This window comes from Kryptolebias marmoratus, linkage group LG10 (assembly GCF_001649575.2).
Source record: "Kryptolebias marmoratus isolate JLee-2015 linkage group LG10, ASM164957v2, whole genome shotgun sequence".
NCBI classification, from domain to species: Eukaryota; Metazoa; Chordata; class Actinopteri; order Cyprinodontiformes; family Rivulidae; genus Kryptolebias; species Kryptolebias marmoratus.
The window spans coordinates 8603855-8740336 of record NC_051439.1 but is presented as its reverse complement, the minus strand read 5'-3'; the positions used below and the strand labels follow the sequence as shown (position 1 = coordinate 8740336).

Genomic DNA, 136482 nt, shown 5'->3' with positions numbered 1-136482 from the left:
GGTGGGGGTGGTGGAGGGACCGCAGCACCGTCTCCGGGTGGAGGAAGAGGAGGAGGGGGAGGAATTCCGTCGGCAGCGGTGCCGTCTGTGGGCAGGGGCGGAGGAGGAGGTGGCGCGGGGGGGACGGTTCCCTCTGCGAAGGCAGGTGGAGGAGGGGGGAGGTGAGCAAATATGTCCTGAACCAGAGGAGAGTCAGACTCAGCAGGAGGAGGGAAGTCCGGCAGGGGGATGCACTCCTCCTCAGCGTGGAACCCTTCGTCTACATCCTCCTCTTTAGACGCCCCTCGGGTGGTGCTTGCCGCCCTCGCTGTTTTCACCTCCGCTGCAGCTTCCAGGGTGGGGTCCACCCCCCCGAAGTTCAGGAGGTCGATCAGCTCGGTAGCTTTGCGGGACGCCTCCTTCTTCATCCGCTTGAGCTCAGCGTCCCGGCGCAGCTGCAGCTCCTGTTTGGACGACTCGCAGAGCTGCGACACCTCATCCTCCCGTTTCTTCTGCAAGCGCTCGATCTCTCGTTCAAGCTGAAGGATCTCCTCCATTTGGCGAGCTTCATCCTAAGGAAAAAGAGTGAAATAGTTAGGATCAAACACATCGAGTTAGAAATATGTGAAACATTCCATAAAGTTTGTGAATTTTTGTTTCACTTTGTACTGATACATAATAAAATGTAGCACTTGCCTCAGATGATTTCCCGTTATTCTCGTCTCCTTCCTTCTCTTCGTCTTTCTCCTCTTCGCCCGTCTCTTTCCTCTCCTCCTCCTCCTTCTTCCTTTGCTCCTCCTCCCTCTTCCTCTTCTCTTCTTTAAGCTTGGACACACGGGCGCGGGCCACCTGGCCTCTCCTGTGTCTCTGCAGCACCAGCGCTGCCTTGCGTTGCTTGACGAAGCGCCTGCGTTGGATGTGCCTCCGGAGGTGTTTCTGCAGGGTGACGACGCTGGTGCGGACCTGCCTGAAATGCTTCCTGTGGAGAAAACGGAGCGCAAACATGAATTAAAAGCCTAGTATTCCTTGAAGGTATCCACATCATGCCAGAGTTTAAAACCTTCTAAATGACGTCACGTATGATCTCATGGAATGTTGAAAGAAGTGATCTTTTATCACTTGAAGTATGTGTTGAGCATGACTCCTGGCTTTCAGCACACTAAATTTTAGCTCAATATCTGTAAACGTAACTGAGATATAACCATTTTTGTGCTGGCTAAGGTTGATTAAATGTGGTGGCCATTTTTGACTGAGTTTACTCCAAAAGTTAACCAGTGGTAGATGTACATTCAATAAATCCTTTCTGACAGTTTCATTAAAATACGTCCAGTAGTTCATGACATATTTTGCTAATGTTCCAGACAAACGAACGCACACGTTGACCCAGGCAAAAGAATTATTGCCTGCCTTTTTAGCGAAGGACGATAACAGAAACAAAGGGGGTGTCACATTCTTTCAGCTTCCCACCATCCGCTTTAAAACATGACTTTGATTGAGTCTTACTTTGCAGAGAAGGTGAGTAGGTGGGCTCGGATTATCATGGCAGCTTGGCGGCGAACTTCATCCCTGTCCTTCTCCAAAAGGTGCTCCAAAGACTCTTTCATGAACACCTACAGAAGCAACAGGAGCAGGTGGGAATAGCTGAAGACACTGAAGGATGTCTCCGAGTCCAGAAGAACATTTCCTGGCCTTACCTTGGTCTTTCCTAGCTGCCACTCCTTCTTGGTCTTGTCATATTTGAATAAAAAGTCTGTGCTTCTTTTCTTATCGTCTCCCGCTGCTGGAACCTTGTCTTTTAAAATGATCTTATACCTACAAAAGAAACGGGATGGATTGAAAAAGACTGGTCTTAGCTGTAAAGCTTCAAAAGATGGGTGCGTGCAGATGCTGGGACACTTGCCGTGAAAAAAAGTCTTTAAAAGTTCTGCGAACGGGGAAACCAGCGCGACGGATCTTCACTGTTTCCAACATGCCGGAATATCGTAGCTGGTTCAGGACGATCTCTGGGTCAAACACATTTGGATTCTACCAGGATAATAAGATGTACCATTAGAGACAGGAAACAATCCAGCAATGAGTTAGATATTAAAGTGAATCAGAGAACAGATAGTATTTGTAAGAACCAAGACTACAAAGTGACCTTTTCCATATTTGGTTTAATGCAGCGAATGAAGAAAGGATTGGAAACACTGAGAGTGGCCATGAGAGCGTGAAGAGAGTCCTGAGGAGATGAAAAAAATGAAATTAATTGTGAAATATATTCTATATTTACATATTTTCCTAAAGATTTTCATACATAATCATCCTCTCAGCTGATGTTTTATTATATTTTTGTTATATTGAAGTTATATTCCCAGCATCTTGCGCTAAAAAAGGTCAGTTTCTCACCCTGAACTGGGAGCTCACTGTGGGTTTGCGTCTGGCTGTTCCCATCTTCTCCTCGTTGTTCCTGCTGCCAACCTTCTCAAACAAGTCGTAGATGAAGTCCTGTCTACAAAGCAACAGAAAAAAGAAGGAAATTACCAGTTTTTTAAAGTCATATCACTGGAAATATATCAGTGTGTGTCTGATTATGGTGATTGAAAAGATAAAAGAAGAAAACAAAGGCTTTCAAATGTATACATTTTGATTTTTGTAAGCCTTTTATTGAGATTTATATGAGAATTTGGCTGATGAAGTGATCTGTATTATTGTCAAAAACACATTTCTATGTATTTTTAGTGACTGAGCTTTTGTAATTTACAATATTTTAGTTCATTTGTGGTTTTACATCAGGCAATAAAAGTAAAGGAATTCAATTTGAGATCAACATAAATCAAATCAACGATAAGCATCAGCCAAAGTCTTGTCAAACTACAAATGTTTCTGACTAAAATTACCCTTCTGTCCTCCCAGCCCCTGCTTTGTGTGTTTCTAACCTGCTGTCCTTGAGCATGTTCAGGATGTCGTCTCTGAAAGTGTCTCTGTTCTTCTCCAAGATTCCTCTGACATCATATAAAACCTGCTCAAACAGGACATATTTCACAAATTCAGAACAATTGTCAAAGTTTGTGCATCGAAAAGTTGCTCATTTCTTCTCAACTCGCCTCTCCGGCGTAATGTTTGATGCCGAACTGATGATCTGCAACTCGGGGCTTCACAAAGTAAGGGTTTGTCTGCAGAACACCAACAACAGATACAAAGTGTATAACAAAATTCAGCCCAGCAGATGAAGATTTGGGGATTTATGAGCGAGTTGCATGAAAAAAAAAATAAATAAATAAAACGTGTGACTAACTCACTGAGTGCCTGCTGTGCAACTTCTCCAGCAGAGTGAAATCTGTGCCTTTGGGGAATCGGCTCTCTTCATTTACAAGTGCCAATAAGCCGAGTTTCTTAAAGCAGAAAAAAAAAGTAAAAACAGCACAATGTTACTAGAAGGAATCAGCACTAGTTTAGATATTAGTATTAGAGGAACTTCCAGAAAGCATTAGTGACAGGGACTGTCGATGTTAACCTAATTCAAGATGGCTGCTACAGCTAATTAACCTTAACAAACACAAAAATGGCTACAACTCAGCCAATTTTTAAGATATTGAGGTAAAATCTGGTGTGGTAGTAGTTACAGCTGATCCTCACTGTATAGTCCAAGTGTTAACAGACTGCATGAGGTCTTTGTTTCAAACTTTGTATTAACTATTAGCAAACAAAAATGATTAAACCTCATCAGTTTAATAGATGCTGAGCTAAAATTTGATGTGGTAGTAGCTGAGAGTCAGTACCAACACATACCCATACTCAAATCTTGCGATATTTGCGTGAGGTTAACGCAAATTTTATTGTTTGACCAAAATGTCTACAACTCCTTTTCTCTTTTAACATAAAATATTCCTAGTTTAAATCTCTGGTATGAAAGTCAGCCATATGGGTTCTTTCAAGGAATGTTGGGTTATTAATTAATATTTTTTACCTTCTCTATCAGGTCAAGACACTCTGCATTGTCCATCCAGTCGATTGCTTCCCACTGAACACCTTCCCTATGAGAAGAAACGCAAAACGTTGTTTGCTGACAAAAACGGGGTAATATCATCATGTTTTTTGTGCTGCTGCTGAGTCATTAAGAAGCAGCACCTTCTGCTATAGTCACCTGTTGTATTCCAGCTGCTCCAGGGAGAAGATGTGCTTGTTGAAGTACTCCTGTAGCTTCTCGTTGGCGTAGTTGATGTTAAACTGCTCGAAACGGTTCACCTGCAGACAAGGAGACACGTTCTGCATCGTTATATAAAGATCAGGTTTAGTTTGTGAGAGAAAAACCACAAGAATCACCAAAAGTGCTAGTTTTCTTCATCCACTGCATTGTTTTTTTCAGGCCTGTACTTGCCTGTGTGTTGGGAAACCACAAGCCAGATCTGGGAATTACCATAAATGATAAAAGAGCTGCGCCTCCTAAAACAAATGACCATAAATGCAGGAAAAGCTGTGCCAGCTGAACTCCCTAAAATGAATTACCTGACTCAGTGGGTATATAAATTAAATACAAGTTGTTATATTTAATTTTACTAAAATATAACAACCAGTCTGGGTCTGGATAAGACTTCATCTGGGCCCCGATCTGGACTGGAGTCCTCAATTTGGGGACCAGTAGTCTGGACTGATTTTTAATTTTAGCTATAGTTTTAAAGAAGTGAGTGACGACAAAAAGAAATGCAATTAAAAACTGAGCTCTGACCTCAAAGTTTTCAAAGCCAAAGATATCAAGGATGCCGATGGATTTGAAATTTTCTTTTCCTTTGATTTTCTGGTTAATCTTGAGGATGATCCAGGAGAAACACTGTGAATATAAGGCCATGGCAACAGAGTCCCTGGAGTCAATGGCCTGCAACACAGAGAATAAAGCTTAAAAGTGTGTTTGGACAGGTGTTTGTGCGCAAAAAAGATCTACCAACAGAAAACCAAATGTGCATATGTTTGCTGACCTGCTCGATAGTGAGAGGGGAGCAGATTTCCTCTCCTCTGAGGATTATGGAGCGCTGAGTCAGGACCTCGGACAGCTGGAAGGCATCCAGACCCAACAGTTCGCTGGCATTAGTGACCACTGGAAACACAGGCGAAGAAGTGTTACACTCTTACAATCCCTCTAAATCATCTTGTCACTCGTTTTACACAAACATCACCCTGCTTGGTGGTGATCTGGGCTCCTCCGGCAGTCATGAACTCGATGTTGCCGAGCTGCAGGACTCCTGACAGCAGCTTGAACATGTCCCTGATCTCCTCCTCTGAAAACTCTAACACCTTCAGCGCCTCCTGCTCAAAGACAAGAACAGGAAACGGTTAAGGGCTCTCCGTTTAAAATACTGATTTCAGTTCTTTGCAAACAAAGAGACAATTTTAAGGTCTCTGTGTCTGGGAAGTGAAAAACCTAGCCTTCCTTAAAGAAATACATTTCAGCACCTTGCATTTCAAAGTTTTAAACAATGACCTTGTGTGATCTGTTAGCACTCAGAGTATGTAATAAAAATGACTCTCAGCTACTACCACAGCAAGTTTTACCCTTATATCTGTAAAACTCACTAATTTATAGCAATTTTGGTGTTGGCTAAGGTTGATTAGCTATGACAACCATCTTGAGTCTGATTGACACCGAAAGTTAGTCAGTTGTAGACGTACATCCAGTGATTACTACCTGAGGGTTTCATTAAAATTCCTTACAGTGGTGAGTGAGATATTTTGCTAACAGACAGGCAAACAAGCACACACACAGACACAGGCGATTACACAGTCGCTCGCCATTCATGGCAGTGGGTGATAATAAGACCACCGAGGTTTGATTAGAAGGAGAAATGTCATTTCTCAGAGGTGGATGTCAGAAGACATGATCAAATACTTGCAGTTGCAGCTTTACTTGCAGAACAACTCTCAGAAAACTCAAATGCACTTCAGGTAATTCCCTTTGGAGTGAAGCTTATTTCTTGCTTTTATAGTTAGAGCAAAAGAAAACAGTCTGTTCTTTGCCCTGGAGCTCTTGTTGAAGACAAATACTGAACACAATCATAACCGAACAGAGGAAATCAGACCAAACGTACCATAACACTGTTATACAGCTCTTTGTCATTTAGGCTCTTATCCTTCAGACATCCTGATTGGCTGAGGTAGTGGTAGGATTCAGCAGGATCCTCCAGGTAGTACAGACCTAGAAGTATTAGTACATATTATTGTATCATGTGTACTTAAGTCTCAGAATGATAACTCATACATGGTTTTGCATCGCTGTTACAATCAGAATCAGAATCAGAATCGCCTTTATTGTCATTATAATTTGCATTACAATGAAATTTGGTTTGCTGCTGTGTTAGAACTGTGTAGGGAAAGCTAATACCAAATTATCAAATATACCATTTATTTAAAAAGTTATTGGACAAAGAAAAGATTTAGATTTATTCCCTGTTATCTGCATGCTGTTGTTTTGTGCGAAGAATTTGTTCTAATTAAATAAAAACTAAGTTTCATAGATTAGTTTTTATCCAGTCAAGTTTCACTTTAAAATATCTACTTTCTTGCATCAATAGAGTTATTCTGACTTTAAACATCCTAGATGGCAAAATACAGAACATTGTTCAAAAACTAGGGAGTGCATATAATGCATTTTTTATTATAAAACAAACAAACAAATATCTGTAGATGTGTGCAGAGTTTTTACTTTTATTCTCTTTACTAGCTCCTGCCAGCAGAGCGTAGAAGATGTGGTAGTTCCTCTCTCCGGGGTTCTGTCGTACCACTCGGTTCTAGAGAAAAATCAGCGCAACAAATCCAATTTTAAGGTCTTTTTGAGAGCCTAACGCAAACCTGACAAATAACTTCAAACATGACACAGGAGTCCCGGGGCGTAGTTACCTTCTCCAGTAAATCTGAAAGGATGAGAGTCAAGGAAACAACAAAAACTCTGAGTTGAAGTTCCTAAGTGCTGAACATTTGATGTGCGCGTATATATATGTGCTCGAAACAGAAACAAGGATACAATCAATGACGCAGCCTCCTTGGATGTTTCCACACTCAGAGAAGTGAAGCTGGATGAACTTCCCAAAACGACTGGAGTTGTTGTTGTAAACAGTTTTAGCGTTCCCAAACGCTTCCATGATCGGACTGCAAGGAAAACATGAACTTCAGGTGAATGAATGGAGATCCTGACTAACCCTTTTTACTTGTCTACTGTCATAATGCCATAAGATTGGATGAATCTTGTAAAAATCAATGTATCATATCAAACATCAGTGTCCATGTGTACCTGCTCTGCACAATGGCCTGCTCCACCCGCGTGCTCTTCTCTGATGGAGGAGTCCCCACCGAGTTCTGGCTCATCACCGACAGAAACTGCAGCAGCAGCTTGGTGCTCTCCGTCTTCCCTGCCCCCGATTCACCACTGGAGCACACACACACAGATGCACGATTCAATTACAAACACGCTGACCTTCTGTGACATTCTGATATCTCCGACTGGTCTGGTTCTGCTGAGCTCTGATTGCTTCTGAGGTATTTCATTAGCTCCCAGTCTCTCTTAATAAGGATAAATAAAGGTTGACTGTAATTGAAAGTGTGATTAAATGTTGGACACCACAGTCGGGTCAGAACAGTCCGCTGCATTGGTGAAGGAACCATGTTTATTGATAATCAAAATTAGGAGAGAACATTGGGGAGTCTTTTTGACAGATTTATATGGCTTAAACTTAGATTTTATTTTTTTTATGTAGGTTCTCCATGTGACATGGCAGCAGTAATTGTCTGCCTCGCTCCTTATTGGCTACATGACATTAGATCAGATGTCCATGAAGTGACAGAGACCTGGAATGAGCATGGGGTACTCATCTGCTGCTCCAATGTTTTACAGTATTTCTCTGACAGCAATACACAAAACGGTCCTGTACATAACAGGTACTGACTTGGTACTTACCAGATACTTAACAGGTTTGTACCAAGTGAATACCAGGTAACTGCCCAACAAGAACCAGGTAAGTACCTGTAAGTACCCCATCAGTAGCAGGCATGTACCAGGCAAGTGAAGGTATGTACCTTATATGTACCCAGTCAGTACCCGACAAGTAACTGGTAAGTACCCTTTAAATACCAGGTAATTGCCTGGTACATACCAGTTAGTGCTCCATAAATACTAGGTACGTACCAGATTACCATCAGATATATACCCTGTAAGTATTATATATGTATTTGGTAATTACCCCGTAAGTAGCAGCTATATACCAGGATGTTTATGTGCTCAGCCTCATTACAGAACCCATCAGCTGTTACTATGGCTGCTAATCCGTTTTTTGTATTATATATGTATTTGGTAAGTACCCCGTAAGTAGCAGCTATATACCCGGTAAGTACAGGTACGTTTCAGTAAGTTCCTGGTACGTACCAGCTAGGTGCCAGGCTGCATTATGTGGTGCTATGACCTCACCTGATGAGGACACACTGGCTGTCGTGGCGTTTCCAGATGCATCGGTAACATTCATTGGCCACAGCGAAAATGTGCGGCGGCAGCTCCCCCAGATGGTGCTTGGAGTACAGATCCACCCTCTCTAGGTCATACAGACCTGGGATCTGCTTGTACGGGTTAACAGCTGCCAGGATGCTGCCGATGTTGGTCTAAAAAAAAGTGTAACAGGTACATTTATCACATTTTAAATCAGCCTTGTGTTGGGACAACATATTATCATCTAGATTAGATCACACTCAGGGAGAGTGTATATATTTTCCCAGTTTTTTTTCCAAATGTCAGCTTACAATATGAGGGATAAAAAAATAATAACAGCTTCTGGTCTTTACAGTAATTAATTGATCCCTTCATTAACTTTACAGCTGCAGACAGAGACTTCCCATCAGGATGGAGTGATGTTGACAAAAAGCTAATGCAGCAAATCATTCCACTTCATTCAAACACAGAAACAAATTACTGAAGTAATTCATATTTCCTCTTCTGTTATGGTTATGGAAATTAGATCTACTGTAAGTGCAGGAGTGATGCTGCTTAATCGTTTTAGTTGTCAAAGACCAGTTTACACTGCAAAATAAATGCATTCATTGATGGTAAAAGGGAATATGAGCACGAGCCACTCTATTATTTAGTCATTGTAAATCTAAATGCATGGGTAAGACTCTGAAATTATAATAATATGTGATGTTTAATAGGATCCCAGTGTGTAGTAATAAGTACACTGTAACCAAGAGGCATCTCCATCAAAGTGCTTGTTTTACTGCCACTGAGAGGCTCAGATTGTTATTTAAAAGGTAAGAATCTTGCAGAAAAATAAAATATGACTCAAATACTGTATATCTGAAGACTTTCCTCTGGGATTACACAGACGGTGAGTTGCTGCAGGACAATCTCATCCACGTAGGAGTGGAGTAGCATAAAGTTGAAGGACAGAAGGTGAATTGTAAAGTTATCTGAAAGATTATAGTCATTGACTTGTTTTAGTGCATCATGATAAACATATAAATACTTCCTGTGGATGACTTGGATCTGTTAAGGTTGAGGCTTGTCTTTCTGTCTAAACTGCATCTTGTTTGCTGAAAAAATATTATTATTATTTTTATTTCTTTCCAGAATGACCACAATGGAAGTCATTTTTAACCTGGAATCAGTACACAGAATAATAAATCATGCTTGTGACAAAATAATTACTTTATCTTTGAAAAGGACATGTTTTCTTGGTGAAGCTGTATCTGGTTTTGGGTCATTTAAATAAAAAATAAAAAAACTAGCACATGGAAATATTGCAAGAAGATAAAAAGGGGCTTATCAAGTTGCAAACAACTAAACAGAAAGACAATGATCACTTTCTTTATGATAATACTAATTTTTGTTTTGTTTGGTTGTTTGAGTACTTTTTATGACCAGATAACAGACACTAGGAATTCGTAACAAAAAGAGGTGTTGCTGTTTCAGAGAGAAAAAAAAATGTATTTTTTCTACTTTTAACAATTAAATTGGCTTCTTTTAACATTAGGAATTTCAAGTTAGGTCTATCCAAATAGGTATATGGCACTAAAACTTAACTTTTTACTTTAGTTGCCTTCATTTTAATCCATCTATTGGTGATTTGAACATCAGTAGACAGAGCTCAGTCATGGTTATTTTGAGTTTAACTTTTAAGATCCATGTGTTATCATTTTCTTTTTCAAAATTATTTAGATGCGCCTGATGTTTCTTCCTCCATCAGATTAGAGTTTCTTTCCCTATTTTACTCTGATATTTTGGCTACGATTTGCTGAGTGGCCTTCTAATCAACAAAACTGCCGCTCTAATGTTACCTTTTCTCTTCTAATATCAGTTTAATGACACAATGACACACACACATGCACTCACATAGATGCCGTCCTTCTGGTAGCGCTGGTGGAGGTTGTGCATGATGGCAGCCTCGTGGAGCTCAGCCAGCGCCGACATGTCCTCCACCCCATCGATGCTGGACTGGTGCATGGCACACACCCGCTCCCGGTTGACCTCGGCCTGCTGCAGGTACAGCACCTGTGCACAACGAGTCGTTAAAACTCTCACCTATCGGCACTTTAAGATGTTCCCAGAAGTTTATTAAACTAGGTTGTTTTGTTTGCTTTTCATACGTGACCCTCTTTACCTGAGCCTGAAACTGAAAAAAAAACTAAAGAAAATTTGTTGTTTTTTCTCACTAGTCAACCCTGGCACCAGATCATTGAAGAGTTTAGTTGTTACACTTCCAGATTGTTTGGTTTTTTTTAAGCTGCCAGCTCTGCAAGGTTGTTCCATATTTAGCCCTGACAGGCTACCTGTGATGCAACGTAGCAAAAATCAACACGATGAGAATGCAGAGCACCACGGCTCCTATTCTTTCCCCCCCTAACTTCAGACTCCGTCTCATCTATGTCATTCATCGCCATGGCAACTGCAGAGTGGAGGGGACAGGACGAATGGGGAGGGAGGAAAAAGACGGAGACAAAGCCAGACTGAGGCCAGAAGCTGGAAAGTGTAACGGGTCTGATGTGGCAGGAGCTGACAGGTGAAAGCAGCTCGGTGTGTATTCAGGTCATGCTGCTACAGTCCACCCCCCACCCACCCACACACACACACACCCTGACACACACGCACAGAGTGGATATTTGCTGTTCAAACCATCCCAGAGAACAGAAAATACAAACCATGCCATTTACAGTACTGGTTTGTAAATAAGTCTGTCTCGCAGCCCCATCCTGAGAGTGCTTGCAAGTCACAGAAACAGATGTGATGGAAGTCAGAGGGGTACGCTGGAGGCGCTCACACTGTTCTAAAATTAATCTGTTTCACTCCAACAGCAGAGCTGTTGCGTGCGGACAACTCTCTCAGGGCAAAGACAGTCAGTGCCGTATCATCTTTTTGCCAGCTGTCTGCCAGGAGAACGTTATTTACGCCCAACGCACCTCAGTTTTCTTGCTGTTCTATGTCTCCTAAATGTCAAAGTGTAGACATCTTGGGTCCACTCTGATGAACGCAGAGGATAGCGTATCCCAAAAAATCACCAACCTCCTTCACCAACTCAGCCGTGATTAAATGATTTGATTATCACCGGTCTTCCTTTAGGGAGGCTATAACTCATGGAGCTTTATAAAAGCAGCATCTCACTATGACACTGTCCTTTGACATTTTCTATAATCGGAGAACTCAAACATGTGAGCATTAGTTAATATCTGGTGTCAGTATTGTTAAAATGTTGGTACTGATATTTCATAAGCCTTCTCTGCTGTTATAGTGATGTGATAACAGAAAATAATTGGCAGAAATCAAAATTTAAAATGAATCTGGATTTCTTAGAGCTTTTGTTCTGAGTACTGTTGCATTAACAACAGGTTTAATAGAAAAAACAGAATGAAAAACTGGATATTTATCCCCAGCTTTGTAGTTTCACTCAGCTCACTGCTTGATTTTAAGGCCTAAACTTTCACTTTTTGATTTACTGTTCATCATCTGCACAGCAGAGTCAAACCAGACAATTTCTCTGAATAAAATGTTTGTGTTTTACCTTCTAACAGAGCCTTTGTTAAGTGCTATCTCATGCTAAAAACACAACTATAAATAAGTTAAACATTGCCACATCTATCTTGTTTTAAACCATAATTTATCAGTAATGAAGGTTTGTTTGGCTGCATTTTACCTCAAGCAATGACCTTGATCCCTAATCCTGAACAAACAGGAATAAAAGCAAAACTACAACCAAAAAAATTAACTCATGACTAACTTGCAGTAAGTCTCCCTGATATTGAAGGTCCTGGGACTTATTTAACACAATCCTGCATGTTGCAGTGAATAATTTACTGAAATATAAAGAGAATGTGTACATTCTAAACGTACGATGTTGGGAACGTTTATTTTTATTAAAATCAATGATAGTTAAAGAGTTTCTCCACCTCCTTTCTTTTCATTCTTCCATCATTAGCTCAGCTTTAAATCTGCTGTTTATTTCCTTACGTCTTTCTTTACATCACCCCTCTTTTATCCCACCCCTCCATTTCTTTCCCTCCTACATTTCCTACATTTCTGTCTCCTCCAATTCATGGCTGAATGTATGATTCTTGTGACGCTCTTTCTTTCTTCTAAGCCTCTCTGATCTCTCCGTGTAGCTAACGTTCGAGGATCGCTCACGCAGAGACGTCCTTAAAGCCGAATAGACCCGGTCGGTAATCGAAGCCTCACCGAGAGCCATTTCAGTCGGAGAGCCAGGCAGGCAGCCCAGTCTGTGGTAATTTATGGTGGTGCAGATTTAAAAGGCTTCGCACACATAATAAATCAGAGCAGCTGAATGGAGATAAAAGGACATGCAGATGGGAAAAAGGGAAAGTTGTCGGTCAGATTTCACAGATTTACATCATTCACTCATTATTTTTTCTTAATAACTGGTTCCTGTTGCAATTTAGTTTCTGACTGAGGCTGAGTAGTTCTTAAGGTTTCTGGAGTTTTTTCATTTTTTTTCAGCAATTTTTTTCTTTTTTAATGAGTTCTTAATACAGTCTTTTAGTGTAGTTTCTTCTGTTTATGTTTTACATATTTAACATACTTCCTAGGACTATGATCAAATGTGTGCACATATAGTCACATGAATGCAGATGCATTCAGCTATTCCCTGACTGCTTTTATCTTATCTGAAGTACTTTTAATAAATATCTGACTATTTGTTTTTGCTGTTTGAGATTCATCTGTGAGTTCATAGAAATCTATTTTATATTAAAAAGGACTTGATCTTGAAAAATCAGCTACAGTTGTTAATCTGAATATACCGTCTTTCACAAACTAAATAATACTGCAGCTACACATATTTTATTCTAATTGACTAAGTTCGTAAGAGATGTATTATTACACCCCAATTTAAACAGGTAGTTTTGAAAAAAAAAAAAAAAAAAACACTTTAAATAAAGATTTTATGTGAATTTTTAAAATTCAAAGTGTGTGGTAAAGATAACTCTCAGGTACTACCACACCAAATTTTAGCCCGATATTTGTAAAAATGACTGAGTTTTACCCATATTTGTATTGGCTAAGGTGGATCAGCTGTGGTAGCCATTTTAAATTAGGTAGGCACCAAACGTGAATCAGTTGTAGATGGACATCCAATGATTACTTTCTGAAAGTTTAATTTAAATCTGTTCAGACAGATGAGCACAAGAAATCCTAGTGTTCACCTTTCATGGCAGAGAGCAATAAAAAGCATCTCTAACAGAGGTAGGTTGTTCTGACTTCCAGCCCCCTGATATGATGAGATGAATTCTGATCCAAAACTTCACATAAAGCTCATTCTCAGGTTATATGAGACAGAAACAGACACTTTTCAGTGGCTGCATGTTAGGCCACGCTGTGGGAATACCTCAGCTGACATGCCTCCCGCCGGTGACAAGCAGCAACTCATGTGGCAAATTTATTTTTTCATACATCTGTTGGCCACAAAAAAATGGAGCCCTTTACAGGCAGTAGAGCTGCATCAGGTTTCCAGGTTGAAGCAGGATTAGCCTCAGACGTAGCTGAAGAAAACAAGAGTTTCAATATTCCACTCAGGTTGGACAGTTTTCAGAGCGGAACATGCACGGGACTTTTTACACTTGCAAAAAAATGAGAGGAGATGGCATTTTCTGAGAAAAATGCAGTGTGGACACTGGGTGCTGAATAACTGCAACTGAGCTGTTGAGGCTAAAAGAAGCAAAACACCAGCTAAAAGTTAAAAAATGATGGCTAAAATCTTTAAAAAAAAAAAGAGCAAAACACCAGGTAAAAGTAGCAAAATGCTAGCAAAAAGTAGTTTTTAAAGCAAGGGTTTTTGGAAGAATTAAACATCTCTACGTATTTCTATTTGGAAAGGTTCTTGTTAATAAAGATAAATATTTTGAAAAGCCTAAAAGTTAGAGAAACTAAAAGTCATAACTGAAATGTCCTGAACGAGCTCAGCATTTTGACTTTTGGCTTGTTTAAATAGCATAAAGTTGAATCAATACTTAAACAGTTACAGTAAAATGTAAGGCCACGGACGCTTCCACCACAGAACCAGGGTGGTACATGTGACATTTGCGGTTTGCTCCTTTAAACCATCTTGATCCAAGAGAAAACGGGTCAAAACATTCTTACTATTTCTTACTAAAGGTAAGAAATATCTCGGTCGTCATTCTGGATTTTGAAATTGCTTTTGAAGCTGAATCTTTTTTTTTCAAAGATCCAGGCTTTTCTCCCCCCTTGTACTGTCTTTTTCTGCTCCACTTTTGGACACACGTACACACACGTTCAGTACATGCACTCTGCCTGTGAAGCTTTCTGATGTCTGAAGCTGCTTTGCATGATTCAGGAGCAGAGCCCGGGGGGGGGGGGACGAGCTTCTTCATTTGACTTCACACATTAGCTGCAGCGAGAGCCTGAGAGAGATAAAAACGGAAAGCTGTGGGCACAGTGACCTATATTCTGTTCACCACAGCAGGATACAGTATCACGCAGTACTGTAGGCACCTGCAGCGCTCCTCGCTGACCTTGGCTCGGATCTGTCAGGCCTCCACGTGTCTCATTAGGACTTCAGGAACTCAGAAGTTTTTTAATTTAATCTCATCCCTTGCATCAAATTATACAGGAGCAGCTGCAGCAGCCGGCGGTGTCGCTAATTCTCATCTAAAAAGTGAAACTGCAGTGTTTGATTAGATGAACTGGCCTTCTTTTTTTGTGTTTTTCTGGCTATCAGGTTTAATTAATCGGGCTGGAGTACAGTGATTAACAACAAGCACTAAGAGACAATGTTTTGAAAGGTTTGTGTAGCAGAATTTTGATGAGAGTCAAGTTTATATCATCATTTGATGCTCAGTGACTGTACAGAATCATTGGAGGGTAAAAAAAATGAAGAATATGGGTCAGGAGACCACATAAATGCATTAATTTGTTCCTGTGCAAACAAATAAATTGGAGCGAGGAGATTTCAGGGAGTGTTTCGTGCTCAGGGTGGAAGTTTGGTGCGAGAACACAAAGAAACAAGCTTTGTGCTCGTGTGAGCGCTCACTGCAGCTTTTACGCAGGCTGCTGAAATCCAGGTCAGCTGAAACACAGCTCATGACAAATGTAACGCCTGTGTGTGTGTGTAATGCACAAATGAAGGTTTCCCTGCAATGAAACAACAAAAGCAGCGATAAAATGGGTTTTAAACACATGTGAGGAAGAGTCTGGTGATCTGTAACCATAGCAACCAAATCAAGTGGGCTTCCATGTAGGAAAGAAACGTGTATGATCATTAAAAACACCTTGGTCTGTGTTTAGGGCTCTGTTACGTTTCTTTGACGATTCTGTTTCTTCGCAGGGTCTTTAAACCTTCTTCCACCCAAATCTAAACCAATCATATCCTCCGTTCTGTAAGAATAACCACATAAAAGAGAAAATGTTGTGTGTCCCCCCCTAAACCTTCAAGTACGATGGTGAGATTTATGCACTGACAGACAAAATGATGAAACGACTTCAGGGAAGAGCTGCAGCAAACTCTTCTGCATGAAAACACATGAGGAGAAATGAGATGTGACTTTTTTAAAGAGTGCAGCTTGTTAAGTGGAATAACTCATTCTGCTGTTAAAAAAAAACTAAATTTGTTTGGGTGAAGCAACCCCAGTCTAAGCAGGGTAACTTTGCACTGAAGCAGACTAATAAAGACTGAAGACGTTTTGGTAAAAAAAAAAAAACACAGATAAAGTACCAGCGTACTGATCGTCATCTTGATTAATAAGTCAAAGAGGACACAATTCTGATAATTTGAAATATTTAATGTAACGTCAATGTCAGCTTTATTTATATAGCACATTTAGAAACAACAAAGTTGGCCAAAGTGCTTCCCAGGGAGGTTAAAGACCATCGATAATATATATACCGCAGCATAAGGTGTTTCTGGAAGTGGTTTCTCCCTAAATGTAATTACAGCATAATTCCACTTGGGCTGTAAATTCAGACAGTTCAAACTTTGTGCAGAACTGAACGGGTAACTTTCAACGTTCGATTGTTGTGGATCCAAGAGTGCAGAGCAGCAGGTAGGTATAATCCAAAGTATCTTTATTAAATGAAAAAACAAGTGCCAAATATCAGGACTGACTAGGCACATCACATATGACAAAACCCCAAGAGTTACCTATGAGGAGCTGCCGTTGAGCAGGAGTTTAAGAGCTGTGGGGGTGATCAGTAAATGGTAACAGCTGGGATAATTAGAAATTAACAGCAGGTGTATGACAAACAGAAGCTGAGAGAAAACTGTGGCCATGGAGAAAAACTAGGCTGAACAAAGAACAGAAACAAATGGCAAAGAATATTTAATAAACTAAAAAGACCGTATTTTCTGTGAATCCTTTTGTGAATCCTTTCACCCCTTAATGGGTAGACCGGAGAACTGGGTTGGTGTCACTACTCTGCTGAACCAGAGGGCCAAAACAAAGCTAAACAAAGTCTTCTTTTATTGGCAACGTTACTTTTGAGGACTCTCAGTGAGAGTCCTCGATGTTTCCAGGATTCCAGTGGTCACTGGAGCTAAACGTGGATTTATGGTCGTGCAGCAGGAAGGGGGATAAACCCTGGTCCTGTGTTGGTCAGATCCTGTTGTAACGGGGTATGACCCCCCGCCTCCGTCCTGCTGATTCTCTATCAAATATTCACCATCTCCTGCAGAGACAACATTTAAACACCCACCGCTGGCAGAGAGCGAGGCTATGAGGATGCAGGCAGAGCTGGGTGGGGGGTTGGGTCGGCAGCTCATAATCCACAGCAAACAGAATCGCTGCTATAAAACCTCTATTTTGGGAAACACGGTGCATCACTGAATTACTTGCATCAAAAGCGGAGGCTTTTATGAATTATTTGCTCTTGATGTCCTTTTTTGGGGAATAACATGAGGACTGGAAACTCCTAAATTATGAAGTTGTAAAGAACTAAGACCGTTATTGGCTTATTTTTTTTAACGCAACCAACCAAAACACATGGCCACATGTGTGCCAAAAACAACAGTGATCTAAATACTTCAAATCTAAACAGCAGCATGTACATGTCTTTGCACTAATACGGATTAAACACACACAAATCCATTGATCAGAATAATGTTACACATTCTTTTAGATGATTTCGGAGGTAAATCACTGTTACTGAATACACTCACATCTATCATCCAGAAGCAAGACTGCACATTTTTCCTCCTGTTAGGCTTTATATATATTCCAGCTCTCCTCTGAAGGCTTAATGTGAGTCAGAGTTGGATTTGTGAATATGTATGAGGACATATTTGAGGAGGAAGACAACGAGGCAGGACTGTGGAGCATCGTGAGTTTCTATCGATCATCACAGGAAAGGATGAACCTGCACAGCAGCTTCACTGTCACGTTGACCTTTAGGCAGGAGGCACGGCGAGAGCTCACACTGTGCACTTCATTTATGTTCAGATCTACTGATTGTAAGAAATCCTTTGAAGGTAAGATGGAAATATATAAGAAACAGACACACTTTGAGGATGCGGCAGGCTGTTCAGTACCTCCGCTAAGGAGGTTATGTTTTCAGTAGCGTCTGTATGTCTTTGCACAAAATTACTCAAAAACATACAAATGGATTTTCATGAAATTTTCAGGAAACATCAAACATGGCACAAGGAACAAGTGATTACATTTTGGTGCTGATCCGGTCAAATTTCAAGGTCAAAGGTCAGGGTCACAGGTCAGCTCATGCTCTAACTCTGCAGCTGTATAACAGGAATGTCAAACTCCACAGCTGGAGACCTCATAAGCCAAGGGTGATCACTGTTGATTTCAAGGTTCATGGGGTCAAAGGTTTAATCACACTATGGCCTTGTGGCCAGGTTTGGGTTCTCAATTTCACTTATGTTTCAGAGCCTCTTTATCCAAATCTAGTGTGACCTCTGTACGATTGTTTTAGAGTCAGCTGTGACCGTTTGGGGTCATGCCTTTACTGGCTTCACATCTGAGTAAAAGACGAACAGGGAAAGACAGGCATGAGTTTCGGGCTGCGTTTATCTCCATTTCTTACCTCTCCATAGTCCGTCGTGACCACGAGGGTCCCATCTCCACAGGAGTTGACCGTGGCAGGAAGCAGCTGCTCCTTCTCTCTGACCCAAACACGGGTCCCCTGGATTGAACACACAAATACTGACGTTAGGCAACAAAGTCAGCACAAAACAGACTAATGTAAAGTCTTTAATCCTCTGTTGGACAAAAAAAATTATAGATCCCAGGAAAAGATGGAGCAGAAAAAAAAATAAGAGTCAGTGAAGCCACTGAAGTTGTGTAAAGAAATGGGCCACAGGTAGAATAGAGCGCTGCGCCTTGAGTAACACATGACATCCAAACTTTAAGTCCTGTATTATTTATGAACAGAATAAATACATACACTGAGTTACAAATGTCGTAAAACTTGGGAAGTACTTTATTTAAACATAAACCATCATTAAACATTTGTTCTGCACAAAGTCACTAAATCATGTGGAGTGTTTAATATAAGTAAACATAGTATAAGTATCTAAAGTATGTGCTATATTTAATGTTAAACAAAGAAAGAGAAATGAAGTGAAAAAAAGAAGTGAGTGTGAAAGAGAAACAAACATAAATAACATATTATTGTATTTGTCTATTTGCAGCTAAGTATAGGTATTTCTGAAGAGTTTGCATATAAAGTTAGGTTTGGGTCTCTGTCAGTCATTGAGAATAACAGGAAAAGAGCACGTGAAGGGCTTTACACAGCCAGTTTAAATCTAAAACTCATTTGTACAAAAAAATGTCCCTCCATTTTAGTTTTTGCCTGCGTGTTTCTGTATTAGTTTAGAAGATTATCATAACTGGTGCAGGCATTCTGAATAATGCATGACTGTTCCTGTGAACTTTCTCAAAAAGAAGTTTAAGTTTAAAAACTACAGCAGGTGACCAGATCTGCACTTCTGAAAGGAGGCAGCGGAAAAACAAAGGTGGAAACGGAAATGTTTTTGGAACAGGTGGTCCCTCACTCCCTGACAAACTTCATCTTTTGCATTTTCTGTTTCTAATTTCAAACACAAAATGTCTCTAACTCGGTCAGTTTCACAGATATTGAGCTAAAACTGGAGATGGTAGTAGCTTCAAGTCATTCACAACACATACTCTGAGCACCAAACCCCTAACACTGGATGTTTAGCATTTTATTTAGCCCTGAAACACATTTATTCATAAAGAAATAAAAACAAAACGCTTTAAATAGCTGATGTTCACTCTTAACTCGAGTCTCAGATCAATGTTAAAATGCAGCAGGGTGGGGAGACAGTCATAAATGACCCACCAGCATTACAACCTACACCCAACCACACCCTCATCTTCACCTTTTCCTTTCAGAGCCCTCCATCCTTCCTTCCTTCCCCTCTTCTATCATCCACCCAGACAGACAGGAATGGTCATGAATATCAACAAACTCTCATCATTTCTTTGTGCACTCAGATCTACAGCTAAACCTACACGTCCAACAGATGACAGTAAATCTCAGGCCTCATCCATCAAGTTTTCTTCAAGCTCCATTAAATCTCAACCAGCCTCAGTTGTTGCTTTAGCCTCACATGCGACCCCTGACCTCCAAACAACAGGAGCAGAAAGCGTGTTAAAAACATCCTGACAGGGTGCTACGTAACAAAGATCTTTGTGGAAATTAAAATGGTTAATTGGAGAAATACATAAAGTAGCTTAAGCAAGCAATTTGAGTTAAATTAACAGATATTAAGATAACAACTGGTAACAGGAAATGTAGATGATTTATCAGATTTAAAAGAATGAAAGTTGACAACTTTTAGACAATAATGACCAGCTGCACAGAGCTATAATCCAGGTAAGAGAGTATGTGTTTGGGATGACTCTCAGCTACTACAGTACCACATTTTAGCTCAGTATCTGCACAATTGACTGATGTACAGTCATTTTTGTGCTTTCTAAGGTTGGTTAGCTGTGGTAACCATATTCAGTTTGACTGATTACTTTGAGGGTTTCATCAAAATCTGTCCAGTAGTTTGTGAAATATTGTGCTAACAGACACATACACAATCACAACAATATCGCCTGCCCTTTGCCTTTTGATGGTGGGCAAAAAAATACCAACAGATTATACCAAGAATAAAAATGGTGAACTATTATTAACACCCGGCCCATCTAATAATCTTTCATTACTGAGCACACAAAAGAGGGCGTTCGCCCCGGAAGCTTGAACAGCTGTGTGCGATAAAAGCCTTGTTTTTGCTCGAATAATTACATGGATGCTCGTGCCATTTGATCGAGGCGCTGCCCCGGAGACAGTCTCTGAAGGAGGAACACTTTTTTTTTTTCTTTTTTAAGAGGCTCTCATGTCACACCCCAACAAACACCGATGAGTCCTCAGCAAACCATGAACCCAGCGTTTCCAGGCACCTCGGTAACGTCAGAGTGTGACTTGCTGTAAGATCTACAAATCTGTGGCAACTGGAAAGGGAAAATAAAAGCTAAAACAAGACAAACAGAGTTAAACAGAAAGGAGATACTGTGGAGAACAGGGATGGTGGAGGTGATTTAGGCTAAAGGTAGAGGAAGCAGATATAGAGTGAATGAAAGAAGATAAATGAATAAATGATGAGAGGAGCTGCTGACCAAGCAGACAGCAGCTAATGGAGGACGTTTAATTACCATCTTAGATATGGAAGGACACTAAAATATCCCCAGAGACTAAGGGTCAAAGATGCAAACGGACACAACTTTCTTCAGATTTTACACTTTCTTTTTTACAGAGTTACAGCACCATAAACTACTAATTAAACCAACTTTCTCTCTGAATTTAGATCCTTTTAGTCAGAAAAAGAAGTCCCAGCGCAGCTCTGAGGAAAGCAACAGAAACTAGAAAAACTGATGTGAATGCTGGGTGTAGAATGTGAACAAATTTGCTGAAGAAGCTGGAAATGAGTTGTTAAAGAAGCAGAACAATAGCTAAAGGTACTTAAATGCTAACTTAACGATAAAGAAGTAAAACACTAGCTAAAAGGAGCAAACCACTAACTAAAAAGCAAAATGTTAGCTAAAGGGTACAAGTTGCAAAACCCAAGCTAAAAGGTAAAAGTAGCAAAAACAAAATCTGTAAAAAAAAAATGTTAAAAAGCATAAAAGTTGCAAAACCCAAAAGTCAGAACCAGAATGTCCCGAATGAGCTGAACTTTTTGAAGTGGTTAAAATAGCACAAAGCATGCAGAAGAAGCTAAATGCCAAAAATGGTACTGAAGAAAAGACAAACAACAAAGAGAACCAGGATTACTATAGTGTGAACGCTAAATCAGCACCGACACCATTAACAGAAGGACGCCTCCATAAACACCGGGATCTTCCAAACAGACAACAGTTTGTGAGGCGGGCCGGACGATCAGCAGCTCTGCAGTGAAGTACAGGACTGCTTTCTCAGCATTTCTCCTCCCTCTGTAACCCTCAGACTTCCTGCACATTTATGAACCCTGTCATACGCCAAAAACGCTGCAATGAAAACCTGCATTAGAAGCTGCAATGAAAAGTGGAACATGATGAACAAAAGAAAAAGAGAAGATGATTGTGAGAGTAAAGAAACTAGTTTCATCCCTGGGGAATTTAAAGACCTAACACTCCTTGAATAAAGATAAGGTCCTGTTCTTGACCCCTTTGTAGAGAGAAAGCCTGATATAATGTAAATCCCTCTACAGTGAATGTGGGAATATTCTGCTTATTTCAGACATAACTGCATTAAAGCTCCCTGACCTTTTTCTGTCAGTGCGGCCCATTCTGTGTCACAGACCTAAACTGTGTCAGCCATATTCCATTAAAGGTGATAATGCAATCAGGACGGAGAGGATTTAAGCAGATTATGGCAGCTGGAAGGAAGGCAGCATCTGTTTGTGTGTGTGTGTGGGCAGTGGTCACCTGGCTGTATATAAGACACATCTGTCACACAAAGAGATTATAGTGCAATTTAACGTGGCAGGTTTTCAAAAAGCATCTGGGAGCAAAGGGGCGATGCTCAAAGTCACATGTGAATGTTGCAAAAGTATACAGTACATCCCCTAATTTGGAAAAACTTGTGATGTGTAAAATGTAAAGAAAAACATAATGCAATGATTCTGCAAATCTTATAAACCCATATTTTATTCACAATGGAGCATAGTAAACATAATAAAAGTTTAAACTAAAATACTGCACCATTCTTTGGAAAAAAAATAATTTAATTTTAAATTTTGTGGCAGCAACACATCTCAAAAAAGTAGTTCCAGGTTCATGTTTTCTACTGTGAAGCATCCCCTCTACCTGGGACTTATATGATGGATTTCTTGCTGAATTGGAGCATATGTTGTTCTAAAATCTGTATATACTCTTCTGCATTGGTGACATTAATGCACCCCCAAACCATCAGAGAGGCAGGCTTTTGAACTGTTTGCTGATAACTGGATGGTTCCTCTCCTCTTTAGTATGGAGAACATGATATTCATGGTTTCCAATAAGAATGTCAATTCCTCTGACCACAGATCAGTTCTCCTCTGTCCCTCAGTCCATCTTAAATGAGCTTTGGTCCAGAGAAGACAGCAGAGTTTCTGGATGGTGTTCACATCTGGCTTCTTCTTTGCGTGATAGAGCTTTAAGCAACATTAGTGGATGGTACAGTGAACTGTGTTTACAGGAAGTGTTCCTGAGTCCATGCAGTGATGTCCAGAACAGAATCAGACCTGTTTTTAATGCAGTGGCCCCTGAGGGCCTGAAGATCACAGACATCCAGTACTGACTTTCAGTCCTTTGAGCTACATATTCTTTAAATCTTTATATGATATTATGATCTGTAGATGATGGGATATTCAATGTCTTTCCAATTCTTCTTTGAGGAACATTATTCTGAAATTGTTCCAGCCTTTTTCAGACTGGTGAACCTCTGCCCATCTTTACTTCTGAGAGATTCAGCCTCTATAAGATGCTCTTTTTATAGCCAGTCCTCTTACTGACCTGTTGCTAATTGACCTAATTAGTTACAAAATGCTCCTCCAGCTGTTTCTTATTAATACCACTTACTTTTACAGCCTTTTGATGTCCCTGACCCAATTTTTTTAAAGATTCAAAATTACTTTTTTTTTTTTAAATAATAAAATTTCTTAGTTTTTAACTATTTGATATGTTTACTATGTTCCATTCTGAATAAAATATAGATTTATTACAATTGCAAATTGTTGCATTCCATTTTTTTTTATTATTATTTTGAGCAATCCATCTTTTTGGAAACTGGGTAGTAATTTAACTCAAAGCATTTAATAATTTTTGATAGCAATATTGTGCAATAAAACATTAACGAAAGGGGTAAGACGACACCCTCCTTCTCAAGGGCTATTTCTGATTGCCATAGTTGCAAGCAGTCCCTTTTTCCTAAACCTGCCTCCTCTGCTTTTGCATCATGCATTGATTTTGCTGCACCACACTTTATTTAGATTTACAGCACTGGGAAGTGCAAAGAAGCAGCAGCAATCCAGCATATTGCGCTTTCAAAGTTGCCAAAGTGTTTTGGCATTCTGCGAAACAGTCAAGAACTTTTACATTTTAAAGGAAGAGAGAAAGGTGCACCTCGCGCTGAGGTACAGATCTAGTGGAAACATGTCAAAGGGCACAACTTCTTTACAATGCATTATGCTGTAGTGGTGCATAAAGTGAGGAAATGACTTGTCAGCACCACAGAAACGTCAATAAGCAGGCTTCATTAAGGTGGACACACACACACAGAGTTCCTGGTTCAGAAGGTTGAATAAAGATTGGTACAAAAGGAGAGAGAGTTGGAGCAAATATAGAAACTTCGACCAGAGATCTGGGGTTTGTGTCCTTTATGTGGCGAATATTTTAAGACAAATGGAAGTCTTACCAGATTTTACATTTTTAAAAGACATTGAAATTAAAATATCAAAGTATTTATGCAGTGAATATTTGAGTTTTTTGCCTTTGAATTCGACTGCTCTTCCTTTGTCAGTATAAAAAAAAACATGGTTTTTTTGCAATGCTGTTATTTTTTTCAGTGTCCTCACCTTTCATTTGTCTATTTCAGCATCTCAGATTTGCTGTCTAGCAAGCTTCAGAGCTGAACACATGGCTAAGCAATCGATCATCACATATTCAGAAAAAAAAGAAAAGAAACAGAATTTTTTGACACACACACACACAAAAAAAAAAATCTTTTGACGTAGAAAAATACGTTGGATATGGTTTGTAAAAGTTGGTGGAGCTGAACTCAAAGTCTAAAAATCAAACATTTTTGGTGTTTTCATTTTAAAATCTGGTGATTGTCGATACCTAAATGAAAAATCAATGATATCAGCAGCAGATATGAGCAGCTTATAGAGGTTTTTGTCAGTGGAACTGTACATAGTTGTGTATGTTGTGTGTCTTTATGCATGTAAGGCTTAAGAACTCCGCTAATTATCAGTCTCTCTCTCATCTTTGTCAAAATACAGTCACATAGCCCCCACTATCACCATGGCAACAAGACTCTACAGCGACAGTATGGAAACGGGGCACCGTGGAAACAGCTATTCTCCTCCAGGCAGTGGATGCTGGGAGTTGGAGTTCAAAAATAAAAGCCTTTTTTTTACATTAGTGCTACTTAAATTTATAGTTTTATCAATAAATCTGTTAGAGATTCAGCATGAAAATATGTCCATATGTGGTGACATTAATCACTGAACTACAAGCATTTATTGAGCTCAATAAGCACCTACAAACAAAACACAGAATTTTAGGAATTCAAAGATTTCCTCAAGGATGGCTGCTTAAAATATGAACAATTTCATAACTTCTTATTTATACTTCATCTCTATAGATTTTGTCATTCTGCTGAACAAACTCAGACGTCGTCCTGCTGATTTTGAGAGCATTGCTGTACATTTTACACCACTCAGCATCTATGACCTGCAGCTTTTGAGCTCTGCGTCTGTATTATGGGCCAGAAAAAGGACTGAATTATGAGGAGCCAACAGAGGATTATATCCTCGACAAAGCCAACAACTGACTTCATCCAGATGTGGTTCAATGATAAGCTGATGCTGGAAAAGGAGACGACTTCTGTCTTCAGATGAGCAAAACCGTAGATTTGTTGTTTTTAAACTCAACGGCTTGAATGTTATTTATCTGAGGAAGAGCTCTAGTCTTTCAGTGAAACAAGAAAGAGAAGAAAATAAAGAGAGGAAACAGGGAGCAGAGAGATGCCGAAAGGGGGGAGGGAGACCAACAGAGCAGCGCTAAGATTGGTTGGTTGATTGGTTGGTTTGTTGGTTGGGGGGGGAGACGCAGGAGCACGGAAAACGTGGCTGCGAGGAGAGTCGGCGCATCAGAGGGAAGGGAGCGGAGAGGAGAGGGAGAACTGATGCAGCTCCTGAGCAGAACAAATGTGTGAGCTCAAATATAGGTCACACACCTCCAGTGACTGCTCCCTTCCTTCCACTGAACCAGATTCCTGCAGCATTCAATGCACAGCATGCACGAACACTAACTCTGCTAAACTCCCCTCCTGTTTCCTACAGTTAGAAGACATCGAATGCTCTGCACAATTAAAAGATCGAGTATTCATTTTGATATTTGCAGGGGCATTTTCACAGCTTGTTAGTAAAGATTCATACAGTAGGAAGCTGTTCCCTTTAAATCTGTTTGTCTCTGGTAACAATACGAATGTGATACATCCTCCTGAGACTAAATATTGTCAAAGTTACTCAGGTACACATAAACCCACAGAGAGTTTCAGGCTAACATAATGTCAACACCGTCTGTTTGGTGCAAGTTATGCCACAAAGCTGCCATCTGCACATAAACACAGGAAGATGGATTCCAGAGCAGCTAAGAATAAGTAAATAATCAATTTGTAGGAAATGCATGTCTCTGTTTTGAAAGATTTTTGTTGCTCCTAAAAACTGCAAGTGTAAATAACGTTCTGATAAATAATGCTTGTGTCAGCATAATGAGATATTTCCTGCTGAACAGCAAGGAACGCTTCCTAAAACATATCGTTTTTCACCTTTTTTTTGCAAAGCCTTTGCTGTCAGATTAACATATAGATAAGATTTTTTTTTTTAAGTTTTAAAGTGCAACCCAGTTTGAATTTAGTAAGAACTTTGCAAAGAACGTGAATCGGTTTCCTCACAGCTGGTTGGATCCAATCCCAGGTGATGATGTTGATCAGGATTTCATTTACGTATCTACTTTTAACGTAAAATAACCTTAAAGCTCACAACCATCAGCTAATCTCAGTCGTTCATATGTGCACCCTAAGAAATAAATTGTTAGATTTACCATAGTTAAATAAGTCATGTCGGGTTTCACTAAACCTGGTTTCATTAAACGTAAAAAGTAATTAAAATAAGTGCATTTCCTACAAATGCAGCGTGAATGTAGAATGACTACGGTGAAATTTGCCAGAATAGCTGAAAATGAGTTGTCAAATCTAAAAGAAGCAAAGCAAACCCTGGCTGAAGACTAAAATGAGCAAAATTCTAGCTGAAAGCCAAAAGAAGCAAAAGACTTGCTAAAAGCTAAACATAGCCAAATGCTCGCTAAATAGGGACAGTCTTTAATCGGTGAAAGGAATAGTACATTTTAGGCAGAATGGTTCATTTGGATTTATTTAGAAGTTTTTAGCTGTTTTAATATCTGATATTATTCCTTTAATACAGCGAACCTGCTTATTTTGACGGTTAAAAATGAATTTAAAAGACCTCAAATTAGGTCCAAGCTGAATTTTTTTCCTATCTTTTCTGTTGTTTTTTTTTTATCCGCTATGCCTACAGGATGATTTATTTTTTTCCTTTTTTGCAGCACTTTCTGTCACTATATCAACCATCCCACTTTGAATATGCAGGGATTATACAATAATCTAACGCCACCTGACATTTCACGCTCTGCTGGCCAGACAACCATTAAGTTTTCTGCCTGGGTTGGGAATAGTAGGGTCAGATGTTCTGGGTTCACGGCGCGGAGCGACAAAAAGAAAGGAATGCAGCGATATCAGAGGAGGGATCAAACCAAGAGGGCCGCCGCCTCCCAGGAGGGCTGATTACGCCGTGTCCTGCTGGATGAAGTCAAGCTTTTTGAGTATCCGATATGCAGTTTATGCACGACTGCAGGCCTGAACACCATAACTCAATAAGTCACTCCATTTTCAGATCTCGCAGAGGCTTTCAGTGCGCGCTGCTCGGGGGCTGCAGGGTGTTCTGTAAATCAATGCAGGGATCAATGTATAACAGACAGACTGATGGGAAATAAAGCTGAATGGTTGTTGCCTTCCGCTGCTTTTTTTATGATGATTCAAAGCCACAGGATGGTCAGTCCAGAATTAGCAATAAAGACTATCTGTGACCTCCATGGACTCGGTACACACACATATAAACCAGCCACTCACACACTCTGAAAAAAAGGCATGACATCACTGCCAATACGAGAGACTTTTAAACCCATATCAGATTAACTTAAGATGGGGAGGGAGGCGGGGGGTCTGTAGCTTGGAGAGGACAGATACTGGCATCAATGTCAGTGAACAAAACGGTTTTGTGTGAGTCAGAATCACATGCAACACAAAAGACATATGTCTTTCTTTGAAGGAATGCATATCACCCGCCACCTTTTTTAGCTGAGAAGGACGGCCATTTTGGTCAAACCTCGTAAATGGCGCCATGCATGATCTCATGCAAATCACAAAATGTCACACTCAGAGTGCGTGCTGTTAGCGACTCTCAGCTACTACCTCATCAAATTTTAGCTCAGAATTTGTAAAAGTGACTGAACTGTAGACACTTTTGTGTTTTCTAATCTCAGCTAGCTGGGGTAGCCATCTTGAACAGGATTGACTCTGAAAGGCAATCAGTCGTGTATGCACATCCAGTGATTACTTTCTGCAAGTGTTGTTGAAATCCGTCCTGCAGCTCATGAGATATTTTGCTAACAGACAAACGGGGCCGACTCCAACAGTTAATGGTTGAAGTTTTAGGCTAAGAGCTTGTGCAATGAGGAGCTCTTGCAGTGTGTATTGTGAACAAACTCAGCTACAACCGCACCCACTTTTAGTACAATATTTGTAACATTGACTGAATTATAACCCGCTTTGCTTTTTCTAAGATCAGTTGTCTGTGGCGGCCATCTTGGATTAAGATGACTCAAAAGGTTAATCAGTTGTAGATGTACATCCAATGGGTATTTCCTGAAAGTTTACTTAAAATCTGTTCAATCATTCATGTGATATTTTGCTAACAGACAAGCGTTGACTCCAAATACTTCATGGCAAACTTAAACGAAGAACTTATGCGATCTCTTAGAGCTCAGAATATGTGTTGCAAATCATTCTCACTTACTACCACACCAATTTTTAGGTAAACATCTGTAGAATAAACAGAGCTGTAGCCATTTTTGGAGTTTTTAGGGTCAGCTGGCTGTGGCAGCCATCTTGAATCAGGTTAACTCCAAAATTTAATTAGCTATAGATATCCATCCTATGATTCCTTCCTTCAAGCTTCATTAAAATTCGTCCAGTATAGTTCATGAGATCTTTCCCTAACAGTCAGACACACAGAGAGAAAAACAGTATCACCCGCTTTCGCCCTTTTCTTTCTGTCGGCGGGTGATAATGTAAATACTAATCTGAAGGACAGGAGTAGGAGGAGGTTTGTACCTCATGAAGGAGGGGGTGGACCATGAAGGTTTGAGCTGAGAAAGCTGAGGAAATGGGGCTGGTTTTGTCATGCTAACAGGCCTTGGGTCAGTATTCTCCAGCAGGTGGTGGCAGCTGAATGAATACCTGACCTGTTATTCCTCAGGGTGTTATTTCAGCTCCCCCCCACACACACACCCACCCCCTGTTCTGTAGCTAAACTCCCATCTGTAGGAATATTCCTGCAGAGATGGAGCAGGAGGAGGAGGAGGAGAGTCACCCTCCTCCATCCTTCATCCTCCATCCTCCTGGAAAGGTCCCACCATCCCGTTTACAGCGCAATAAAACATAACAGAAAGCCTCTCTCTGTGCACAGCAGCACACTTTTTCTTTTCTTCTTCTTCTTTTTTTATGCTGCAGGCCAAAGATGCCTACACTCCCTGCACAGATTGGCTTTAATCCGAAAGCCTTATGGGTGCAAAAAGCCCGTCTCAGCTCTCCTCTGACCAATTTTTTTTCTGCTCTGGAAGGCTGCAGCCAGCCGGGCCCTGATGGTGCGCTGCAGTGCCACTTGAATAAAACAGGCTGATGCATAGACCTGAAAGGGGGTCTATGATCGGGGTCTATTTCTTGGTGGTTCTAGCCGCTGGCCCCTATGGTTCCAGTCCGCTGTGATGAATCCGCACCTGCCCGAACCAGCTGATCCCAAAATAAGCATAATGAAAAATACGCAAGCGCATGAGCGCAGGGCTTCGTTTTTGTTTTGTTTTGTTTTTAATCACGCCCTGAGCTGATCGTCCATGTCCCCGTGGGTGACACTCACCTCTGCAAAGAACGACTCCATCCCCGTCTGCCTACTCCTCCCAGACGACGCGCGCCCGGCCCGGCTGCGCGCAGACGCCGGCGCCGCTCTCCGGTGCGCAAATCTCAGCGAGAAGGACGTGCACGTGCGGGTCCAGATGGAGGGCGAGGGTGTTCCTGTTTCCCATTCAATAGGCGTCTATTTCATCCCTTTAACAAAAAAACAGACGAATAACAATCGGACTACAACCGCACGAGAAAGGAAGAAATCCAAGGAGGATGGCGAAGGAAAAATGTCCACGCCGGGGATCCGTCCGGAGGAGCGTTAATTGAAGTGGACCTGTTTTCTGGAGCTACCTCATTTGGACGACCCAGTAGCTTATCTCTGTGTGTGTGTTGGTGTGTGTGTGTGTGTAAGGATGAGAGTCCAGGAAAAAGGATGAGCTCGATGCTTCCCACCTCACACACCGACGGGGCGGTGCAGAAACAGCCTCCTCTAATACAAAACACGCACACGCACAGGATGAAGCTGACACATAACCCAAAACTACGAACAGAAGCTGTATTTAACAGTGATTCAGTCCCGGTGCTCCCAAATCCTGTTGTAGTTAATAAGCACGAGGTCAGGACGGCGAGAACCAGCTGCTGTCCAGATGTTGATCCTGACAGAAACCAGCAGCAGAACCACCATCAGGTTTCCTTACAGGTTCTCATTGCAATGTCATAAAGAACCAGTCAAAAACAAATTAAATCAATGGGTAATGTGTCCTTAAACTAAAAGGTTCTGAACACAGTTTGTGAAAATTTGCTTTGTTAACATTGAATGCGTACCTGCATTTCAGAATATTATACCAAGAAATCAGGAACGTGAACGCTTTTAAACATGTAGCTCAGGGCAACCTTTTATATATTGGATTTCATAGTTAAATCACTGCTAGTGCGATCCAAAATAAAAGGCAAATTGAAAATCCAGGAAGCATCTGGTCTAAAAGTCTTTAAATAATTAGCACCATTATTGATTCGTTTTAACTGCAATAAATCCAAAAGATTGTTAGCAACAATTTGGTAACAATTATTTAACAAACGCTCTTTTAATAATTGGGGCGTATCTGGAAATGTCATCATAGTTCCCTCTGATGTTTCAGCTCTTGATTTTGCGTCACTGAGCACAAACAAAATTGTCAAAGAATAAGAAAATTGATGCTCTTTTTATTTCTTTTTGAATAAATGCAATAAAATCAATGATGCTGAAGTTACCAAAAACAGCTGTCAGAGGTAATGCAGCTCTAAAACTCCAAACAGAATATATAAATGTTTGCATGTAGTATATATTTATGTTTATGTGTGAGATAGTAAAAGCAAGCACACAGGAGCAGTGATAGAAATCACAAAAAATAACCCATCTTTACCCCAACAGAACGATTTTTGGGGTTACACAGTCAGTCCATGTGTTTTGAAGTCTGTCTTATTGTATCCTGATTTTAATTTACATACTACATGCTAGCTTTTTTTATTTTTTGGAGGTATGTTTGTGTGAGGACCAGGCTGCAGGGGCCGTAGATGCATCCATCAAGCAGTCCATCTGTCTGAGGCCTCTCTGGAGCCCTGGAGGTAAAACAGAGGAGGAAGAGGATCAGCTTTTATTACTTCACTCTATGTGCACTCCATATTCATCGGGGGGAGCCACTAAAAAAAAACTGGATCTGACAACAAACCCTGCACTTTGTTTGAGGCGTTCATGTCAGATTTCTAAAGGACCACGCGCACAAACTTAAACAAATCAGACTTTAATCCTTGCGACCATTTTGTTAAAAATGTCCGTGCTGGAAACAAGTGTGCCACACAGACAGCACAAGTCAGGTTTATTGAAAAGAAAATTATAAAATAATAAAAAGAATAAACATCTAAGGATGCTGCTGCAGGACTTTCCTAAAAAGCTATTCTTTATGAACAGAAACACTTTGCTTTCAGTACTCTGTACAGTAAGATAAAAATAAAATGTGTACAGATTACAGCTGTGGGAAAAGTTGTTATCACCTTTAATTGAAACTTTGCCCCTCTAAACCACAAACTACTTATTCAAATTAATGCAGATTTCTAATACAAAACAACAAAAACAAAGGCAGCCAGAGATTAAACCTCAAGGAAGGACTTTGTGTTGGGATGAGGCGTTCAGGAGCTAAAAGTAATCCAACAGAGGTTTGATTAGGTGACCCGAAGCAGTGCTTGCTAATAAAAATGAACTCTTAACTTATCCGTTCTTCACTTTGACGTGTTCTGCTTAAAGTTTAGCGAAGTTCTACCCTCAGAAACACTGGTATCATTTTTTTTTTTAACGAGGAAAAAGGTGATTTCTTTCCAGCCTCGTCAGAATTGTGAGCTACATGCAGTATTCATGACGCATAGGGGCCAGGGCTGTTGTGCATCGTTGTGGCAAAAAGCCAGAAGCAGAACAGACACATTTACCAGGATGCACAGAAACAAAAGAAATGCACAGAAATGAAAAAGGCCCTGCTGTGAACAAGTCTGAACCTCGAAACTCTGTTTGAGGTTGAGCGGCCCTGCAGCAGTAAAGTGTGATTTATTCAAAAGCAGAACTGTGCATCTGATCACAGCTTCTTCTCTCTCCTTGATGTCTCCTTCACCGATCATTGTTACACTGAGTGTGTGTGTGTGTGTGTGTATCATCAGTCAGTCCTGTGATACAGAAGCCGAAGCTTCCCCATTCGTGGTTTCTGAGCTTAAACCTGTGCACATATTTATAGAAACTAACCCGACCATAATACAGTTAACTTTAAGCATTCAGCACGTGTTTCTGAACACCGTGTGTGTGAGTGTGTCATATGTTGCGTGTGCTAAAAGGCATCACTCACAAAGCCACAGGCAATCAGTTTTACGACCGCAGCGGCCGTAAATCTCCAAATTTATTACCCTCTTTTCCTTCCAGTGACTCCTCCTCTGTGAACCTCCTCGTCTTTCACTCCAGACTCATCTGTTAATGAAAAGAAGACACAGTTCGTTAAGGGAGATGCGGAGAAGCTCAGTGTGAAACGTCTGGGAGCATCGTCAGCCATTTATTGTGATAATTAACTGGCAAAACTGAAGAAAAAGAATGCAGTCATGGGGGAAAAGACAGACCCTCTTTCTGCTTTAGGGTTTTACATATAGACACAGACATCAGCAATGATCTTAGAGAAGCAACTGTTGCTGCTAACAAAAAATTAAAGGTAATTTCCAAACAATCTGCAGCGCATCAGACTACAGAAAGAAAGATTATTCACGACTGGGAGACATTTAAGACAGCTGCCGCTCTTCTCAGGAGTGTTTGTCTCTGCAAATTCACCCTGAGGTCAGACCCTGCAGTGCTCAGAGAAACGAGCTTCATCTCAGACTCTACAGGCCTCAGTTAGAGGGTTAAAGGTCAAAGGTCATGACAGGACACTAAGAAAGAGAATCAACTAGTATGACTCATTCAGAAGGGCGGCAGGATGAAGCATCTTCTCCTTAAAAACAACATGGCTGCACAACTTAGTATACTGTTGTAGAAATGGGTAGAAATGTTTACCCATAATGCACAGGGGCATGTTTGGCAAAAAAAACCCAGCCACAGCATATCAACACAAACACCTCGTACTGTCAAGCACGGTGTTGGAGGGCTGATGGTTTGGGCAACATTTGAGAGTCAAATATCTGAAGCTTGGACCGAACTGGGTCATGATGCAACCGGACAACGATCCCAAAACACAGCAGCTAATCTACAACAGAACGGCTCAAAAAGCAAAGAATCGAGGTGCTGGAATTTGCCAGTCAGAGTCCAGGACCTCAACCTGAATGAAATGCTGCGCTGGGACTTTAAGAGAGCCGAGCAGAAACAAATGTCTGCAGACCTCAACGTAACACTGTAAAGAACAGTGGGTCAAAGATTCCTCCACAATAATGTGAGAGACTAATAAAGTGAGACAAGAAAGGACAACTGAGAGTCATCGCTGCTAAAGGTGGTTCTACAAGCTGCTGAATCATGAAGCGGAGTTAGTTTTGCTTTCACAGCTTTATTACGTTGACTTTACTTTGGTCTAAGAGCTAACCTGTTGGGAGTTTTTGTTCTCTAAAAGGTTAGATTTGAATGATTTTAAAACATTGTTGATGTGTAAAACCCATAAATTGTCAGAGGGTGCATGTTTCTTTTTCCCAGGACTGTAAGTCACTTATCTGGCAGCAGATCATGACAGCCACTTATAAAATCTCTCTAGACCGTCACTCTTTAGTGCGTTGCGAAAGCTCTCGTTTGCACAAACACACACACGCCGTGTCTCAAAGAGAACGCAGTCTGCACTGATTTGTTTTGATTTGTTTACTTATGTTAAACCACTTTCAGAACAGAAAAGAAATCCTTCATTTGTCTGCTTTTAAACCCACTAATTTAAAGCAGGATATAAGGACTGAAAATGGTCCCTAAGATGAGGCAGAAACATTATTTAGGATTTGTACATGAAGCTAACATTAGAGAAATAATCATCTTTTTTACTAATTTGTATGAGCATTCTTGTTGTGTTCTGGATTATTTAGAAGACTCCTTTACTGATGAAGAGTCGTAATGGTCCAGTACTAGTTTATCAGCATCGCTTTGAGATGGGATGTTCCTGATGTGGGCACTGTTAGGGAGGTGATGTTAAAAGCTTGTTTTATGTTTGAAAATCCAAAGGTTCCTCACGGCGGTGCCGGGTGGTTAAATGCTGTAGTTTTGGTCTAAATTTGGAAGCAAAAGGGAATAAAATGATGACAGCACTCAAAACGTACAACCCCAATTCTGAAACTGTTGTGTAAAATGTAAATAAAAGCTTAAAGCTATGTAATATTTTATGTTAAAGCTAAGACACTGAACCATTTTTAGGGAAAGATGAGGTAATAACTGATAATAAATCTGTGTGTAAAGATCTCATACCTGCTGGGTTGGGTTACTGTGGATGCTTGGACAGGAAAGGGGCTCCATCTAATTAAGCAGCTCTAGAGAGATGACCTCATCCTGATTCTCCTACACGTCCCCCCACTTGGAAACCCCACCCTCCCTGCCACGCCCTGCCCCCACCCCGGCTAGCTCCGCACCGCCCGTGGGCTACACAGCAGTATGGCAGTCTTTGAACCAAATTGGCTCTCAGTGCAACACCCCCACCACCCCTCCCCATAATTCCCAGCAGACAGTGGTGTAATTTAATCAGCCGGCTATAGACTGCAGCGGCGCAGACATGCTTATAGTTACACACACACACACACACACTCACACAGAGCAGATCAGATTCATTCATCTGCTGTGGTCAGAAGAAATGTTACACCAGCGTTAAATCAGCCTGGATGAGTGATCAGGCAGATATGTCATACTTCTGCTTTCATACATCTCCGCATTTCTTCTTGTTAATCAGCCGGTGAGCATTTTGTGGTGGCAAGCTGTTTTCTACTGGATTTAGTTAGTGGACTGAAGCCTAATCCTAATCAGAGCAGATTAAATTACCCAGATCACTATAATGACTGGATTACACGGGCTACTTCCAAGCCCCAATTTGAATATCTGTTTGATTGACAAATAAATGAGAATAATCTAAAGGTAAGAGCTCAGAAAGAAGGTGAAGCTGTTTTGAAGACTCAAACAGATTCGGTGTGGGGCACTGATGAATGTTTACTTCACATACGGTCATCAGTGCCCAGCTGTCACTCTTCAGGCTTAACAATCATATATGAATAATAATCATCAAGGCTGAGAGGAACAGGAGGTGAGCCTGGCTTTGGAAAACCTTATCTTTGTGCTGTGGATTCAGCTCCTGCACCTCATTGATGCACGGTTCATCGGCTGAGAACAGGACAGTTTGTTTTTTAGCAGTGAAAAAAACATACAGGTGTAAAACCAAAGCTTCAGGCTACAAAGTTTGGTAGTGTTTTGCTACTTTTAGCTTTTAGATTATGTTTGACCACTTAGCTCGTGTTTTGGTACTTTTAGTTTTTATTTAGCATTTTGATACATTTGCCGTTTACCTAATGTTTTGTGAAGTTTTACATTTTAGCTAGTGGTTTGTTAATTTTAGCTAGATTTGTCAATTTTTAGCATTTAGATATTTTTTGCTAATTTTACTTTTTAGATAGGATTTTGCCACCTTCACATTATAGCTTGTATTTTGCTTCTTTTAGCCCTAAAAACCCAGTTTCAGTTTTCTTCAGTCGTTCAGCACCACATCTTTTACACTGCCTTTTTCCAAAAAATGCAGTTTCTTTAGCATACTATGAATTTAATTTAGGTAATGTGCTGTTTTATATACACATGTTTGTTTTAATAAAGTGTTTTAATTTCTTTTGTAGTTTTGCAGATTTAATTACCTTCATATATAATGTCATTCCAGGCTACATCAGCAATAATGACTTCATTCATTTTGCTCATTTTGTTCATCAAAAAATTTTAACAAATCTTAAAAAATATAATTTTAGTATTTGATTATTAACCACTTATCTGCCCCCTGCTGGATGATCCACAGCTGCCCTCAGGAGCTCTGATAGACCAGGTCAAACACCTGGGCAACCTGGCCTTCAACATCTGGAACAACATGAAGGATTATTTTTTTAAACTTATTTATCTTTTATTGTATATATACAGTATATGCATAATTGTATGTGCATGTATAATTTGAAGCCGTATTTGATTCTCTTTAGTTCTTCCCTGTATGAGAGCTAAATAATAAAAGGTAAGCTCAAAATATCTTGAGGATCATTTACATGATGATCTACATTAAAATGATTGTATCTGCAGTATTCCTGTGTCATTAAAGTTACAGCAAAAAGCAGACATGAATTATAAAAATCAGAGTACCATTTAAAAGTCTGAAAGCCTAATAATAAAAGGAGTTTTACATTGCTTCTCAAATATTTTAGCTTTAATTCATACTAATTCAGCATTACTTTACGCACACTAACTTTAAAATTGTTGTAGTACTGCCAAATGACCAGGTGATGGCAGTAAATACTCATATAAAATAATAGCAACAACAGGAAAGGGCGGATGGGCGGAGTCAGCAACAAAACAAACCGTTAAGCCCGCCTTCGTACAAATCCCATTGGCTACAGTTTCCTGCCTCAGATGATTTCTTTTCTGATTGGCTGGTGCTTCTGTCACTCAGCGATGACGGAAGCCACACGGCTAGGCTTTTCGAAAATGAAACTGGCTCGTACCTGACTTGAGGAGAGAGCGTTGAGGAAACGAAAATAATACAGTAAACAGATTAAAATCCCGGCGATTTTACTGCTTCACTCGGGCCGAGTGAAGGCGGAGGAGCCAGGCGGCAGGCAGAGGACTTCATGCGGCGGAACTGGAGAGAAGACGTGTTTTTGGTGAGAGAGACAGGCCCGTGTGCTGTCACAGATAATTCACATTCCCGACGAAGAATAAACAAAACACAGATATTCCTGTCATTTTGAGTTAGTTTAGCTGCGAGCTTCGGTGTTTCTTCCCTCTCCCTTTTACGCCAGTCTCTTAAGTCCAACAACAAGGAGGCAGAGAGGGCTTTTTTATTTAATTTAAACATACGTATGCATGTTTTTTTTTTCTTCAGCTGGATATGTTCACAAGCCATAGCAGAATGGGAACCGCTGAACTCGAATGGATGTAAGTCTGCTTGGATTTTCTTTCCCATTTAAACATGCATGTTTTCACCAATATTGTTAAATTCCTACTTTAAGTAAGCTGCATGCTACTAGAGAAAAAAAAACTCCTCCACGTTTTAAAATGGTATTTAATGTATTCTCATGTTGATGAAATTTGATTAACATGAGCCTCTTTAGGGTCCTATAAATGTTGCTTCCAAAGCTTTTAATTAATAATGTCTTTAGAAAAAAAGGTTTTGTTAATTATTTTGGTTTCAGTTCCATTTCTACTAGCTCTAAATCTTTTGTTTTTAGCCATTTGTTGCTTAAAATTGCATCATGATGCATGTAGGCAAAGTTTCATGCTTCACTAACGCCTCCCAGGTCATGCTCTAAAAGGTAATTAATTTATTTCACAACTTTAGGATGTTTCTAATTAGGTGAAGCCATCTCAGTGGGTGTGATCGAGTAATACATGGTGCAATATTGAAAGTGCTAACAGACAGGATGCTTGGTTTTGAGTTTATGATGTCAACAAGAGTCTGGGTGCTAACCTCACTGTGCAAGGTTCAAAAATATATTTATTTTAAAGCATGTCAAAATCAGGTAACTGATCCACGCTTTCTTCGTATCCTGATCCCCGCTTGTGTCCCGTCACGTTTCGTTCCAGCCTGTAGCTAGCAGTGACCGCTCTGTGAGACTGAAGCGCCTGTCGCTATGGCCCACTTTGACACGGAGTACCAGCGCCTGGAGGCGTCCTACAGCGACTCTCCGCCCGGAGAGGAGAACCTGCTGATGCATGTGCCCGAGGGCAGCAAATGTATGTCATACGTAAAATATGTGAATGAAAAACAAGTCATTCCTCTTTGCTCAGAAACTTGCTCTTCTGTTTCCTAACTGTGAACTCGTTTGCGATGAATCCCTTGCAGCTCAGTGGCACCACATAGAGAACCTGGACCTGTTCTTTCAAAGAATATCCTTTCACACATGTTTGCTACGAGCAGCTTTTACGCCTTGCTCTGTGTATACACTGAGTCACAGTTTTCCTTAACTCTCACCACGTCTATAATTTGCACCAGAAGAATGGATTCACCTGCATGTTGTTGGGAGAGATTTTTGAGCTGGTGTATGTATTCTGTCTGTCATAAAATGCACCTTTTCAATGCAGTTTGGGTTATATTGTACTTAATATATTTGTTTTCATGCTCTCCATTCCATCCTTGTTTTTCCCACTACCTGCACCTTCTCTCTTGCTCTCTCTGTGCAGTCAGCTGCTTTTCGTGGTTGCCTTCACGGTTTTCCTTGCCAACTGTGTGGATTATGACATACTCTTTGCCAACAAGTTTGTAAACCACACTGATTCGTCTAAAGTCACCTTACCTGATGCCATCCTCCCGATGGAAGTCTGCAGTGCTCAGTGAGTTCGTTTTTATGCGTGATATGTCCAAAAGTTTGTCCCATAAATGATAGAACTGAATCTTTTCTCCCACAGTATTCGAGACAATGCGTTTGTGATCTTTGTTCTGATAATCTCCGGGGTGTTTTGGCTCCATCGCTTTGTCAAGTTAATCTACAATGTTTGCTGTTACTGGGAGATCAGATCTTTCTACATCAACGCCCTGAAGATGACCATGGTGAGCCGAGCCAAATGCTGGTTGTGTCAAGTTTCTGTGTGCTAACATCAAGTGCGCCCAGACGTGTTTAACCCGCATTGGGCCGTTGTGTTTCAGTCAGAGCTCCCCTACGCGTCGTGGCAGGAAGTCCAGGCCAGGATCATAGAAATCCAGAAGGAGCATCAGATTTGCATTCATAAAAAGGAACTGAGCGAGCTCGACATTTACCACCGCATCCTCCGCTTTAAGAACTACATGGTGTGTATATTTGTGGCAGAGGATAAAGAGAGTGGGTCGTAGCGGAGTTGTTGAACGAATGTTTTCGTCACTTTTGATTTGATAGCAGAGCTTTCTTTCTTTCTGTTCTTCTCTAGGTTGCTATGGTGAACAAATCACTCCTTCCTGTGCGATTTAGTCTTCCAGCGCTCGGAGAGTGTGTGTTTTACACCCGGGGGCTTAAATACAACTTTGAGCTCATCTTTTTCTGGGGACCAGGTGTGTCCAATTTATTCACTTTGATCCATTTTTTACATCTCAGTGTTTAGCGTATTTGACTGAATGTTCCTGTGTCTGTGCGTGTTGATGAGAACATTTTGCATAAAAGGCTTGTTATCGGTTGCTTTTTTTTTTTTTTTTTTGTAGGTTCTCTGTTTGAGAACGAGTGGAGTCTTAAACCGGAGTATAAGAGGGGAGGTAACAGGCTTGAGCTCGCAGACAGACTGGCATCTCGTATCCTTTGGATTGGCGTCGCAAATCTGCTTCTGTGTCCAGTCATTCTGGTGTGGCAGATTCTTTATGCCTTCTTTAGTTACACTGAGGTAGACGGTTCACACATGCAAATAAAAACTCTAAATGTTCCTTTGGACTTTCTAGTCATAACAGGGGTTTGTTGTGCCTAGGTGATCAAGCGAGAGCCTGGTTCTCTGGGGGCAAGATGTTGGTCTCTGTATGGTCGATGTTACTTGCGTCATTTTAACGAGCTGGACCATGAGCTCATGTCTCGCCTCAGCAAAGGCTACAAGGTCAGGGCCTCCTTTTCTCATCTCAACTCCTCTATTCCTGTAGAGGCAATAATTAACCACGTTGTCTTCATTTCTCTTCGTGTTGTCTCCCCCTTCGTTACCACGCAATCCAGGCCGCATCCAAGTACATGAACTGCTTCCTGTCCCCGCTGCTGACAGTGGTCGCCAAAAATGTGGCGTTTTTTGCCGGCTCCCTCCTGGCCGTTCTCATAGCCCTGACGATCTATGACGAGGACGTTCTCGCAGTGGAACATGTTCTCTCGTCAATCACGCTGCTTGGAGTGTGTATCACAGTCTGTAGGTAAGGAGCGGGCTCATTTGTCAGTCATTTTCGTTTAAAGCCACACGGTCAGAATCGGTTGAATTCTCTTATAACATCATGAATTCCTCTTTAGTATTACTAATCAATTATACAGCCTCAAGACTTGTAAGTTATCTGGTAAATTTCTAATACTTCCATCCATTTGGCTCATTTAGTCTTGGTCCAGTGCAACATTTGTTTCACAAATGGATCTTTTTTTTTTTTCACTTTTTCTGTTTCCCCGCAGGTCATTTATTCCTGATAAGCACATGGTATTCTGTCCCGAGCAGCTGCTGCGCGTCATCTTAGCTCATATCCACTACATGCCCGACCACTGGCAGGGTAATGCGCACAGATATGAGACCCGGGACCAGTTCTCACAGCTCTTCCAGTACAAAGCAGTGAGTAACAAATAATACCTGTGAATCAGAGTTTACTACTACAGGAGTGCCGAGCAAGTTATGGTGGCTCTGACTTACTGAGGCAGCTGAATGCAGCTCTTACACAGCATTTTCTACTTACGCTGAGCTGTACACTCACTGTTGTTGTTGGGTTTTTTTTGCCAATAAAAACTAGCTAACTTCAGGATTTCTTTCTTAAGACTTTCCTCTTTAGAGGTTTGGGTTTTAGTGAAGCAAATATTCTCTGATCCTATTTTTTTCTTCCCAGGTGTTCATCCTAGAGGAGCTGCTGAGTCCAGTGGTGACTCCCATCATCCTCATCTTCTGTCTGAGGAGAAAGTCCCTCGAGATCATAGATTTCTTCAGGAACTTTACTGTGGAGGTGGTTGGGGTCGGAGACACCTGCTCTTTTGCCCAGATGGACATAAGGCAGCACGGACACCCCGCGGTGAGGAACTGTCAGGATGAAGATCCATCTGTAGACGAGCGCTTACATGCAGCAAACAGTGGATTAATGTTTAATCTTTACTTCGTAGTGGATGTCAGCAGGGAAGACTGAGGCGTCCATCTACCAACAGGCGGAGGATGGGAAGACGGAGTTATCGCTGATGCACTTCGCCATCACAAACCCACACTGGCAGCCTCCTCGGGAGACTACACACTTCATCAGCCAGCTGAAAGAAAGAGTTCACAGAGAGGCAGCGGGGGCTCCCTCCGACACACATCCACTCTCCCTGTCAGAGTCTGAAGTACGGTGACGAGCTACGGTTTAAACCGAAGTGTCGCAAAGGTTGCACCTCACCTGTTCGGAGGGTAGAAGTTAATTCACTCTCTTATGTTTCCTTTTTCTTTTGTAGCCAAGGAGTCTTGTCGCAGACCTCTTGACGGGTCCCTCCACCCTGGCGCCGGTTCATTTTGCCTGTGACCTGTCTTTGACGAATAATACAGCAGCCGGTGTGAACTCTGGAGCAGCTGCCTTGCGCTCTCTTTCACCAGTCAGCAGCAGTCTTAACCTGCGAGGCAGTCTGAGTGCTGCTCATAGAGTCGGTGGGCTCACTGGCAAAACAATGACAGGCTCTGGGTAAGTGAGGCAACTTCTTATGTTTGAATTTTCTCGCAACTGGAAGCGCAAAATGTTTTAGTTCACCTTTTTCTTTTGTTTAACACTTTGTCCCCATTCATTGCCTTTTTGTGCCCTTATTTTCCCCTCATCTTTGCTCTTCTCTCTTAAGGACTGATGCTCGGACTGTGAGCTCGGGCAGCAGTGCATGGGAGGGTCAGCTTACCAGTTTGGTTCTGTCAGAGTACGCCTCCACGGAAATGAGCATCCATGCACTCTACATGCACGAGGTAAATCTGTGCGCGCGGGAGATGCACGGAAACACATCAAAGATTTATGTCCGCCTCGGGCTCCATTCAGCTTTGTTTTCTCCTCGCTGAAGCTTCACAAACAGCAGGCTCGCGGCGAGCCGTCGCGCCACACGTGGCACAGGCAGGAGAGTGACGAGAGCAGCGACAGCATCCCAGACGAAGTAAGGAGCGAGCCCAGCGCCCGCTCCCGGAGTTTCCCGCGCTCGCACACCTTCCCCGCCGCGGCTCCGAGTCCAAGCGCGATTCCGTCCTCAGCCAGCAGCAGTGCTGCGATGGACCAGGAGGGGGCGGCGTCACAGAGCAGCAGCGGTCTGCGACGCCACAGTGGGCCTGTCGCAGGTCTGTGTTTCCTTACACTCACCCTCCTATTTTAATATGATTACTTAAAGCCTTATAGCAAAAACACTGAACAAAGGAAACATAGGCCATCTGATGTCTTTTAGCAGCTCTGTAGCTTGTAGAGATCTTCATCACATATTGGTACATTTGTCTTTGCCTCCATTTTTCAGACCACGTTGGTGCAGGAGGAAAGGTGGTGAGGACAGCCCGTGTGCCGATGGGTGGATGGGCAGAGGACGCCAAAGCAGCATCACGGCACCACGATCCCCTACCAGAGGAGACTTCAGAGGACGAGTTGCCTCCCCACATACACAAGGTCAGTATGTGTCAGGAGTGACAGGGTTACCTTACTTGTGTGTGGAGCACGTAGTAAATTTGTCTTCTCCCTTTTTTTTTTTTTTTTTTTTCTCCTCAGGTTACATAAATCAAGCCACGTGAATAAGTATCCACACCCTAGACACATCTCCATTCCAGTCCACATCTTCCCCAGGACTGATGTTTTTCCCTCGCAGATATGAAGATGGATTCAAACGCTCAGAAAGTGACATTTGTACAAGTTTGAACTGGTCATTAAAACAGCTAGCTTATGACATTTAGAGCATACTATAGGTTTGTTTTCTTCTAAAACAGGTAAACTGGGTGAAATTCTGCCATCAGAAGAGGATCTAAATGATCAAGATATTTCTTATAGTCATCGCTAACATCCATTTTTATTATGTCAAAAGATTGCTGAATGAAAAAAAAAGAAAGAAAACTTAACATTTTCTAGAAGTACTGTTGCTGAATGGTCAACAGTTTGCACATATTAGGTAAAAAAAAATCTAGTCGTTGACAAACATGGGAAGAAAAACTAATTAGATTTTTTTTTTAATGCAGAGTGTCTATTAAGGTGAATAATTTAGCCAAAATGGCTTTTAAAAGATGCTGGTAACACACAGACTTTCATTTTCCAAGTCTACTAACTAGCAGGAAGGTGTGTATTATATTCTGGTTTCTGTGTTTTGGCTTGCATTTTACCAAATGAGGGCCTGAACTGATAAAAAATCTGTCTCATACTTTTTTTTTATTAGATGACTTTTAAAATTCGTATTTGTATGCTATGCTTTACAAAACAATTGTCCTGAATCTGGCTTTGTTTGTGCAGAGAAATGGCTGTTTAAATGCTAAATTGATCAGAGATGCATCTATTTCAACGCATAAATAAACTCTGTGGAGGCTCTTTCACTAAAGAGCAACTAAACGCTCATTGAAATAATCCAATTCATGCAGTTGTAAGGCCAGCATTGTGAGACATGTAAGGAGGGGAACTGATTTAAATCTGATGTCACCTAACTTTTTGCCTAATCATTCATTCTTTTAACATTAATTTCATAGTATAATTGACTTAATTGAGCAGTTGTTTTCAGCATGTAACAAGGACTATTTGGGCTTATGATGAGGGCTCAAATGCAAGTGCATGAACAGAGTTTAAACTTAATCACACCATCTTTTTTTTTTTTTAATCACAACACTTCTTGCTCCTTACCATTTAGACAAATCTGTACATTAAGATTTATGCACTTTAAGAACTTGTTTTAAACCACAGGAAATCACCAAACCTGGATCTGTTTGAATTTGTTTGTTTGTTTTGTTTGTATAGATATATTTTTTAATTTATTTCATGTACCAAAAGGACGTGCCATGATGAACGACAGCTATGAATCAAGTTTGTTCTTAAAAATTTGTACAGGAATCGGTCATTTTGTGGGATGAATATGGAGGTGAGCGAAGTGAATGAATGAGGTGATTCGAGATGGTAAATTGAAGTCATGACTGTCTGTTTTTTGTTTTATAGATACTGTATACTATCACTTTGTACAGTTGTAAAAAATAATCTATTAAAGACACAGTTACTGTGTGTGCAGACTGATGAAGCCAGTTGTAATTAATTTATCACCACTGTAACAACGATTAAAGTTTGTCTCTTAAGTAGTTGTGTATTACTAATACTTTCTACTCTGATATCATATTTCGGTATGATATGTTTGTTCTGATTGAGTTCTGCCTGCGTCCTACTTCAGAGCCCGGATAGCTCAGTCGGTAGAGCATCAGACTTTTAATCTGAGGGTCCAGGGTTCAAGTCCCTGTTCGGGCGAACAATTTTTTTTCTCCGTCGTATAAACGAGTAACATTCTTGAACATGTGCGAACATGCGATAAATATCCCTTTATTTCGCTGTTTAATGTTGTATTTTAAACTGCTTCCTCTGAAAGCCTGTGAGCGAGTTGTACGTTCAAGGAGTCTACTTCCGGTGTTCGGCAGCACAGCAGCCAAGGAACCAAGAAGAACTACACGTATTTATTTTTATTTTAAAACAACCTAAAAAGCGCCTAACATTATGTCTCTAGCAGGTCTTAAAGCAGACTCGCCTGGTTAGCTGTGCCGAATCAGCATTCACACCATTGTTTTCTTTTTTTTAAATTTTCTTTTATATTTTTTCCATTGCTCTGTGCTATTTTATTTTTATATATCAAAACAGTCAGCTCATTCAGGAAATGGGTGCTGAGACTTTTGTTGTTGTTTTCTTTTGCTTTTAAACTTTAGTACTTTTCGAATTATTTCACAATTATTTACAATATTTTCTGCATATAAATCCATCAAGAGCTCCCAAATTTCTATAAAAAAACATGGTTCTCTCTTAAATCAGCTTCTCCATAACTGCTCTATTTTGTCTTTTTATGCTACTTTCAGTTTTTAGCTAGCATTTTGCTACTTTTAGCCAGAATTTTGCTATATTTATTTTTTCTAATTAGCCTTGTTACTTTTAGCCTAACATTTATTATGTTTATGTCTTTTTATACTTCTAGCTATCCTGTTACTACTTTAGTTTTAGCTAGTCTTTTGCTACTTTTAGCTTCTAGCTGTGTTTTGCTCCTTTTAGTTTCACTTTTCTGCTTCTTTTCTCAACTCAGTTTCAGCTTCTTCAGCAAATCTCAGCAAAGTTATTGAGCACTCTTCAGCAAAACCAGTAAGATATCACATCTCCCGGCAGGGTAATTGTTGTCTCTCTTCTATATTGTCAACCTGTTTTATTTTAAATCCATACTGTGCAACTTTTACCAACGACAATCCAGTTTGGTTTGGCAATTTAAGGTGGGTTTATTCTCATAATTTCACCATCACATCAATACAAATATCAAAGTATACTGTTTTAGAGGTCTGTTAAAATCTGTGTATGAGAAGATTCAAAGAAATAAAATGGAAATGTGCGTAATGTGCAGTGGTTTCAGAGTCAGGCCACATGTTTTAAACACTCATTGTGATGTTTAGTCTCTAATAAATCTGACTGATTGTGCTTGTTAAAATAATATTTTAATGCATGTGCTGCACAGTTTGGCCAAAAGGTTTAATTTGGTCAGTAATGACGTGTTACAAAAGCAACCATCTTTTAGCTGTCTCCTTCGTGATATACATTTTACTATTATGCAAATAATTTATTTGAATATACTAATTGGACTGATTTACACAGAACACAGTGACAGACTTTCAGAAGCCCTGTGCAAATGTAAAACAAAAGATAGAAAATCTACCCTGACCGGTAATGGTTCGAGGAACCAACTGCAGATTACAGGATCACCTCATTACACTGTATTGCAAGTTGGAAAGTGTAGTTTGTTCACAGTTTGCTAAAATTTGGCAAAATCATCTCAGGACCACCAAGGCACAGATCTGAACTGAAAGCTCCTGCAACCCCAAAGACTACAGATACCCAAAACAATAATTGCTTCAAATTAAACCTGGAAAAGTCTGTGTTGTCTTCTCCACTTTGGGGCCACCCTAGTTGCCCTGGAAATCAAGCTACAAGCTAAGGCCCATGCTAGAAACTCCTTACTGGGAGAATCCTGCACGTTAAAAACACAGGAGAGTTATAACTAATAGCCTACTTTGATTGGCTACCATAGCTGTCAATCTAAAACAGAAAACTTAGAGCAGAAATCTGATTGGTTATCAAGTTCTAGTTTTGACTCGGAGCGCTTTAACTAACCCTATGGAGTGGGCTGATATACAAGATAGGCGGTGCTTGTCATTTACAGGGACGCGAATTTCATTGGCTGAAGGTGATGAATATTACGTTTTGATTGGACCGTTGGTTCAGTGAAACTCGATAAGGGCGGAGTTGAACCGCGTTGGCGGCCATATTGAATATTGTCTGTTGACAGTTGTATCTAAACAGATTCGAATATTTTGTTTAAGCATTTTGTAAGGGGGAAAAACATATCGTGGTTTTCCATTCAGTTCGGATATATGTCCGATTTTGTTAACGGATGTGTTCACATTAAATCATGGATGAAGATGAACGACAGAGGAAGTTAGAAGCTGGGAGAGCCAAGGTTTGTTGCTAACATCTTATGCTACCAATTAGCTATCTCTTTTGTCATAGCTTTGCGCCTATTACACGCCTAACTGCATCCTCTTCGTTAAAAAGTCATAGTTTCCATACTCGCTCAGTAAATGCATTCAACGTGCAGTTAACGGAATGTTTATTATAAAGCCACAAACAACATTATAAGTATGCTGATACGTCAACGAAGATTGTTCTCATCCCAGCAGTGACCGTGTGTATTTTCGAAACGGCAAGAAATAGAACCTCTGCATTTTAAATAGCTTTTATAGACATAATTGAAAACGCGTTTCAAGCCATGTTACGTAAAAGCAGCGTTATTAATCGACTTGCATGTAGTTACTTTTTTATTGTTGCTTTCCTCTCACCAGCAGCTTATGAGCATAATAAACTTGTTGTTAAGTTTATAAGAGTCAGACACCATCTCAGAAACCTAAAATAGGAAAATGACTAACTCATAGCTCCCGTCCTGGATGTTGATTGGCCTTTTTAAAACCTTAATGGCTTTCTGAAAAAGACAGATGGATAATAACAATAGAAAAATATGCCATATTGCATGGTAGTTATTGTTTTCTGAAAATTTGTATTATAGTGTTCCAATCAAGGACAAGAAAGTGCTTTTAACTTAGTGTGGGGGAGTTATTAGTATCGGATCAATGATCAACATTAACCAAATGTAATTTAATTCATGTTGTAGTCCGCATCCAGCTCATTGTGCAACTCTTGTGTAGGATTGGTTAAAAATTGTAATTAGAAATCACATTATGATGCCCATTACTTCACAAAAAAAATAACAAAAACATTGATATTTCTTATGACAGAGTTTGTCCAGCATGCCTCAAAGGCAGGCGGTGAGTATTAAAAAAAACAAAAAAAAAAAACAAGTGGTGAATGACTTTTGATTGTATTGGGGGTTTTGGATTGCTGGTACATTGCTTTAACTGATTTATTTTCATGTTTCTTCTCTTTTGTCCTCTTGGGTGAAGGCGTGTCACAATAAATCTACAAAGTTATCTTATAAATTATCTAGACACACATTTACCGTAATTGTTTTGCCGTTCAGTGTTTGTCTACATGAAATTGTCCCGAACATTTGGCCTGAGATGCATTTGCCTCTGTTCTTTGCTTGGTCTGTGTTTCCCAATTCTAGGACAAAATCATCTCCAATACTGATGTCTGAGGATTCCTTACATATATAATAAATTGCACTTTAAGTGTTCTTGCTTTATGCCTTTTATATTGTGTAACTGACATCAATTGGACTCAAAATTACAGTTATATGTTGCTATTATTTCCTAGGCGCTACCTCAGCCAAAGGAGAACTTATTATGACAGGCCTGCACGGGTAGTAAATTATGACTCATGCTTTTCTGCAACATGCTGTGAATGTTGTCAACTTTTGAGATGGTAAATCTCTTACTCGTGAAATAATAACGCCATTGTGAATTATTTATGCTTAAATAATTTAGACTGCGAGTCTGAAAGGAAATTTGCCTTGCTGTTAGTGGTCGGATAGGAATTTGAACAGTGCAGTGCTGGGTGCAGGCCATCAGATGGTGCAGTGGATTCGTACGATTTAATGGGGTTTATTGTGTTAAGTATCACATAGAAGATGTTGCTATGGTAATACAGCGCCGACAGTTGCCTGCACTGTTGGCTGCACACAAAAAAAAGCAGATTTCTCATCTTGCTGCATTACAAGCCTGGCATAGGGGCAAAGATTACAGTTAAACACAAACATGTGTCAACAACGAACACCTCTTTAAGTCTGGTGCGCTGCATTTCTGGTGCTGAGATGGGAGAAAAACATTTTTTGCACTCCAATTACATTTGATTTCAGCATAGTAAGCTTCACCTAGCTGCTTAGTCAGAATCTCAGTGGTGCAGAAGTGGCCTTGAGCGAAACACAGCTCATCTGGCTGATGTCTTTCTGAGATGTAATGTTTTCTGGCAGGCGGAGCCAATGAGTATGGCGAAGGCAGGAGAATGTGTGGGATTTCAACTTAATAATTAAGCCTGAGACAAGGCTGCCTGATTATTATCTTTATTAATTTCAAATCAACTTTGTTTCAGAACTCGGAGGCTTGTGCGGTGCTAAACAAAGACTACAATGTGGTTTTAGGGTCAGGACATGCAACATAATCGGAAGAAACGTCGGGGCACATGCACACAATAAATTCATGCATCGCGTACGTGACTCATCGCATAAAGCAACAAGTAGGGCTCCGGGGAATATGTAATCTCAAATTGATTTGAGCGTGCACACTCTGATGCTGCTCGCCACACACAGAGCTCAGTCTCCTCCTCTCCGTGTGCATGCATGTTCCAGTCTCCACCCTCTATCCTTGGTCTAGACATATGCCATCATCTACACAGAGTTTGCGGCTCCCTCTGCTCCGTACGCTTGGCTTTAGCTGTGACTTTTGGGATGAGCGCTTCGGCAGACTGTGGTGTTTCCTGCAGACTACGAGTTCTACATCTGGACCAACTGACTTGATCCGGAAGAATCGACAACTCTGACCCGCCAGCGAGCAAAGAAGTCGATCACCGACTGTCAGATATTGATGGAGAACTCTGTGAGGATCTCTGTCAGGATGACAAGTGCTGTAATCTGATTTAAGCTGCTTAAAGAGGAGACAGGGCCAGAAGAGGGAGGCAGTTATTTTAAAAAAAAAAAAAGAGGAGGGGTGTTTTCCAAAAAGAAACCGCCCGAGGCAAATTTGTATGAAAATGGTCCCTCTGGAGTTTCTGCTAAACAACCCGGCTCGTTTGGGAAGGATGTTTTTCACTTTGGAGCAACACCTCAACGTCCCAAGGGCTCGCAAAGAAGAACTCAAGATTTTAAAAAAGTTTCTGCACAACAGCTTTAAGTCTCCGAGTTTGACGTCTCTACAAAATGAAAAATGCAAACTAACAGGATTTTTTTTTTTCCTGTTTCTTGTCTGCTGAGGTTGTCCAGAATGAGTCATTAAAATCTGCACTTCCCATGGGCGTGCTACAGCTCTCTGGAGTTCTGTGAATTTTTAGTATCTTCATCTCATTTTGAACTTGGTGATCTTAACAGGGGATGGTGGTGGCTATTTCTGGTGCAAGTTTGGGAGTTCTTCTCGCTTTTTCCTCTTCTGAATTAACTCATCAAAAAAATAAAGACAATCTAATGTAGATCAACAACTTCGTGATATACATTTTGCAAATCGATGCTACAGAAAGTAACTTTTTGGCTACTTGAACAATAAATTCAGACTGTAGTCCCTATCTTTTTTTTTAAGCTCTGACCCCTGAGCTTCACCATGCTAATAGTTTGGTGGTGCTCGGCGGTCCTGACTTATGTGTCCATCTACCTCTCGCTGTCCTTCCTGCGCAGCTTGCTAGCTTCAGACAGAAGCGGGCGAAAAGCGACGGTGCGGGGGCGGCGAAAAAGACGCAGAAGAGGAAGGGCCAGGCTGTCAAAAAGAATGACAGCCCGACGCAAGACCGTAACGTAGACCCGGCGCCTCCTTCAGCCGGTGCCACAGAGCGAGTCAACACGACCGACCATGAGGTATACCACTCATTAAATAAATTATCAGCTAAGCTTATTTTTATATGTACAACAGTTTGTCTGACTGAAATAACTGGTTTGATTGCAGACGTGTTTCTTTACCTCACACGGTTTTATTCACAGATCTTAGCACTTGACCTGCTGTTTTCGTCCACTTCTCTTAACTCTGTGTTTTCTGACATGTTGTTGATGCCCTCTGTCTGATAAACATACATTAGAGAACTGGGTCACTAACCATTACATTGCCTTGAGGGCCTGTTGTCATGGCAACGTGGCCAGGATTAACCGAAGCCCTTTTTACTGCTTTTATTCTTTTGTATTTATTTGATTGTATTCACCTGCTGGCCTAAGTGTACGTTCGCGGCACTGGGTGTTTTGCTGATGTTTTTGTTCGTGTTAAAATAAGAGCTTAGGGATAATTTTCTTTTTCTTTCTTTTTTATTTTAGGGGGCCCCAAATTCAGAGCAATTAGAGGTTCAGCAGAATGAAAACCAGGAGGATCAGCCCCCCTCGGAGCAAAACCCATCTCCTTTGGAAGATTTAAGAGAAGAGGAGCTCGCTGCACTGACGGGCAAAGAGCAGCTCAAGGTATACAGAGTCAAAATTCAAAATATTCTATCAATTCTTGCAAAATTATTTAATTTTTGAATGCAGCTTCAGTAATAAGATTGCACTGTTTACAGCATAACTTTTCTTTTTCAAGACATCACTTAAGTTTCTGCATATTCATATTCTTTGTATTCTAATCCTAACATTTGATTTACACACTAAAATATGAGCTGCAAAAGTATTTAATTTAAGTGTTTTTTAAATTTTATTGTAATTCCAGATACTAGAATATAATAATGTCCCTCATTTAAAAAAGCTGTTTGAATTTGTACGCCATCATTAACCCGTGAGGAATTAAGTCTTTCTTCTGTGTTGCTGTCTGGATTTTCCAGTCTGAAACTTCAGTATATTTTATTCATATTATGCAGGTCTGAGAGGAATGTGTTTTGTGTTATGAAAATTAGTTTTAAATGTCTTAAATATTGATGTACAGGAGCTTAACAAGACTGAAGGATCACGTGTACCAAACTGTTTTAAAGTTGTGCTGTAATTATTTTTAAATTTGTGTTTAATAGGAGGCTGTTTTTATTTACTTTTCATAGATTATATCTATTTTGCTGATGTTTATTTTCTCCAAGAAATCAATTTAATTTCACTTTTCTGACCTGAAATGAGAAAGTCTTTTATCTTTGTACTTTGTTGGCCTCAGGTTTTGCTCTGAATTCTTCTCTAGGTGCAAATCTTGCATCTCTTTGTGCACATTTTCAAAAATTCTTTTACACATCAACGAAATGTGATACGAGCAACATGCTTTATTTACGGGCCTTTCAAATCACCTGTGATACAAATTATGGCCCTGTTTTTTGAATGTTTAAAAGAAGCTACAACGGAAAAAAGATTTGTAAAAAATAGTCTGAATCTGAAAAGAAAAAAAAACAATCATCTGAACAAAAAAGAGCGTTTGTCCCATTTACTAAAATTGATTCGTCCTGTTTTTGCAGCAGTTGCAGGAGGCTGTCGAGAAGCGGAACGAAATCATCGCCAAACTCAGCTACAACCTTCAGGAAGCTCTGGCAAGTAGAGACCAGGTACAGCTGGAGGCGCAGTCACTCGCTGGGCAGATTCAGGCCCTACAGAAACAGATCCAACAGGTAAGCGCCTCTCAGAGTGGCACCATTCAGGATTGTTTTATTGTTTCCTTGCTCCTGAAACACCTCTGCACCTAACTTGTTCTCTTTCTTTTTTTTTCTTTCATGCAGACCAGCGTAGAGTTCAAACGAATTAAAGGTCAGTCAGGGGCGGAAGCGGTTGATGTTGTAGACCATCACCATGGCCTTTCCTCCCAGGCTGCAAACATCAATCACAAAGAGGCGACATCTAAAGGATCGGGAAATGCGAGTCCCGAATGTTTCAGCACTGACAGCGACACCGAAACTGACACCGTCCTGCACAAGCTCATGACTGAGCTGGAAGAAGAAAGGAAGAGGAGCCAACGCGCAAGTGCCGAGCTAGCAGAGGAGATGGAGAAAAACCAACACGTGCTTTTGTTACTGGAGGAGGAGAAGCAAGGGAGGGAGGAGGAGCGGAAAGCGAAAGACGCGCAGCTGGAAAACCTTCAGAGCCAGCTAAGCCAAGTACAAACTCAGTGCCTTGAGATACAGCAGTACAAAGAGGAGAAGGAGAAGTTAAACCGAGAGGTGCTGGAGCTGAGGAAAAAGCTTCAGGAGGAGGAAGACGCGGAGGTGAGACGTAGCGAGGCCGTCGCCAGCTCTGCTCGTCGTCTCCAGACTTTTGAGGAAGAAAAGCTGAGACAGGAGGAGGAGATGAGGAGACTCAAAGGGGAGGTTGAGCGCGTCAGGCAGCTGTTGGATGAGAGTGAAAAAGAACTGAAGAGGAGAGAGGAGGAGGTTGAAGGACTTAAAGCTTCAAAGAACCGTCAGAACCAAGCCAAAGCTGGTTTTAGTTCTGAGAGGATTAGTATAAATGAAGGCAACAGGGAAAGGGGACTTGATCAGGAAAGTCTAAACACATCGCTACTTGGGGATATTCTGATGGAGCGTTACCTGTCTTCTGCTCCTCTTGAACATTCACACTCTTCACTGATAAATGAGAGCTTTGAACACTGCAGTCAGCTGGAGATATCTGCAGACTGCAGGTAAAACAAATGATCTTAATTAGTTTTTAATATCCACATACTTTTTGCTCAGAAGCTTCATCACTTATTCCTAGCCATCAAAACAGTATAAAACCCGCTGCTCTTTTTTGCCTGTCTTCACAGTTTTGAGCTCAACAGTGACGTGTTTGGAGATCAGCCCCTGCTGTCAGTTTCGAACCGTGTCTGTGAAGACAACGACAACCCCCCGAGCGCCGCCGGCTCGCAGCACTGTGCCCCAGAAGCCGGGGATTCCAGTCCTCGGCCTTTTGCTCAGTGGCCTCACAACTCCGCCTCCGGCGAGATGGGGTTGAGCCAAATGTCAGAGCCGCCGTTCGGCGATACAGGCTTGGAGAAAGAACTGCTGAATCAGCAGTGCGAGGAGCTCCGCGAGGAGCTGGCTCTGAAGGAGCGGGATCTGAATGTGTTACGGGAGGAAGTCCTCAAGAGCTCAGAAGAGCTGGAGGAAGCAAGGAGCAGGTAATTTAGGTCACGGCAGTATTATACCCTAAACTTTGTAATTCTAGTTTCTTAGATTAGTTTTGTGTTTTTACTTAAAGTTTGAGGGAAAATCTGTCTTAATTTCCTCCAACTTTAAAGAAATACAAAGCAGCTATTTTGTTGAGGTATTATCTCACTGATCTGTGATTGTTGGAGACTAGTTTGTGACTTAAAATAGTGAAGAAATAGATTAATTTTACATCGCAAACTCACTGAATCAGAGTGTTTGCAAAATAGGTGACCAGGAAATCACATAGCCCCATTTTGTACCCACTTTAGAAGCCTCCACACATTTGATTTATTCTACTGGAATACACTTTAGACATATAGACAGATGGATTTGGACCAGTTTTTAATATTTATTTGTCAATAACATGGCTTTTAGACCTGGACTTTGAGGGTCTTAGCCTTGGATGTTGTCTGTGCAGGTGTCAAAATACAGCTATAGTACTCTAGATTTCTGGAAACTAAATTGAGAAGGATTTGAGATGCCTGCGGCAACTCTATTGAGAGAAAATTTGTTGCATAAATCGGTTGAACATGCTCAAAATTGAAGCGACAAGAATGAGTCTCTGTGACTCTTGCAAACAAACTGAGAACCCCGTAAATGTTAGAGAGATTTCGGAGACTCGCTTCCGAATGCCGTTTGCTAACAAGTCTCCAGCAGTCACAGCCCAGTGAGATACTACCTTAAAGTCTGCAAACAGCATTCATACTTCTCCTGCTCTGTTCGACAAGCTGAAGTGAAGTGGGACAATCATAGTTAACAAGACTCTGCAGCCAGTCACAAAACAAAACAGGAGAAGTATTAAACTTGCATGTAGAGTTTCACAGCGGTTACATTGTAAAAGACTAGTCGTTTGTGTTCACAACATCCTCTCTGAACCTTTTCAAATGATCCCTGTCTGTTTAGATGGGCTCAAGTAACAGAAGAGCTCAGGGATGCTCTCTTTGAACTCGAAGAAGAGAAGGAGAAAAGACGAAACATCGAGGAGGAGATGAACTTGAAAGCTCACGAGCAAGAAAACCTTATAACCAAACTTGGTGCCTTGTTTGAAGAAAGAGAAAATGCAGTAATATTGATGGGACAAGAAGCTGAGAGCACAGTGGAAACCTCTCTGTTAGTCCCTGCCACAGAGGAGGAAGATGCACTGGCAGGGGAGGGAGAAAAAGACGTCCTCTCGTCTCATCAGGATCGGCAGGACCTGCTGCAGGTATCCTCTCTGCAGGAGGTGGAGCCGAGTACAGATTTTGCCAAAGAGACCACAAAAGCCAGAGGTGACATCCAAATGCAAATGTTACAGGTATACTACTGCAATAAGTCTTTGTGGTAATGGCTTAACATGAATATAAATATGTTTGAGAATTTAGATAGAAGCTATTAATTGACAAGAAAATTAGTTTTTTGTGAAATGAAATGTCTATATTTGTCCTTTTTTTCAAGGCTTATTGTGAGCATCTTATATCAAAGTTAGAGGAGACAAAAATGGAACTGAAAACCACATCAGCCTTGTTAAATCAAAAGACGATCGAGCTTGACGCCGTATCGGCAGAGCTAGAAACGACCTGTGCGCAGGTTTTAAAGAGCCAAACGGAGCTGGAGAGGCTGCAGCAGGAACTGCTGAAGAGCCACGAGAGTCTGGGCTGCGTTGAAAATGCAAAGCACCAGTTGGATTCTCAAATCTCCCGTCTAAGACAGAGCCTTGCCCTTTTGGAAGAGGCCCAGGCCCAGTCTGTGAAGCAGACCGAGGAGGACAAGAGAAGAGAACAGCAGATGGACGAACAGATCAAAAAGATGGAACAGGTCCTAGAAGAGGAGCTCGAGCAGTTCGAGAACATGCTGAAAGCCAAAGACGTCGAGGTAAGCTGTCTGTTACAATGACAAAGATTATTTGTTCTGTTTGGGTTACTTTCAGTTAATTATATGGCAAACAACATGATTTAATAGTTGGCTGACGAGAGGGAGAAGTGGGAGAAGGAGAGGCAGGAGAAAGAGAAGCTCTTTGGCGTCACTCATCTGTTGGAGGAACAAATGAAGGAGAAAGAAGAGGAGGTGAAGGCTCTCCTCGAAAAGCAGGGCCTGGCTGTGAAGGAGGCTACAGAAAAGCTAAAGGCTTCTCACCAGCAGGAGATAAAAAATCTGATGGAAAAACATCAGCAAGAGGTGGGATTTACAAACCGTATACCGTTGTTTCACTGCAGATTGAGATTCGGAACATTCAAGGATTCCTTTATATAATTATAAATTCTTGCTGTAATTGTGTTAACATGCTCTTTCTGTATAAATATCTAGGTTTCTGAGTTAAATGCCAACCTGGAGACAGAGCTGCTGAAGCAGAAAGTCAGTATGGAGGAACAACAGACGCGACAGATCAGCCTTATCAAACAGGTACCAGTAAGTCGTCGTCGAATATCTTAACAAGAAAGACACGTTTGTTCGTTTTTTGTAATGCTCGTTCTGTTTCTGCCGCAGGTAACTGAACGCGAGCATGAGAGGATGATCTCAGAGCTGGCCGCCAAACACAACGAGGAGCTCGATCAGCTGAGAACAGAGGTGTCCTTGGAGCTGAGGGAGAGCATGGAGGCAGCCCACCAGGCTGAGCTGCAGCAGGCACAGGTATTACTTTATATACTGTATCAGCCCATTTTAACAGCCTTATTCACAAGATGACGGGGGAAAAAGAACTTTTATTCTCCTGAACTTGAATAACAGTTAAAGTATGAATGCAACATACAGCCCTTTTTCATTGTACAGTTTGTTTTACTACAAATCTCTAATTACAAACTGTTTTTAGGCCCAAAAGACCTTGGAGCTCGAAGCCTTGCGTCTGAGCCTGACCACAGTCCACGTGTCTCAGCTGGAGGACCATCAGGTGCAGCAGGAGCAAGAGTCTGCTCTTGGCAAGGTCCAGGACTCTGTGAAGGAGAGAGTCGCCCAGGATCTATTACTCCTAGAGGCCCGCCATCAGTCCGATCTGGACCAAATCAAACAGCGGAGTCGGGAGCAGCAGGATAGGCTGCTGGAGCTGCACAAACAAGAGTTGGGTGAGTGCAGGCAGCGAGTGCTTCTCGGGCTGTTAAGTGTATTTATGACGGCTGGGTTTTTTTCGGTGCACTCAACATGTGGAGCATTGTGGGCTGCTCTGTAAAAGCAGAAACGCTGTGGCAGATGTAACTTTCAAGGACTTGCACCTGATGAATCCTTTTGTGCGTGCGTCTGCTCAGATGAATTAAAGCAGCAGTGGGAGGCTCGCGTTGCTCAGGAGAGAGCTTTAATGGAGGAAAGGCAGACAAGAGAAATACAGGTCCAGTTTCAGTACATTTTTTTTCCCACACATTTATTTAAAAAAACCAAAAACTAATCACTAATCTTGTTTATAGGCTCTAAGAGTTCAGTGGGAGACAGAGGCAGAGCAAAACCTCCAAAGGTCTCTATCAGACATCAAAAACTGTCTCAACGCCACCCCGACAGAGCTGAGCAGCAAACAGATGTCCCTCACAGAGACGAGCAAAGCTCTAACAGATGCCAAAGCAGCTCTGCCTCTGACCCAGGCCGAGCTGCAGGAGACGAAAACCAGACTGGAGGAGCTCCAAACTACCAGTAAAGATCAAGCCCAGAAACTAGAAGAGGAACTAAAGCGAGCCTGGGCTGACAGAGATGCTGCTGCCTGTGAGTAGCATCGTCCACACTACCCCTCCACGTCTCACTAAAGAAACTAAATGCTTTAAAAATAATTTGTCCTCTGACTTTAAAATGATGTATATAAACTCCAAATTCTGTCTGTTGCATTAAAATATACATGGCAGTGGATAAATATGAACACACAGTCCATTTATCCTTCCGACTGATATTTTATTTTTATAACTTTGCTGATCAGATTCTTTGGAGGAGACGGTTTGCCGTCACAAAACGGAGCTGCAGGAGAAGGAGCAGCGAGTGCGCCACCTTGAGGAGAAAGAGCAGCAACTGCAGCAAGAGGTCAGTTTAGCGCTTGCCCGTTTGAGTTGCATCTAATTGTTTTGTCTCAAATTGCACTGTTCCCGCGCCTTTAAAGAGCTTTAAGTTCATTTTTGAACACACTTATGCGTCCTGTTTTCAACGTCTGAATGACGTTCCCACTCTGTCGCTCAGGTTTTGCGCCTGGAGGAGGAGAGAGATGTGCTCAAACAGAGCAAAGAACAGGAAGTAGGTCAACTGTGGACTCAGCTGGAAAGCATGAGGACGAGTCGTCAAGAGCTGGGAGGTGAGATTAACACCTTAGCCTGACGTCTGCTTGGCTGTGCATTTCTTCTTATTCTTTGTTAATCTGCAGAGTTCTTTTAAATATTCAGACATTTAAGACAAACCAATGCACCATACACTCCTTAGCAGTTGTTCTTCGTTGTAATAGAATAGGTCACTGAAAAGAAGTTAGACATCAAATAAATGTGTTTTCTTACAGAGCTCAAGGAGCAGCTGTTGGCTCGTTCAGCTCAAGTTGACGACATTGAGCGCCTGAAGACGGAGTTTAATGAACAAAAGCGAGAACTCAAAGAGCGCAATGAGGCTGAGCTGGAAGACTTGAGGAGGTATAAATCGACACATAAAATTATTATTATTATTAAAACTATTGTAACAATAATCTATTTGATTTATCGTTTAGAAAAGAAACTGATTTGTGGTTCGTACGATTGAAATGGTTTGCTTGGCAGTGGTCAGTCTGCTCGCTTCCACGGAGTCTACATGTTTCTGTTATCGTTCCCAGTTATTTTGAGAAGCGGCTGCAGGCATCAGAGGAGAGCTACAAAGAGGAAGTCGCTCTGCTCCAGCTGAGACTGGTGGAAAGTGCCTTGGAGGACTCTGTGCTTCAAACTACAGACGACAAGTACGGCAGTTGGTCTTCACACGACGTATTTATCTGGTACAGTCTTCAAATGTCTTTGAGTAAGCATGCCTTTTTCTCTGTTTCAGTATTTTGTCTCAAGTTAAAGCTGAGGAGGACAAAGATGTTTCCTCTAATAGTGTCCAACTGGAGAAGCAGAAGGTAAGAGGTTAACACATGCCACTGACTATCTGTATTGTATGAATATGGTTACATTTTAAAGGATTTGTTGGTTGATTCTACTTATTTTTGCATTTTTTTTGTATTTCTTATCCAGGAGTTACTTGATGCTTTGAGGCTGGAGTTGGAGGAGACTCATGCGATGGAGCTTTCCCGTCTGCAGTCTGCTTTAACTCAATCTTTTAAAGAAGAGCTGGAGCAGGTACGGCACAGTCTTTCATAGTTGTTAGCACACAGAGCTGTGAGTCTCGTTTGCAAGTTCTGCCTCGTCTCTCGCCTATCAGGTGCGCTCAGACCTCACAGACCGTTACTATAAAGAGCTGCAGGAGATGAAGACTCGTCACGCCCTGGAGCTGGAGCAGCTCAGAGCAAAGCTTTCCAGCAGTCATCTAAAAGGTGCTCCACAGCTGCATCTGTAACGTAAACGCTGTAGTTCATTTTAATAAATTAAAACAAAAGTAACTGTTTTATGCAACCGTTTTTGTAGACCTTACCAGAGTTCGTCTGGATGCAGCAAAGCAGGTCGAGGTGAGAAAACTTACTTGGATCATTTACCTTGGAATTCCAAAGCAGTGTTAAATAATATTTTAGTAATTTGGTTTATTTTCCTTAATTAGGTTGAGGTAGAACAGAGGACGTGGTGTCTCACTGAGGAGCTGCAGACAAGGATGACGATCATCCACACCCTGGAGAACAGATTGACTTCCTCAAGTAAACAGCAGGACGCTGAAACACAGTTGAATACAAAAAAGGTATGTTGCATGTCTGTGCATGACAGATGGGTATCCTACAAATAGAAAATAAAAACATAAGACAGTCTCAAAGAAACATATTTACCTAGAAGCACTTGGAGATCACAAGCCCGGATCATGATCCCGATCACCACCAAAATGTAATAATTTGTTCATTACTTTTTGAGTAATCTTGTTCACAAACAAACAAATGCTACTGAAAACCTATACCTCCTTGGTGAAGGTCAATTATAATGTTTTTGACATTTAAATTAATCCATTTTTATTATCATTTGCTGCAGGTTACCCTTCTTGAGGAAGCTCTGAAAGAGGAAAAGGAGGGCGTGCTGGAGAAGATGAAGAAGCTGAAAGAAGAGCTCCAACGGGAACATGAAAACGAGATCTCTGCACTAAAATCAGAGCTTGAAGAGGAGAGGACAAGCCTTCGAGAAGCTTTTGACAAAGAGAAGATAAAGTCTCGACAGTTTGATCTGGACAACAGCAAAAGTGAGATGCTTTTTTTTTTTTTTTTTTTTTTTTTTGCATGACCCATTCTGGTTGTGAGATGGTTCCTGAAACAGCTTCTGAAAGTTTTGTGTTGTTCAGGTCCGCAGGTCCTTGCGGTGAAACAGAGACTGGAGGCTCAGTGTGAAAGTGAGCTCCAGAAGGCAAAGAGCTGCATGTCTGCTGAAATTAAGGAGCTCGCTGTTTTGCTTCAGGAGGAAAGTGAAGAGAAGCTACGCCTCGCTCAACAAAGGTGAGGTGTTTCTACAGCGGCTCGTGGTTTATTATGTTAAATATAAAAGTAAGTAAAAAAGCCATCTTTATTTTAATAGAATTAACTTTTTACACAAAGATCTGCAGAATCCCTGGTCACAGATGACAGAGAGTGTTCAAACATGGTGTTCAGCCCAGTTTCCTCCTGTAAATTTATGGGATTGTTTGTACGTTTAGGTTCCAAGAAGAGAAAGCCACGCTGGAGCAGCATTTGTTTCAGAAATATGAAAAGTCTGTCGAAGAACTGAAGGCCAAACATGAAGCTGAACTAGAACGTGAGAGGACGGCTCTGCTGAACAAGCACTCCAAAGAGATGGACGAAGTCGATGCCAAACACCGAGCCCAGCTGGAGTCGCTCAGTGCCAGTCACAGAGATCAGCTTGCAGCGATGACAGATGAGCTGGAAAGTAAGCACAACGCCGAGCTTGTTGCCTTAGAAGCATCCCTCAAATCAAAACAAAAGGAGGACCGCGAAAGTTTGGAGGCTGCTTATCAGGAGACCAATCGGGCACAGTTAGAGGCTTTAGAAGCGGACTTGGCTCGCAAACACCAGGAAGACCGGGATGAACTGGAGAGGAGGATGCTGGGAAATATGGACACTTTAGAGACCACTTACTTGAAGGAAGTACAGGTAAGGAGGTTGGAGCCATGAAAGTAAAACACTGGGCTCATCGTTGCATTGGAGTTTTAAAAAAATAATAATTTTTCTCACCTTATGCACTCATATTTGTAACCACAGGCACTGCGTGATGAAATTGTCCAGCTTGAGGAGCGACATCGCCAAGACCTGCTCCGTCAGAGTGCGGAGCACAAACGGCTGACGGAGCGCCAAGCCGCAGAACAGGCGTCCGTCAGGGACGAGCTGAGGAAGGAGCTGGCTCAGGTGCACGTGGAAAAGTTTCGAGCCATGGCAGCCGAGCTCAGCCACGTTCACAAGGTGACGACCCGCCGGCTTCACCAAACAAATGACGTCTCAGTAAATACATAAGTAAACTGAAGATACATTTACCACGCTTTGTTTTCTTTTTCAGACTGAACTGGCTGCTCAAAAGGAGGCCTTAGACGCTGAACACTGCAAAGCCTTAGAAACTCTTAAGAAGCAGGTACTTATCTATTTCTCCTTAAATTGTTAAATCATATTTTACTTTCCAGCCTGCTAGAAACCCCAAGGATCAAAATGCCGTTCTAAAAAACTAAAGCAAAACCAATTGTTTTCTAAAAAATGCTACTTTAAAATCATGTCAGATCAACGTATTGTTTCCTGCTGTTGGGTTATGCATTTTGATTTTTAATTGTAATGGTATGAAATAAAGGGCAGGGTGACTGAACTAGGAGGATTGCAGATTTTAAAGCTGTTGGCGGTGGTGACAATATCTTAATTTTAAGTTTTAACGTAGTTTTAAATGTTTGTCGCTTTCACATCTTTGGTGCTTAGATTCCTAACATTTGCTCCTACAGGTTATGCTTAAATGCATCTGATTTGTTTTTCAATGTTGTTGCTTTCTGTCAGGTTTTGGAACTCGAGCAGCAACACGGCGCCGCACTTCAGGAGCTCTCTCAGACCTGCAGTGCTGAAAAACAGCAGCACCATCTCCACCTTCAGGTGCGTGTTACACAACGATGAGCGCAGTGTGTGAACGTGTGTGTAACAGCGTGTAGAGACAAAATGTTCCCAGCTGAAAGTGGTCTTTAATGGTTGCCAGTAGCCTTAAAGTGTTGGTGGCTTTTACATCCGATTAAAGAGGAATTAGAGTCATTGTTTATCCTCTGTAATGGTTTTTGTTTGTAGACAAATGGAGAGTTTGGGCTTATTTATTTATTTATTTACTGAAATGCACTAAAATTGTGGCCATTTGGTGAGTTGCAAATTGCAGCGCTGAAGGAAGAACATGCTTCTGCTGTAGGAGCTGAAGGGAACCTCCGCCCGTGAGCTGGAGGCTTGTCGTAGGGAGCTTGAAGAGTCGTCGTCAAGGCAACGGCAGCACTTCCTGGAAGAGGTGGAGCTCCTTAAAGTCCAATCAGAGGAGCAGCTGCAGGACAGGATTAATCAACTCAAGGTAAAAAAGCTGATTTATGTATGAAAAGTGAGTAAAAATATGACGATCTACGACATTTTATGTACATTTTTAAATTATGGCATCTTTGATATATTAATGTTTCTCTGTGTAAATAATGTAAAAGTACAAAAAGATAAGGATCTTATTTTTTTTTCCCAGATTCTGAGTGCTTGTTGGAAACATTATGTAATAGCAGTGGATTATTTCAAGCTGTAGTTTATTGCACTGGCGGTGCCCTCCTTAAGCTCCAGCTGCACCAGTTCAGTCCTAGTGCCCTCGCTTGGACTGTGTCCTGTTTGAGCTTTATTCAAACCCAGTTTTCTCATAATCCCACCGTCATATATGTACAAGTGCTGACGTCCGTCTGCCTCTGCTCTCAATCTGTGCGCTTCTGGGATGCGCGTGTGCTTCTTTTGCTGCACGCGAAACAATGCCTAAATGGAACGGATCTAAGCTTTTTATCCTCGGATGCAGCAGGTTTTAAGGCGGGAGTGTTTTTAAACAGACATTTGATGTTTGACCATCCGAAACGCTGAAGCCAGTAGCCGCGGCCGTTTTCCCTGCATCTTTTAACTCGCGCAACACCTTTCTCTTTGAAGACGGAGTTCGATGAGCACAAGGAGGCGGAGCTTGAAGACTTAAGGCGGAGCTTTGCGGCTGAACAGCGGGAAAAGGAGCAGAGCTACACAAACAAGATGAGCCAGCTCACTGTCCAGCTGCAGCAACTGGATGCTGTGGTGGCCCAGGTATTGAATGCCATCCTATGTGAAATACCGACCTGCTCCACAGTTCTTGCGGGGTTTTGTATTGAACAGCGCAGATTTAAGGTCTGAACAGGGTGTCGCACATCGTTGGTAAAGATTAGAAAGGCCAGAAAATAATGTTGTATTTTCAAAGATGATAATGGCAAAACCAGAAGATTTAAAAGGCAGGTAAAGGTGTCTGTAAAGTGAAATATTTTAATAGTTTGAACGTCTGGGACTCGGTGATGAAACAGTATTTTTGTAAAAGGCTGAAACTTTATTTTCCCCTTTTATGTAAAAGAGATTGAGATATTAATGTTACTTGTATATTGGTGGTGTTGCGTGAATGCTTCCTTAAGCTTAAACCTCAAAAATTACATTTTAATTTGTTGCTTTAATTTTCTTTCTTTGTATTTCTTATTGCTTCTTTTTGGACAAATGTCTTGAGTTTTTATATTTACTTCAACAATAGCAAAAATTGTAAGTAAAGTTAAGAAGATTTTGTTGTTTCCAGACTGGAGGATTGTTGAGACAGCAGTATAAAAATAGGTTTTAGTGTAGTCACTAATGTGTTTCCTGGATGCTTCTTTTGTTTGTCACCCTTTAATTTTTGTTTTTTATCCCAAGAGGTTAATCAGAACAGGAAATCTTTATGTTAAGTTTTGCTTTCCTGTTATTCTGCACTTTCTGTAAACCAGTCTTCACTTTAAGGATCAATAAAATAAATATTGCTAACATTTGTATATATTCGTTTCTGTGGCAGTTGTCCAGCTCCTCTTTTTATAGCGGGATATTAACATACGCTCAGGTCCCTGTTGGCATGGAGAGCTTTGAGAGGACGGGAGGGGGCTGTTGTCATGGCAGCCGCATTGTTTTGTTGAGGCAGGTGGCGGCTCAAGATGAGTTCGAGGACTGAGGGGGGAAAGTGAGGGAGCGCAGGGTGACGGCAGATGGAGAGGATAGAGGTGGGGGAAGGAAAGGTACGGATCTTTAAGGGCGTCCTTTGAGTTGACCTTAAACACGTTTAAAAGTTGGTTCGCGCCACTACTGCTCTCACCTGGTGCCTATACACAGCTCACTGCCAAGAAAACCTCTGATTACAGCTGGAGTGTGTTTGCTTTTGGCTAATTTTTAACAAGGCAGGGGTCTGAAATGTGTTTACTATAATAGTGCTTCCCGAGTGGATTTTAATCTCCTCCTGATTTCTTTTTTTTGTCCTCCCTCCCAGCTGCGTGCAGAGGTTGGGTGTCTGCAGGGGGAGCTGCAAGGGAAAAGTGCAGAGATGGAGACCATGGACACCCTCCTTCAGCGCAGGGAGCGAGAGACTCAAGAGGGGGGCAACCTTCTGAAGATGCTCACTGATGACTTACAGGCTGCTAAAGAGGACAGGTAAGTCGGCTTCTGTGCATTATTTCATCTTCATAACTAACAGAAATAATTTTTTCAGTGAGTTTAAAAGAAGTCTTTGGTTACAATTAATGTTTTAGGTAATGGGTTAAATTTTGCCCAGTAGTTTGAAGGTTTTCAGTTTAGTTTTTTTATGTTATGGCAACTTTTTAATTCTAAATAGAATATTTCAAATCATTAAACCTCATGCCCGAAAAGATCAATTTTTGTTCAATAAATGTGCTTTAAAAAACCCTCAGATTTGGATTTTATCTCGACTTATTTGCTCCCGTTCCCCCAGACACAGACTTCACGGCGCAAATGAGAAGTTAAGTAAGGTCCTGATCGAGATGCTCCGCAGCGTGACGGCAACGGAAGAGCTGATTGGACAAAAGATCGATATCCGAACCACAAGAAACAAGCTTGTGACTCAACGGAGGAGCTCAGCAGGGAACAAAGATGCCCAGGAGTCAGGTCTGTTGATTTAATTTCTTCACTCTGATCTTTAAAGATACTAAAGTTGCAACAGGTTCTGAGTCACGTTTTTGTTAAGATGAAGCTGCCTAATTAAATATAGTAGCTTGATTTAATTTATGAGGCACAAAGCTCTTTTTGTACTTGTATATAAACTGATAAAACAAATTCCCTCCCAGGTATTTCAGTTTTAGACGTGACGGAGGACACAGAGCTGACCCAGCTGCTCTGCGAGAGTCTTCTCGTCTCAGATTCTCAGCTCAGACCCGGAGGAGAAGAATCGGCTCTAAATGCCTGTGATAGGTTACGGCACACCGTGGACACCCTGCTGGAGCTGCTAAACCAAGCAAATACGCAGGTAAATCAGAGATTTACCCACTACCCAAACAAGAAAAGTCCAAGTTTTGCTTCTCTTTTTCCTGCTTTTATGACGTTTTATCTCTTAAATGATCGTGGATTTGTCACTTAAGCTGGAGCAGGCCCGCGGCGTTCATCTTTCTTTGGAGGAAAAGTTCTCACGGGGCCGAGAAGACACCACCCAACTCGTTGAACAACACAAACTCCTAATGAAGCAGCTTGACCAGGAGGCCAAGAAGAACACTCAGCTCCAGCTGGAGCTCCACAAGGCAGAAGGTGATCAGGACATTCACTCGAAAATACCAATTCGATGCTGCCACTGACTGTCTATGTGCGGTGTTGCTTCAAAATGATCTATGATGCTTTCAGGGCTCCTTGATGGCTATGTGGCTGAAAAAGCTGCCTTAGAGGAGTCTCTGCAGCAGAAGGAAAATCAAGAAGAAAAGCTGGTGGAGGAGCTGGAAGGCCTGAAGGCGAAGCTGCACCACGTGCAGGGCCTCACCGCTGAGCTGGAAAGCTTCCGAGCGAAGTATCAGGATCTGAGCGAGGAGCACACTCTGCTCCTGCGCCAGAAGGAGCACCTCTCTGCCGGACTTGGAGAGCGGGAGAAAGGTGAGCACGGTGACGTCAAAATAAGGAAACGTCGTGTCTGCATAAAATTTAACGCGGCTTTCTCAAATGACCATCCACTTATGTAATATCTGTGCTCAGATGTGCCTTTTCACCGTTGGCCATTGGCTCAGATTTAGATCCTGACACAGGTTTGTGGGTCAGAGAAGAGTGTGGATGTGTGGGCTGAGAGTGGGGAAGAGTTTGCAGTGCTGTGTGAGATTGCTGTTTGTAATTCTGCCTTTTTCAATAGCTTTTAGCAACTCTTACTGGAGTGCCGTGCCACTTTTTCTACTTCTTGACATAAATAATGTGTAGTAGTAGGTGTTTAAGTGCCTTCTGGAGTCTTATATTTCTGAATTTCCACTTTTTATGTAAAAAATCATCCTTTTTTTTTCTTTTTAAATCCAAGCATTGCTGGCAGAGACGGAGCGTTTGACCCAAGAAAAGCTGGATTTGCAGCGGCAGGCCGAGAAAGACCACAGCTCCCTGTCACAGCGCCTCAGGACCCTGGAGAGAGAGCTGGAGGATCAGGAAACCAAAGACCTGGAGAAAGAGCTGCACCACAAGACCCACACCGAAGACCTGGGTCAGCGCGTGCAGGCTCTCGAGAAACAGTTGAAACACGACAGACAGTTCATAGAGGTAAGCTTCAGCTGGGTTCGATTTAAAATCCTTCCATATAAAATGTAAATACTGACAATTTTCTTTTAGTCATTTCACTTATTTGCAGATTCTAACAAGTCAGCAGTGCTTTTATTACTATATATGTGCATGTTTTAAAGGTCAGCACTTCGCATGTTACTATTTATTGTGTTGAATAGTCTAAAAATCCCTTTTTTATGCATGTAGGAACAGGCTGTGGAGCGCGAACACGAGCGAGACGAGTTCCAGCAGGAGATCCGCAGGCTTGAAGCCCAACTCAAACAGACGGCAAATGTAGATAACAAAGGACACAGGGTGAGGGCTGTTATTTAAAAATACTGTATATTAAAACAATCTACAAGGCTTTATATCTCCATCTTTGTAATTCGATCACGTCGCCCTGCACACGTGGCTGTGATCGTTGCTGATGCAGTCTGCAGAGGTGATTGGTTTGACTGAAGGCATCAGTGGCTATTTGATTTAAAATTTTACGTTTTACATACCTTTTGTCTTCTTTTAAAGGGGTTTGAATTGCCTGTGCCAGATCTGTTTATACTAAATATTTGTTCCAGTACATAAAGTTCAAATATGTTGCATTTGGAGGTTGCGTGTGCACGTTGTTCATGTTTGTAATTGTTTAGTGTTTTACTAATTGGATTATAAATCGGGTAACTGATTTGTAAATGGCGTGGCTTAAAAAGGTTGAAGTGATGATGAAATGTTTGTCTGACTGTTGCCATGTGTTTATTTCTGTGCTGAATGGATTGCTGTAGTTTGAAGACTTGGTTCTGCAGGTATGAAATCTAATTGTAGCGTCCTTCTCGTAGTTTCTTTCTGACTCTGTGCATGTTTTAACTTTTTTTTCATTTGCAATCATTTCTAGTCCTAACTGCTAACTCATGCCTCTCATAAGTAATGAGTTCTTTCCCATCATCCTTTAGCTAATAGTAGTTTAGTTGTTTCTCACTGTAGATTGGTATTTTATCCATCTCGTTTTGCTTCAGAATGATTTTAACTTCAGTCTTTGCACGATTGGCTGCAGATTTGGAATGGCTTATTTACCTTTTTTTAAACTGTAGTTTCATATTTGCTTCTTAAAAGTCGTGGATAATACTGATTTCTCTGTCTCCGCAGGTGGAGAGTCTACAAACTAATCTGAAAGATAAGATTGAGGCTCACGCCTCTTTGCTTGCAGCCAATCAGCAAGCCCAGCGTGATCTTGGCGAGCGAAATGAAGAGATTGACAAGCTAGCCGGGCGAATCAGAGAGCTGGAGCAAGCACTCCTTAACAGTGCTGAGAGCGTTCGAACCGTCAGTCATCTGGAGGAAGAACTGCACAAAGCAAAGTTAAGAGAACAGGAGCTCACACAAGTAAGAACAACACACACACACACACACACACACCTTCAGATTGGCCGTTGTCTCGGCATACACCATTTTTCCCACTGATCGCCCACTCCTCTGTTAGGATAAGCTCGCACTCGAGCAGCAGCAACTGTCCAGCAGGCTTCAGATCTCAGCCCTGCAATCCAAACTCGATGAGACGAGACACTGTTACCATGACAACACCCGTGACCCCACCGAGGAGCTTAGGGAGGCCTTGGACGCCGCTCAGCAGAGTCTGCACAGCAAAGAGCAAGAGGTCTGTCAGATTTTCTGTGAAACTGGTTTCTGGAGGATTTGGGCAGACACACAGGAGAGAGTTGAGTCACAAGTTTGACAGCACTGCCACCTTGTGGTGTAAAAAGGAATAACTTCAATTTCTAACGATGGAGAAAAGTATTTTAATTTATTTATTTTATAGCACACCGTAGAAAGCAACTGTTAGTTCCAAATATCCTGTTTTATCTTAGGCAGTTATAATTAATATTATTATTGTTTTAATTAACATTGTTTTATATTTCTTAGGTTGAAGTTCTGGTTGGCCAAATGGAGAACAGTCAGAGAGACCTGAGCATTAAAGAGGCTGAACTAAAACACCTCACACTTCAGCTGGAACTACTAACAAATAAGAATGCAGCACATGTTCAAGAGCTCCAAGAACAAATTTCTGCCCTTAACGTAAGAATTATTTTATTATATTAAACAGCTGTCCTAAACGAGGGGTAGATCTCCCTTCATGGGTGGAGGATAAACGCAACCAGAGACACAGCTCAAATGTAGTAATGAATCTGTTTTAGACAATTCAACACATAAAAATAATCTATTATAATATATGTTGCTTATTTGCAGCTTCTTTGTCCATCTTGGTCAGTTTTATGTTTTGAAACAGACTTTTTAATGAATCTTTAAACCTCTATCGTTCATTCTATTTAGACGAATAATGACTGCATCTTAAGTAAACTGGTGTTTTTGGCTTGCAGGAGAAAGTGTCGGCCCTCACTGTTATTGACGAGGAAAAAGAGGAACACGCTCAGGTGGAAGAAACTGAGGAACAGACCCTTCCTGCTGCGCTTCTTCAGGAGAAAAACCAGGAGATTGACCACCTGAACTGTGAGATCCAAAGACTGGAACAGGAGCTGGAGAATGCCCGAAATGACAAAGTCGGTGAAAGCACTCTGAATATCTGCAGGTTGTGTTTGTTTGCATTTAGTTTCGTCCCATCTAAAAATGTTTGCCTTTTGGAATGTTTTCTTAAAGGTCTTGGAGGTTGAGCTCGAGGATCTGCGCTCCAAGGTCGAACATCTTCAGTCTGAAATCTCGAGAGTGCGCCATGAGAAACAGGAAGAAGAGGAGCGCCTTCACGAGGTCATCAGCACCCTGCAGGCAGAGCTCGCCACCTTGGGTCCCAATGTGCATGAAGTCAGTGACTCTCAGGATGGGGACAGCATCAACCCCTCGCCTGCACCCAGTCCCGAACCGCAACAGTATCATCAAGAGCAGGAAAGGAGGGGGAAACCAAAAAGTCTGAAGCACGAGATCAGCCTGACAAACTCTGCTGCCTCGTCTTCTCTACGTGCTCGTCTCAAGGCCCTACAGAGTCAGTTTGAGACCGCCGTGGCAGAGAAAGAAGGCCTGGAGCGATTACTTCTTACCCAGGAGGAAGAGTACAGAGGACAAGGGGAAGAGTTTGGAAAGAGGCTCAAAGCTGAGAGGGAAAAGTCCGATGAAGTCCAAGGTCTCCTCACGCTGAAGGAAGCGGAGCTGAAGGAGGCGAAAGCAATAGCAGAAGAAGAGAGGGAAAAGAAAAAACTGTCAGAGGAGGAGAGGGACCTTTGGAAAGTTCAAGCTGGAGAGGCAAATACCCTACGAGAAGAGAAAGCCCACCTTAACGCTCTGATTCTAGATTTGCAAAAGAATGAACAAGACCAGAGGCGAGAGATTGAGAATCTGACAACGAAAGAGCAGGAGATGACGCGGGACATGGAGGCCCTCAGAAAAAACGGTCTCAGTCTTGAGAGACAAGTCCAGGAAATGAGAGCAGAGAAGGTGGACATGGAGGAGCTGGTTAATGAGGGAAGGGAACAGATGAAAACCCTCAAGACCGTGAAAGGAGAGCTCTCTGCTGAACGCGAGGCGCTGCGGAGGAGGGAGAGTCAGCTCCAGGAGGAAATCCAAAGGCTAAGGCAAGAAGCCACTTCAATGAAAGCCCTTATCCAGGACCTGACATTCAAACTCCATGAAAAAGAAACTAATCAAGAAGAAGCTCAAAAGGAAGTTTTGGTGAGTCTTGTAATTATTTGTTTTTTTTAGTTTTTAAAGAAACAAACAAAGACAGAAAGTTGAACCAACCTACCTTTCTTTTCAGTTAGTAACTCAATAATTGATTTATTTAATTAGTCACGAGTTTTAGTTTTTTTCTCACTTACCATTAAGAGGATGAACATATGCAATATAAATGTTTAAGCAGAACTATGAAATAGGCTTATTTTCATGACTTTTCTTTGAACATATTCGATATTTTGATATAGTCAGTAAACCTCTGACTTTTTATAATGCCCAGGAAACCCTTAAGAAATCTTATGAAAACAATTAAGTGTTGTTTTTACCCAGATAATTTTGTAAACCTGCTTCAGTAATCCTTTGATCCAAGCCAGCGGCCCCTTGTTGCTTTTTTTTTATCCGACATTCATCGGTGCTGGAGGCTGCAGGCGAGACCACATCTGCTTATAATTAGGGGGCGCCACTGTTATGACAGGTTGCGGCAGAAACGTACTCGCACAGAGGAAGTGACATTATAAAGAGGAAGCTAAAGGAAAATCTTTGCTAGCTCAAAACTCTTGTTGCTTTTGTTTTTTCTTCAGCTTTTCTGTTGTTACAGGATGTGGTAAGAAGCTGCTGGGATCTTTTTTTTTTCCTTTAAAAAAAGACATTTAATGGGTTGAGTTGTAGCGTGTCAGAACCAGAACCCTGCCGAGCTTTGTTTGTAGTCGTGCAGTACGGCTTTTGACAAATGTAGTCATTGTGGTTGAAAATACACAGAGGATGTGTAGTAATTCATATAAGACTGCGTCAGGTTTCGTTTTTTACTGAAAACGCTGCATATTCTCTAAACTCTGACATGAAACTCCTGCGAGGTATTTAACTGCAGTTGTCCGAAGCTCATCTCCAAATGTTTCTGGAAAAACTGAAGAACATAATGAAGAGATGTGAGTGTGATGTATTGCTCTTTCTCAGACCCACGCTGATGTGACCCTGGCTAAAGCAGACGCTGCCTTGAGACAAAAGGAGGCTGAGTTTGCCAAGCTAAGGGCTGAATATGAGACGCTAAAAACAGAGCTGGCCGCAGTGAAACGAGGGCTGAATACCTGTACAGAACAGGCTGAAGGACAGGTGAGAATATGAGCTGGGTACAGAATATGCAGTGTTACCTGTACGTGACAAATTTCAACTACAGATGGATTTTAATGTTAGGTTTTTTTAATCTACCAGACCAAAGATCGAGCTCTTGTTGACCTGGAAACGGAAAACAAGCAGCTGAAAGCAGAAGTCCAACAGCTTCAAGAGGACCTGGCTTTACAGGAAGACGAACTGGCCTATGAGAGACGAGAACTGCAGGAACTCCGTCAACAGCGCCATCAACAGGACGCGCTTCCTCGCCACCGGAGCTACACACAGAAAGGTGAGCTGTTAATGAATCCGAGAATATACGTTGAACGAGTCCACATTCGGGTCCGTATGCAGAGCGTAACATTTAACACTGTTTAGTTTCATTGAGGTCAGAGGAGAAACTAAAACTTTCCCTGTCACCATCAGATGCTTCTCACAGGGGATTTCAGGATGTTCTGACCGTCTCTCGCGACGAAGCCTCTCTGAGTTCTCCGGAGGTCCTGAGAAGACTCGAATGCTCCGAGGACCGAATCCGAGAGCGCTTCCAAGCGTCCGCGCTCGATTCCCGTCTGTTCGAGCTCAGCGGCATGAACAGCACGGGCGTAGAGCCTCCCCAGGTTAAACCTTCTCCCGGGGTCGTTATGGAGCGTCCGCGCTCGAGGACCATCACTCCAGATCCCACCACACTGACTTCCCACTCCCCAGGCTCTTTATCGGGGTCGGACAACTTCTCTGTGCTCAATTCAGCTGATACCGACAAAGTATGCAGTCGAGTAGACTTGTACATGCACGTTTTCTGAACCTCTACAAGCAGCTTTGTTTGTTTGTTTGAGTCTTGAGTCACATTTATGTAATCCTTAGGTGCATGAGTTGGAAGAACTTGACCTAACGGCGCCTCCGTCTCCTCTTGGCTCCACCTCTTCTCTGTCAGCGCAAGAGTGGAACACAAGTGATGGCTACGGCAGCAGTGAGTATTACTTGTTTACATCAGAAAGTGTTTTATTTAGTGTGCAGTGTCTTCAGAATCCAACAGGTCTGAGTTTGTTGTTCAGAAGCAGAAAATTTCAATCATATCTACGAGACAAAGACAAGACCAGCTTAAACTAAACTGCAGTGTTCGTGTCACCCATTGTCACAGTTTGGCTCCTGAGTTTTGCTCGTTTTATCGTGAAACATCCGCAGACTTTCTGTTCTCTTGTTGCTCAGATGTGAGTTCAGAACTGGGCGCGCGGCTGAGAGCGGAGCTCGAACAGACTGAAAGACTGGACACTCAGTTTATTCAGTATCTCCACTGCCGAGGAATGAACCCCACAGTCAACACGGACAGCGCAGCGGGAAGTATGAGCTACAGTGACGACCTGTTGTCACCCGAACTTCAGGTTCGTGTTTGCATTCGTTACGAGTCGTTTCGAAATGACGGCAAGCCCGAGGTGCTCAGCTCTGCCTTCTTCCTGCAGGGTCTGTTGAAAAAAGTGTATCAAGAAAGCTGCAGGATTCTCACGCTGAGCCAACGGCAAACTGCTCCTTCAGCCCAGCCCCGTGTTTCTGAACTGAAGGCTTTCCCAGAGGCTCGGATCCAGTATCACTCTGAAGGCAGCTCGGCTCTGATGGACCATAGAGGTAAAGCGCCGCCGTCTGATCCTCCCATGACGTGGCAGCAGGAGAAGAGAGCGCTGCAGGAGACGGTGATCGCTCTCAGAGAGCTGCTCTGTCGAATGGCTCAGAGACAAGTGAGTTTCCATCGTTTCATCTGGACTTTAGGTGGTACAAGTTCAACTTAAGTTTATAAATGTAGATATTGCAATGGTTCTTACTCGCGCTGCCATTTTGGTTTAAGATAGAAACTTGATTTGATCTTAAAGCTCAGTGCTGACGACATTATTTCTTTCTAAGACTGATTACATCGACGATAACTGGAACCAAAGTCAACTACAGACTGGTGGACAGGCTGAATCCCAACTGAGGGCAGAGCTGGAGGAGAGCCAGAAGCAATTAAAATATGCCCACGATGCTCTGCAAGAGCAGAAGAACAAAACTCTGTCACTCAGGTATAGTTTATCTTTTTAAAAACACTCATCCTCTTCATAATGTATCATTCTGTATATTTTATACTGAATACATATTTATTTTATTAATATTTCCTCATTTTAGAAGTGATAGAGTAGAAAAAAGTTGAGATTTCTTCAACTTTATTTCAAAGTAACTTTTTTTTCCTGTTTATTTGCGTTTTTTTTTTTTAAATTGTCAACTAAGAAGTGGCTAATAAGGTATTAAAAACACTACTTGACAGTTCTAGAAAATGAGACCTTGTGGTAATATTACAGTAAAGATAAAAATTTAATCGCAAAGTTCACATTGTAAATAAAGTACCGTATTTTCCGCACTATAGGGCGCACTGGATTATAAGACGCGCTGTCAGTGAATGGTCCATTTTCGAACTTCTGTCATATATAAGGCGAACCGGACTGTAAGGCGCATTAAGCGAAACAAAAATAGCCCCGTCTTTTCGGAGCCCAGCGCAACTATAACTGAGCCTTAATGCTGCCAGCAGTGGAACTTTGTAGTTTACCAAAGTCGTACTAAAAAATCACAACTTCTTCCATATATAAGCCGCTCCGTATTATAAGGCGCACTGTCATTTTTTGAGAAAATTGAAGGCTTTTAAGTGCGCCTTATAGTCCGGAAAATGCAGTATTTGTGCGACTTGTGCTTATTCAGATTATTGGTGCAGCCCTTTTTTGATGTAATTTTCCTTTTAACAACTTTTTTTTTTTTTTTTCAAGTAAGTTGCGAAGACTGATGGTGCTTTTTTTTTCAGGCTGACTGTGGAGGAGGGTGAGGAAGCTTTGAGGAGGGAACAGACAAGAGTGGAGCAGCTTCAACAAGAACTGGAGCAAGAGAGAGCTCTGATTGTCCGTAAAGACAAAGAGGGAGAGGAGAGAAGAGAGGTAAGACGACGCTTCCAGCACTGAGTGTGGTATACACGGACTGAACGATCGTTGTTGATAAACGGGAGCATTATGGAGCCGTGACAGTAATATGAACAACTAAAAAGCATTCTTTTTCTGAAAAATTACCTCCTTTTTATTTCTAGGCAATTCACATGTCCTCTGAGAAGTACAAGTGTGAGGTAATGACACTAAAGGGTCACCTGGAGCAGGAGAAGGTGGCCTGTAGCAACCTCCGACAAGAGCTTCAGATTGAACAGTCGCGCAGCTCGCTGTTGGAGAAGCGCTCAGAAGACACGCAGAAGTTGCTAGAAGACGAACGCCAGCGTTTCGCACGTCAACAGGAGCTCAGCTCACAAGAAAAGACTTGCGTCGAGCGCCTCCTCCGCGAAGCCGAATCTCGCCTGGCTGAATTCCACTCCAAGCTCGCGGACTCTCACAGGAAACTCGATGAGGAGAGAGACCGCTGGTCCAGACAGGCAGACGAGCTCGGCCGAAGACACGAGGCCGACGCAGCCAGAGACGGGAAGTTCATCTCGGACCTGCGCTCCCAGCTGGAACAGGAGCGAAGGCAGGGGGAGGAGCTGGCAGCTGTGATGGACAGACTGAGGGCCGAGCTGCTGCAGAGCAGGAGGAAATGGGAAGAGGAGGAGAAAACGAGGCGGGAGCAGCTTCAGAGGGAGCAGGAGGCTGCTACCAGGCAACGGGTTGCCCTGGAGACTTTGAAGGAGCAGAAACAGGAGATCACCCGCGCTTTCGAGGGGGAGCGAGAACGATCCAAGCGCCAAGGAGTGGAACTGGCAGAGCTGAAGGAGAGGCTCCGAATCCTGAAGGAGAAGGAGAGGGAGAGGGACGAAAAGATTGAGAGGGAGAGGAAAAAGGAAAGGCAAGAGCAGATGGAGAGAGAGGCGCGACAGGAGAGAACCAATAACAAGCTTGTAAGTTATCACCTTCTTTCTGGATGTACCTGTATTACTGATGTAAGGCTTTTCTTTTAAAAGACATTTTTCTGTCCTAAGTTGGAGCTGGACTCTCTGAGGCGGCAGGACCAGCAGCGTATGCAGGAGCTGCAGCGCACTCTCACAGAGCTGGAACGAGAGGAGAGAGAGATGGCTTCTCAGAGGCTGTCTGGGTTGACCTCAGGGCAGCAACGTAAATCTCCATCTGCACAGCCTCCGCGTGGTACCTCCCAGACTGACAGGGATCCGATGGGCATCTCCCAGCAGCCGCAGCAGGTATCCAAGAGCTTTTCGTCTGTGATTAAATGAAAGTAGATTTGGGATGATTGTGGCAAAATGCAAAGGCAAATCACAACGTTTCCCTCACCGCAGAGTGCGTCCACGTCATCGTCCAACACGCTGGAGGCGCTGCTGAGGAAGAACTCGGAGCTGACGGAGCGCGTGACGTCGCTGGGTCAGGAGAGGAGCGCCTACAAAAACAGGCTCACCTGTCTGGAGAAACAGCTGCGGCGCACAGAGAATGAGCTCGCCAGGGTCACCGCGGAAATGGAAAACAGACCCGTTGATGACGCCAGCAGCAACAGCAGGGTCAGCGAGGAAACGCACACAAAGATCGATGTTGCTTCACTCAGTTTGACAAATCAGTGTTTGCTGAAAGTCGATGTACACGGCTCCTGTTCAGAGCGTGGAAGACGAAACGATGACGGCTTCTGTTTCTTGGTTTACAGCTGCAGCGTTACTATGAGCGCTACCTGCGCGCTGAGAGCTTCAGGAAAGCTCTGGTTTACCAGAAGCGCTACCTGCTGCTGCTGTTGGGAGGATTCCAGGACTGTGAGCAGGCCACTCTGTGTCTCATCGCTCGCATGGGAGCGAGACCCTCCACCCCTCTCGCATCTCAGCACAAACCCCTGGGGCGATTCAGGGCCACGGTTCGAGTTGTCATTGCAGTGTCACGGTAGGGCATGAATCAGAACGTAAATGAATGCAACCCGACTTTGTGTATAAATCAAACAAAGCTGAAAGTTATTCCCTTTTTTTTTTTTTTTTTAGAATGAGGTTTCTGACCAGGAAATGGCAGAGAGCGATCAGAAGATTTCCTTTATCTGGGAACGCTAATGGACATGTTCCAGGTCAGCTCTGCGTCTGAGCTGCGTAAATCATTTGACTGCGTGTGAGCGAGTCGGGTTTTTATTTTTTTACACTCTCGTGTCTTCAGCAGGATGTAAAGCTGAAGTTTTAAGGCAGCAGCAGCCGAGATCGAACTCTGACTCCACACAGAACAGAGACACTGTGTTGTCTCTTGTTCCACCCAGCAAATCGTCTTTCAGGTTGAACACGAGGTTTGGCTCCTTTTCAGCAGGCTTATTCTGCGCGATAAATTCAGAGCCGTTTCTGGGAAGTCAAAGCCCTTCTTTAACGAGTTTTCCTACCTCCTCAGGCCGTCCTCCAGCTCCTCTCTGGCCTCGGCACGTTGCAGTGGGACAGCTCAGGATCCAGAGCGATCCCTGACAGAATACATCCACCACTTAGAAAAAGTACAGCAGCGCCTGGTGGGAGCCAGGCAAGGTGAGCAAAGCGAGAACATTAACAAACGAACATCGTTTCCCCTTTTTTTATAATGTAGCAGCTTTCATCAGTAGATAAAAGATTAAACACAAGCTTCACTGGACATGATTGGTCATTTTTACAATGTTCAGTGTATCTTTGTTAGTATTCACATGAAATGCTGAAATTTAATTGTTGATTTTTAACTTTGTTTTTCTGTTGGACTCTATTTAGGTTCGTCTGACCCAAAGATATCTCAACATCAAGACTAACCTTTACTTGTTTTGACCTTGATAGAAACTTCATATCACTTTTTTTTCATATGTGAATTTTTTTTAAACAAATGTATAAATTATTTTTAAATAAATTTGAATGTAATTTTTCTATTATATATAGAAATATCCACCATTTTGAAGGTTGTTCTGAAAATGCTGCAAAAAGAAGTACTTTCCATCATTGTAAATGGCCTTTATTTTCTGTTTTCTGTAAATAGGACTGATTTTCATTGTATATGTTTTTAAATGTGCACTGGTTTTATACTGGAAATCAATATAACGGGCACAGTAAGTTGTGTAAAGTTGGACCACATGTGCTTTAGTGTTATAAATGTTTCTATCTTAAAGGTATTAAGAAGTCTTTATGCCCTTTTCATACAGCTTGGCACATTTTTTTTTTTTAAATCCTGAAAAATTGTCTGATTTGGGTAAACAGTTTTTCAGGTTAGGCTTCAAGCTGGGGAGAAAAAAAATTGCATCGATCCTGAGGCACCTTTCAAAATGCAGCTCTTGGAGTTGGAGTCGCTGAGTTGACGCATTTTTGTTCTCAGATACTTTTCATTCAAATGCAGTGTTGCCACAAGTGGTGTTGAACTGTTGAACTGTCCACAAGGGGATAAATAAAGCCAAATTTACGTTTTTTTCCCCCATCACATGCAGGCTCCATGGTCTCTAAACTTCACTGTCATGACATGTTTGTTTTGTAATTTGCTAACTAAATAAACCATCTGAGTTTGTGATACACTAGTTCCCTGCACTTCTGAAAACACCAAGTGACATGTTTTGTATTTTCCCTCCTCCTGGGATGTTTATACACCCATTATAAGACCGGTTGTATTATGGTATGGCGCTGTGGGTAAAATCTTGTTGGAGCTCTGATTCTGCAACTGTGTAACAGGAACACTGGACACCTCATAGGTCAGGGGTCATCCCTATTGATTTCAGGGTCAAAGCTTGTTTATTCAGGATTGTTATGTGAGGAAAATCATGCTTTGGATTTATTTTACTTTGACAGTTTTCTGATGGGAGTATTATGTGTTAGTATGTTTTTTTTAAGTTAGAGACCTTATAACCTCAATTGTGTTTTCTCAAACAAAACAAAAATTTCCCATTGCATGTGTTCTTTTTATAAAAAAACAACAACATGCGATCACAAAACAACTCTGTTAATATCAAATCAGATTTTGTCGGTTCTGGATTAAAACTCAGTTTTTAATTTGTTTCTGGGAGTTGCTATATAATAAATAGCCGTTTCAGCAGGACAGCGGCAGCCAATCAGAGGCCGGGCGACCTCCGACAGCGTTCACCTTTTGGGTTTGTTTGTTTTTGTTAAATGAAACCGCTGCCTGCGCGTGGTCCATCAGCCCCAAGGGTTTAGTTCGTTGTACTTTCAGAGCTCCGCCCAACCGTTCTCCGTCGGTACGCGAAACATTCGCAACTCGCGAGCCACCGCACGTAGTGACGCACATCCTCGTCGTTTCAACACATTGACGCTACAGCTAGGCTAAAGTAACGGTAGACGTGTCGTAGCTCGTGTTTTGTTTGGGGGGGGAGGGGGTTTACGTCCGGAGAAATAGTCCTGGCCCGTGCGGAAGACCTCCTTACCATTTTCTCGTATGTGTCTGGGATGTACGGATGGATAGTTGACGGAATCTCGTCGCTGTTCGAGCCCGTTGCGGGGCAGAAGTCCACCGAGTGGTCCGGGAAAAGAAACGGCAGCGAGGTGGGACCCACGCGACCTGGCGTGAGCGCTGCAGCTCGGCGGCAGGAGGAGAGCCACGGCAGACCGGTCAAACGGAACTACCAGAGGTCGGTAGTTTGGATAATTCCCGCCGCATTTGTATAACACTGTCATCGCTTATTTGTTTACGGAAGGCTAACGTTAGTGGCTAAAGCTCACCCGTTCAGTTAGCTAACCCTAACGTAAACAATAACAAGCACGTGTTATCGACGTATTTTCAGTTTGTGGCACTTCCTTTTATATATGTCACACTGACTGAACACCTACTGGGCCTTAACAGCACAGGATTTATATTTCATATGGATTTGCTAGGTTTGTTTAGTCAGCTTTAGCCAAGTAATTATCTCTCCTTTAAAAGGGTATGTTTCTTTAAAGTTAACTTGTGTTATTTATGAGCTTAAATTCACCTTCTATCAATAACTAATTGACAGTTTGATCACTTTAACGATTGGTTAATGAGAGGTTAAAGGGTTATTTGATTCCCAGCTGCTCAAAACCACACACATGCTGCATTTCAAATTGTTTTTAACAAAAATGTCCTAGTAAGAAAAACAAGATGTTCTGCTCTGTTATCGAAGAAGCTGAGAAGTAATTAACCCAAATGTTGTTTTCCTTCTGTTTCAGTGTGCATGTTGCAGATAGTGTTTGTCAGAGTGACCCAGTGGAGGCCAAAAGACGGAGGCAAGGTATGTTGAAATCCAAAGAACAATCCGACCTAGACTTTTAGTCCCTGACTTGTGACGTCCTGTCTCTTCAGATGTGGTCATCAGCTTTGTGAAGAAGACGGTGAGTGGATTAGCGGGTCTTTTAAGGCTGCGGAAACCGCTGCCAAAGAGGTGTGAGGAAGCGAGTCGGCGCGAGGAGACACGGGTGGGTTACTCTTGTCCGCTTTATAAATGCGCGTGTTGCTTTGTAAAGATTTATCCCATCTCTGAACTTGTTCTGAAGCAAGGTTTCATCAGAGCTGCACTCGAGACGGCCGTCAGCGTTGTTTTTGGGTGGCGGTCACAAATAGCTCCAAATGACACCTTTTTATGTCAAGTTTGAACCCGAACTTGTGTAACCCCTAGTTACACTTTGTGTAACTAGATTCAGAACGATGGGTACACAGCACACATTGAACACTTTAAGCCACCTTATTAAAAGAAAAAAGTAGTTTTGTGTTGATGGCTTCGTCTCTGACTATCTCATATGTCCTCTGTTGATCAGCCTGTCACTCTAATGGGCATCGATGAGCTTCACACCTCATGGCTAAACTACACTGACTGGAGAATGGGTGAGTGAGGACGCCCATTACTACAGAAGACCTGTCCTCTTTTGACTATATTTAAATAAACTTTCTACTTTTTTGTCCCCCCCAGATAAATCTACAGGTGGAGTAAATGACAGGGGTGGAAAGAATCCCTTTCAGAGCTCCTTACCCCCTTTAATGAGGAAATACAGGCAAGCCAACCAGTTTTTAAGATTAAATTAATTTACGTCTGCACGGCTAATGCAAAAACCCTCTAATAGAACCCGTTTCTAATTCACCCTTGCAGTGGGACGGTGCTTCCTGCAGGGCTCCCAGAGAGAGGGAAGGACAGGGAGAGGAGAGGCTCCCTGCAGCTGCTGCCTTCAAGGCCTCTTCTCAGAGCAGGAGCTGCTAATCCTGAACCAGCATGCAATGGCTTCGGACACAACCGCTGCTACAAGTCCAGCCTTACTGTGGAAGAGGTAAATTTTGCTTTGATGGCAGAAAATGTCACCTCTAATTGATTTGTACGTAGCCAGAATAAAACACCGTCTAAAGAGTCTCCTACAGGACATTACCAGTTTGTGTTTCTGTCCCCTTGGTTTCTGCTCCAAGGCCATAAAGCAGAACAACAAGGAGCATTACAGGCGCCTGCTGGAGATGGTGACGGAGAAATACAGCAAAAGCCAACCACTACCGTTCAACCAAACAAAACCCCAAAAGTGAGTATTTCCTTTTTTAAATCACTGCAAGACTCCATTACTAACGCACCTTTTTAAACAAGCTTATTGGCCATTTTCTTCTTTTCTCCCCCAGTGCATCGCTGTCACAAGCTGCTTACAAAACTACTGCTACAGAAAAAAACTTTGATTCGGTGTCCAGGAAGGTGGCGTGCACAGGTAGGACTCCCGAATAGATATCATTTGTCTTCAAATATGAACTCGAATGTTGTATTAAGTTATGTTTTTTAGTGCATAATTACGAGCCTTAGCATGGTTGCCACTAACAGTTACTGTAATTATTTCCAAAATTAATCTTGTTTAGTGTATAAAACAACTGAAAGTAAAAAGATTTCCTACAGCTGCCTCCAGATAATGTGTTGAAAATGGTTTAATGTTGAAAAAGGCTGTGATCTAGTGATTCACTTGCCATTTGCTGTAATTATCACAGTAACAGATTCTTGTCTGAGTCATTTCCAGCATGTTTGTGTAGACTTTCAGTCATCCAGGACGTGGCAAATGCAACGGGTCTCAAAAACAAGGCAGCTGGACTTTGTTTCTGTCTTCAAAGATGTTCTGCTTCCGTGAAGACGTTTCTCCTTCAAGGAGCTGTTTCTGTTTTAAAGAAAAGTGTGGCGTTCCACTTATTTCAAATGCAGTGAGGTTCTCCATTAATGCAAGCTAAAAACACACGCTACCTACTACTCCTTCGTTCCCTCATGAGGGTGTAGGCCCTGATGTTGACAACAACATCAAGTTCACTAGAGAGGACACAAACGACAACAAGCTGCCTTTTTTGGACTGTCTGGATCACATGAGCGAGAGGACAGACTCAACATTGACCCACACAGATCAGTACCTTCTGTTTGGTCCACTCTAAGGACAAAACGCCTAAACACAAATTGAGTGGTGTGGTGTCTGCAGGAATGTCCAGAGCTCTATATTTGAGAAACCAAACAGCCTCTCCACAGACGCATGGCTCAACACAGGAGAGCAGATCTTCAGAACAAGACTCAGCGGTTCACCTACACTTTAAGGATAAGGGACACTCTTTTGAGGACCTAAATGTTCATATTTTGTACAAAGACAGATGGTTTGAGAGGGAGGGGAAGGAAGCCATTTACATCAAAAGAGAGAAACCAACATTAAACAGAGGAGGAGGTGTGAGGTTCCAGCTTTACAAAACCTGCAGTGGAGCATTAATCCTGATTCTCAGACGTTTTCTCTCTAATTCACACCTTCATGCTTTTGACCAAAACATCTGTGTTGTGAACTTTGCTTACAAACACCAAAGGGAATGAAGTGGGAGCAATCTGCATGAGATTTCAGCTTCCATTAACAGAGCACCTCACTGCTTTTTGAAAGCTTGGAACTCCACTTGTTTATTTCTTTTTTTAACAGCTGATAAAGTGCCTAAGCTGAGAAGCAAACTGATTTCAACCCCAGAAAAATGAAGTCCATTTGCTTTGTTTTTGAAACTCTTGGGATTCTTTTCTGCAGGTCTGACTGATATTATTCTCTGTTTCACAGCTGCACCGACCGTGTTTACGTACAGAAATGCGTCTGCAACAAAGGACAGGTTGGTTTGTTTGACTTGTATAAATCTTTCTGTCATAAATTCGCAATAATGATTATTTTAACGACTCAAATCCTTTTCAGGTGGGGTGGCATGGCTGTTAATACATCATTCAGTGGATCCTTTGAAGCCACACAATCTGCCAGATGTACTAAGGTAGTTGGTCTTTATTTATTCATATCAGGTCAGGACCTTTATAGGCAACGTCTGTTTTATTTAACTTGCTTTGCAGCAGAAACAGGCAGCGGAGGTGGACCTTTCTACAGAAGTAGCGACTCGTCTTAACCTTGTGGACAGAGAGCCTTCTGCTGTCAGCCTGACTGAAACCCAGCCTGCGTACATAACACACACAAGGCACACAGACGAGGACATACCGAGGCTGACCAAAGTGAGAATAAACGTAGGATCGGACTGTAGGATCACTGCATGGTAGGAAGCACCGGTGCACTTTGTTTCTTCTCACCCCGTTGTTTGTGGGGTTTTTTTGTAGGAAATGGCAGCAGAGATTGGCGAAGCTCTGGCTCAGAGCGACCCCAACCTGGTTCTGAGTGCGGCTTTCAAGCTTCGCATCACACAGCGAGACTTGGCGACACTACAGGAAGGAGGATGGCTCAACGACGAGGTAGGAGTGTTTCATACATATTTTATAGAATGTAGCATTTCATCAACTATTACTAATAGCTACATGTTTTGTTAAAGAGAAGATGGAGCTGCAAGACGTAGCCTTTTACTGAATAGTGTGCTTTTTCTTCAAAATACTCATGTAATCTTAACACTTTTAATATTTCTGCTATGCTAACCATTATAAGACAATAAAGCATTAAACTAAGACTTTGTTACTGTGGAAACAAAGTTTGTTCGCTTCATAAAATATGATTCATAGAGCTCTAAGTAATGGTATAATACGGCTGTCACTATACTGTTTCTCCTTTTGAGTTTTGACGTTTATTGTCAGATGTGTGAGTGTATCATTTGTGCCTTTTTTTTTCCCCACCAAGGTAATGAACTTCTACTTTTCCCTGATCGTGGAGCGGAGCTCTTCAGAAGCGGGACCATTAAAGGTCTACTCCTTCAGCACCTTCTTTTTCCCAAAGCTGCGAGGAGGAGGAGGAGGACAAGCTGGAGGGCACGCAGCCGTGAAGCGCTGGACCAAGGCTGTCGACCTCTTCCTCTTCGACTTGATTCTGGTCCCGCTGCATCTCGGCATCCACTGGGCTATGGCTGTGAGTCGCTGTTAAAAGTAATTATTTTAATGTGCACAAAAAAAATGCCCTGCGTCTTCATCACTTCTGTCACTTCCTGTTAGGTGATTGATTTGAGATCTAAGACAGTGAAATTGTACGATTCGATGGGCCGGAGACATGATGACATCTGTGGTCTTTTGCTGTGAGTCCACATCTCTATTCTTTTTTTTTTCCTTTAAATCTTTAGTGTTTGAGTCTCCTTGTTTGTGTTGCTCTCTGAATGATCTTGCGATTCTAATTTTCCAGAAACTACTTTAAAGAGGAGCACAAAGCGAAGAAGGGCAGAGACCTCGACACTACCAAATGGACTGTCGGCAGCTTGAAGGCTACCGTAAGTTAACCTGATAAATGACACAAATCTTGGCACGTAACAGCTTATCTGTTTCTGTAAAATTAATAACTTTTTATTCTGCAAACAGGAAATCCCCCAACAGAAAAATGGGAGTGACTGTGGCGTTTTTGCCTGTAAATATGCTGACTGTATTGCAAAAGGAAGGCCTCTCACTTTCAAACAGGTAAAATGTTTTGAAATTGAGCGCAGCGCATTCAGTTTTTGAAGACAAACAATCCTAAAATCATCTCTTTTGATTTGTTTTTCCAGTGCCACATGCCTCTCTTCAGGAAGTTAATGATGTGGGAAATCCTCAATCAGAAGCTGCTATAGTGGAGCGAAGAATCTCCCAGAGAGGGAATGGGCCAAAGACGAGGACTGTATGGACAGAAATCGTACTCTGATTTGAAGGAATCAAACACTAGTCTTAACTTTAGCTGTCTCCTTTCTTGTTGAGGACATATTAAAATAGTCATAATCTCTGAGTTTTAATTGGAGATGTTGCGTTATAAGAAGTGGCACAAGTGAGTGAACGGCTTCTTTTGACTAAGGATTGTAATTTTCACGTTTTTTGGACAGCTTGAAGTGCCTTTAGTGCCCTCCCTCACTGACCTCAGCTTGTTTGTTTGTTTTTGTAACGCAGCTTCCTTTATGAGCAGCTTGGCCAAGAATTGATTTTTTTAGTTGCAGGTCAGTGATACTCTGATTATTTTTGGTAATTTGGCTTTTCCTATCCAAGGTAATAGAAATATTTATATTTAGTTACTAAAAGGAATCTGCTGCATTTTGCAGATACAAAGTGAATGAGTTAGTGCTTGCTGTAAAACATGTTTGTTATATATTAATTTATGACTTGACTGAAAAAATGAGGTTTTTGGAACGTGTGTTTGTGTAATATTTTGAGTGGGGTTGTTTGTTTGCCGACATTCACCCTTAAGTGCTGGGAGATTTGTGAACATTTTTAGTTAGTATACTGCAGACGGTCTATAGGACTGGTACAAATACTTAGTTTTTAGTATACTCCATGAACTACTGCACAGACATGCATGTTTGTATTTAACCTGTATCAATGTGATTTTTTTTTTTTTCCCCCCCACCTGTAATAAAATATTTTTGTTTGGAATTGGAGTTTGATTTTAGATGGATGCATATTTTAATTACTTTCTGCTGTAATACTAAAGGAAACACACCAAGCTTGATGGAGACTTTTAACCCAGTGTTTTGTGTAAGGTATGTGTGCATCATATTGAAAAAAAACTGCTCACAAATAGTAATAGGAAAATTCAAAAATCGCATATTGCCTCATTGTAGTATGGGAAATTTTTTACACTTAACTTCCGTGTGCAAAGTTTTAGCAAATGTCCTTAGAGTTTAAAGGTGGATTTTTAAAGACAGGTGTTGTGCTGGAAAATGCATCCCTGTCATGGGTAGCTCAGGTAACAAATAAAGCTCAAAACCGACCTCTTTTATTGAAAATGTTATTCATTTATTTCTTTATGTATCTTTGTAACGTGCTAGTTCTGGCAGAAACAAAGGAAAGACAATAAATCGCTTAACATGATCTCTATGAGAGGGGTTCCATTTTCTGCACAACACCGGAGCACATAATCGACGTCACCGGTCAGCGCATGCGCAGAACATCACAGGTTTCTGACTTGAGCGGGAGGAGGTGCAGATTAAACCTGTTATCGTGCGCTAGATTCAGCAGGCGACCGAGTTTACTTACATTACCCTTTTACCTGACGTTTGAACACGTCTAAAATTTCGTGAGTTTAAAATGAGCGACAACGAAAAAGATTTCAGGGAGCAGGTGAGTTCTAGGAAGGAAGCAATTGTTCGGTCGACGGTAAGCTAGCAAAGCTAGCCTTGTTAGCAGGTTTGCGGCAGCTGACATTCTGAAAGGGTGTGCACAAAAAAAAGAAGTTAATTTTATTTTAGATGTCTGGTCTTTACGAGACTGAATGGTATTTTTGTGTGAGTGTTTATAAGTGATATCTTATTTTCAGTATTAATACAAATTAAAGACAAAAGTGTGCACTGATAGAAGCGCATGCTAAGCTAAATCACGCGGCCCGTTAGCCGCAGCAGTCTGAAAATGAGGTTGCCGCCTACAGGTTTTCTTTCTCGTTACTGCTTTCGTTTTAATTATCTCCATGTATTCAAATGACAAACTAGGACAGGGGTTTGCAACCTTTACTAAACCAATACATAGATAATTTTCAGTTGGATGTATTAGAAACAACACATTGCTGCCATTTTTTTTTACCATTTGAGACAAAAAAAAACATGCGTCCTTTAGAAGATGAATACAAAACCAAGCAGAAATGCTTGTTTGTGTAAGAAATTTCATAAAATGAGCCTAGTTTTGAATTGGCACACATGATTTAGGAAAATAAGCACAAAAATGTCCCTTTTAATTATAACTTTAATGCATTTTTTTAAAGCAGAAACCTTCATTTACTGCTTAGGGTGCATTGCAGTTATTAGAGACTGGGATTTATTTTTATTCTTTCCCATAAATATATTTTGTTTTTAGCTACTACAGAGGAGCAGGAGAGCCACAGGTTGCAGACCTCTGATTTAAGAGGAAAGTTAAAACTATAAATTTATTATATTGAGCTATTTATATGTCCATTTCTGTGCAGCCAAATTGTCTTAAAAAACGTGAAGATTATGATCAGCTAATATGACTTTCAGCAGTTTGTTTTTATTCCTGGGTTTTTGTTTTTCTCTTTGAACCTTTTTTAGTTAAAATAAACAAAAGCAGAAACCAACTTGCCTTATCACCCTTGTTTGTTTTTTGTCAAGGTTAAGGTTGGAAGAAAGAAAAAGGCCCAAGACCGTGTCAGATGTGACGTTTTTAATATTTGAAGCTGGTGCTGTTGATGCATGCTAATGTATTGGATGCTGAAAAGAAGCGATCAAGATCTGAGCCCCACTTCTAGTGTTGTAATGGGAGATGGTAAAAAATATGGGAAGAGGAGGAGGAAAAAAGAAGTCAGAATTTCAAACGGAAGAAAGAAGAAATGAAGGGTTGTTATGAAGTTAAAGAAGTTATGAAGTTAAGATCAGAAGTATACCTGGGTATGAGTGATTTCCTAACAACCTGCTATGTTATTACTTTGTTTTATAGTTTCTTTCTCCTTAGCATGCTTAATTTTTTTAATTTCTTTTCTTTTCCACCCCTGTATTAGACACGTCAATGATTAATCCCTCCCTTAAATTAATTTTTATACCGTTTCTTATCAGCTAATTATGCATATTTTAAAGAAATATGTTGCAGTATGTGATTTTCATCCAGCAAAATTACAGTATTTTTGTTAAATCTGCTAAATTCCATGCTTTGCTGAGCTTCCTCTGAAAGGGGCGATCTTGAGGTGAGGGCTGTCACCTCCTGGCCCCTTTTCTCGTGCGATTCACCTGCCCTTCGTGATCTGCGTGTCTCGTCTGCCCAGGACTCGCACAGAGGCTCGAGGAGCGCGTCCCCTCGAGGCTCGGCGAAATCCGCCAGCCGCACTCCGGCGCGCTCCAAAGATGGCTCCCGCCGCTCCAGGTCTAGGTCTCGCTCTCGATCCAGATCCAAATCCAGGTACAAAATGGCATATTTGAAATTGATACCAAGAAGGTTACAAACTTACTTTTGAAGATGTTGAGACTAAAAGTTTTGTTTTTTGTCTTTTTCTTTTTCTCCAGATCTCGCTCCCATCGAAGCTCACGCAGGCGATACTCCCGTTCTCGTTCCCGTTCCCGGCGCCGACGCTCCAGGAGCCGATCCCGTAGCTCGGAGTACCGCCGGCGTAGGAGCCATAGCCGCTCCCCCATGTCAAATCGTCGTAGACACATTGGAAATAGGGTACCATGTTACTTTAATGCTTGAACAGTCTGATCTGACGAGCAGAAGCCTTTCTGCAGCCCCGCCTCAGTGATGAATCATCATTTTCATTAACTTTTTGCTCACATAGTCTTCACCGTTTTCCTCCAATAGGCTAACCCAGACATAAGCGCCTGTTTGGGTGTGTTTGGTCTCAGCCTCTACACCACCGAGAGGGACCTGAGGGAGGTGTTTTCAAAGTACGGCCCGCTGAGCGACGTCAACATAGTGTATGACCAGCAGTCGCGTCGCTCACGAGGCTTCGCTTTTGTCTATTTTGAAAACAGCGAGGACTCTAAGGAGGTTTGTATACAGCAGAGATGTAGATTTAAGAGCTGCAGTGATGTCAACGATGCTGACGGTGGTGTTGTCGTCTTTTAGGCTAAGGAGCGAGCTAACGGCATGGAGCTGGACGGACGCCGGATCCGAGTGGATTTCTCAATCACCAAACGAGCCCACACTCCCACTCCTGGAATCTACATGGGACGCCCCACATAGTGAGTGCTTGTCTGCTGGGTTGTTTAGTTTTCAGAGCTTGGACGTTTCTACTGCGCGGCCAGCTAAGACGGGCATAAAAACTGTGGCTTTGCAGCGGTGGTGGTGGTGGTGGAGGAGGCGGTGGCGGAGGAGGAGGAGGAGGCGGTTCATCTCGCCGCTTCTCAAGGGACTACGACAGGGGCTACGACAGAGGATACGACAGGGGTTATGAGCGTGACTATGACCGCTATGATGAGCGAGACTACCGATCATATAGGTGAGCGATTATTAAAGAAATTAAATCCATATTTTTTTCATTCTAATCTTGTTTAAAAGGAAACTAAAGAAATGTTCCCTTCATAGACGCAGATCTCCATCTCCGTACTATAGCAGAGGTTACCGCTCTCGATCCCGTTCCTACTCACCACGTACGTTTCTGCTTCGTCTGAATCAAGAGTTTAAACCACAAATTTAGGTTTACATCAAATACATTCTGACTGAATGATTTATTTGTGTTTTACAGGTCACTACTGAGCTGCAAGGACAGAGCCAGTGTTACTTTTGGATGCTTGTTTCTTTGTTTTGACCAGTTCGATTATGTGGAAAAGATGTCTGGATATATGTGTTTTTAAAAGTATCACCTAAAAAAAACAGTATAAGTTGGTGAACACATCAGTCAGCGATCAGTTAAATGTAATCAAAGTGGCAGGAAAAAAGATAAAGTTCATTTTAAGTCAGAAAATTGACTTTTTTAGGTGGGAACTCTCTTTGCTCTCCACCTAAATGAAAACTGTCTCCTATTGGAATCCAAAGTGTTCAGATAAAAAAAAAACCCATTAATGATCAGTACAACTGACTTGTTTTATCCAAACAATAATTCCTGCCATTTTTATCCAAATGTTTTTGTTTTTTTTATGTAGGTGAATTCTTAAACTGTTCTCATACGAGTTTACTTTTGGTAGCTTTTTAAAATCTTTTTCTTTTGTTTGATGGTTACTAAATTTTTTGTTGGTTGTATATAGGCAATAAAAGCTCTTGGGAGATTTGCTGCGTCCTTTATCACCATTTACTGTCCTGTTTCAGGTCTCTGATGACACACACACAAATTACAGCTTTGATTTACATCCTTTAGTCCCTTTTTCCTAAAAGTTAATCAAAACTGTCCAATTATATTTATATTAGCTGTTTATCCTCGCCCTAATAAGTAGGAGTACTTAACATTCCTATCAGCAGGCTGTTCATAATATATACTGGCTGAGAAAGTTAAATATATAAAAACAAAATTATAGTTTTGCTCTTCTAGATATTGATCCCCATCATTTCCAGTTTAATGCAATAAAAGTCAATTAGACTGATGTTTCTGCAACAACAAGGAAACCATTCAAACTAAAATGTTGAGAATAAAGTTAAAACGCTTTTAAATTTAGGTGGAAAATAAAACATTTGCTCATCCATGAGGTCTAAATGTAGCTCAGGAAGAACTTGTGAAATGGCAATATCTTGCGGTGATTTGTGTACAAAACAGCAGCAGAGGAAATTAATATTTTCTTTGTGTTAACTAAAATGAGAAGGTTTTTTAGGCAATATATACACTAGAGAACCAAAACAATATATTTGACTTGTTGTTAGTGTGTGTTAGCGCCACAAACCGGAGAAAAGTATATCAATATAATCAGGTTAGCGTGTCTGACGTGTCGTTCCGTCTGACCAATCAGAGGCGTTTTGCGACAAAACACTTCCGGGTTGCTTCCCAAGCTGCCTTTCTGGAGCGGCTGCTGTGAGCAGATACCAGCGGCGCTAACACCACGTAGATCACAGGCTGAGAAAACACTGAAAGGTAGAAAGCTTGTTGTCTGTTTCCAAATGTGCGCCTCCCGTTAGTGGGTGGAGGACGCAGAGAGGACTCTTTGTCCGCTGAGGAAGCTGTCTCTGTGGGAGAAATGGCTCGGGGTGGTTCCAGTTAGCCACCAGCTAATGCTAACGTGCTGTTTGAATGAGCAGGAGGGGAGCTGCCTGCACACGTTTTCAGCGCAGCTACTTAAGAAAAATGTTGCCACTAATTGATAAATTATCGGTACTTCGGGTTTTACCAGCCTCTGGGAGATTTGACAAAGAAACAGGTTTATGTAGACATGACTGCTGATGGTATAATCAGCTTGTTTTCTTATCTTGCAGATGCCTCCTAAAAAGACAGAAGCTCCAAAACCGCCTCCATTAATTGGACGATTTGGTACATCTCTGAAAATTGGCATCGTGGGATTGCCTAATGTTGGGTAAATCTAAAACATGAACATTGGTGGAACAAATATTAGTTTGATTATATTATATAGATTGTTGATGCTGTCCTCGCTCTGTTGCAGAAAATCTACTTTTTTCAATGTGCTGACCAAAAGCCAAGCAGCTGCAGAAAACTTCCCGTTCTGCACCATCGACCCAAATGAGAGCAGAGTGCCCGTGCCTGACGAACGCTTCGACTTCCTGTGCCAGTACCACAAGCCGGCCAGGTGTGTGTTGAACTGTGTGTCGTGCCTCTTGTCTGCGCAGCGTCCGTTTCACCACTGGCTCACTGTCTCTGTCCTGCTGTGAATCTCCTCAGTAAGGTCCCTGCCTTCCTGAACGTGGTGGACATCGCCGGTCTCGTAAAAGGCGCCCATTCGGGGCAGGGACTTGGAAACGCCTTCCTCTCCCACATCAGTGCCTGCGACGGCATTTTCCACATGACCCGTGAGGAGCTTCTCCCGTTCAACACTTTTCTCTCCGTCTTTTGTGTAACTTGTAACACGCCCGCCGCCGCTTTCGTGACTTTCAAGGCGCGTTTGACGACGAGGACATCATCCACGTGGAGGGCAACGTCGACCCGGTGAGAGACATCGAGATCATCCACGAGGAGCTGCGGCTAAAGGACGAGGAAATGATCGACCCCATCATTGACAAGCTCGAGAAGACCGCCGTCAGAGGGGGAGACAAAAAGCTAAAACCCGAATACGTAAGGAAACGGTGACCGTGGTGACAACTTGAACGTGTCTTTGCTCCTGATTTTTGGTATTAAAAAGCCAACGTGGTGCTTGATGCTGCAGGATATCATGGTGAAGATAAAGAATTGGGTGGTGGAGGAGAAGAAGCACATCCGGTTTTACCACGACTGGAACGACAAAGAGGTAGCAACCCGGGTTTGAGTGGATTTGTGTGTGGTCTTGAACTAGGATGGGTCGGGATATTGTCTGCTGTCTACAGAGTTGGTCACATGTTTATAAACCACTTTATTCCTGGCATTTATGCAAGACTTAATCTCTTATAACTCTGTGGTTGCAAATTAAATAGAACTGTTAGTTGGGTCTTTTTAAGTAAACTTTCTTACTTGCATTGTCTAAACGATCTCTGCAGATTGAGGTCCTGAACAAATACCTGTTTCTGACATCAAAGCCCATGATCTACCTGGTTAACCTCTCCGAGAAGGATTACATCAGAAAAAAGAACAAATGGTTTGTTTGCGCTCTTCTTCTCCTAACTTGTGTTATTACATTTTCATCGCCTAAGGGATTGTGTAACACAGTTAATTGAACACATACTGAGCTAAATCTGCTGTGGTAGTAGCTGAGAGTTCTCCTCAACACACATTCTGTGCTGACTCTCCCGTATGCATCCCTTCAAGGGCTTCTACTGAATATTTTTTAAAACGGCCATTGATCATAGCTTCCATTCTGCTTTTTTTTTTTTTTTTTTTTTGTCTCCCTCAGGTTGGCAAAAATCAAAGAGTGGGTCGATGCTCACGATCCCGGAGCTTTGGTCATTCCCCTGAGTGGCGCTGTGGAGTCCAAACTGCTGGACATGGATGAAGAGGAGAGGAATAAATACTGCGAGGAGCAGAAGACACAGAGGTCAGATGGTTAACACATCCACCCCAGAATCTGTATTATTGTGTTGTGTTTGGCGCTTGGTTATAGTGGCAGCATAAAGTCAACAATTTACTGCTCAGTTTCTCAAAATGCATTCAGTACTTAATCCAAATGGGGAAAAAGCGTAATATTCAAATAAATTAAAGGCGGTAAATCTTAATTGTTTTGATGAGGCTGAAAATAGAAGCAGGAGACGATGTTAAACATGATGCGTTCTGTGTCGTCTGCTGATATGACTGAATGTTTGTGCCTCAGTGTAATTCTATTTAATGCTGATTAAATTAGCCATCATTTCAAAACATACATTAGAGATGTGGAGCTTTAATTATTAAATGCACATTTCTAAAAATGTCTTTTTTTTTTTGTCTTGTCTGTTTCAGTGTTCTGACCAAAATAATAAAGACGGGTTACGCTGCGCTGCAGCTGGAGTACTTCTTCACAGCTGGACCAGATGAGGTGCGAGCGTGGACCGTCAGGGTGAGTGCTTTCGATCCAAGACTCTGCAGTGACGTTTTACCTTTTATACTCTTCACTCTTTGTACGCTCTGTGGCTGACGTTGATAAGGTACTAACTACTGATGACTGTTTGACAGAGCGTCACTTTAAAATCGACCAGACTATCACTTTAAAATGGAAGACATCCATTAATGTCTTAGAGGTTTGTGTGAGTGGCTTCATCCAACACAAAACAAAGTTTATAAAGTAAAAAAAATACAAACTAAGTTTTTAACAGAGCAGAACTTTTAAAGGATTAAAATGTCAGGAGTAAAATTTTTCTGACGTTTTATTTCCTTTTTTTTTTAGTCTGTTTGAGTCACTAAAAAACGCCCAGGTGTTTTTCCTTCTTTGGCCTTTTTGTTTTGTCTGAATTTTCAGATCTGTGTAAAAATCATCCGGAGCTGTTTTGAAGCTCCAAAATCATCAAGATCGTTTCAAACTCTTTGACCCAAATCCCAGTTTTTAGATCTGGTGTGAGATCTTGTTGTGTTGCGCTCCAACAGAAAGGCACCAAGGCTCCTCAGGCCGCAGGCAAGATCCACACCGACTTCGAGAAAGGCTTCATCATGGCCGAGGTGATGAAGTTCAGCGACTTTAAAGAGGAGGGCAGCGAAGGTGCAGTCAAGGTGTGTTTTTCGCTGCGGCACGATTAGATTTATGTTTTGAATCGACTGATTATAATCCAATTTTGCCTTGGTTGTTACCTGCTCCAATCCAGGCTGCTGGGAAATACAGACAACAGGGGAGGAACTACGTCGTGGAGGACGGAGACATTATCTTTTTCAAATTCAACACACCAAACGCACCTAAGAAGAAATAACGGGACCTCGGGTTGGCCACAGGAACGACTCGTGCTGAAAAGAGCTGCGCTGTCTGCTGGTTTTCATACACCTCTTTAATTCAAAGGACTTTTATTTAATTTGATCACAAGTGATGCATTCATCTGTCAAGGAAAAACCAATGCAGCTAAAGTGAAAAATGTGAAAGAAACTGGAGCAAAACGCAAGAATGTCCACCGCTGGCACGTTTTTAATATGAAACGAGCTTTAATGTTTTCTTGATTGTATTAAGTAAACAAAAACTTGATGAAAAGAGGCGTTTTAGTTTATTTTTTTAGGTAAACATGCCTTCCTTTTATTGTTAGTTAAGGTGCCCGATATCTGAAGGTAGGTGTTGTTAAAGTGCTAAAACGAGTATATAGGAGTGGTTTTGCCCCAGGTTTCCTCCCTTTATTACTCATTATTTTATTGCTACAATATAGACACAGCTTGTTCTGAGTAAATAAGTTCTCATTGTCTTGTTTTGTGTTTAAAGGGGAATGAAAGCCATCACTCAGTGCAGCTCCCGATCAAACACCTGAACTGAATTTATGTTATAATAGCTGCTTTTATTGGCTTGCATTGAGCTGGTTTAGAAGAAGGAAAAATTTAAAAAAAGGACTCTTTCTGTCTAAACTCCATCCTGCGAAACGACGCACTGGTTTATCGTGGATCGGACCGAACGAGCTGCGGGGTGTACAGTTCCAGCTCGTCAGCGCACCCATAACGTAAACGCCTTTTACCTACTCACCTCCTCATCAGACGTCCTGGATCATTCTGCACCAAAATTGAAATGTTTTAAATCAAGGGAGCAAATATCACATGTTACCCTCAAAGATGCACATGTCAATAAAAGGGGAAAAATCTCCTTTTTGTCTCTCTTCTTTTTTTCATGGCAAAGTGTGGAATAATAGCCATCTTTTGTGTTTCTACTATAATTATATACTCATACATTTAGGGCAATTGAACCAATTTTTTTTTAGGTTTTGTATATATATATGAAACTATAAAATCAACTGGACACTTGGAGCCTTCACTGAGAACTCATTGGGAATGTGAAAGACAACTCTAGAGGCCAATTCAAAGTCGATATCACAAGTCAGCATCAAATGCGGCATATACCAAAGCTGTACCCCCTAAGTCTGAACCCTCTCACCCAGATGATTGCAAAGAGTGGCTGTGGATGACTGTTACAAAGTGGAACAGTCATAAGTCACCTCTACATGGATGACATCAAGCTGTACCCCAAAAGTGAGTGAGACATCAAGTCACTGATCCACCTCACCAGGATATACAGCAAGGACATTGGAATGTCATTCGGACTTGATAAGTGCAACCGAACGGTGTCCAAGGGAGGCAAGCTGATCACAACTGGCCGCAATGAAGTTGGCCACAACCAAGTACAACCAAGTACCTACAGAGAAAAAGGAAGGTGTTAAAGAGCCAGCTAAATGGTAAGAACAAAGTCCAAGCCATCAACACGTGTGGTGCCAGTCATCATACCCTGCTGGTATAATAACCTGGCCAAAGGAGGAGATAGAAGCCACTGATGTGAAGACATGAACGCTCCTCACAATGCACGGAGGGTTTCACCCTAAGATCAGCACCCTGAGACTGTCCACTAAGAGAAAGGAGGGAGGCAGAGGACTAATGAACATCAGAGCCACGATACAGGAAGAAACAACCAAGATCCTGGAGGACATCAGGAAGAAAGCCCCCAATGATGATCTGCTAACTCAGTGTGGAAGAGGAGCAAGAGTAACGCTCATGGAAAGACAAACCCCTGCACGGCATGTAACACTGGCAGATTGAGGAAGTGACTGACATCAACAAATCTACCAGTGGCTAAAAAAGGCTGGACTGAAGGACAGCACAGAAACACTGCTCATGGCAGCACAAGAGCAACAAAGGTCGGGGTCTATTATATCAGGCAAGACCCAAGATGGAGGCTGTGTAAAGATGCCCCTGAAACAGTCCAGCACATGACAGCAGGATGTAAGAGGCAGGCAAAGCGTACACGGAACACCATAACCAAGTGGCTGGAACAGTGTACAGGAACATCTGTACCAAGTATGGACTGGAAGTCCCACAGTCCCACCTAAGGTGGCGGAGAATGGCAGGGCGAGGATACTGTGGAAGTTCCAGGTCCTGACAAACAGGTCTAACCAACCGGACAGTGTGGTGATAGATAAGTGAAGGCCTCAGTGGTACCAGTGGTCATCGGAGCAGTCAGTGCTGTGACCCCCAAACAGGAAGAGTGGCTCCAACAGATCCCAGGAACAACCTCAGAGATCTCTGTCCAGACGAGCGCAGTCCTAGGAACAGCTAAGATACTGAGCAGAACCCTCCAGCTCCCAGGCCTCTGGTAGAGGACCTGACCATGCGGAACAAATAGGCCCAAATCTGTTGAAATATTACTTCAACTAAGCTTTAGAAAAGAAATGTTTTGTTTTTTAACTTTTGAAACTATCTCTACCAGCCAGTAGAGAATTTACTGTAGACTAAAGCATACTTTAGAGTCTGCAGACCTAAAATATATAGTATTTTTCATGTTTACAACTTTAAAACTACCAGGATATTAGTTGTAATGTAACAATAAGAGCTAACTAGCGTGGGATTAGCTCAAAAGTTACTTTGATGTAACTTTAAAGTCTGACACATCCACCGTATATGGCCAAAACAAGCAGCTAAAATGTTTAACAAACACCACAAGGAATATATAGTTTTATTTTATTAAAATGACGACTACAGGGTGCATTATTTACACCCAAACAGCGCTGGTTCTCTAGTATCTTTGTTCGGATTTAAACTACTGCATTCCATCTCTGGATTCGCTCAACAAACAGGAAACGCACGTCCAACGCAAATTTTGATTGGCACCTCAGCCAGCCAATGACGCTCCGCGAGAGCCCCCGGCCAGCCAATGGCCTCAGAGAAGAAAGGCGGGACGTCCTGTAATGTGATGCAAATTCGCCAGTCAAGCCTGTTAGTCCCACCTTTTTGTGTTTCCCGCACCGTCAATCAAAATAGAAAAAAAAAAAATCGACCCGAATTCACCGATCAACACTAGCCCGCCTTTGATAAAATAATCATGTTCGGAGTTTAGTTGATGTGGTAATCCTCTCGCTTTACTACCATTCACGCTATGACTGGTACGTAAACATTTGGCGCACCGAAGCTGCAACTAATCGGTGAGTTTGCGAAAGCCGCTGCGAAGCGAGCTGCGTCTTTTTATCGTTAGCCGCGCTGCTAACTAGCTAGCTATGGTTAGCCAGCCGAGCTAGCCTCAGAGTTGACAAAGTAAACTGTCGGTCCGGGCCCGAAATCTTCCCAGAATCTCCGCCGCAAAGTTGAATTTCGCAGCCGGCCCCTCTCTTTTTTTTTGTTGTTCTCGCGTTTTTTTTTTTTCTCTTTTTCTATTTTCGGCCCCGGAGAGTTGGGATGCTTTGCGGGCTTTTCTGTCAGGCAGGAGTTGAAGATAACAGAGTTTTGCTCAGTTTCCCCCTCTCTCCCTGCTAGCGCCAGAGCAGCCTCTGAAACAAGGAGAAATGGCGTCCGCGGACGTGGACAGCAGTCAAAGCGAGTTTCTGCAAGCTGGCGGCGCGGCGGAAACACAGGTATCCCCCTCTCCACGGCACTTTCTCACTCCGCTCGCCACCGAATTTCTTGTTGTGCTTTTTTTTTTTTTTTTGAGAGAGAGAGCGTGAAGCTCACACGTTTTAAAAATTTGATGGCAAGGGGTGAAAGCCGTACACTTCCTGTGTTCCCCTCAATAACGGCCACCCACTTTACCCCTGTAAAACCCGCCCATAGTGGGTAGGACGCTGGAGTCAGTCACTTGGGTCGGCTCGCAGCGAGATAGCCGAAGCACCTTTAGGCTTTGGAGGAGGCAGGGATGTGAAAATGTAGCGGGAGCAGCGTCCATAATCATAACAGTGGTGTTGTAATAGCCACCCATCCCCCACCCTCTGCCATTTCCGAGCCTGTTATCTTACTCTTGTTTGTTGGTAGCTGCTTCTGTCTTGTGACTCTCAGTCAGAGCTGCATGTTCTCCCAATGCCTCCTGCAAACTCCCGTTTTGTTTTTTTTTCTTTAATGACTGATTCGGGGCTTGATGCAATCCTGAGCTGACAGCTCCCTGTTGTTGGGGGGGAATAGTGTGATCTAATCTGAGTGCTGATTGTACCTCCAGACAGATATGTCAGCCATCCAGCTGACGGGTTCGGACAGGTGGGAGGTGTTGACTCCCGTCTCGGCTGGGAAGGAAGATCACGGAGTCGTCCACATTCCAAACTCGGGGATCGTCACGTCCAACGGGCAGTACGTGCTTCCAATTGGTAGTCTTCCCAGCCAGCCCATTTATGTTACAGCGTCTGGGAGTGAGGCTGCGGCCAACGGAGTGTCGGGCATTCAGTATCAGGTAGAGTAAACAAACAACAACAACAAAAAACGGTCCAGAGGCTGTGTTCAGGTGTTGATTGGGCTTGCGCAACCTGTCTTTTAGGTCATCCCCCAAATCCAGAACGCCGATGGAACACTTGCAGGATTCTCGACACAAGGGCTGGACGACGGTACGGGTCAGATTCAGCTCCTACAAGACGGCAGCCAGGGCAGCATCGGAATCAGCTGCACCACAACGGCGACCACGGACCTCCTGACGCAGGCGGGCCAAGTCCAATCCATCCAAGGAGTCTCGTTGGCCGGAGGTTCAGCGTACGCCGGCACTGTTCCCATGGGGCTGCCCGGCAACATAACCTTCGTCCCTATAAACAGTGTGGATCTGGAGTCTCTCGGGCTGGCCGGCGCTCAGACAGTACCCATTGCGACGGGCGTGACGCCCGAGGGCCAGCTGATTATGAGCGGCCAGGCGCTGGAGAGCCAGGGCCAGGATGGCAGCGGCAAGCAGCCGCTGACGGTGACAGTAAGCAACCCCAGCTCCGGCCAGGAGCTCTACGTGCCAACCACTTCCTCCTCCGGCTCCTCCCAGCTTCCCGAAACCATCGACGGCACCGGGGTTCTGACCCAGGCAACAGCTGTGTCTGCAGGCGTGTCCGATCCCTCCTCGGAAAACTTCAACTCCCACAACCACCTGCAGCAAATCCAGGTCTGCTGTCTTCTTATTTTACTTTAAATTGTGCCTGTGTTTAACAGTGTTGTTCTAAGATCAGTTTGATCATCACAAGGATTAAAATATGACATTTGGTGATTTAATTCATGAACTTTTTGTCTTCTGAATTATTTAAAAATTAATCTGAGAAGGAGGAATCACTCTTTAAAGCAAACTTTGTCAAGTGTGCATCCACTTTGTGGTCCTGTGTCTGATTTATTCATTTGTAAGTTAAAATAAAATAAATGTCAGTTAAGACCATTTTTAATTGAAGATAAAAGTGGGTTTTCATCGCCTTTTAAAATAAGTATCTGTTTCTGCTAGTAGAGTTAGGTATTTTAATGTTTGTTTAACGTTTATAGATATAATTTGGACTATTAAAAGTGTACAATTTATTTCTTTCGTGGTGCATTTTCGTGCAGTTTTTTTGTCTAACCAGATCGCCAGTGTTTGGATGTACTTTAATGGTTTCCCTTCAAAAGTTGTTACTCTTTGTTTATATTTACAACACAGTTGTGTCTCTGTAATAACAATGCTGTCCCTCTTGGTGAAGGTGTCCTCCTCCACCGCCGCCTCCCTCTCCCAGTCCATCCTGCAGCTGGCTGACAGTCAGGCCCAGGTAGCCCAGGTGGCTCAGGGTCAGGACCTGACGGCGGCAGGTCAGACTCTCCAGAGCGTGCAGCTGGTCAACCCTGGTACCTTCCTCATCCAGGCCCAAACCGTCACCCCCACCGGGCAGATCCAGTGGCAGACCTTCCAGGTAGCATCGCCGCGTTCCCCAAAACGGTGAAAGAAGCTGCGCGGCCAGCTAACGCAGATGACTGGAATGATCTGCTCTTTTTCAGGTTCAAGGCGTCCAGTCGCTTCAGGGGCTCCAGTTGCCCCAGGGACAGGGTCAGGCCCAGCAGCTGACCCTAGCCCCGGTCCAGACCCTCCCCTTGGGCCAGACGGGCCAGGTCGGCCTGCCCAACCTCCAGACGGTCACGGTTAACTCTGCGACACAAAGTGGAATCCAGTACGCACAGGGGGATGAGACACGGAGTCCAGCTGGTACAGCCGCACATTTTACTCTTCTTTTTTTTTTTTTCTGTACAAATCCTAAACAGCCTGAAAATGAGTTCCTCATCTCCACGCTTCCTAAATCCTCTTGCTGGTTCAGGTATTCAGATAAAAGAGGAGCCCGACTCAGAGGACTGGCCGCTGAGCGGAGACTCCACGCTGAACCCCAGCGACCTGAACAACCTGCGGGTTCAGATAGGAGACGAGGACATGGAGACGCAGAGCGGGGAGGGCAAGAGGCTCCGCCGAGTGGCCTGCACCTGCCCCAACTGCAAAGAGTCGGGAGGAAGGTGAGACTTTGGCACCGTGGGTGTATTCAACTAGGACCGCCGTGCTGTTGTTCCCCTCAGATATTTTCCCTCTGCTGACGTCGCACCTTTTCCGTTCGCCTCCCAGGGGCTCGGGCATGGGCAAGAAGAAGCAGCACATCTGCCACATCGTCGGCTGCGGGAAGGTCTACGGGAAGACGTCCCACCTGAGAGCTCACCTGCGCTGGCACAGCGGGGAGAGGCCCTTCGTCTGCAACTGGATGTACTGCGGGAAGAGGTTCACCAGGAGCGACGAGCTGCAGAGACACAGGAGGACGCACACAGGTGACCCTTCCTCTGCTCGTACTGGTTCCGTTTGGACCGGTTACTGCTCTGTGCTCGTTTTCTCAAAGCTGCTTGTGATGTAATTTTTGTTAAAGATGATTTTAGACTTTTGGTTTCGCACACATCTGTTGTTTTGGCAGAACGGATAGTTTCATAAAGCTACACCACATAGATAATAGAGATTTTTGGACTTGATCTTCCTCTTAAAGAGTATTTCTCATCAAGATTATTATACAAGGAGCTGTTACACCAGATGCTTTTTTATGCAACCTTATAAAGGTTTGATGGATTTAAGAATCATCCTCGTGGACTTAGTTGAAGTCAGGGCAGAAATTTCAAACTTCCAAGGCAGAAAAAAAAGCAAAGATCAGTTCAGAGTAAGAAACCAGTGCTGCACTGATTGTTTCTTTGTAATGGTTTCAGCAGGTAGGTTTCTAACCTATCAGACATTAAGTCTTAGAACATCATAACCAACATTATTTTATAAACATTAAATGTGTAACTTTCACTAAAAGTGTCACTGAAAGCTGATCCAGTTCTTACTGCAGAGACCTGCTGTCTTCTGTGGTGGACAGATTGTTTTTTCTGCCCTCTAGTGGCGACAGAAGCACATTACACTTTTCAAAAAGGAAAACAAGATGGCATCAATTAGACTTTCCAGTGTTTACTGAAGAACTGAAGGGAAAACAACTTCAGAGTTGTATTAAATAGGATAAATCCTGCTTCTGAGACAACTCTGAGGTGGAGGATTTGACTGACGGTGAAGCAGTCAGGGGCGAGTTTCTGTGGGCAAAAATAATGATGATGATGATGATGATGAGCCATCTTCTGGCTCAGTTTCATCCCACAGAGCTTAAAGGACAACATTCTCCACATGTCAGAAATATGTATTTAGGCATCAGTTTAAAGGTGGATTAGTTTCTTTAAAGCTTTAACTTTAGCGTATTTGGTGCCGGGTCTTAAAGTCTGGAATTTGGTTTCAGTTTTTTCCAGGTGTGGATAAGTATGGAGAGAAAAACATTTGTTTCTATAAACTCTTCTGCGTTTTTCTAAAAAAGAATGGGTCGAGTAAATGTAATATTTGTTGTTGTTGTCAACAAAAATGCAGCAACTTTAAAAAAGTTGTTTTTGTTGTGTTTGGAGTTTTAAAATGGGCAAACATGAAGGATCCCTTCAGATGTTATTCTGCTGGTTGGCGCCGCCCTTCAGGGGTCATGTTCTGGTTCAGCTGCGGGGCGGGGCCTTCTGTGGTGAGCAGGTGAACCTACTTCCTGTTCCTTTTGACAAAAAAGTGCAACAAAAGCTAGATCTGCTTTTCATAACGGACTCATTGTGGCGTTTTTTTGGGCGGCGCTGTGTTGGGTTTAACAATGATGCAAATAATGCTGCGCAGGGAAGCAGTGAGGGGTGGGTCTTTGTTTGGGAGCTCCGGTCCTAACCAAACCAGGAAGCAGGTGGATCTAACTGGGTCGCCACACGGCACACGTGAGGCTCCCGAAAGGATCAGGAGAGATGTGAATGCATTAATGCGGTTCGACGAAACCGGTTTAAAGCAAGCACCTTACCTGCCAGCAGACAGAACGGGACTGTTAGATGACAGAACGGCCTGAGGTGAGCTCGTTTCAAGAAAGAAGGGGACTGTTTGAAGACCGACGCACCGGGCGGAGCTTCTTGTAGCCTTTAAAGCGTCGGGAGGAAGCTCAGAAGAGCATCGAGGTGTTTCTGATAAAAGAAGGGTGACGTTCAGCGCGAGAAAGAGGAGGATGCAAGAACAAAACCAAACATGGGTGGTAATGTGTAAAGAGCTCAGCTACCATCGCTTCAGATTTGATGGCAGTATCTGTGAAACCGACCGAGGTATTGATATTTTCATGTTGTAGTGATCAGCTGTGGCGTCCATCTTGAACCAGACCGCCCCTAAAGGTTAACCTGATGTAGACGCACATCCAGTGATTACTTCCTGGTCATCTTTTTTAACTCCGAGGGGGGGAAATGGCTGACGTGTGTGTGTGTGTGTGTCTGACCCGCCAGGAGAGAAGAAGTTTGTGTGCTCCGAGTGCTCCAAGAGGTTCATGCGCAGCGACCACCTGGCCAAGCACATAAAGACTCACCAGAACAAAAAGGGCACGGCGCCCTCCTCCACGCCTCCGCCCACCAGCGATGCCGTCATCACCACGGACGGCACCACACTCATCCTCCAGACTGCAGCTGCCCACGACCTCGTAGCCAATCAGGAAATCCCTCTGCAGCTGGTCACCGTGGCGCCCGGTGAGGTTTTGGAATAATAACAACAACAAAAAACACACGGGGGGTGAGCTTTCTGAGAAACTGGCCAATCACAGAGACCTCTTGAGCGTTTCTTTTACCTTCCTCTTATTTTGTTTTCTTCCTTTTTGTTTTTTTTTTTTTTTTTTTTAAACATATGGATATATACGTAAATATATATGACAAATATATATATTTTAAGTGAGAGTTACCTTGACTTTATGTTTGTTTTTTGCAGTCTTTTTTATAGGGGGTAAAAAGAACATTAAAATGTGATCGCTATGTACACACGCGTAAAAACACCCGAAAAACGAAAACAAACATGAATTAACACTTAAAACATGAATACTCAACACGAAGAAATGCCTTACTTTGTATTATACTCTTGTATAAAATGCTGGAGGTGCATGTGTGTTTTTTGTTTATTTTTTATTTTCTAGGTTTGTTTTAAGCTTTGCAGACGATTCAACGGTAACACAGACAGGGATGCACCGACGCCAGGATCGGGTACTCGACCACGTGTGCCTGTATTCCGATACTACGTTACTGCAAGCGAGCCCGAGCCTCGCTCCCCATCAGGCGGCAGCGGCGGTGACGCACCTTAAACTTGTAACCAGAAGAAGACAGGAGCGAATGGAAAGAAATCGGGCACTTTCGAGACCTGAAACGTCTTTAAAAAAAGTAACACGACATGGAGTTAGGAGGTTTAATTTATTCGTGCGTTGACAGTGACGCTTTGCTTGATGAAAAGTTTCCATTTTAGCAGCTAAACGTTTCAGTTCGGCAGAATCATCAGGCGCCCCCACCAGGCAGAGGCTGGTCACTGCAGGTTCTTAAACGCGGTTTTATATCGGATCAGGATGAAATGCGTAACAAATACAAGTGTCTACAAACGAAGAGGGAGACGTCTTACAGCGGTTGCATTTTTATCACCAATTAAATGTAATTTAATCTAATATTTGCTTTATTTAAATTTTTACTTCCTGTCTGGCTTCACCTGACCGCACGGCGCTGATCAGTACTCGTACCGGTACTCGGTATCGGCAAGTACTCAAATGGAAGTACTTGTACTCGGTTTGGTAAAAGTGTGTCGGTGCATCCCCAAAACAGAGACGAAAGTGTTTTATTTTTTTATTTTTATGTGTGTGTGGAGGGGGGGGAAGCAGGAGAAGTTGAATTCAGACTGAAGCAGCGTAACGATGACCCGTTTGCACTGCTGCCGCCATCACGTTTGTTTGTTTGTTTTTTGTTTTCGTTGAGCAGCTTGGAGGTTTAACACAAAGACTGGAAACGGGACCTGCTGGCGCTGCAGAAGTAGATCCAAAAAAGTAATATATTTGCCTCTCCACAGGTGACGCAGCTCTGTGCAGACAGTGTATATTAATCAGTTTCCAGTAATTAGCCGGGGTCGTGTTGCTCCAGTCTTTCTGTTAAAGGGAATAGCTACCAGACAACCCCCCACCCCCCTCGCCGCACCGCAGTAGGATGGTGCCACTGTTAGCTGATCTGGACTTTCTGCCTCATTTGGTTAAGGGGAGAAAAAAAAAAGAGGAAAACCCCCTGGATGAGAGAGCAGCTTCTTCCAGCAGAATGTCCTCCTGAGCGCACCTTCTTCTGTGCTTCTTCACCTCTCATCGCTTATGTTTATGTTGTAAATTCACACCGTATGTCAGTTTATTTTATTTTGATCACGAGTCACGTCTGAAAAAAAGCAGAGCCACGTTAACAGGGATCCCTGAAGCTCTCAGCGGTCGTTCCCGCCTGGACAAAACAAACAGGAAGTCTGCAGCCACCAGGAGCGTTTTTTCTTTTATTTGTTTTTTTGTTTTTGTTTGTCAGCCGGCATTCCAGCTCGCCACCAAACGTGGAATGAGTTTCGCAATAACGGCTCTGTTCAGTCCTTCTGGGCCTGATGTGACTCGAAAGGAAAAACAATCATGCCATTTTTATTTTATTTTTTTATCTGGTTCAGTTTTTATTTAATCCTTTCCTCAGTTTGTCCTCCTGTTCGAAGCATTCATTCATCCATTCATTTACATGTATATTATCTTGTTTTCACCTTGTTTATAGAGCCATTATTAGTTAGCTGAATTTGTTGTATCAAAACCTTATTTTAAAGTAATTTTTTTAAAGAATTGGTGTAAAAATTGAATGTTACCTTTTGTAAAACCTTTTTTCAAATGGATCACAATAAAAGTCTGAAAGCTTCCAGTAAACGGTCGTTTGTCTCGACGGCGGTAACAAAAAAATTATTTTAAAAAAGCTGGAAAAATCACTAAAAATGAGAAAAAACACATTATCGTAAATTACTACCAGATGTGGTTTTGTTTGTTTCTCTTGTAGGAAGAGGAAATTCCCATCTTGACATGATTGACTTGTGAGGAGGGGGAAAAAAAAAAAAAAAAAATGTGCATCGACCACAGTCACAACCAGAATCAGTGCAAACTAACATCTGACATCAGTACAGGCGAAAAGGTTTAAAAAAAACAAGTGTGTTTGCGTCACGGAGTACATTCTTGCCGCCTTTGTCCCCACGTGTCCACAGAAGGAACCGGTGTCAGCGAGGTGGGGGGGACCTGCTGAGACAGGCCGAGTCCGGTCCGGGCGGCCATCACAGCTCCGAGTGGACGTCTGGGAAAAGAGAAAGGAAAGGGACAGGAACGTCAGAGAGACGAACGCCAGGGAGACGAGCGCCGGAGCTGCGAGCGCCGAGGACCTGTTGTCTGCTTCTCCGTCGTCGCCGTCTGGTTCCCCTGGACTTGGGTCTGGAGGCGTTTTATCTCCTGGTCGTAGTCGGCCCACTCCGCCACGATCCTGACGGCAGCCTGCAGCTTGGGCTCCTTGGTCTTCGGGTTGTTACACTGTTTGACGAGGAGGAATGGGGGGGGACATAAAACTTCAGCTCCTACAGCCCCAAAACGACTTTTTTCTTTTTTGTTTGGAGTGAGCCTCATTTCTGTGGCACCTTGTATACATTAAAGCGCAGGAACAAGGTTTTCCATTTTCTTATTTCCTCCGCTCCTCACTTGCTCGGTTCGGCCATGTTTGTTTACCTACACAGACTGTGGACTCGAGCTTCCACGTGGTTTCATTGGGATTCGGCAGAGCGCTTTGTTTACATTGAGCGCGTGCCCGCATTTCAGGATTGCATATCAACACATCTAACAAACAGCGCCCTCTGGTTTAGTTGAAGATAAACTTTATAAACGTCTGATTTCATAGTTTACAGCGAGGACCTTTAATGAACTGGATCGGATCGCCAGGAGGGTCAACAGGAAGTGATTTAAAAGCCTAAAAGACATAACCACAAAGGCTTTTTTTTCCTCCTGAAACAGTTTAGTATTTCTCGACCTGAGCAGTTCTTTCAGGTTATAGAAAGCGAGCCGTAGGAGCGTAAAATAAGATCATCATCGCAGCCTTTCTGGAGAGACGTGTGGATTAAAAACACGTCTGATGCGTCATCATGGTCGCTGCTCGGCCAATTAAAAACCAAACCTCATTATTCTTGAAATCTCCTCTGGCCTGACGGAAAACACCACATTTGTTTTTACATCCATCTGTAGCTTTTTCTATTATTTCAATTCTGCTTTGTAGTTTAAACCTCACATGTGCTGAAACAGCAGCAGAGATTTTTCTGAATGAAAGAGTCATACTGTTAATTTAATCTTAATAAACCATTTTTATCTGGTTTTACAGCCAACGTCCTAATCAGTTAGTCCTGACAGCTGCTGCCCTCTAGTGGCCGTTACAAAAATGCAAATGTGCATCAAATTCGTGTGAATGAAATTTTTTTTGTTGTTGTTGTGTTACCAAATCTATCGTCTTTGCGCTCCTCTTGGAGCTGTCATCGCACCACGTCTCACACCACAGCCACTCCTGAGGCAGAGACTTTATGGGAACCTGATGGATCATGTTGTTGGGAAGATCCTGAAAAAAAAAAACAACAAATCTGTGTTAGAGAGGCACAGAGAGGAACTCATGTGAAATGTGGTGGGATAAACCTTTAAAGATTGAAAGTAAAGCAGTAAAACGTGGCTCCGTCGTGTTTTTAATCCAGACCTGGTCCAGGTTGGACAGGCTGTTGGGGTCCTGGCTGAGGCCCTGGTACTGTCCTCTGAGGCGGTCTCCGGCAGCGATCTTCCTGAACTTCTTCAGGTCCACGACATACAGGGCGCTGCGGACGGACACAGGATGTTAACGCGACGTTAACGCGACCCAGCGGGGAGAAAAAAAAAGAAATAACAAGGCGGCGCTCAGGCTGGGCCAGCACCTGATGTGGTACTTGCGTCCGGCGAGGTGGCTCGCCCAGTAGCCTGACTTCCAGAAGCGGTAGCCGTCCATCTCCCGGCGGCTCTCGCAGAACGGGGTGTAACCGTACGGGGCGCCGTCCAGGCTGAAATCCCGCAGCTCCTTCAGGTCCGTGCGTACGATCTGAAATGGAAGATGACGGGGAATTCTCTTCTTCTTTTCTTACAACTTCACTTGCAAAAACATAAAAAAACCCAAAAAAACATTTCTTTCAATTTTCTAAACACCTGTAGAAGAATTCAGGCAGGAAATAAAAGCTCCAGTGACATAAAACGGAAAATACAGCTACAATTATGTTCCTCCGCTACTTCCAATAAATCAGGACTACTTTGTTTTAGATTCTTTTACTTTGGCGACAAAAAAGAGCAAATGTGTGAACAGGTGTTTGCAGCTGGGACGAGACCTGGTCGGCGTCGACGAACAGGATCTTGTCCACGGCGAGGGGGAACAGCACGTCCAGGAAGAGGATCTTGTAGCCCCAGATGATCCTCTGCTTCTCCGTCTGCTGGTGCAGCCAGCGGGGCCACTTGTACTGGACCAGCTCGTACTGGAAGCCGTACTCCTTCGCCATGTGGGGAATGAACTCCTGCGGCGGGAAAAAGACAAAGTCAGCAAACAGGATCTTTCTTTTTTTTTTTTTTAACAACTAAAACCTGAGACGACACGATTGATCCTCTTTAAATCTCAAAAACGAGATTCTTAGTCCTGCCTTGAAAGTCGGGGACAGGTAGTTCTTCAGGAACCAGAACTTGACCGGGGTTTTGGTGTTCTTCAGAACCGACAGCATCATAATTCTGAGAGGGGGGGGGGAAAGAAAAAAACAACAATGATGACACGCCTGGAACAAAATAAGCCCCGAAATCAAACAAATCTTTGAACAGATGAGAAGATGAGACGTTCCTTTCGGAGGATTTGTGACGGGTTCGAACCCTCACCTGAGGAAGCGTTCGTACAGATGTCCCGAGGCCACTGAGAAGATATTGATCACGTCATCTTTCTCTTGTTTAGGCTCCTCCACCTTCCCCCCACCTGTGAAACCTCTGAAGAACCAAACATCAGGAGGGTTTATGCTTCCAAATAAAAAGGGACGACTTACAGCTCAACTAAAAGGTTCTGGGTGCAGAAAAGGAAGCAAATATATTCTTATTCCAATTATTACTGATCTTTTTGCTCATTTAAGCAGTTTTGTTCTCAGCCGGCTGAAAGTTTGATTCGAAAAAAAAACAAAAAAACATTTCAATCCGAGCCGCACCTGGTCAGAGAATTCCAGAAGCCCGAGTCGTCTTCCTCCGTCCCGTCGCTCAGCAACTCCTCGTTGAACTTGTCCGGCTTCTTCTGGACCTGAAAACAAGCCCGTCGGTTAAATGCTCGAACCAGAAGGACGCGCGGATTAAAACGCCCGAGCACAGGTTTATTCTGCAGTTCCCTCGCAGCTGAGCTGACCTTGACTTTGATGATCCTGCTCCTGAAGTTGTTCAGCACGACGATGATGTCATCCGAGTCCGCAGGGGAGTCCGTGCCGTCGTGGCTGCAGAGAGGAAAAGCAAAGGGCAACAATTCGCGTCTCGTTCGGAGACGTGGAAGCACGGAGCTGTCGCAGAGCTGACTCCTCTCACCTGTAAATCTTATAGATGTCGTCCGAGCGCCCCTTCCTCAGCTTCAGCATCCACGCTCCGGGGTTGGCTTTGAGCTGAAAGTACCCCTGCGGACAGCGACGAAGGCAGAGTGTCGAGTAAAAAAACCCCCGAGTCGTTTCAGCTCGCGCAGCTGCGGCTGCGTTTCCACTCACCAGGTTCGCCATGACGATGGTGTCCACGATCACGGGCTCCGACGCGGTGCCCAGCGTGAACTGGAGGCCGCGCGGAGGCTGACCCGAACCCACGTCGAAACAGTGGCCTTCGAGTAAAAGGTGCTCCAGCTCGTACTCGGCCGCTACGACGTTCTCCACCTGCGAACACCGGAGAGCGGCCGGGCGCGGTTTAGTAACGGATCCCAAACTAACAGGAGTTACTGTGGAAAAGTTGGGTCAGAAAATAAAAAGAGAGAATAAAAAAAACTCAAGGTTCGACCTTCTTATCTAAACGCTCTCAGGGCTGCTCGTGTTTTTCTTTGAAGCTTTATCTGGAGTCCGAACAAAAATGAAGCATTCTTTAAAAAGTACTAAAGCCAAACAAGAATTATTTAATAAACATGATGCAACCTATAAGTCTACAGACTAAAAGTGAGTTTTTACAGCAGAGACCGGTGAATTACAGATGGATGAACGCAGTGGGCCAAACACAGGTTACCTCCTGCAGGTAGATGTTGTCCAGGTCGTAGCGGGTGCGCACCGACTCCACCATCCAGCTCTCGGGGGTGTTGAGGTTCAGGGTGAAGAGCGGAGACTGGGGCATGTCCAGGAACTTGGCCATGGGGCCCGGGGAGAAGCTGCCGTCCGCCTGGAAGGCCACTTCCGACTCTAGGACGTAACGGTAGAAGCTGCGGGGCGACAGAGGCGACATATTCGGTAAATATGGATTCCTGCCCGTGTGAAACTGGTGGGATCACGAGCTGATTGGTGGTTCGCACTGCAGCCTCACAGCAGGAAGGTCCTGGGTTCAGTCCCCGTGTTGGACCTCCTCCCAGTCTAAAAACATGCCTCCCAGGAAAAACAGATCTGGGATCTCAGCAGGATTTGGCTGATTTAAGCAAATGATCTATTTTTAGGTTTTTTCGCTGCAAAAAGAGAGCGGTTCATCAAAAGAGAGAGTTCATCCACGGACCAGTTCATTATCAGACAGTATTTTACAGACCGGCCTTTAAAGGTGTGGCGGATAAATACAACAAAATAAAATGATACGAGTGACATGAAAACGGGGGTATTTTTTAAAACATAATACCGTAAACGTAAATCCAACGTGTCCTCACAGCTTTGTTAGCTGCGTTATCAACATGAATAACAGCCTCTCCTCCCCCTGATGTTCTCTGTGTTTAAACAGGCCCTTCAAAATAAGATGCACCACAAATATAAAGTGCACAAAGAATTCAACTCACCATAACGCTGAGTCAGTGGAGCTCTGAGCCTGTTTCTCAGTAACCAGTCGGTCTCATCTAGGGCTTCCAGAGATGTTTGTTTTTTACTCTTTTTGCTGCTTGTGGGTTTGTTTTTAGCGGTAACGGATCATGTGACAGAGATAAGCGTTTTGACACGCATCAAGAGTGAGTAATAGACAGACAGAGTGGAGAGAATCCAGTCATTTTTCAAAATAAATGTCATTCAGACTCCGAAAATAAAAAAGCAGAAATACTGTAAGTTAATAATTTTTTCTCTGCGGCCCGGTACCAAATGACCCACAGACCGGTACCGGTCTGCGGCCCAGGGATTGGGGACCTCTGCTTGATGGCATAAAAACCTGAGAAAATGTGACTCTCAGCTTCTACCACGCCAAACTGTAGCTCAGTATCTGTAAAACTGACCGAGTCGTAGCCCCGTTTTGTTTTTTTGTGTTTTTTCCCGGTCAGTTTGCTGCGGCATTCTGGGATAATTTCCCCGTTTTGTTTTTGTCTCACCTCTTCAGGGGCATCTCAGACAGTTTGGACTGGCAGTTCATGAAGACCCGCAAGTTTAGGTTAACGAGCTGCTTCAGCACCTGTGGAGGGTGAAAACGAAAGGAAACGGGAGGTTAGAAACCGATCGGACTCTTCCTCGGTTCAAAGGTGTTATCTTCACTGGTCTGAAGGAAAACTACACAAGGTTGACCTTTTTCGTTCCAAATTCCACAGTTTCTAACTTCTAACTTGAACCCGTGTTTATATAAAGTGGGTAGTTTTACTTTTAAACGATGATATGTTATTTTCTCTCTCCTCTGTGTTTGCAGCTGAGCTTATAATCCCTGCCTGTGATGTTAGAGCGTATGGGCTGAGGGCGGGTGGGAGATTTTCACACATATCGAAGCGTCGTGTTCCATTACGATAAATCAGGACGGGGTTAAGCTGACGGAGACGACCTACCGTTAAAAGTGGAGCCAGTCTCTGAGCGTCCCTTGTAACCGGGTCCACCACCGCGACGACATCGAAGTACACGTCTCCCTCTTTGGGTCGGATCTTCACGGCACTGGCGACAAAAATCGCAAATCAATCATCGAGCCGAGTAAACAAAAGGATTTCCCTGTTTTCTTCAGGGAACAGGCTGGTTTCACCGATTCATCTTCTGCACGGACACCTTGGAATTAAAAATAACGAAAACCCCAGGAGACACGGCCGTCCTATAAACACCACAAAGAGCGAACGATCTTTAAATGTTTGCCGATTACCTGTAGCGATCGTCTGCAAAGCCGTATTCTATCCGGGCGTCTCCTTTGGGCTGAGAGGAGAGCAGAGCGTCCACCTTCATCACGAGGTCGCTGGCCCTGGGAGAAGAGCGAAGTGAAAAGTTCATCCGCGAAGGACGTCGTGCGGGAGGCGGGGAAAGAAACTCAAATACCTGTCCTCCTCCATTTCGAACTGCTGCACTTTGCTTTTGATGCGCTCTCCGGATGTCTTCAGGATGATGTTCTCCAAAAGCAGGAAGTCGTCCTGGTTAAACACCTCGCCCTCCTCCAGAGGACCTATGATCTGTGGCGAAACAACAACACCTTTGACTGAGGAGGAGGGAGCCAACGCCTCCGCGGACGGGACTGCTGTCCCTCTGTCCGGATTCAGACGCAGGTTTGAAGCCGGGACCGACTCACTCTTCCGTTGCTGATGACCGCTCTCTGGCCTTTCTTCAGCTTCAGCACATCTCGGCAGAAGGCGGCGTGGGAGAGCAGGAAGTCGAATTTGGGACCCTCGTATGCACTTTTGAACAGGGACAAATCCATGCCCTGAAGCAGAATAATAATAAAAAAACACATCAAACATGCAAACAATGTGCCGACAATAAGAGCAAAAGAAGTTCAACTGACCCCGACGGCAAACTGTTCGATGTCGGCGCCCTTCTTCAAGGCCGCGGCGGTCTCTTCCTTCGCCATCTTGGTGATGAAGTTCTTGGCGTTATTGGCGGACTGCGTCTGCATGGCGGCCCAGATGGCTCTGGCCACGTGGCTCGCCTCGGCGGACGGATCAGCCGACGGGTTGTTGATCATCCCCAGGCGGACGTTGTTGCTGGTTTTCTGTTGCGAAGCAGGCGAGGGCGACAACCAATCACAGGTCGAGTTTAAGCAAGAACGACATCTATTACATCTGGCTGCAACGGGGAGGGTTTTTTTTTTTTAAAAAAAGGATGATGCACCATGTGTCTGATGGCGTCGTACAGGAGCTGGCGTCCCGAGGGCGTATCGAAGTCACCCACCACCCAGAAGGTCACAGGGCGGATGTATCCATCATCTGACAAGGAAAACGCAAGAAAGGAGTTCAAATGAGGAAATGAGTTTTTACCAATATTTTAATTTCATGTGCATCCAGGGGGCAAAATCCTGGTCGTTTAACAAGAAGTTCCCTATATTTTTTGATCCAACCTTAAAGTGTGTCTTTATTTAACAATACAAGTTCCCTGGTAGTGACAACAAAGTTACTAGATTCGTAAAAATATCCAGAATAAAAATACTAGAAATGACAACTACTGAACTCAGGTCAGTCTGGGGCAGCTGTTTCTATACATGTATCAGTAAATATTAAAGGTGGGAGGTCAGATCTAATTTTAGATGCACTGCATCACAAACATTTAATTATTAAATTGATTTTCAAATGTCAGTAATTGATTTGGTGAGCAGTAAGAGTCAGCTGTTTGTCACAGGAGCTTCCTGTTTAAAAACACGTTATACTAAAGTTACACGTTTTCCCTTTTTTAAACATATTTTCCTCACGTAACACTGAATATATGTCTGTTAATAACAGCTGAAGTTATCATAACTCGTCTGCCTTTAGTGACGACTTTAAAACCACCATAAAGTACCAGTGATGAACAAGATGCTAATCGCGTTAGCTTTTCTATGGCGTTTCAAATGTTAAGTTAGCATCTATGCTAACTGCTGGTCAACAGCTTGTGATTAATGATTTAAGCATGTTATTGTCCACTCTTTGTTAGGCATTAAAATATAAAAATCAGTGCTTATTTATGTAACAAAAAAAAAAAAAAAGCCAGTCATTTAAATGTCAAAATGCATCAATAATTGTTTTATAATTTTACAGCACAAGCCTGAATTTAACTGTGAGATTCCCGCCCAAAGTATATATGTGAGAAAACATCTTATTCACTGTTGGAAGGTGGATATAATACAAACTGGGATGAGTGAGTGTTTCTGCCCCCTGGCTGCACGTCTATAAAGTGGATAATAAACCATCAACACATCATGTAAAAGGAGAGAAGTGCTTTTGTTTTGAAAGGAAACCTATTTGGTCTATCGGACAGGTCTAAATGAGAAGCATTCAGGCTGTAAGAAGCTAAAATTAATATTTGGATTATCAAACCCAACTCGTCGTCTCACATGCAGCTACTGAACGAACTGTCATGCAGTCCCTAAGAATATCAGAGGTAAATGTCAGAACACCGAGCAGCTAAAACACATTTTATTACTCAGGCACAATAATCCCATGCATAATTAGTCATTTGTGTCCTCTGAGAGATGCGACGCAGATGGAGGAGTAGGGAACGGATTCACAAATGTGCTGAAACGCTGCCAGCTTTGTGGTTAAAAAGGAAAAACAAAACAAAACAAAAAAAGAGCAAGTGAGGGGAGAGGGAATAATGTGGAGTAGAAGGGTGATTACCATGCCTGTTGGTGGTGGTCATCCCTGATGCAAAGGAAAATTTAAAAAATATAAGAAGTCACAGGAATACGGAGGAGGGCAGGACAGGAGGAGAATCAACACGGACGACCTCCGTGGACATGCTCTGATCTGCGCTCCCTCCGAGTCCTCACCTTTCTTGGTCATGTAGTTCATGCTGTTCGCCACCGCCGCGCTCTTCTCCTTCGTTTCCAGGCTGGAGAAACGAGCGTAGTCGTCTATGAAGAAGTTGTCTGGGGGGAAAAAGGAGAGTGAGCGGGTATTAGTCAACAATGGTGACCCAGTTCACGCAAAGAAATTAACGTCCCGCCGTCTGCCTGATGACACAACGATTCTTCAGTCAGCAACGAGTTTGATCTGCAGCTGCCTCTGAGCCGAGCTGAATTCAACAGACTTCCAGAACTAAATTATTTTTACTGTTGTTTCAAATATAATATTTAAAGCTCAGCTTTCCTCACAGGAACGCATCGTTTTAGACCAGGGGTGGCCAACCCTGGTCCTCGAGGGCCACCATCCTGCATGTTTTCCTTGTTTCCCTGCTCCAACACACCTGATTCAGTGGTTAAATTACCTCTTCATGTTCTGCAGAAGCCTGTTAATCATCCACTGACTCAAATCAGACGTGTTGGAGCAGAGAAACAAGTAAAACATGCAGGATGGTGGACCTCCAGGACCAGGATTGGAGACAACTGTTTTAGACAAACATTGAAAAAGCTCACAGTGAATGTTGTAAATGACTCTCAGCTACTACCACATCAAGCTTCAGCTCAGTAAATCTAACTAATCTGGATCCTTTTTCGTGTTTGGCTAACGTTTATTGACCACAACTACGGCGGCCATCTTGAGCTGGACTGGCTCCAGAGGTTAATCGTTTGGAAATGTGCCTTTTAAGGATCACTTTCTGCAAGTTTTGTTTCTGTCCAGTAGGAGGTGAGATCTTTTACTAACAGGCAAACACGCAGGAGGGCGATAATAAAGACCATGATATGATTTGCTGTTAGGCTCACATTCATAAAAGTAACTCCAAACTGAAAAAAAAAGGATAATTGTAAATCAGAAAACTGAGCTTAAATGAGACAGAGACGGTCGTTTCCTTCCGCTGCTCCCTGCTCACACGTAGGTTTTCAGGCCTACACCACGTCTCCGTGGACTCACTGGTGCTGGACAGGTCCAGGTAGGTCCTGCTGGTGGACAGCACCCTGGGGTTGAGGCGGGGAACGACGCTGGGCTGATTCATGATGAACTCCACCACGTCGTGATCTGTAGCCAGCTCGCCCTGCGAAGCAAACAAAATTTAGGGTTCGGAAGCCCCGAGTCAGGGAGGACATTCTTCACTGTCGCCGCGGCGCCGACAGTGATGCAGTGCGTCGTTTTCTGCAGGCTGTAAGTCACGGTTTTTAAATAAACAAATAAAGAAGTCCCCCTGAATGCTAATGGATTGCAAACACTGAAGTTCCCCTCATGAAAGTTTCTGTTTAACATTGATAAATGTGAAGTCCAACGCCACGTCGTGCTGTTTATCTGCTGTTCGCATGAATTAAACACATCTCAGCATGCCGAAATGGCTGAGAAAAAAGAAATAAATAAAAAGGCGTTTGGCTCCTGTGAATGTAGGGATAAGATTAAAAAAGGAAATAGAACAGATGGCACGCTCACAGACAGCGTTGATTTCACAACCGCAATTTAGGTGGACAAATTAGCGTCTTCGGCTTTCTCCCTTTTTGGCTTTTTTTTTTTTAATTAAAACATTTTCTGTTAGAGCCATCAGTCATTATTTTTAGACTGCAGAGTGAATAAAGAGGAAAGTTTTCATTAATCTTGACTCTACTGCAATAAAAAAAAGGTAGAAGATAATAAAGAATTAAAACGTTTTGGACACAAATTTTCACGTTTTGATCGTCGTAAGCCCTGATTTACAGTATAAGTGTGTGTATGTGTGTGTGTAACGCACCAGGTAGACGGCCCTCTGGTAGAAGGAGGTGGTCTCCAGGATTTTCTGCATCGTGACGGTCTCCAGCTCGTCTGGGTCCAGCTGCTCCCGCTGGTACGGGATGCCGTTGTACATGACCACGGGCAGGGAGCCCACTCCCGTTTGCTCGTAGTACGCCCGGCCCTCCTGAGGGCGGACAGAAACTGTCCAATTACCCTCTCCTAACAACCACGGCACGAGAGAACGGACGGAGGAAATTCTGATGTTCGAATCAAAGATCTCATCTGAGCGTGTGACGGGGATGACTCTCAGCTACTACCACACCAGATCTCAGCTCAATATCTGTAAAACTGACTGAGTTGAGTCACTTTGTGTGTTTCCAAAGTTAGGTTGGATCTGGCGGCCATCTTGAATTGGATTGACTCTAAACATTAATCAGCTGTTGATGTCCAACTAATGATTATTTCCTGAACGTTTCATTAAAATCTGTCCACTAGTTTACAAGGTATTGTGCTAATAGACATACAAAGTTGACTAATAATCAAAGAGCTTCTGCAATCTGTTAGAGCTCAGAGTGTGTGTTGGGGAGGACTCTCAGCTACTACCACACCAGATCTCAGCTCAATATCTGTAAAGCTGACTGAGTCTGAGTCATTTCTTGTGTTTGCTACAAGAAACAAAAACATAACAAAGCAGCTGAGCAGGTTTGTTTTAGCTTTAAACAGCTGTGGATGAACTACTGGCAGACTGAGTCCAATAATCCTTCTGTAATCCAGGGGGTTAAAGTTAGCAGAAAGGCTGCGTCAGGATTCAGGTGGTCTTACCTTCCTGTTGGTGTCGTAGCTGGAGTCGGCCCCGAGAACACTGCTGACCTCCACGTAGGGATATCTCTTCTCCAGCACTTTAACGACATCCCCGACGCTCAGCCGCCCGCCGATCGGCACGCGGTTGAACATCTAGTAGAAGAAAGCCAGACGAATTAGGTAAAAAAAAAGGGGACATTTTAAGACGAAACGCTTCAGTGAGCGGCGGTTTTCTCGGCCGCGCTCACCGAGATGACGGCTTCGAAGGCGCTGTGGCTGTCCGCCTCGTCTCTGATGTAGTTGTACGCTCGGACGAGCGCCACCCCCGCGTCCTGCATGCCGTCGACGTCGTCTTCGTCCGACACCACGAACACCATCCCGATCCTTGACCACACACACACACACACACACACACACACACACACAGGTGAGGATCAGACACGCGACTCGCAGTGCGTGAAGAATCAGATTCAGATCAGGCGCGGCAAACACCAACCTGAGAGGGATGTTGTTGTCATAAAACATCTCTGCCACACCCAGCAGCTCACTGGTGTTCTCCTGGGTCGGGTCCAGCATGATCACCTGCAAAAAGGGCACGTGTTGATATCCTGCCCCCCCGCCACCATCCCAATATTAACGGATTCATTCGAAGCCGATTTACCAGATTGTGAAAGTTCTTGCGGATCTGCCTGATGACTCCGGGGAAGGTCGGCCTGAGCAGCTCCTGCACGTTGTAGGGCCACGAGCTGTACTTGTGGTCCGTCTCCAGGTTGTTAATCCACTAAAACACACAAAAAATAAATATAAAAATGGCTGAGCTGGTGACTTATAACTAGCACCATTAAGTTGTAAGATTGTATTCTTCTGCACGGGTTGTGATAAGGACGTGGCGCTCTTACGTAGATGGCAGGGTTGCGGATGTCGACGGCGTAGTCCGAGTCCGAGGGCTGGACGTTGAGCTTCAGGATGTCGTGGATGTAGGGCGTCTCCACCAGCAGCGAGCGCAGACCCTCCATGACCCTCGCCTCGCTGCGCAGCACGTCCAGCACACTGCAGCGCAGCAACGAGACACGGGCGAGCGAGCCAGTGTGGGACACACATGTGACTGATGAGTCAGATAATTGGTAATTGCACATAAAAACAGCTGAAAACGGCAAATAATTATCTGTCATTTCACTAAAAACCACGCTAGCATCTTAAATAATGACTCAGTTTCATTCTACAGTCATGTGCCCCAGCGTTTTCACTTCCTTCATCCCAACACTTGACATTTTTATTTAAAAGTCCACTCAAATATTCACTTATTATTAAAATAGTTCCTTAATAATCACACAATCCATTGAATGGCAACTTAAACTGTTGAGTGAAAGACTTTACATGATGAGTCGTCAAATCAAATGCATTTTTGAGCTGGAATTTCAGAATAACCCACTGATAATTAAAGGCAAAACATTCTTTGAAGGCCCGCCGCCTCTCATGATCTTATGATGAGCAGGGATGGAGCTGAAGCCGTTTAAGTCCAAACCTGTAGCCATTTTTTGTGTTTTTAAGGCTTGAATCCATCTGACTCCAGAAACGAATCAGCTGCGATGATTCGTTAAATAATAAAGCACTTATTTGACATGGCGGGCGGGTTGCGTGTACCTGAAGATGTCTTGTGTGTCCAGATCTATATGCAGCCCGTTGATGAACAGGGCCGACTCCCCCGGCTGCAGCCCCAGCGTCCCTTTGAAAAACTACAAAAGATCGAGAGAGAGAGAAATGTCAAAGTGACTAAACGGCCCGCTCCGCCATCAAACACCCAGAGCTGCTCGTGCAACATCGGCCAAGTGGCTCGGCCCGCTCTGCGGCGTGGAACATCAAAACCCCCCCGTCTGCGCGGCTGATACAGCGTTGGGCTCAAAGCTCTAACGAGGCGGGCTGACAGCTCAAAACGAGTCCTGACAGCTTTGTTCCGAGTCGGTCTGTTTAGAGCAATCACACCCCGCGCCAAACAAATCTAATTATTAGGGAAAATAAAGGTGTGTGAATGTGCGCATGAAGCTGTGTGTGTGTGTGCGTGTGTGTAGAGGCGAAGGAGGGCTTGAAGTCATTCTGGTGCAGTCAAATCTCATTACAAAAAGACAAAGACATCAGATTAATCATACTCCAGACACTGCAATTACAACAAGACATGATTAACACAAATATTGTTCATCCCACTTAAACTGTGTGTGTGTGTGTGTGTGTGTGAGAGAGAGAGAGGAAGAGGTGCTGGTGTCCAAACGGCTTCAATCAATAATCATTTCTTGCCGCAGGACTCCGCTGAATGAATCACCGACTCAGTAATTAGGATGTCTGTCTGCGCACCCCCGCCACCAACCCAAACCTCCTGTCCTCTGCTCGCCGAGATAATGTGAGGAGGAGGAGGAGGAGGAGGAGGAGGGAGCGCGCATCGACAAGAAAAGGGAGTGATTACCTAGTCCGCTATTAGCCGAGCACATTGTCGGAAAACTGAACGCTCTGGAAGTCGGCTGCTGTTTACGATTCGTCACGCAATAATGGGCGTCGAAAACAAATTTTAAAAAAAAACAACAGCCCGCCGACGGGAGGAGCGGCTCTCGTTTCGAGATATTTCCCCGCAGACTTGCAGCTGGCAAGGTGGAGGAGCCGCGGCTGTTATCCGCTTCCTCTTATTGGATCTCACCGGTCGGAAAGGAAATCATTCCCGACCACCCGGTCAGCGAGGAAGGCAAGGAGAGGCTCAGAGCTGAGCAAATATTTAAAAAAATAATAATACAGATTAAACTCAGGGAGGGCCTCTGTTTAGAGATGTAGAACATTTGCACTTTAGTCTCTACATTTTAGGTGGATGCCAACTTTTTGTTTTATTTTAAAACAGAGCAGAACGGCGGTTCTTCGTTCAGCGAATTATTTAGAGAAAGATTTCTGCGTTATGTGGTTCGGGGAAATGAAACGCTTTAGTAAAACCAAATTAAATATTTATACGGAGAACTTTGGGACTCAGAGATTTAACGTTATAGTGCTGGCAGTTCAGAAAGTCAACAGTGGCGACGAGAAAAAGGTCTTCAAAATAAGTTTTCTGGCATAAAAAAGCAGCACTTAAAGTTTAAGTTTGACACAATATGACTGCTAATAAAAAGCTCCTTTTATTTATTGCGTTGTGAGAGTTTATGTGACGAAGTTGTGCTAAATGTGAATATAACTGTAAGCATATATAAGCATGCATATCGCCCGCCAGAGCTGTAGACTGAGATCCCCTCGTGTTGAGAAATGACGGTAAAGGCAGTTTTGCTCAAACCCTGAAAATGACGTGATCTCACTCACGATTTCTCGACCTGCGTTAGCTCTCAGAGTATGTGTTGAGCTACTACCACGCCAAATTTTAGCTCACTGACTGTAAAATTGTCAGAGTTGTGGCTGTTTTTGTGTCATCTAAGGTCAAGTTTTGGTAAAATCCATCCTCTGGTTCATGAGAGACGAAGCCGACGACCAGACATGACGACTTGTTTTATTGTGTTCAGGAGGAACAGATTCCTAAATGTAGTCAAAGACTAAACAAACCTTTTGGTTCTCGCCGATCTCTCTGCGGATCTCAGAGCTGACCACCGTTTTTGTGATGGACCTGCGAGGGGAAAAAAAAAAAGAACAGAATGAACTTTAAAGGCTCGTCAACATCTATACCAACTCAGACTTCTTACTGTAGCTGCTGCTTGTGTGTGTGTGTGTGTGTGTGTGTGTGTGTGCAGTTCCCCCATACCTGGCCTTGGTGGGGAAGTTCTGACTGAGGTCTTTCATGACGTTGAGGGCATCGACAGCGGGAGCGGCGAGAATGCGAGCTGCTGTCTGGAAACTTAAATCTACACGGGAAACAAGAGGAAGAAAGGAAAAAAAAAAAAACTAAACGTGGGTGGAAGAAGGGTTGGTAGGCAAAGAGGGCAAAGCTGTGGAGAGATGATGAGCGGACAAGAGAAGAGAACAGCGAACACACAAGAGGATACAACGCAGGAGAAACAGGAGAAATATCAAAGCAGTGAGAGGGTTTAGAGGGTTTTTTTTCTATTTAAAATGCCTCAAGAAAAAATAATAATCGAACCATTTCTTATTTGAAAAAAAAAAAAAAATGGAAGCATTTCTAGTTTTCCAAACGACGTCTGGTTAAAAACTCAGAGCAGTCGAATGTAATTATTTGTTGGCTTTTGTCAGCTAAGCCCTTCCCTTTAAACCTCCTATAAACTGGTCATTTCTCCTTTTTACTGGATTAACTTGAAGACGGAACGACGTGTAATTTGAACAAACCCAACGACGAGTCAGGTTTATAAAAAATGACGAAGATGCTCAAATGTGAGCGCGCTAATAAAGTGCTGCAGTGATTAGGTTAACAAATGCATTACTCTAAATTAAGCACACGTGGGGGGGTGGGCGGAGCCATCTTCTACCTGCTGCAGCTGCTCACTCGCACCTGAATGGCGGTGGAGGCTCGGGTTAGAGGCTTTCAGCACCAGCCGGCCTTTCTTTTCCCTGAGTGGCAGGCAGCTCGGTGCGCCCGGCGTCTCCTGGGGAGCTGATCGTCTGTCAGAGACGCCTCGGTTTGTGTGTCTGGGGGGGGGGGCGCGCGCGACCCTGTCTGACACGCGGATTGGACCGCAGGGGACGGTCCCGTCTTTCAGTCCCGCCTGCAGAGGCTCTCTGATGACTCTGGGAGCACGGGGAGCTAAACTGTCCAGGATTATCAACAGGGAACACCAGCAGCTTGAATGAAGTGGAGGTTGCCGACGGATACAGATACTTGGGTGAACGGCAGACGGGACTGGAGCTCCAACACCGAAGGGGAGGAGCAGGCTTTATGTTCTGAGGAAGCTCAGATCCGTCATCGTGTGCAGAAAGGTGCTGGAGATCTAACAGTCTGTGCTCTGCTGGAGGAGCAACATCGATGCCAGGAGGTCACCGAACAAACTCCTCCCCGTCGTGGAGAATCCGTCCGATCCCCTTCATGACACATTAAAGGCGGCGAAGCTCCTTTTTTCCCCCCAACAGCCTCATTCAGGAAATCATTCCTGCCGTGTGCAATTTCCCTTCATCACATCTCTGTCTAACAGAGGTTAACGTGGCCCCGCTTTGTTTTGAGACTTCAAAATGAGCTTATTCATCTTCCTAAAACTGGAACAATTTATTAGTTTAAACATTTGACGTTTGCTTTGTTCCACAGTGAACACTAGGTTGTGTGTTTTACAGCTGTATTTACTTCTGAGCGTCATGTTTTTAATTTTAAACTTGTCTGCTGCTGTATTAAACCAGTTTCCCTCAGGGGGTTAATAAAGTACCTTACCATTGTTCTATTCTTAAACCTGAAACACTGAACAGCACAGACACTGAATGAAGTGAATCCAATAAACCTGAAAGCATGTGGATGTCTTTAAACTGCACTGATGTCACTAAAACAGCTGCTTTTTAAGTAAATTTGCATTTAAAAACAGCATATTAAACATAAATGTTTCAGCTTTAAAGCAGATGATTAAAAGGCCTAATGTACACAAGGAATTAATCAACTTGTAGTAAATGTAAACATCTTCAGGAAAGTTCTGTGCACTTGCAGCAGGGCTTTCCAAGAAAAGAACGACCGTAGCGAGGATTATTTCAATGCGGCGAGCCTCTCTGTAATGGTGTTGTAGCCTGTGATTATTAGCCCCTGGAGGTCTTCCGCTCTTTGTAAACAGGCTGAGCTAATGAGCCCCAGTGGGCTGGAAGATAAAGACGGGCGCCTGCGTGTCAGCCTGACAGCCAAGCTCGGCCCCCTCATCCCCCCTCGCATCTTTTATTCGCCACAATCAAAGCGGCTCGGCGCTCGCATCCTGAACGCGCCTGATTACAGACTTTCTATGCACGTCGGGCTTTTAGAAAACTTTACACGCTAACAGCTTCAGTCTGTGTGTGATAATAAATAATGAAGGAAAAAAAAGAGAGGGATACGATTTAAAAGCACCTATAGTTAGATCTGTGCGTGGAATTAATAACTCCGGCTGAGGTTTGTGCTTTAAAATAAGCTAATAAGAACCGTGAGCGCGTACAGACTGACAGCAGAGTAATTAATTTGACACGTCTGTTGACATTCATCCAGCATCATAGGGGCCAAGTAAGAAACTCAAACTCTGATCTGAAGTGACAGCCAGCCTCGCAGTTCATTTATCTTCTCTGACAGTTACAAATTTCTTACGAAAAAAATCAAAAATATTAAATACTGAAATATGACGACGGCGGCTCGGGGCCGAACCGGAGCCTGAAAGAGTCGAGCGAGTATGACCGAAACTCTGTGTGTCGAGCCGCAGTAGAAGTGCTGCGTGTGTGTGTGTGGCGGGGGGGGGGTGGTGGGGGGGGTCTTTTACTCGGAGCAAATACTAAAAATGGGACAGAAGCTCGGCGCGCTTCTGGCTGCACTCGTTTACGGTTTTTGAACGCCCCGGACGCAGAAACTGCACCGACTGGCTCTGCCGATATCAAGACAGATGGTTGGTCCGATCTCGTTCCAAGCGCGCCCGCACGTTCCCAACTGGGGACAGCTTCCCGCGTGGAGCACGATCGATCCGTCGCGCGAGGTTCGTGTTCCTGAAAAGATCCTATCAATCATTTCATACCGCAAATCTAAAAGGCGACATTTATGCCGACTCTTAAATTGTCCCCAGGTGTGAGTGGGATGTTTGTCTCTGTGTGGCCCTGGGATGGACTTGCGACCTGTCCAGGGTGTCCCCCGCCTCTCGCACAGTGACTGCTGGGGATAGGCATCAGCTACCCGCGACCCGGAATGGAGAAGCGGGTAAAGAAAATGGATGGAAGGACATTTATGCCCCTTTTTTATAGGTTTCTTCTATGATTTTGTTTAAAAACTGCAGAAATATTCAAGAGATCTACCTAATTATCGCCCGCCACTGAAGGGACAAGACAGCTGATTGTCCTTAAGCAACATTGGCGTGGTAGTAGCCGAGAGTTGTCCTCAACAAGTACTTCAAGCGCCGACAGATCGGGCAACGTCACAGGAGATCATTTACAAGGTTGGACTAAAACGGCTGCGACGACTTTGCTTCTTCTCCGGGCTTAAAAGTCTGGCAGGAAAGGCGGCGGGCGACACGCACCCCTTCGAGGAAAGCTAGGCCTTTAATTCTAACATTAATTATTTGGGTCGAGATAAGCTGCTGCTGCTGCTGTGGTGTTAGTTTAGTCACACAGGTGCATTTAGAGGATCATAGAACTGATTTTCCTTTTTTTAAAAAAAGGGATGTGAATAATAACTGTAAAATGACAGCTTCACTGTTTATATTTGCTAACCTGTTAATATGCTTCCTCTGCCACTTTTGTTTGTTTTGGTCAGCTGTATAATTATTCCTAATACCACAAACAAATGCTTCCTCTCCTAGTCTGTTTGTATTCAGAAAGAGGAGAAAAAAATAACACCTGATAATCCACTGATGGCCAAATGAAGAAAAACATGATTTGGAGGGAGGCCCACCTTGCATTTGCCAGACTTTTAGAGGTGCCATCTCATTGGTGCTTTCCACCAAATGCTTCCTCAGCTCCTTTAGCTGCTCCTTCAGCTCCGGGTAGATGGTCCTGGTGAGGAAACACAGACACAGAGGGCGAAAGAAATACAGCTGCTAAAAGACTACGGCGCTAATTAAAAGAGAGCGGCTGACTTTGTGGATTGATTTAGTTATTTTCAGGTTAGTTGGGCAGAGATATGGTCAGTGCTTCAGGGGAATTAAGTGTGGAAAACAAAAGCGAAGCAAAAAAAAAGAAGCTTGGCTGCGATGAGTGCGCTTGGTGCAGGCTCCTGGAACCGAACCAAGCGTTGAAATTTTATCACGGCCTAACACAGAGACACTTACTTGAGTTTGCCAAAAAGGAATCCCTGGACCTCGTCCACGGGATCGTTCTCGCCAATCACCGTGGCGTTCACCTCCTCCCCTAGAAACAGGAATCAATTTAGCTCGATATTCATGTCAGGACTCCTGTGGGCTTATGGCCAGCGTGGGCATGTGTGTGTTCACAAAATGAAGTCCTGAGAGAGAGAGAGACTGTGTGTGTGTGTGTGTGTGTGCGCACCTTGGACTTGTGTGTCATCCTTCGCCTTGTACTCCTGGTTTTTGATGGCCAGCTCGACTCCATACCCCGACAGGAACACTTTCTTTTCACTTGGATTCTGGAGGGAAAGAGGGAAGGTGTTGTGAGACGTACAGCGAGGAGACGGTGTCCCCGTCCATCTGAAAGGCTCCCGTCAGCTGTCCCATGTCCTCCTGATGATCAGCAGCAGGACACGGAAGACATTAGCTGTCCGCTGACCCGAATCCTTGGAATAAAGAGCAAGAGTTGCAGCATTCTGACACGAGCCTAAAGACTTCAGATGGCAGATGGCAGGAATAATTTAGCATAATCAAAGGGAGAAATAAACGGATCGGCTGTATCTGCATGTGAGGAAAGAAGAAATCCAACTTCGACTTGGCATGAGAAGCTGGTGAAACACTTTTCCTCCCAGGTGTAAATGAGGAGCCTACTTAAACTGCAGGGGTTTTTACAGATAAGGATAGCTGAGAGAACAAGTGCTCCCAAATCATTATTTTGCCATATGTTCCTGAAATATGGACATCTGGCACGTTCTCTTGTTGCAGTAATAAGTAAATGGACTACTTTTAGATCGTGCTTTAACTGAGCTCTCAGTGGGTTCTTTAACTCTACACGCTGCATTCCTCCATCATAAAACCCATTCACTCTGCACGTTCTACTCTTCGCAGTCTGTTTTAGGTTACGGAGTCCTTTTCATGTCAAACGTACAACCCCACAGCGTGGACCAACAAACAGATTTATGTTTTTGTGACAAATCTATGGTCTGAATCAAACTGCTCCTAAGGCAGGTTGGTCCGAGGTGACAGGCCAGACAAAAATCGGTTCAAAACCACTTGTATGGACAAAAAGACAGCAAGACACTCGCTGCCAATCGCCTGAACGTGGGTTACCGGGGGAGGGGCTCGTCGGCGAGCGCCTGGTGATCGAGCCTCTACTGATGGGGCCCGGTCGGGCTCAGCTTAAATGAGTTACATGGGTTAGCCTTCCTGTGGGCCCACCACAGGAACACAGAGTTTACTGCGGGTTGGCTGCTGTTGACCTCGACTAGCGGTCAACAGCAACTAGTCATCAGGCGGAGGAAGGAGTACTTTCTTTATCCCCACCAACGCGTCTTCCATGGGGGAAGATGAGTCTGGGGTCTCTTGGCTGAGTCCAGCCAGAACCGGGACCGAGGATGGATGAGACCTGTCCTGAGTTCCTTCAGGCTCAGGATGTTGCTGCTTGGTTGCCTTTGCAACACTGCGTGGACATCATGAGACTGGATTCAGGAGGAACAATGTGGGTTCCATCCCAGCTGTGGAACACTGGACCAGCTCTTTACCCTCACTAGGGTCCTCAAGGGGGCGTGGGGGTTTGCCCAACCAGTCTACATGCGTTTTGTCGACCATATTCCTCAGTGTACCCTGTGGGGGGTGCTCAGTGAGTATGGGATTTGGGGTCCATTACTACAGGCCATTCAGTCCATATACAAACGGTGCAAGGGTCTGGTTTGTGTTTTTACCAAAACTTTGCAAAATGATGCAAAAGTTAATTAAATCTTAGACTATATGCGTCATTTACAGTATAACAAAATTAAAAGACTCATTGTTTGAGCAATTTACATCAAAAAAGTCTGATTTTTACCTTTTAGAAAATGGAATAATGTCAAGGAAAAGTAAAGGCAAGTTCTCCATATGCCGATTGCTTTGTTTCCATACTTCTTTAAAACCTAAGAATTATTTTCACCGCCTTGATTCAGTTAAAAAAAAACAACAGACTTTCTCTATTGCTACTGAAAATCAAGCTCGAGTTTGTCCGTATATTTTAAATCCTTAAATCCTCCCTGCTGGGAGCACCCAGAGGTTGAAACTGGATTTCCGAGCAACGGCTGACGTGATGCTTTGACCATTTCAGATCGACTCTGAATGCACCAGCGGCTAAACAATTACCTGACTTGCGGTTGCTTTTATTGTTTAGCACATGCTTATTTAATGTACTTAATTCCTCATGTGGCGCTTGTGACAGCCAGCATTGTCGGCCGTGACTGCAGGGAGGCGCAGCTGTACTTTCTGAGTTATTGTTACAGAAGTCACAGAGTGCAGGGTCTAGGTTTGCGTCTGTGCGCACAGTGCAGCAGGATGTGGGAGAAGAGCCCGCCGCGGCCCACCCACACAGGCTCCAGCGGGGAGATTTGTTCTTTGAACTGTGAAAAAAGCAAAAGCGCTTTACAGACAGATGCCTTAGATTTAGACACCGAACCCTTCAGTTTTACCACAGACTTGGATAACCTGTTTCAGGTCAGTTTGTGATATAAACAATGAAACTGAACCAATTATTATTATTATTAGGAATGCTGAACCAAAGCGACACCCCCTCTTGTGGGAAACACTTACAGCCAGGTAGTGCCGGAGCACATAGGTTGCCGAGCCTTCTCCGACTCTGGATGTTAAGACTCGATGAAACCTCTGGAAATCCGAACTCCCAAGCTTAGCATAGAGAATGACAACAGGTGCATCTGGGTTTGATCCTGGGTATCTGTGATCGCCTTTGAAAAGGTACGGCTTCGGTCTGGAAGAGAGATGGCGACGCCGCTCAGATTAGATCCTTACTGGATTACGGAAACGGCCGTTTTAATTTCAGCGGTCGTCTTTTTACCTTTCCGCTGCAGCTTTCAACAGCGATCCCAAACTTTCCGCGTCGCACGTCTTCGCTCCGTGGACGCTGACGAAAGCCGAGCAGCCAGGAGGGGGAGGCTCAGTGGACGCGATCTGCAAACACGAGCCGAGATCAGCAACATGACCCTCTGGACGTGCGAGGAGACATTCGTTTTTTTCCCCCGATCTAACATCGGGTCGTCGTGCCGTTACCTGTTGGAGGGAATACACTGTGGCGGAGTAGGCTCGCAGCGAGAGAGCAAGCTTCAGCATGTTCAGCTGGATGGAGCTGAGCAAGGCGCTGGCTCTCTTCACGATCAGCTCGTAGTAGGCCTGATCTGTGTCTGTGTGAGAGCAGATACACAGAGGGTAAGAGGAAAAAACGAGAGAAATACATGCCCACATCCAGAAATGCCAAAGTTTTTAACTCAGGATCTTATAACACTGTAAATGATGCGTTAATAATAGTGACTAGTAGATAAGCTGTGGCGGCCATCTTGAATTGGGTTGACTCCAAATTTTAATGAGCAGTAGATGCACATCCAGTGATTACTTCCTGAATGTTTCAATACAATCCGTCCTGTGGTTCATCAGATATTTTGCTACAAACGAACACAGACAGTGGGCAATGATAATCACATGAGAGAGCAAAACTACAGTTTTTATTGTACCTAATCAGTGGTTTTCTAAATTAAAAATGGTGCATTGCTCTAAACTTAAAGTGATCTTGTCCGTCTCAATCATATCAAACCCTTTCCAAAGAGTCTGTAGCAGTAAATGTGGTCCAACTCTAGTTAACACAGGACAGTGAGTAGAATTTGCAGCTCCTTCATGTCATATTATTATATAAACAAGTACTTCATCAAACACTGACACGGTCCTGCAGTTATTGGCAAAGCAAAGCAAATTTGGATGCAGTCAGCCCTGAGAATAAAAGTGACATCTGGTCTTATAAGTCTTCAGCAGTTTTAAATTACCATCATGCTCTCCCTCTATGTTTTGATTGGCTTCAACAAAGTCCCAGAACTTCTCCTGGCTCTCCTCAGCCAGGAACTCACTGAGGGAAAAAGAAGATAAACGTGACAGTTTCGTCAACTCGCCATGAAATAAAACAAAACGAATTAAAGGAAGTTTTCAATCTGCTAGCAGGAGTTAGGGAACAACATGCGAGGAATAAAACATTCAAAGCTGCGGCGCAGCTGTTCGAACGCAGCTCCAGCAGAGGAGCTGCAAAAATTACTGATTCACTCGTGACGCGACGTTTCCAAAAAAACATAACGCCAAATTCATTCAGAAACGCGAAGGCCGCCACGGTTCAGCGGCGCAGCGTCCCAACCTGGCCTCCAGCAGCAGGGGAGTGTCGGCCCATTTGGTGGTGAGGGTGGTGGTGATCGCCTTCAAATCAGCCCCTCCAGAGACGGCAGACAGCAGCGAGAGCAGCAGAGCGCCCAGAAACCACATCCTCACACCTACGCCAGAAGGAGCAGAGGGTAAAGTTAAAACGGATCCAATCAAACGCAACTTAAAAGAGATGGGTGACGTGGTAATAGTGACTTTGTCCCCAGTAATGAGTCGAGCAGCGGCGTTTTGAGCATCCTGGAGTCGAGGCAGTAACAGGGCCGCTTTTAAAATGATCTTTAAGACGGACAAAACAAGACTTGTTGACATATTTCAGCCACTATGTAAAAAAAGGTGCTTTACTAAATCAAGGAAGTTAAAATGGAGCAGCAGAGTTAATAAGTTGATGGCATGCCAGTTTACCACCCACTGCTGCGGTGAGTCTGTTAGTATGACCGCAGCAGGGCTGACTTGTGCAGTGTTGAAAGCCTTAAAGGGTGCCGCCTCAGGTTTGTGAAACCACTGGGATGCAAAGATAAAAATGATCTGTAGAGCTGAACTCAGGTTAATGAAGATTATCTTTTTCCTCTCTACCTCTTCTGCAGCGCTCTGAAACCAGACTGAAAACTGATTAAAACTGAATACTCTTAAAATGTAGGAATACAGTGTAAAGCCACTTAAAAACAATGTGCCTCATTCAGCAGTGAATGACGGCATCTTAGGAGAACCAGGGGACACATCATCATTCTTCTTCAGCAGCTTAATTTCCATCTTTAGTCCCTTCAACTAGGCCTTTTTAGCTTTTCAGTAAATCATACTGCTCAGATCTGACTGTCCTTTCATCCGAGAGATCCTCAAATGAAAGTGTTCTCTCCTTTTTTTTTTTACAACACCTCTTTAAGTAAACCCAACAAAACAGCGTTGGTCCAGGTCACTACAGAGAACAAATCTAAGCAAACTGTGTAAGGTGAATCATGAAGATTATTAAATGTCCACTGAGTGTTGCTGATCTTTGGTACTTAATTCATTTTAAAGGAAGTACTGATCTCTTTTAGGGTGCTGTGATGTGCTTCTGATGCTAACCTCACTGCTGAACAGTTCTCAGGGACTTCTCCAATGATGATTTGAACTCTTTCAGCCCGTTTGGCTGCTTACAAATTGCACGAGAACCACAGGGTGGAACAAAAGCAACCCGATTTTTTTTCTCATTATGTCTCTATATGCACAGTTTAACCAAATACAACAAAAAGTCTCCCGTGTTAGATTTAAAACGTAGGACTTTAAGTGTAAGGCTCCTGTCTGATTTGGATTTTAATTTGATCATTTGATGTTGTGCTCACACCTGATGTGAAACTAACCAGTGACTTACACCTGAAAAGCAGACAAGCTGCAAAACAAGAGGACAAAAGTTACTAAACATCTGATATAATGTAGATCTAAGGTATATAGTGAAGGACGTAGCCTGACTAAATGGAGGAACGTGAATGAAATCTTGTAAGTGTATTTTACAGTATAAACAGTGTTCTGCACTTGCAAGGATTGGTGTTTTTTTCCTGAGTAAATAAAAAGCGCCATGAACTCCATCCAATAAGAAACTTCAGCGTGGCTCCTCCGGCCAATAAGACGTCAGCTTTTACATCCTGACGAGCCTTAAAGGTGTCTTATTAACGCTACGAGCAAAACGAGCTCTCACTATTATCACTATCGCCGAGGTTTTAGAAGCTTAAGCTGTTTTAATTGCATTTGTGGCCATATTTTGAGCAGAAACCTCACAGCGAGTTTACCTGTCACTAGTTTTAGAGAGCCGCAGGCGGACGCAAATCTTCCCACACAACAAGAAAAACGACCTTATATGCGCTATTTCGGATTCCTCAAAAGCAGTTTTTTACACATTATCTATGAAGAATAGCAATAACTCGAAAATGAAGCTGTTTAAAGCTTCATAGCTTTTAAAAAACCCAAAGGATTTATTGATTAATTCTCACCGAAGCCGGCTGTGTAGCTTCCTGTATGTATGATTTACCAACAGCGTCTGGGTCCTGACAGCCGGATTAGGTGACCACAGCTTTGCCTGCTCAAAATTACTGAACACCTTCCGCCTGCTACATTTATGTGTAAAAATATATATTTAGCTTAAGTTATATTCACTTTAATGCAAAAATTTGAAAACAAAATAATTGTTTTATTGTTAGTTTCTTTTCAAATCCTCGGCTTTTGGCATAAAATGGTACAGCTGAAGGTTTAAAGCTGGTTTGTTGATAGGGTGATTTATTTTCACCAGTTATTAAACCCAAATATGATCTATTATATTTCAAAGTCTGTCCTAAATGTCAAAGTTATTTGTAACTTATTGTAATTTCCTTTTAGTGACCATTTATGAATCCTGGTATACTTTTCTCTCTTTCACATGACATGGAAAGTGTCATGTTCACAGAGTCGTACTGCTTTGCCCTTATGAAGACTAAAATAAAGTACATATATATATATATATATTTTAAAAAAAACCACTTGAGCCATCATGTTTTATGCTTTGATCAGGTAATTCCTTTATTCACCTGAAAACTGTTAAAAATAATAAAAAATATAAATTTATGGTAGTACTGTTTTGGTATGGTATTTTCACAAAAAGCCAAAACAAGTTACAAATTTAAGAATTATGATAGTCTTTTAACAAGAAAAAAAACATAAATCAAAGAAAAGCTCCTTGTCGTCCTCGTCTTTCAAGGTGCAACGTGTTCTTTGTTAAATTTCCTCATGAACACATTTTCTCAGAACTTCAATGAAGTTAAAACTTAACATCACAGACACCATTACAAACTTCCTCAAACAAGCAGCAGGCACAAACTGAACACCAAGGATTCTAGGGTTTCCATGGTTCCTCCTCAGGTGCATCATTTGGATCATTGGTTCTTCTTCAGGTGCATCATTTGGAGTAAACAACGGTCTCTATGGTTTGTCTTGAGGTCCATCATTTAGATCATTCCATGGTTTCCATGGTTCCTCCTTGGTTACATCATTTGCATCACAGCATCATTTAAACACAGAACAGTTCTGAATTCCAAGTAAAGTTTCTTTTACTTCTTTTCTTTTCACATTTCACTTCTCTGGAGGTTTATCTGCACCCTAACAAGAATCAGGCCTCTCACTGACTGTGGAAAGCAACAAAACAAACATTCGACGTGGAAAATGTGAGATTCAAGCATTTTTAAAAGTCTGTACTGTTTTCTATGTGTCACGACCTTCAATGCTAACTGATGTTTTGAGAAAAGAAATGAAAAAAATGTACTGAAATAGGCCAAGGATCATATTCTGTAGACCTTACAGTGAAGTAAAAGTGATGTTTACTCTAAATGAAAGTGAAAAGCTACAGTAGCGTTTAAAAAACAGGTGATGTTAACATAAGTCATATTTGTTTCGATATCTCATAAAATGATTCAGAGAAAGAATTATTCAGCTAAGATACATGCAGATATCCAGTAATGTTGTAGTATCTGGACATGTGACTCCTCTTTTTATTTCTGCTCCAATTTATTGTAAATTTAAATGTTCTGTCTTAATCTACTTAGTCTTAGTCTTACTTAGTCTTCCACTGAGGAACCGTTCAGGCTGTTCCTAACTTCATTATGAATGTTGTTCAACATACAAAGAATAAAAAACTAAAATAAAACACACACCCTTTTCTAAAAGATATACACAATTACACAAATATTTTTAATAAAACACAAATAAACGTTGACAACAAATAAGTCAGCTCTAAATGTTAGCATGCTAATGTGTTTATGCTAGTGAGTCAGCATGCTAATGCTAACATTTTATGCTAACATCTGTAAATAGTAATATTAGGTTTTTAATGCCACAGAATGCACTATTTTACTACATAAACATACAAGAGTCTTGTCTTACAATATAAACGTAATAAATTATTAAATAAACATTTCCAACAAATAAATTGGTTTTAAAGAAAAACAATTAGCCAAACATGCTAATATGTTTATGATAGCAAGGAACATGCTAATGCTAACATTTTATGCATATAGTAACATTTATTACATGATTAAAGTCAGTTGAAACTCATAAGCACAAAATGGCACATTTCATAGAAAGATAATTAAAAAGTAAAGTAAATAGTTTCATAAAACTAGCACTGAGATGAACAAAAAAGTGTTTACACAGTCCTTATTCCTAAAATCTGATATAGGGAAAATAAATTATCGTAAATGAAATGGCAAACCTATGCCATTGCTCATGTGAAAACCAAGTACATGGGTTACTGTACTGTCTGATATTTTAAAACAATCCCCAAAACACATTATTTATTGTTATTGTTTCATACAGTGAAAGAGTGGGTATAATAGAAAGCGGGACAGCAGAGCATGATGATGATGTATTTGAAGCTGCATTTATTTGCAAAGCGGCGCATACAAATAGATGTTGCTGCTTGCACAGTGCGATAGTCTTGGGAAATAAATGTTTCGTTTAGATCAAGTCAACGCTGTCTCTTTAAAAAAAAAGCAGCATCTGGAATGTAGACATGAAACAGTAAAGAAAATGAAATCCCTCTCATTTTGTCCTGTGGGAGCCTTTTGTTAATCTTCCTGTTAAGTTTGTGTAATATCTCCTGAACGCACAGTCCCTTTGGGGCAGATTGGTGCAACGTGACAGCCTGCGCGTCCTACCTGTTGTGGGGTCCTGATGTAAAGAAGATGAAAGGTACGGCGACAGTGTCTCAGGGTGCAGAGACATGGCTCCTGCTTTTTCATTTGCTCGCTCGGCAGCCTACATTAAATTGGACAGCTGAATCTCCAGGGGGGGAAGTGGTTCCAAGGTTTGATTTAACATTATATAAAAAGCAGCGACATTAATTATCCTGCAGGATTTGACCTTCATTTTGACGATACCTCACATACGTGCAGTGCACACAATCTAGCAGAGAAATCAGTCACATCCCTACGAGGACAGGCCAAATTGTCCCCACAAGTATACCCCAAACCGAGCTCGGAACAGCCTCACACTCGCTGCCCTCGGAGCCTGCTCATCTGTCAAGAAGGTGACATGTTCAGATGAATTATGGAAGATGGTTGTCATCTTCTCCGGGGTCGCGTACAGAGTGGCGGACCCGGGCTGCGGGCTCCCTCTGCTCCCACCGTCACACATCAGCCATTTTAGAGGTTGAAAGCCTCAACGGGGGACCAAGGCGACCTCAATTAAACCTCCATTAATATTAATGCGTTTTGTCATTTCACGTGAGCTGCCGCTAATTAAATGCGTCCCTGGCTGCGTAATGGGGGTCACCCGGGGTCTCGGAACATGAAGCTAATTCGCCACCATTACAGCAACAAAACATGGGTCGGAACTCAAGCCTTAAATACAGTCGGAGAGGAGGACGGTTTTTATTACATCACATTTATTTAACCAAATTAAAAACAAACATGGAAGACCTGAGACTTCTTTTACAGAGGGTGGCCTGGACAAAAAGTCACCACAAGTTGGTTTAGATTGTTGCACTTAATGTTCACATAAAAACGCACCTAGTTTTTGTTGAAAACGAGACATTTTTCAATAAATGAAATAATTTAATTTCTGTAGTTTCGTTGGCTGTGTCACTGTGAGTTTATTTTCATTTAACGTTAATCGTTGATCCTAATACATTCATACTAGATCAGCTTTTTATTAACTCTTGACCTTAAAAGCAACACTTCAGGTTTCCTCAGGTGGGCTTCCATGGAACTGTTATGAACAATCAATATCTTACCTGTTGTAGATAGTTCTTCGAAGGGCCTGATTGGACTGGTGTCTTAATGGCTGCTATGAGCAAGTCCAAAATGGACTACCGCCATCTTAAAACCTCTCAAATCTTTAAAAGCTATTTTAAAAACTTTAAAGATTGGGTGATTTAATTCATTTAAGAATACTGGAAATTTTATATTGGGCTGGAAACAGTAGTCTTGCTGCCCGTATTCAAAAGTTTTTTGAAGTTAAGGGAAAGTAATAATGATTTTTATTTTTTTATTTTTGAAGAACTAATATTAATTATAGATGTGTGTCAGTTTGGGGGGTTAAACTGGAGCAATTTAGGCAAGGAAATTAAGTTTAGTAGTTCTATTATTTTTTATAAATAAATTAAAATGCAAATTAACGAAGAGTTATAGTTTATAGTATTATAAGTTATTATGATGTTAATATTAATATATGGAAATTAAATGACAATGATATTATTGATGATTTATATTCATATGTATATATAGGAAGGATATCATTATTGCTGTATTGTGTATTGATTTTTTTTCTTTTCTTTTGTTCATGTGTGGTTGTGTGTTGTTTTTGTTTTGAGAATTCATGAGAAAATGAAAGGAGAGGCATAATAAGCTTTTGGCTTCTGCCTTTTCCTTTTTGGTCATAAAAGGTTTAATTATTTCTTTGTTTGCTCATATACAGAATTCAAACAAATGAACAAATTAATCAATCATTCTTTTATTCATTCATAATTTGAATCACCACCACAATGTAATCCATTGATTTTTGTGAAAAACCCCAACATTTCCTGAACATTTCCTCCAAATCTGTTCTTTAGTTTTTACCTGATCTTTGCTGACAGACAAACAAAACAACGAACACAACCAGAAACAGAAGGGTCACATGTAGGAGCAGAGACAAGTTTTTAACAAAGGGGTTACCTGTGACCTTGACCTTTGACCCCATGAACGTTGAAATCAACAGCGATCACCCTTGGCTCATGAGGTGTGCAGCTGTGGAGTTTGACATTCCTACATCACACAGCTGCAGAGTTAGAGGACGGGCTGATCTGTGACGTTTGACGTTTCCTGAAAACATGAAAATCTTGTACACAGACAGACAGACAGGAAGACGGGCAGGAAGACAGGCAGACAGGCAGACAGGCAGACAAACGTTACTGAAAACAACCTCCTTGTTGGAGGGAATGACTGTAAAGTAAAACTGTTGGTGACGTAAAGGTTTATAAAACAGCCCTGATCCGTTCACAGAGCCATCTGCAACAGGTAAGATGATCATGCTGATTCATCATCCATTCTATTTTCTTTCCTGTTTGTAGTTTCTTCTGTTCCTTTTATTGCAACCAAACTACTTCAGCAGACTTTGTGCTCAGCTGGGTATAGCGTGCTACAGAGATAACCTTTAATATTTGTAATTTTTTTAAATACTTTTTTAATTATTAACAAAATACTGTCCACAGAAACACAGAGCTCTTCATTTCTTCTTATGCTCCCTTCTTGCAAATTTTTGCTCAGCTACACTTGTGCTAGTTTTAGCTTTTAGCTAGGGTTTTTGCCATATCCTTAGCTGATATTAGCTGCGGTTTCGATGACTTTCCTTTTTCTCTGCTCGTTTCAGCTTCTGCGCTCAGCATTTTAGCAGAAAATGCTTTTTTTCCCCCTTACTTTTTAACAGAAACCTACTTTAAAAATAAAAAATCCGACCTATCCCTTCAGTCAATTTGGGTGGGACTCCTCGGTATGAGCTCTCACTGCATTCTTGAACCCGGCTCTGCAGTTTTACATGAGGTCATCCCGCTGACCTGGGAGATTAACCAGACCCGCAGTGGAAGGTCAGACAGCAGGCCTGGATGTCCAATCTAATCATTTTTAATGTAACGCAAAGGCCAACGTGTGGCCTGCGCTCTCTCGCCGCCGCCGCCCCCCTCCCCCTCCCTTACGACGCGGGTTACTGGAAGTCTACGCCCTGACATCTGCTGGAAAGGACTCAACAAGAAACAAACAACCAAAAAAAAAAAGGCCCAATCTGGTATGAGCTTTTGTTTGCATGCAATAAGCATGAGCTCGCTGATGCCGGACCACAGCTGGATTTGTACAGCCCCCTCCTCCAGAGCAGGATGAAGTTAGCGCTTTCTCTGAAACGCTCACATCTGCAGGAGCTGAGCTGCTAATGTTTGCTCAGTCCAGCTGCACTTGGAATGACAGCATCCCAGAGCTACAGGGAGGATTAAAGGCTGTGTTCAGTTTAATACACCCTTCCCCAGCTGACGGAGAAGCTGCCCCCCCCCCTGCTTCAACTCCCGTTTCTTTCGTGTTCTGTTCCCCGATCTTACATAAAGACCCTGTCTGACTCCTAATCACCTCGCTCCTCTCTGTGCCTTCAGCTGTCACTGCCCGGGCAAATTATTTTTCCACCCTGCCTCGAGG

The 136482-nt window shown here is 42.8% G+C and overlaps 8 protein-coding genes and 1 non-coding gene across 20 annotated transcripts in view; 7 read left to right on the top strand and 2 right to left on the bottom strand.

The window, feature by feature from the left end:
• myo10l1 (myosin X, like 1) overlaps positions 1-30315 on the bottom strand; it is a 39559-nt gene extending 9244 nt beyond the window's left edge. The window contains exons 1-24 of the mRNA XM_025005653.2: positions 29925-30315; positions 18482-18580; positions 10322-10480; positions 8411-8598; positions 7241-7375; positions 6974-7098; positions 6850-6863; positions 6656-6740; positions 6042-6148; positions 5133-5262; positions 4935-5053; positions 4688-4834; positions 4106-4206; positions 3929-3995; positions 3261-3353; positions 3066-3134; positions 2898-2980; positions 2368-2470; positions 2120-2200; positions 1880-2004; positions 1674-1791; positions 1483-1589; positions 676-958; positions 1-551 (exon numbers count right to left, since the gene is read on the bottom strand). The exon at positions 1-551 is cut by the window's left edge and continues 364 nt beyond it. Of these exons, the coding sequence (XP_024861421.1) occupies positions 1-551; positions 676-958; positions 1483-1589; positions 1674-1791; positions 1880-2004; positions 2120-2200; positions 2368-2470; positions 2898-2980; positions 3066-3134; positions 3261-3353; positions 3929-3995; positions 4106-4206; positions 4688-4834; positions 4935-5053; positions 5133-5262; positions 6042-6148; positions 6656-6740; positions 6850-6863; positions 6974-7098; positions 7241-7375; positions 8411-8598; positions 10322-10480; positions 18482-18580; positions 29925-29945 (3110 nt within the window). The 5' untranslated portion in view covers positions 29946-30315. The remainder of the gene's footprint in view (positions 552-675; positions 959-1482; positions 1590-1673; positions 1792-1879; positions 2005-2119; positions 2201-2367; positions 2471-2897; positions 2981-3065; positions 3135-3260; positions 3354-3928; positions 3996-4105; positions 4207-4687; positions 4835-4934; positions 5054-5132; positions 5263-6041; positions 6149-6655; positions 6741-6849; positions 6864-6973; positions 7099-7240; positions 7376-8410; positions 8599-10321; positions 10481-18481; positions 18581-29924) is intronic.
• A 6756-nt stretch (positions 30316-37071) lies between these two features.
• atg9a (ATG9 autophagy related 9 homolog A (S. cerevisiae)) lies at positions 37072-44537 on the top strand. Its single transcript, XM_017419260.3, has 20 exons — positions 37072-37270; positions 37492-37544; positions 38193-38342; positions 38452-38495; positions 38584-38648; positions 38790-38939; positions 39015-39156; positions 39253-39393; positions 39510-39630; positions 39778-39953; positions 40035-40157; positions 40271-40458; positions 40706-40859; positions 41128-41307; positions 41396-41608; positions 41717-41940; positions 42092-42209; positions 42302-42569; positions 42740-42885; positions 42985-44537. The coding sequence occupies exons 3-20, from the start codon at positions 38240-38242 to the stop codon at positions 42991-42993; spliced, it is 2565 nt and encodes an 854-aa protein (XP_017274749.1). The 5' UTR covers positions 37072-37270; positions 37492-37544; positions 38193-38239; the 3' UTR covers positions 42994-44537.
• A 93-nt stretch (positions 44538-44630) lies between these two features.
• On the top strand, positions 44631-44703 carry trnak-uuu. Its single transcript has one exon. It is a non-coding gene; the product is annotated as a tRNA-Lys (tRNA).
• A 2042-nt stretch (positions 44704-46745) lies between these two features.
• On the top strand, positions 46746-77753 carry pcnt (pericentrin). Of its 5 annotated transcripts, none has more exons than XM_017415222.3 (61): positions 46746-46939; positions 47772-47801; positions 50315-50491; positions 50939-51079; positions 52042-52191; positions 52300-53195; positions 53319-53672; positions 54607-54997; positions 55138-55554; positions 55642-55857; positions 55987-56082; positions 56167-56310; positions 56489-56738; positions 56919-56998; positions 57075-57363; positions 57572-57672; positions 57826-57937; positions 58136-58262; positions 58439-58558; positions 58645-58717; positions 58833-58937; positions 59020-59131; positions 59223-59263; positions 59353-59487; positions 59769-59973; positions 60073-60223; positions 60421-60874; positions 60983-61180; positions 61275-61346; positions 61754-61846; positions 62148-62300; positions 62900-63046; positions 64272-64432; positions 64731-64903; positions 65083-65261; positions 65374-65536; positions 65630-65872; positions 66282-66514; positions 66722-66829; positions 67288-67308; positions 67649-67885; positions 67983-68156; positions 68423-68575; positions 68878-69057; positions 69155-70177; positions 71132-71287; positions 71387-71576; positions 71711-72045; positions 72146-72251; positions 72491-72663; positions 72742-73014; positions 73178-73332; positions 74103-74232; positions 74379-75170; positions 75252-75467; positions 75564-75779; positions 75920-76146; positions 76242-76321; positions 76411-76531; positions 76630-76757; positions 76971-77753. In XM_017415222.3, exons 1-61 carry the CDS (start codon positions 46892-46894, stop codon positions 77006-77008), a joined length of 12462 nt encoding a protein of 4153 aa, XP_017270711.1. In that variant the 5' UTR covers positions 46746-46891; the 3' UTR covers positions 77009-77753. The 5 variants fall into 5 exon arrangements, with proteins under 5 accessions (XP_017270711.1, XP_017270703.1, XP_017270726.1 ...); XM_017415214.3 differs by having other exon boundaries at positions 76408-76531; XM_017415237.3 differs by lacking the exon at positions 47772-47801 and having other exon boundaries at positions 76408-76531.
• A 703-nt stretch (positions 77754-78456) lies between these two features.
• On the top strand, positions 78457-84976 carry senp2 (SUMO specific peptidase 2). Of its 3 annotated transcripts, none has more exons than XM_017410666.3 (17): positions 78457-78820; positions 79377-79438; positions 79510-79622; positions 79962-80028; positions 80114-80195; positions 80291-80465; positions 80599-80705; positions 80800-80882; positions 82233-82281; positions 82362-82434; positions 82514-82678; positions 82769-82900; positions 83277-83501; positions 83585-83664; positions 83769-83853; positions 83942-84037; positions 84124-84976. In XM_017410666.3, exons 1-17 carry the CDS (start codon positions 78639-78641, stop codon positions 84184-84186), a joined length of 1839 nt encoding a protein of 612 aa, XP_017266155.1. In that variant the 5' UTR covers positions 78457-78638; the 3' UTR covers positions 84187-84976. The 3 variants fall into 3 exon arrangements, with proteins under 3 accessions (XP_017266155.1, XP_017266146.1, XP_017266164.1); XM_017410657.3 differs by having other exon boundaries at positions 78460-78820; positions 82511-82678; XM_017410675.3 differs by having other exon boundaries at positions 78464-78820; positions 82511-82666.
• Positions 84977-85480: 504 nt separating this feature from the next.
• LOC108236306 (transformer-2 protein homolog alpha-like) lies at positions 85481-89244 on the top strand. Of its 3 annotated transcripts, XM_037977867.1 has the most exons (9): positions 85507-85663; positions 86662-86937; positions 87309-87442; positions 87547-87706; positions 87839-88027; positions 88106-88221; positions 88317-88478; positions 88565-88629; positions 88725-89244. In XM_037977867.1, the coding sequence occupies exons 4-9, from the start codon at positions 87674-87676 to the stop codon at positions 88733-88735; spliced, it is 576 nt and encodes a 191-aa protein (XP_037833795.1). In that variant the 5' UTR covers positions 85507-85663; positions 86662-86937; positions 87309-87442; positions 87547-87673; the 3' UTR covers positions 88736-89244. The 3 variants fall into 3 exon arrangements, with proteins under 3 accessions (XP_037833793.1, XP_037833795.1, XP_037833794.1); XM_037977865.1 differs by lacking the exon at positions 86662-86937 and having other exon boundaries at positions 85481-85663; XM_037977866.1 differs by having other exon boundaries at positions 86662-87442.
• Positions 89245-89892: 648 nt separating this feature from the next.
• Positions 89893-94281, top strand: LOC108236297 (obg-like ATPase 1). Its single transcript, XM_017416865.3, has 11 exons — positions 89893-90038; positions 90377-90474; positions 90562-90705; positions 90798-90925; positions 91012-91187; positions 91279-91359; positions 91586-91683; positions 91939-92079; positions 92478-92574; positions 93099-93221; positions 93314-94281. The coding sequence occupies exons 2-11, from the start codon at positions 90377-90379 to the stop codon at positions 93413-93415; spliced, it is 1188 nt and encodes a 395-aa protein (XP_017272354.1). The 5' UTR covers positions 89893-90038; the 3' UTR covers positions 93416-94281.
• Positions 94282-96430: 2149 nt separating this feature from the next.
• On the top strand, positions 96431-104700 carry sp3b (Sp3b transcription factor). Of its 2 annotated transcripts, XM_017415021.3 has the most exons (9): positions 96431-96604; positions 96933-97030; positions 97606-97833; positions 97918-98517; positions 99074-99280; positions 99366-99570; positions 99680-99869; positions 99976-100172; positions 102204-104700. In XM_017415021.3, exons 2-9 carry the CDS (start codon positions 96962-96964, stop codon positions 102455-102457), a joined length of 1950 nt encoding a protein of 649 aa, XP_017270510.1. In that variant the 5' UTR covers positions 96431-96604; positions 96933-96961; the 3' UTR covers positions 102458-104700. The 2 variants fall into 2 exon arrangements, with proteins under 2 accessions (XP_017270510.1, XP_017270518.1); XM_017415029.3 differs by lacking the exon at positions 96933-97030.
• uggt1 (UDP-glucose glycoprotein glucosyltransferase 1) lies at positions 104234-130374 on the bottom strand. Of its 3 annotated transcripts, none has more exons than XM_017415001.3 (41): positions 130291-130374; positions 128304-128436; positions 127945-128024; positions 127181-127311; positions 126969-127081; positions 126707-126881; positions 124317-124413; positions 124100-124178; positions 123724-123824; positions 119983-120082; positions 119787-119847; positions 117867-117958; positions 117122-117272; positions 116884-117003; positions 116719-116804; positions 116471-116606; positions 116244-116375; positions 115441-115605; positions 114645-114765; positions 113624-113722; positions 113472-113495; positions 111994-112088; positions 111668-111874; positions 111455-111586; positions 111208-111338; positions 111038-111133; positions 110736-110838; positions 110295-110374; positions 109034-109223; positions 108535-108693; positions 108362-108447; positions 108189-108273; positions 107998-108086; positions 107681-107785; positions 107455-107539; positions 107149-107331; positions 106708-106868; positions 106497-106611; positions 106248-106364; positions 105154-105298; positions 104234-105068 (listed from the first exon to the last, which is right to left on the bottom strand). In XM_017415001.3, exons 2-41 carry the CDS (start codon positions 128426-128428, stop codon positions 105049-105051), a joined length of 4572 nt encoding a protein of 1523 aa, XP_017270490.1. In that variant the 5' UTR covers positions 128429-128436; positions 130291-130374; the 3' UTR covers positions 104234-105048. The 3 variants fall into 3 exon arrangements, with proteins under 3 accessions (XP_017270490.1, XP_024860627.1, XP_017270498.1); XM_025004859.2 differs by lacking the exon at positions 130291-130374 and adding an exon at positions 130090-130108; XM_017415009.3 differs by lacking the exon at positions 113472-113495.
• Between the last annotated feature and the right edge of the window lie 6108 nt (positions 130375-136482).

Excerpts from the sequence above, each read along its gene's own strand:
- atg9a (XM_017419260.3), top strand. The coding sequence starts at position 38,240 with ATGGCCCACTTTGACACGGAGTACCAGCGCCTGGAGGCGTCCTACAGC. Across the intron at positions 40,158-40,270 it reads GCCTCAGCAAAGGCTACAAG|GCCGCATCCAAGTACATGAA; the intron begins GTCAGGGCCTCC and ends CACGCAATCCAG. Across the intron at positions 41,308-41,395 it reads GGCAGCACGGACACCCCGCG|TGGATGTCAGCAGGGAAGAC; the intron begins GTGAGGAACTGT and ends TTTACTTCGTAG.
- pcnt (XM_017415214.3), top strand. The coding sequence starts at position 46,892 with ATGGATGAAGATGAACGACAGAGGAAGTTAGAAGCTGGGAGAGCCAAG. Across the intron at positions 46,940-47,771 it reads TAGAAGCTGGGAGAGCCAAG|AGTTTGTCCAGCATGCCTCA; the intron begins GTTTGTTGCTAA and ends TTCTTATGACAG. Across the intron at positions 71,577-71,710 it reads CCGGAGCTACACACAGAAAG|ATGCTTCTCACAGGGGATTT; the intron begins GTGAGCTGTTAA and ends TGTCACCATCAG.
- senp2 (XM_017410657.3), top strand. The coding sequence starts at position 78,639 with ATGTACGGATGGATAGTTGACGGAATCTCGTCGCTGTTCGAGCCCGTT. Across the intron at positions 80,706-80,799 it reads AACCAAACAAAACCCCAAAA|TGCATCGCTGTCACAAGCTG; the intron begins GTGAGTATTTCC and ends TTTCTCCCCCAG. Across the intron at positions 84,038-84,123 it reads GGCCTCTCACTTTCAAACAG|TGCCACATGCCTCTCTTCAG; the intron begins GTAAAATGTTTT and ends TTGTTTTTCCAG.
- LOC108236306 (XM_037977865.1), top strand. The coding sequence starts at position 85,631 with ATGAGCGACAACGAAAAAGATTTCAGGGAGCAG. Across the intron at positions 85,664-87,308 it reads AAAAAGATTTCAGGGAGCAG|GACTCGCACAGAGGCTCGAG; the intron begins GTGAGTTCTAGG and ends TCGTCTGCCCAG. Across the intron at positions 88,028-88,105 it reads ACAGCGAGGACTCTAAGGAG|GCTAAGGAGCGAGCTAACGG; the intron begins GTTTGTATACAG and ends GTCGTCTTTTAG.
- LOC108236297 (XM_017416865.3), top strand. The coding sequence starts at position 90,377 with ATGCCTCCTAAAAAGACAGAAGCTCCAAAACCGCCTCCATTAATTGGA. Across the intron at positions 92,575-93,098 it reads TGCGAGCGTGGACCGTCAGG|AAAGGCACCAAGGCTCCTCA; the intron begins GTGAGTGCTTTC and ends GCGCTCCAACAG. Across the intron at positions 93,222-93,313 it reads GCAGCGAAGGTGCAGTCAAG|GCTGCTGGGAAATACAGACA; the intron begins GTGTGTTTTTCG and ends GCTCCAATCCAG.
- sp3b (XM_017415021.3), top strand. The coding sequence starts at position 96,962 with ATGGCGTCCGCGGACGTGGACAGCAGTCAAAGCGAGTTTCTGCAAGCT. Across the intron at positions 99,571-99,679 it reads TGAGACACGGAGTCCAGCTG|GTATTCAGATAAAAGAGGAG; the intron begins GTACAGCCGCAC and ends TTGCTGGTTCAG. Across the intron at positions 99,870-99,975 it reads TGCAAAGAGTCGGGAGGAAG|GGGCTCGGGCATGGGCAAGA; the intron begins GTGAGACTTTGG and ends TTCGCCTCCCAG.
- uggt1 (XM_017415001.3), bottom strand. The coding sequence starts at position 128,428 with ATGTGGTTTCTGGGCGCTCTGCTGCTCTCGCTGCTGTCTGCCGTCTCT. Across the intron at positions 111,339-111,454 it reads CGGTCATCAGCAACGGAAGA|ATCATAGGTCCTCTGGAGGA; the intron begins GTGAGTCGGTCC and ends GTTTCGCCACAG. Across the intron at positions 105,069-105,153 it reads GACGGAGAAGCAGACAACAG|ACGTCCACTCGGAGCTGTGA; the intron begins GTCCTCGGCGCT and ends CTCTTTTCCCAG.